Here is a 144,179-nt window from a genome sequence, read left to right on the forward strand (position 1 = left end):
CTGCAGTTAAATCTGATCAAATGTGCATTATTATTCTTTAGCTTGGGTTAAACTAATTAATTTTACTTGGCTGGAACAGCAGCTACACTAATTATGTCTCTATTTGTTTCTCTGCTTTGCCACGGGATTTACATCCCGTGGTAACTAGGATTTACACAAGCTCCAGTCTGGATCCAGAACACCTGAGAAGAGATGATGCCAACCCCTCAGTGGACCTCAGATGATGCTAACCCAGAGACAACATACAGAACTACCACATTTTGCTATAAGTTGATTGCTTAATTGCTGTTAATAGTGTTAATCGTCTGTTTGTTTACGTCTTTTATTGATTTTTCTGAACATTTCTGCTATATGCACATGAAACTGACAGTATGAACTGATAAGCTACTACTAAATATTGTAGAAACTTAATTTTCTGTAAAGTTGCTTTGTAATGATTTGCTACATTAAGGATACATACTGTATAACTACTCTAAGGAACCCTTTAGGTCATGGTTTTGTTAACATTAGATGAAATTGTTCAAAAAAGAACAGTTATATAGACAAGTTTTATATTTCAAAATCAACAAACAACAAATAAATCAAGCTGCTCTATGCACTTTAAGCAAGATTCTATTCTGTGGCATTTCCTTCCTTATAATGACCGTCGTCAAGTCAAGTCAAGTCACCTTTATTTATATAGCGCATTTTACAATGCAAATTGTGTCAAAGCATCTTTACAGTGATAACTGGTGAATGATTTTGTCCAGCTTAAGTAAATTCAGTATTGATTCGTTCGGTTGTAAAAAATCAATAATTAGTTCATTTATCTACACTCACCTAAAGGATTATTAGGAACACCTGTTCAATTTCTCATTAATGCAATTATCTAATCAACCAATCACATGGCAGTTGCTTCAATGCATTTAGGGGTGTAGTCCTGGTCAAGACAATCTCCTGAACCCCAAACTGAATGTCAGAATGGGAAAGAAAGGTGATTTAAGCAATTTTGAGCATGGCATGGTTGTTGGTGCCAGACGGGCCGGTCTGAGTATTTCACAATCTGCTCTGTTACTGGGATTTTCACGCACAACCATTTCTAGGGTTTACAAAGAATGGTGTGAAAAGGGGAAAAACATCCAGTATGCGGCAGTCCTGTGGGTGAAAATGCCTTGTTGATGCTAGAGGTCAGGGGAGAATGGGCCAACTGATTCAAGCTGATAGAAGAGCAACTTTGACTGAAATAACCACTCGTTACAAACAGAGGTATGCAGCAAAGCATTTGTGAAGCCACAACACACACAACCTTGAGGCGGATGGGCTACAACAGCAGAAGACCCCACCGGGTACCACTCATCTCCACTACAAATAGAAAAAAGAAGCTACAATTTGCACGAGCTCACCAGAATTGGACAGTGGAAAGACTGGAAAAATGTTGCCTGGTCTGATGAGTCTCGATATCTTTTGAGACATTCATACTTTTGAGTCAGAATTTGGCGTAAACAGAATGAGAACATGGATCCATCATGCCTTGTTACCACTGTGCAGGCTGGTGGTGGTGGTGTAATGGTGTGGGGGATGTTTTCTTGGCACACTTTAGGCCCCTTAGTGCCAATTGGGCATCGTTTAAATGCCACGGCCTACCTGAGCATTGTTTCTGACCATGTCCATCCCTTTATGACCATCATGTACCCATCCTCTGATGGCTACTTCCAGCAGGATAATGCACCATGTCACAAAGCTCGAATCATTTCAAATTGGTTTCTTGAACATGACAATGAGTTCACTGTACTAAAATGGCCCCCACAGTCACCAGATCTCAACCCAATAGAGCATCTTTGGGATGTGGTGTAACGGGAGCTTCGTACCCTGGATGTGCATCCCACAAATCTCCATCAACTGCAAGATGCTATCCTATCAATATGGATAGCCAACATTTCTAAAGAATGCTTTCAGCACCTTGTTGAATCAATGCCACATAGATTTAAGGCAGTTCTGAAGGCGAAAGTGTGGGTCAAACACAGTATTAGTATGGTGTCCCTAATAATCCTTTAGGTGAGTGTATACATCAGCACTGTAAAAATAAAAACAGTGATGTCATTGTCCAGCACAGTCCTGTTCGCATACAATGGTGTCAGTGCAGGCAGATAAAAACATTGTTGAATATCCAGTGAAATGCGCAATAATGCATTATAACAGCACACATCCACGTATCACAACGGATATGCTCTCTCTCTTAAATAAAACCACACTCAACTATTACTATTAATGTTACTCTGTCAGACATGCATTACTCTGTCAGACATGCAACTACTATAATTATTACTATAACTTGTTGTGATCATCTTGTCTGGACAATTGTTTTGTACACTGTACAAAATGGATTTATAAGCAGGTTAGATTTAAAGCATTAATATCAATTCAATATGTCCCCATAATTATTTATGTGGTAAAGAAAATCTGTGTAATAAGTGCACAGTGAATATACATTATCATCCCTTAAATGTCACCCTAGTCTTGTCTGAACTTGTTAGTTCATCTTTGGCTTAAAGCCACTTGCTGCGAACTTTTCTTCGTGGAAGCTTCACGTTATTATTTCCCAGATGTAGTTTCAGTATTGAGGTCAAAGTCCACTTGCCTTGCGTTTACAGATTTGAAGTGTTTGCCCCATAGCAGCGACTTTCTTCTTGCATGTTCTGCAGACAGGGTGATCATACTCTATTAAGTTTCCCTCAGGACTTTTGTAAAAGCCAAAATATGACCAAACCTCAGATTTGGTACTTTTAGACATTTCTTCTCATTCAAAAAACAACGTTGCACACTGCGTCTGTATCAGACTGATACTGGCTGGGGAGGATTTACTGCAATTTTTCAAAATCATGATAATCAAACTGTTTTAATGATAATTAAATTTTAAATGATATTACTAACCTTCAGTACATTTTACCGTGGTTTATCGTGAAACCGTAATCGTTCCATCCCTAATTGTGACGCATATGCTTTGTGGCTAGTATTTTGATGTTCAGTAGTTTGCATGATCATTTTAAAACAACAGGGAAGACTTGGCCTGTTTAAAATCTACATCATTTCCTAGTAAAATTATCACTCAATGTATTGTTGCACATATTCCATTCTACTGACTTCATCCGGTTCAACAACTTTGCCATGAGTATAGTTATTATAATAGAATTGGCTGTCTGCAGTTTTACATGTATCCCCTCCATGCCCATGGTGTTTGATTGGTAGGCAGACAGGCTCTTTAAGCCCATACATTTATACTGTGCAATATTTTTGTTTTTTAGATGACCAGGGGAACGCTGCCTGTGTAACTTCTGGTTCACCTCATCTCCTAGACTCGGTTACTCAAGGTATTATTTAAATGCGGTGCCATATCCATCACTAGGCATACTTGCTAATGTGCAGTCAACACTTACATTATGTTTGGTTAGACATACAGTGGGTACGGAAAGTATTTGATCTAATACAGCCAGGAGTCCCTTTTGGGAAAGATGAAACATGTTTTTCACACCTGGATTTGGGGATCCTCTGCCATTCCTCCTTGCAGATCCTCTCCAGTTCTGTCAGTTTGGAAGGTAAACGTTGGTGGACAGCCATTTTCAGGTCTCTCCAGAGATGCTCAATTGGGTTTAAGTCGGGGCTCTGGCTGGGCCATTCAAGAACAGTCACGGAGTTGTTGTGAAGCCACTCCTTCATTATTTTAGCTGTGTGCTTAGGGTCATTGTCTGTTGGAAGGTGAGCCTTCGGCCCAGTCTGAGGTCCTGAGCACTCTGGAGAAGGTTTTTCGTCCAGGATATCCCTGTACTTGGCCGCATTCATCTTTTCCCTCGATTGCAACCCAGTCGTCCTGTCCCTGCAGCTGAAAAACACCCCCACAGCATGATGGTGCCACTACCATGCTTCACTGTTGGGACTGTATTACGACAGGTGATGAGCAGTGCCTGGTTTTCTCCACACATACCGCTTAGAATTAAGGCCAAAAAGTTCTATCTTGGTCTCATCAGACCAGAGAATCTTATTTCTCTGTTTTTAGCAAACTCCATGTCGGCTTTCATGTGTCTTGCACTGAGGAGAGGCTTCCGTCGGGCCACTCTGCCATAAAGCCCAGACTGGTGGAGGGCTGCAGTGATGGTTTGACTTTCCACAACTTTCTCCCATCTCCCGACGGATCTCTGGAGCTCAGCCCACAGTGATCTTTGGGTTCTTCTTTAACTCTCTCACCAAGGCTCTTCTCCCCCGATAGCTCAGTTTTGGGCCGGACGGCCAGCTCTAGGAAGGGTTCTGGTCGTCCCAAACATCTTCCATTTAAGGATTATGGAGGCCACTGGGCTCTTAGGAACCTTAAGTGCAGCAGAATTTTTTTTGTAACCTTGGCCAGATCTGTGCCTTGCCACAATTCTGTCTCTGAGCTCTTCAGAGCAGTTCCTTTGACCTCATGATTCTCATTTGCCCTGACATGCACTGTGAGCTGTAAGGTCTATATAGACAGGTGTGTTGCTTTCCTAATCAAGTCCAATAAGTATAATCAAACACAGCTGGACTCAAATGAAGGTGTAGAACCATCTCAAGGAATGATCAGAAGAAAGGACAGCCCTGAGTTAAATATATGAGTGTCACAGCAAAGGGTCTGATACTTAGGACCATGTGATATTTCAATTTTTTCTTTTTTAATAAATCTGCAAAAAATGTCAACAATTCTGGTTTTTTTCTGTCAATATGGGTTGCTGTGTACGGAAAAAAAGAAAACAAATAACTTACTGATTTTAGCAAATGGCTGCAATATAACAAAGAGTGAAAATTTAAGGGTGGTCTGAATACTTTCCGTACCCACTGTATAAAGCATATAAAGAAGCTGGATGTATTTTGTTTTTAAACAATAGTGTAATGAAATGTCATGTAATTAAAACAATCAAACTTGATTTTTAGCAAATCTAAAATCAATTTATCATCACACACATTTTGTCCTACAGAGATACAAGCTGTGATGAAACATATGATTTTTTAATCTTCTAATCTTTTTTTTAATTGTTCAGGTTTCCGTGTTTCATCAAGGCGGTGTGTAAAGAGACCATGGTCTGTGGAGGAGATACAAGCTGTGATGAAACATATGAGGCCTTTTATTGAAAACGGTGTCACTGTCACCAGTGAGCAGGTCATGAGTCTGGTTTTTTTTTCTTCCGTTTTCCTCTCTCTCGCACGCTCTCACTCATTTACTTACACCACACACACACACACACACACACACACACACACCTTATTAGCTCATTATTATATTACCCTTTCTCTTTCTCTGTCCTGCTGACCTCTCTCTCTCTTCATGCACCTGTTTGTCATTGCAATCAGCGCTCGCGGCTGATTGCTTTGACACCTGGTTCTACTACTTTACCCTAAGTGTTCACCCTTTATCTGGTGTTTTGCTCTGGTGGATTCTTTGTTTGGAGAGTTGAAGGGGGGGCGGTCGGCGATCTGCTTTTTGAGTACATTCGTGCTGCGAGGCTCCACTCGTTGTTGCGTTGGGGGGCTGGGCTGGACTGGACGAGAGATGGCAGAAGGAAGTGACGGTTCAGGAAGTGAGTCAGGAGAGATGGATGTAGGTGGCGGGAGTTATGGAAATTGGAATACAGGTAGGACAAATAAGCGTAAAAAGAGCATAAAATCAGATGGGTGTGATAGTGACGGGAGAGGAAATGTAACAGAAAGGAAGAGAGAGGATTTCAACATAATAATAAACTTGCGCAAGAGGGGGCTTCATTCGGCGACTGGAATCCAATACAGCTAACTAAATCCATAAGTAAAGAAATCGGGGAGGTAAGGAGTGCTAAAATATTGCGAGATGGATCATTAATAATTATATGTAAGGATGGAGAACAACAAGGAAAAGCAATTAAAATTAACAAAATAAACGGCAAGAAAGTGCATTGTTCACTGATGAATGACAGAAAATGGGTCAGAGGAGTAATCAAAGGGATTCCGGTAAATGTAACAGCAGAGGATATTAAAGGAAATGTAACAAATGCAAAAGTGAGTGAAGCCAGACGTCTTAAAACAAACAGAAATGGGATTAGAAGTGATAGTCTTTCTGTACTAGTCACATTTGATGAGAAAAGACTCCCGGAAAAGATTCTTATTGGATATATGTGTTATGAAGTGAGGCCCTATGTTTCCCCCACCTCTTAGATGTTTTAAATGTCAGAGGTTTGGACATGTAGCATCCGTGTGCAAGGGAAAGCAAACATGTGGTAGATGTGGTGAAAATCACGAGTATGGCAAATGTGCAGATGGAACGAAGTTAAAGTGCTGTAATTGTGGAGGAGAACATAGCTCAGCTTACCGTGGTTGCGAGGTTAGTAAAAGAGCGGAAGAGGTGCAGCGAATCAAGACTACTCAGGGAATAAGCTACGCAGAGGCAGCAAGGAAGGTTTCAGGAGACGCGCAGGTGATAAGGCAAAGTGACACTAGAAATCAAGACGTAGTGAAATGTGGAGGATGTAATAGGTTGAAGGAGGAAACTCTAATTGTGAACAAGAATGATTTTGTATTCTTTATGGCAGATGTAGTCAACTGTTCAGCACAGACAAAAAGCCGGAATGAGAGGATAAAGATTATCGTCAAATCAGCTGAGAAGTACCTTGATGTGAGAGGGCTGCTCTGGGAAACAGTTAAAGATATTCTTAATGAAGATAATCAGCCATCTCAGACATGTGTTTGGATCATCCTAATGGTGTTAATTCTACTTCAGTGGAATGCAAGAAGCTTAATTTCAAATGGCCTAGAGTTTAAAAAGTATATTGATAAGTTGGAAGAGAAACCTGATGTTATTTGTATACAGGAGACATGATTAAAATCACAGTTGGATTTTAGTATAAAGGGATATATTGCTGTTAGGAGAGATAGAGAATCTGGCAGAGGGGGAGGTGTGGTGACATTCATACAAAATGGAATGAGTTATGAAGGTAATGCGTATAGCACAGAGCATGAATCAATCACAGTTAAGGTATGGACTAATAGAGGTAATATTGACATAATCAATTATTATAATCCGTGTGGGGAAATAAGTCTAGAATCACTAGAGGAGGTTTGTAGGGGTATTAGATGATAATGTGATATTGTGTGGGGATTTCAATTCACATAGTTCACTTTGGGGTAGCAGGAGGACAGATTTAAATGGTTTAGTGGTTGAGGAATTTATAGATAGTCACTGTTTGGTATGTATTAATAATGGGGAAGGAACACGATATAATAGTATGCAAAACACAGAGGCAGCACTTGATTTAACACTGGTGTCTAGTGAAATAGCAGGCTTAAGCACATGGAAGGTGATCAAATACACCACAATAGGAAGTGATCATTATCCTGTGGTAACGAAAATTGGCATGGAAGGTTATTATGAAAAGGGAAAGAAAATTCCTAGATGGAAATTGGGAGATGCTAACTGGGAAGTTTTCCAAAAGATTAGTGCTAATAGATTTTGTAAACTTAAGGAGGAGAATCAGATAGATGTACATATAATTAATAGTAAAATAGTTAAGGAGATTATTCAGTCTGTTGAGGACTACTATTCCTAAGAGTAATGGACCTAAACGGACTAAGAGTGTACCCTGGTGGAATGATAACTGTAGTAAAGCCATAAAGGCCAGGAATAAAGCATTTAGAGAGCTCAAGAAACTTCATTCTCAGGATGCATTGATCCAGTATAAAAGGGCCCAGGCATTAGTGAGGAGGACAATAAGAATACAAAAAAGAACCTTTTGGAGGAAATACTGTAACTCTATTGGAAGGGAAGTACAGCTGTCTGATGTGTGGGGCATGATTAAAAGAATGGGGGGGATTAGAAGAAATTATGAAATACCAGTGTTGGATACTGGTAACAAATTGGCGGTCAATAATTTAGAAAAGGCAGAAACTTCTTGCACAAACATTTGAAAGGGTTCATAGTTCATGTAATCTCACAGATGAGGCTAGGCAGTGTAGAGAAAGAATCATAATGGAGAATCCCAATATAACAGAGAAAAGGAGAGATGACAGGAGAGTCGTTGGATCTACCGTTTAATATGTTTGAGTTAAGAAGAGAAATATGGGTGCTCGTCAGACCACTCCAGGGGAAGATGGTGTATGCTATGGAATGCTGGGACACATGCCAGATAGTGCACTGGACAAGGTGTTGGGTTTGTTTAATAAAGTTTGGGATATTGGCCAACTTCCGTTAGATTGGAAACAAGCAATAATAGTGCCCATTCTAAAACCTGGAAAAGATCAGTCAGACCCTTCTAGTTATAGACCTATTGCATTAACGTCTCACTTATGCAAAATTATGGAAAGAATGGTCACAGATCGTTTAACGTATTATTTAGAGAGTAAAGCTCTTCTGTATCCATATCAAAGTGGGTTTCGTAGGGGTCGGAATACAATGGACTCAGTATTGTGCTTAGAATCAGACATCAGGAAAGCACAGACTAACAAAGAAATATTGATAGCTGTGTTCTTTGATGTTGAAAAAGCATATGATATGCTCTGGAAGGAAGGATTACTTATTAAGTTGAAGTCATTGGGTATTGGAGGTAGAACATATAATTGGGTTATGAACTTTTTGTTTGACAGGGAAATTCAGTAAGAGTTGGCTCAGAATACTCCAGTGTATATAAGGTGGAGAATGGCACTCCGCAAGGTAGTGTGTGTCACGGAGACGAACCCCGTGATTCCCGCTACTGGCCAGGAGAGGGCTCCATCTAAGGCATAGGGAAATCCTTGTACGCAGATGATGGGGCTCTGTGGGTAAGAGGCCGTAATGTTTTGCACGTCAGTAAGAAAATGCAAGCTGCAATAGTTGATGTGGAAAAATGGGCAAATAAATGGGGATTCAAGTTGTCTGTAGAAAAAACAAAGGTGATTTGCTTCTCAAGGAGGCATAAAGTCACACCGATTTCCATGATGTTGTATGAACAACCACTTGAGCTAGTTAAGACAGTTAGATTTCTTGGGGTTTGGTTTGATGAGAAGCTCACATGGAAAACTCATTTAGATAAAGTCAAGAACAAATGTAAAAAGGTCATAAAATATACTTCGCTGTCTGTCAGGACAAGAGTGGGGGAGCAAGTAGAGAGCCCTACAAAATATATACTGGGCATTAATGAGGTCGGTTTTTTGACTATGAATGTATAGCGTACATGTCAGCTGCAGAATCAAAACCTTAAGAAATTGGATGTAATACAAGCTCAGGCTTTGAGAATTTGTAGTGGATCTTTTAAAACTTCTCCTGTATCAGCAATGCAGGTTGAAATGGGAGAAATGCCGTTAGGAATCAGGCGAGTAAAATTATGATGGCATATTGGGTTAGTATCCAGGGGCAATGTGAGTCGCATCCTGCCCAAAAGTATTTTAAAAGATTGCTGGGAACACAATAAGACAAATTTAATAAGTTTTGGGTGGATTGGTGATGCAAAGGCAGAAGTCATAGGATTAAGACAATTAGATTACAGCTCTACAGTGATACAGTTTTCAATTCCTCCCTGGTTATTCCCAACACCATATGTAGACCTAGACATACAGCAGGAATTGAAGGATATGTCAAAGAAACTTCCTGAAAGCAGAATATAGTACAGAATTATTTTGATTTGCATTTTCGCAGATTCCATGTTTATATTCACAGATGGTTCCAAAGATCCTGATACAGGGCGTGCAGGGTGTAGCAGTTTACATCCCAGCAAGTGAGTTATATATTAAGAAAAGAATATCGGATAATGTGGCAGTATATACCACAGAATTGATTGCAATATTATTGGCTCTGCAGTGGATAGAAGAGAGGGAAACAAATAATACTGTTATTGCATCTAATAGTTTGTCTGCACTTATGAGTATTAAATCTGGCAAATCATTATACAGATCCAATATCATCAATGATATATTCCTTATGTTATACAGGATGGAGTTAAAGGGGTTATCCACATGCTTTCTTTGGGTTCCTGCTTATGTCGGTGTGGAGGGGAATGAGCAGGTGGATATGCTGGCCAAAGGATCACTCAAAAACTAAACATGTAGACTTAGAAACCCCATTAAATAAAGAAGAAATTAAGTCCATTATCAGGAAGTATGCACAGTCCGTTTGGGGCAGGGGTATTGGGATAACCGTGAAACTGGAAGGCATTTATATAATGTACAGAGACAGGTTGGTGCTGGTGAGGGATGGTGGGCTGGAAACGGAGGGAAGAAAAAGTTTAATAACTCGTCTGAGAATAGGTCATACAGGTCCCTAAAACCTTTCATTGTATAAAATAGGTAAGCACCCAACTGGGAAATGTACTTATTGTAATCAACCAGAAACAGTGGAACATGGTTCTTCTTCAGTGTAGGAAATATAATATTAATAGGGAGCACCTCTTTCAGTCACTACGGAAGGCAAATCATCATGCGGTTTCATTTGTCAGGTCTCTGTGGGGAAAACAGCAGGTCAGATATATTGTTATATAATTCAGGTTTCTTAAAGAACTGAAAGTTATTAATTAAAAGATATAATTTTCTGAGTCTAATAAGTATTATTATTTATTTATTTATTTATTTATTTTATTTACGATTGTATGTATATATTTATATATATTATGTATATATATTTTTTTTTTTTTTTTTTTTTTTTTTTTTTCTTCCCCTGCTTACATCTCTCGTTCCACACTCCAGTCCAGTTAGTGGCGGTAATGCAGAAGAAGAAGAAGAAGTGCATGTCAGAGCAAATGAGAGAAGAAGAAGAAGAAGAAGAAGAAGTGCATGTCAGAGCAAATGAGAATCATGAGAATCAAAGGAACTGCCTGAAGAGCTCAGAGACAGAAATTGTGGCAAGGCACAGATTTGGCTAAGGTTACAAAAAAAATGTTTTTTCCTGCACTAAGGTTCCTAAAAGCACAGTGGCCTCCATAATCCTTAAATGGAAGACGTTTGGGATGACCAGAACCCCTTCTAGAGCTGGCCGTACAGCCAAACTGAGCTATCGGGGGAGAAGAGCCTTGGTGAGAGGTTAAAGAAGAACCCAAAGAAACAAATCACTGTGGCTGAGCTCCAGAGATGCAGTCGGGAGATGGGTGAGAAAGTTGAAGAAGTCAACCATCACTGCAGCTCTCCACCAGTCGGGTTTTTATGGCAGAGTGGCCCGACGGAAGCCTATCCTCAGTGCAAGACACATTGAAAGCCCGCATGGAGCTTAAGATTCTCTGGTCTGATGAGACCAAGATAGAACTTTTTTGGCCTTAATTCTAAGCGGTATGTGTGGAGAAAACCAGGCACTGCTCATCACCTGTCCAATACAGTCCCAACAGTGAAGCATGGTGGTGGCAGCATCATGCTGTGGGGGTGTTTTTCAGCTGCAGGGATAGGAAGACCGGTTGCAATCGAGGGAAAGATGAATGCGGCCAAGTACAGGGATATCCTGGACGAAAACCTTCTCCAGAGTGCTCAGGACCTCAGACTGGGCCCAAAGGTTCACCTTCCAACAAGACAATGACCCTAAGCACACAGCTAAAATAACGAAGGAGTGGCTTCACAACAACTCTGTGACTGTTCTTGTGGAGAGTCCTGACTTCTTAAACCCAATTGAGCATCTCTGGAGAGACCTGAAAATGGTTGTCCACCAACCAAACGTTTACCATCCAACCTGACAGAACTGGAGAGGATCTGCAAGAAGGAATGGCAGAGGATCCCCAAATCCAGGTGTGTAAAAACTTGTTGCATCTTTCCCAAAAAGACTCATGGCTTGTATTAGATCAAAAGGGGCTTCTTTCTAATAAATACTTAGCAAAGGGTGTCTGAATACTTAGGACCATGTGATATTTCAGTTTTCATCAATCTGCAAAAATGTCATCAATTCTGTGTTTTTCTGTCAATATGGGGTGCTGTGTGTACATTAATGAGGAAAAAAAAAGCTGCAATATAACAAAGAGTGAAAAATTTAAGGGGGTCTGAATACTTTCCGTACCCACTGTAAATGAATAAACATAAATATTATCAAAAATATACTATGTGTGTGTGTCTTTTATATACAATAATAAATATACACAGTACACATACATATATTATGTAAACAAAAACTTATTTTGGATGCGACTAATCGTTTGACACTGTATATGCTGGTGATATATATATATTATCGTATATATATATATATATATATATATATATACATATACATAACAACACACACACCACACACACACACACACACACACACACACACCACACACACACACACACACACACACACACACACACACACATAAATATGAGCAATATCACAGGAGTAGCTGTGCAATATGGCCATATATCATCATATATATATCTTTTTTTTTTAATTGTGATATATAACTATATAACTCACAAGAGTTATGAAGTAATAATTTCACAAAACAAACTTACAACATTAACTTTTTAAATGAATAATATAAACATTATACACAAAATTCTGACTTCAGAATTGTGAGATATAAACTCACAGTTGTGATTTATGAAGTCTGATTCTGTGGCGGAAAAAGAGAGACCATTTTCTTACAGTTGCAAGTTTATATCTCGCAATTCTGAGAAAAAGTCAAATGACCTTTTGTTAATTCAGTGGCGAAAACGGGCTTCCATATTAAGTCTGGACGAATGAGGTCAAACATAGACTCACAGAGTGGTTGTTCCGCTGGATGACCTCCAGGAAGAGCGTCGGTCTGTCCTGCACGGTTTGGGTGAAGATCTGTAGCAGGTAACCTTTATCGTCATAGTCTACTAAGAATTTTTAACTCCTGCATTGGATAAAAGAACGAATGCATTAGAAAAAACATTCAAATGTGTGTATTTCTTGAACAGAACGGACTGTCATATTTCTTCTCTGACCTGCAGTGTTTTGAGGTCCTCCTTCACCTTGATCTTGGCCGTCTTGAGATTCTGCCGTAGGGTGTCGTAGTAATTATCGGGTGCGGACAGGAACTCCATCCCTCGAGCTCGGAGGTTCACAATCTGATTCATTAGGAAAGAGTTTGAGGTTTTGTATTTGACTTTATTGTGGTCTCATAGGAATGAATCATATTGAGAGGAGTTGTGAACCGTACAGCTTGGATGATGTTGGGGGTGTTTAGTGCGATGTGCTGCACTCCGGGTCCTCCGTTGTAGTCGATATACTCCTTTACAAACAACAAGAGGAAATTTTTGAGGTTAGATGGATGTTTATTATAGATTTCAAATGTTTTTGCCAAAGGTGAAGTGTATCGCAATTGTGGTAATTATTTTGACTCGACAAAGCCAACAGTGATCTACTATTTAAGCTGCTGCTTCTTCTGAGACTAAATTTAGTCAGTGTCTCCTCCTGGAGTTTTCAAGCTACAACCACCAAACTTGGTTCAGACCTCAAGATTGGTCTGATTTGGGTTGCTATATCTTTTCTAACTGATCGAAATTATGGTTTTCGTTAAACAGATGATCGAATCTACAAAAAGTCCCATAGACTTTCATTAAGGGGGTGTGAAAACTTTTGAACAAATATCACATATAAAGTATTTAAGCTGTTTATCACTAGCAAAGCTTAACGACTATCCTAGGACTACATGCTAAATCATGTTAGCAACATGCTAACTCATGCTAGCAATGTGCTAATCATGCTAGCAACCTAATAAATAATATAATGCTTAAATGCTTTTGTTTTAGCAATGTGTTGCAACGTTAATATCATTTTATTGACTGAGTAATATCTTCAAACTTCAGAAGTAATTTTAAACTTTCAAACAAGAATTTTTCAAGCTGTGTGTTTACAAACTTTACTCATCTATTAATTATTATGCCGCTTATCTAGTGTGGAATTAAAAAACATCATAACATTTAAAAACAACTGGTGTTGGATGTTACACTGTTTACAATGAAATTTCCCCAAAATACTTTTTTTTTCCATATTTTACCATCCAATAATGACACAGATAGGGGTTTTACAAACACATGGGTGGTCGTGAGTTGATGCAAAAGTAATAATTATTTTAATTTGAATGTAAAATTAGTCAAATTTTAATGTTGCTTGGTTTACTTCATTTACTTTACACATTATTTACACATTCATATAATTTCCAACATTTCTACAGATGGAAGTTTATAGCATTTCACCAATATTCGCCAAAATATATGAAATGTTAAAAGCTTGAGGGTTTGAACATTGGAAGTGGAGAATCTAAGACATAAATATTAGTATTATGTAGTAAAAAATAACATTTGTTTTATAATTATATAAAAAAAATGTGATGTTGTTTTATAGCTGTTTTATAGTGCAACTCTAATTTATATACTTATAATCAGGGGTATTATTAATAATTCTAAAAACTAAAAAATCGCATAAAAAAAGTTTAAATAAAACAGATGTTAACTGAAATACTGAAAAAAAGAAAATCTGCTAATTTCTACAACAAATTAAATTTTAATTTAGTTTGACTTAATGTTCTAAAAATAACTAAAACTACCTAGAATAAAAACTACGTATAATAATCTGTAAAACATTAGGGCACAATATACTGTATATTTTGAAGGATTTTTTCTGTACTTATTTTTACAGGTGTTTTACCAGAATTTTGAATTTCACACTTCATTGCACTGTGTTTTACTGAGTTACAAGAGAGATGTCAGTAAAATTAATAATGTCGTGTGTAATGAGCTGCCAGGACTTTTTCTGTTATTTTACGTATTAATTTTTTAGAAATGTTTTTTATTTGTTTGTTTTTTGAAAAATAATAAAAAATTACATAAAATATGCAAAAAGTTAATTTAAATAAAATTTAAAATAAAAATAAAAAACAAAAAAAAAAAAAATACCAAAAAAAAAATTAAAATGATAATACTGTTTATAATAATAATAATAATAATAATAATAATAATAATAAAGAAATAAATAAATAAATAAATAAATAAATTAATTAAATGACACAGATTAAATGTTAAATATATATATATAGGACTGCACAAATTGGCCCAAAAATTATATTGCAATTATTTTGTAAAATAGTGATTTAACAGCAATTTAACATTTAATGTGTGTCATTTAATTAATTAATTAAATTAAAACAATAAAAAAATACAAAAAAAATTATATATATATATATATTATATATATATATATATATATATATAACAAAAAATGTCACTGAAAAAAAAAATCAGTATTTGATGTGTTTATCTGCATGTCATTTTACCATTAAGCAAAATTAGAGAAATGTGAACATGAAAGTGTTTTTAAATTTTAGAAATATTAACTGAAAATCTCAGGGGTGAATATTTTTTACATAAGGGCTGATGGAAAAGGTTTAGGACTCACTGCCTTAAATAATTCAATAAAAAACTGAAATGTATGCAAGAAGTTATGCATCTGCTGGAGGAACCTGGATTTGTGATTTCTTCTTCCCCATGGCTGGTTCATTAATGGGCATCTTGATGGTTTCCTCATAATTGGTGACTACGATGGACCTGAGAGCGCTGTATTCGGTGTGGATCTGCTTATCATCGATGGACCAGAACCTGTGGAACATCAGACACTTCTGATACCTGCAGAAAAAGACAGATGGCGTTATTTGCCAGTGACATTTCCTCCAATTTGTCTTATTGATTTGTTTGTTGGACGTGTGACCCTCACCAGTCAGAAACTGGCACCATTGTGTCATCTGGCTGGTTTCCCACAATGTGATCGATGAAGCATAAGTGTCCCGGAGGCCTTTGAGAGACAAAGAAAACCGCCTGTGAGAAGTTTGATGCTTTTGAAAGCTGAAACATATTATTTAAGCCTAATTGCATGCATTTTTAGGTTGTGAAATGTCATAAATTAGGCAATCGTTTACATATCCGTATGTTTCTGGCCTAAGACTTTACTTGCACTTCAAATTATTTGAGTGAATATCTCAGTAAAATGACTCACAGTTTTGCTAACAGAGGGTCTCTGAACAGCGGCTCTTTGTATCCTGGCAGAAACAGACCTTTATATGGCCCCATGTACTCCACGAATGTGTGTGTCGTGTCTCCGTACTGCAAAACATTGCATCTCCAGCTCAAGTTTTTAATGCAAGTCTATGTGTGTCTGGGCAGAACTCTTGCTGACTTACCGTCTGAATTACGGCGTATTTGACCTTGCCGCCTGAATCCTGCTCGACCCACGGCTCTTTGATGATCACCGCTCCTCTCTCTTTGGCTTTCTGCGAACACAAGCTCACTTTTATTTCAAAGTCCCTTCAAGGCAAATCAGTTCACTGTGTGCAGTTATTTTCGAGGTGATGATTGTGCTCTAACTGGCTGTGAACTGAATAGAAAGCACTGTACTGCGTACTTAAAAAGTGCAATAGTATGCATTATGCAGTGATTATTTTCATCTTATTCCACTTTTTTTTAGTTTTCTTTTGCTTTGCTTTTGTTTTTTGTGATGTTCTTTTCCTGAACCATTTCAACCCTCATATTTGCTTTCTGTAATACAAAAGCAAAAGAAAAAAGTCCTGCATATTATTGAAAAAGTGTAATAATATGCATTTTGCAGGAATACATTTTTAAATGCATTATGCAGGAATATGGTGTTTTTTAGATTTTTTTTCATTCTGATAAATTTCTATGACAGTTAAACCCATTTTAACCCTCACACTATCATTAATGTAATCCAAATAAATAAATAAATAAATAAATCCTGCTGTTAACTTTGAAATATGATTAATTGTGTTTGAAATAATGCCTCCTTTTTAAAAAACAAAAGTGCCGTAATATGCATTATACAGATATTTAAAGCATGTTGCATGTGAGTTGCAGCCAGCTATCCAATTTTAAATAATTATTTAATTTTTTTATTTTTTTTTTTTTTTTTGTTGTAAAATATGTCTTACCTTTAGGTTCACGTCATATATTTTGACAGTCTGTTTAAAACTGAAGTTTTTTTTTTTTTTAAATTCAGTCAATATTCAAGTTAATTTCATCATCAGGAAGTGACATCATTTTGGAGGGAAAACAACAGTAAGTACAAGTGGATCTGATGAATTCTTTGATATTTTGTATAAATACTGCAGGAATAGTAAGAGTGATGTTGTTGTGTGTTACTGAGAACAAATGCTGGTTCTGAATTGTCAGTATGAAATTCTTGACTCATTTGATCTGATCTGACTGCTTTTACAAAATAATAATAATAATAATAATAGTGATAACTGGACATCCTCACTGAATTAATTATGCAACATTATAAACATTATTAGTGTGAATTATATAACATACTTCTGAAACCCTGTACAACATATAGTGTGCAGTATCAGTATTAAATATGATTTACCTTGATTAAAAAGTCACAGTCCTCCACTTGAAATGCCACGTCTTTCACTCCGTCTCCATGTTTCATGAGATGCTCGCCCATTTCTGTGGAGAGATGCTGGTGAGCACGTCATTGTTTCTTGATCTTTTCATGGATTTTTTTTTCTTTTCTTTTCTTTCTCTTTGAACCAGGCTCATTTTTAACCCTGAGTCATTATGTTATTCCATGCTTTTAAAATTAATTCTCAATTAAGAATTCTTATTTTCTTAATGCAAAGTATTATGTTTATTAAAGCATTAATATTATGTGGCCTGTTATTTCGTCACATGATGTTTAAGATGAATTGAAACAGTTCATACCCTCATTCCCTGGGTTCAGAGCGGACTCAAAGACGAAGATTATCTGGGAAAAGGACAGGTACATTTGACTCTGTGAGGTGCTTCTGAAATCAGTGTGCAGTTTGGATTTCAAAGCAGTTTTTTTTTTAAAGAAGTTGGTTTATTTCCATTCATTTTAGGACATGTATATTAAAGTTAATTCACACACACCTTGTCTTGTCTGATGGCGTGAGACACCACCTCTCTGCTGCCCGTCTCCAGACCTTTATACGCCAGCGGCTCGAAGCCAAACTTGTCACAGTAAAACACCGCAGCCTACGGCAATAACAACATGAACAGGTGCTTGCTGCATGTCTTAAAGTCCATTGTAAGGATAGAACAGTCAAGTATAGCTTTTATGAGGTACCGAGCATAAGAGAAAAAAACTAAAATAGCTGTTCGAACAAATGAATAAAATGCATTTGTTTGTGCTTGAAAACAACTCTGCATAAATTGTTTTTTTGAAGTTGTAATTAAAACAAATATTATTTAAAAAAAAAAAAAATGACAATAAATATATAAATAAAATAAAATAATCTGGCCAAACTATATTTTAAATTCTGAAGCTCATTAAAAATACTGAAAATATGAAATTGAAAATATATGTAGCTTCAACCTTCATTTACCAAAATGTGACATATTCAGTGTTATTTAAGAATCACCGAGAAACTGTGGTTATTGTTAATACTTTTCTACTTATATGTTAATTTTAGTTTTTTTGTCTGTAGTATATTTTTATTACAGTTTTAGTTATTTTACTACATAACTAAAGTTAAACTATATGAAAATGAGAAATGTTGTCATGGAAACTAACTATATATTATTTTTTCAGTTAACATTTATATTATTATTATTGTTTTTTTATTATTATTATTGTTTATTTATTTTTTATTTTTTTAGTTAACTATAAAAATCCTGATTTTAGGATTAGGCTTAGAAATATGCGGATGGGAAAACATATTTTTAAATACTTATAAAAATACATTTATATTTTGAAAAATATACAGAAAATGGCCAAAGTATATACTCATAGAAAATATATTTACAATTACATTTATTGAAATATATTTTAGCAAATATACTTTTTGACAATTTTTAAATATAGATTTTAAATACCTGCATGTATACTAAGCTTGTTTTACAAGGAAATACTATTTCAGTCTTTGTAATTCAAAATTTGATGTTTAATTCAGTGTTACTTGACATTTTTTGTAATTAATTGTTTCATTTATTTACAGTTAAAGTGTACATTTTTTCCACACCAATTTTTCTTCTCTAAACCTACCAAGACAGCGGTGCAAAATTATGTCATATTGGTCAACTGTGTTAATATGTAAACCTGAAGACTATCGAGATCAGATGAGATGAGCTATTGCATCACTGTTAGATTAAGATCACGTTATTGACTTCAGGATCTCTCTAATCTTCTGCTAACATTAGCATGTCAAATATATAAGCAACAATATTAGCAGCTTAAACTACTTTCATTTCAGTTCAGCCCACTTTATTACATTTAAATCATGCCACTAGTTTATATTCTGTGGCAGTATCTTATCAGAGACTCTCATTTAAACCTTCTGCATCAGAGCAGTTTTGCTTCAGTACAAAAGTATCATTTGAAAATTGAATTAAGTGCAAAATGATCTTGTTTTAATTTCAAAACTGTATATTATCATAATACAGTAATATTTTCATAACTGTTTTTTTTTTAATGCACATATTTAACTCACCTGTTTGGCATTTCCCACCCAGAATTTCACATGGTGAAAATTTATAAACTTTCCTCTCTCTGACTGCAATAAAATAAAATAAAATAAATATATATATATATAAATATAAATAAAATACATATATATATATACACACACACAATAAAAAAAAAAAAACTTTTTAAAGAAAAAAAATATTACATCACATTATAGATAATAAATATATTTAGAAATATTTAAAATAAATTTAGAAATATAATCATCTTTTTTTAATACTTAGAAATCATAAAGTCATGTTACCTTCTCTCCTTTGTCAGTGTAGGAAGTCTAAAAAAAGAACAGAGATCATAAATATGCATTAAAACATTTGTTCTTGATTAGAATAGGCTTAGAAAAACATAAAAGTCTCTTCTGAAGAATTTTGACCAGCAAATATATACAGATTGTTATTGTTACTAAAGTGCTAATATAACTGAATATAACATTTCCGCATCACAACTGCAATTGAATGAAAATACAGTTTATAGTCTCATATGGAAAAGTAATAAATAACATATATTGGCCCTATATGATATTATCATATATTTTACCTATAAGGCGATGTATAATTATATTATTTTTATATAATATTTGCACGTTCCCTGCAATGATGAAGATATAAGTATAAATGCTCAAATAATTTTTACATGTTTATCTTTTATATTTACTTTTATATTTAGAATGAATAGACATGTACGTGTATGTCCACAAATGCATTGCACATTATTGCACATACATAAACATACTGGATATATGTGTTAATATGAAACTGTACCGATTTCTAATGTATTTTTAATTCATATGACGATATATTTAATGTGTGATTGTAATGTATGTAGATATATTGTAAATGTATACACACTCACCATGTTGATGTTGTCTGTGGGTCTGATGGACAGAAGAGCTTCACACACACTCGGCCTGTTTTATGGAGCTCAGGTTAAACACACCTTCAGTCTCGTCCAGCCAAAAGAGTGTCTGCACACACATCCTCTCTCTCTCTCTCTCTCTCTCTCTCTGTCACACACACACACTCACACACACACACACACAGCAGAGCTTTCCAGAGGTGAGGGTCATCAGACGGACACATCTGGAGTGCCTAAAGAAGTGCATCATTTGATGGATTTTATCTGCTCCAGAACTAAAGTAATTCCATTCAAAGTAAACTAAAACTAATAAACGAATACATAAAAATTTATTTAAAAATATATAGGTATTTTTAAAAACATAAATATGACAAAACAAAAAAACTAACTAATTTTAAAGTGAATACAGAATTATTATTTTTTTATATATATATATTATATTAACAAAAAACTATAATAGTATATCAGTGATACTAAAATAACACTGGTTCACTTTCTCTTTACCAGTTATGTAAAAAATAATTTGGGCAAATAGGGAATCATTTTATAAAATCTGAATACATAAATCAGAATACAAAGATGTACAGATGTAAATATATAGATGTAAATTTTAATATGCAGTATAAATGCAAATTGTGAATGTATAGAAGATGTAGTTATAATATAATATAATATAATGTCGTTATAATTCTGAATATATAAATGTAAATTGGAATTAGATATAAATCTGAATATATAGATACAAAACTGAACATGTACATGTAAAATCATGAGTACAGACGTAAATCTGATAATATAGGTACAGGTTTGAATATATAGGAAAATGTGAATCGTGAATATATTTGTTTCTGGATTATTCTAATGGCATATGACACAGATATAAGCTTGGTAGTAATATACATATATACATACAGTGTACATAGAATAAATGTACTGTACATTTATTATGGGATTGTGCAGTACTTTGATTTTTACGCTAGAGGGAGTCACTATATCATTACATATTTTACCATAATGAAGATTCTAGAAACTCTTAACCAGACTGCATGTTTGTGACATCAAAATATGTTTTAAATAGTTTTTTTGTCAATGCCGTTTTAATACACAGAAGAGACTTACACTGAATCCCTCAAAACCCCATGCAAGCATGTTCCTCGAATTCTTCAGAAATGATCATCTGACTGGACAGTAATGTGAAGCAAATTAAGAAACCTGAGCTCATCTGACAGAACTGTTATCTAGAACATTGCCAAATGTTTGCTGTTTCGACAGAGCTGCAGGTGCAGTTTGCTGTATAGAAACGGTTTAAGACTGTCTGAATGGGAAGTCTCTGTTTTTGACCTTGTCTCTAAGGACACTGAAAGACTGAATTGCCTTTGTCCAAGTTCACCATCATTTCGTCATAACCACTAATGCTTGAAAAACAGGTGAGAAGCCATATAACTGATAACAAGCCCAGAGATGTTTAAGTAGCTGTGGGCGGGGCTACAGTCTGTCAATCAACAGCCATACATCCAAACTACACTCAAACTAAACTTTAAATAAAACCTGATCTAAAAGCTCAACAAAACAAAAATGCATGGGAATAAGTTGGCAAATATAAAGCAATATATTATACATTTCCATTTTTGGGGTGGGGGCGCTAGTGCTTATATTTTTCAACATACTGCAATATATGCATGGACCATCTATGATATCAACGAAGACAAAAACTGAATTACATTTTTACATAATAGCTTTATTAAACCACTCAGCTAATTAATTTCACTTTCATGAGTTAATGCTTGGGTTTACATAAATCTGAATATATAATCATAAACTTTTTTCTAAATTCATTGTTTGCATAGTTATGCATTTCATATATGAAAATATGTGTGGTGGTATATACTTAAAACGTTATATTAAAATTTTAGGGGTTTTGGACAATTTGATGTCTTGGTAAAACCATATAAATATCAAAATATTTTCCTCATAATTGTGTGTAATTTATATATTGCACATATTTCACCACTTTTATGTACAATTATATAAAAATATATAAGTAACTATATTGTCATATATTTTAAATTTAAAAAGTGGCAATTCCTTATATATCGGATTAGCAATATATTTTGTTATATATTTTGTATATTTTGCAGAAAATTATTTCTGTATGTTTTGTTATATATTCTGTATATAAATGATTTTCTGTCTCAATATTAAAACAAGAACAAACATCTATATCTAAACATCCTTAAATCAAAATACATTTACTGTACTTGAGATGCAAAGTGACTTATGAAGTTATGCTTAAAACAAGAACAAACATCTGTTAATGGGGTCAGAAAAAAAAAAAAGGAAAGAAGCAGAAGCATTTTTTTTAATGTTGTTAGCAAGTTTGTATTGTAAAATTTTAATAATTTTTCAGCAAGCAAGAATTAATATGCCATTATGCATCTCATTGAATATCTCCTGATTTAAAAAATTTTTGTATTGGAAAACCAGACAAAGGTTCTGAGTAACAGTGCAGATGAACGTGAAAAATCGTCTGAATGTAAAATATAAAGTATGTACAGATGCGGCAAGTCTCATCGGCAGGCTGAATCGGATCCCAGCTGAGCTCTACGTGCACAGAGTGTTGGCTCCTGGACGAGGCAGGTGTACCATCACTGACTGCTGAGTGCTGATGTCAGACGGTCAATCTGTGATTAAAGACGAAAGCCAGTGCAGAAATAGCCCAAGCTCTACGTGCACAGCTCGGTTAGATCAAGATACCATGAGCCGAACTTCACGTCTTAACGTTGTGTTAACGAGCCAGTAATCAATGACCTCTTGTCTTCTGATGCGTCTGCTCACTGATCAGCTGGACTTGTTTAGAGAACAGCAACCATTGCTGCGAGGACAAACTACTGTACAAGTGTAGGCCTAGCTTCATGTTTTATTATCAAAACAAAGCAAAAAGCAATTCAAATAAGCAGCATCACTGATGCAGAGCCACATGCACGTACACTGCATCTGAATTCCACTGAATTTAAATAATAAAAAAATATATTATACAAAACAAAGCAACATAATTCAAATATACAAATATGTTTTGTCGTGGCCAGCTGTGTGTTCATAATCTGCAGTCCTGTATTGCATCGTTCAACATTTCACTGGCATTCTATTCTGTATTGAAATCACTATTTCACTCTATTGCTGTGACAATGTGACATAAACCTGTTAAACCCTTGAGACCTCTTGAGCAGTCGCAGACCCTTCAGAGATGCTTCAGATCTAAACACAGAGTCTGATTAAGCATTTATGCTCTTCTGCATAAATACATATTGTCACCACTGTTTATTAGACTTGGTACTTGAGCAAAATTATATTTTGGGGTCCTTTATATACTCATGGCACTCTTTGAAATAGTGTAAGTTGTATATATGGTAATCAGTACCATGATTATGTCATATTTTGTTTTATACTTGACCTCACCTATAAAAAGATAAATGAATTTTGTTTCACATAACGCGCTCCGTCTCTTTAAAACCGTTTTAAACATTTTGTTTCACATAACGCGCGCTCCGTCTCTTTAAAACCAAGCCTCGCACGACGCGCCGTGAACCACGTGGTCCCCTAGTGCCGCGCTGTGATTTTCTATTGGCTCAAACCAGGCTCAAACCCCCCCCCCCGCTCCTCCGCAGCCTCGCTCTGATTGGTTCGCATGTGGGTGTGCTCGCGGCATTCAGGCGTCCTGTTGTTTGAGCCAGCTAACCCAACCGTGTGCTCCCCATTGGCCTGTTGGACCGGCTAAGTACGCCGGGGCACCGGCATTCCGCGCCTCGCCATTGCGGCAACTCTAGAGACACGCTCTGTTCGTGATTGGGCTGGACGCGCGATAGGTCATCGCATGTGCAATGCGGACAGTAGTGCGCTGTACTGAGTCAACCGTTCGTTGTTGTCAGATGTTGCTTGTCGCCCACCTCAAGCTGCCCCACCCACCCCACCGCGATCTTGATCAATATTGCATTATTTCTGTTTGATTTTAGCAGAGTGATTATTCTTTAATGTGTTTGCGCGTTACGTTAGGCGGAGTGTTGTATGAATCTAAAACACGACATCGATGTCAGCCCTGGTTTTTGTGTGGTTTTCTGCCGACCATGTGGTTTGTATTGGTAGTTTGTATTGACCAGCTGGGATGTTGTACAGGCTGTGAAACCCTCCACCCTGTAGCTACACACACACACCACACACACACCACACTACACACAACACACAACACAACACACAACACCAACACCACAACACACACACACCACACCACCACACAGCCGAGGTCACAGTAAGTTGATGAACTGTATGGTTCAGTTTTAAGTGGTATTTCAGTAACACCAATCACACAATGCACTCTTTTAAATGGAAGAATTCCACAGGCGGTTGTTGTTAATTAAAGTGATCTTCCGAATGTTGTCAGTGCTGTAAGCTGGGTTTAAGTTAGTTTTTGTGTTCTCAATATTCTCAACAAATCTGATATCTTGCTGGTGTTAATGTAAGATTTACATAAGATATACTTTTCTGTTACCGGTAAAGACACAAAACATATGCCACTGCAGCATAGTAAAACATATTGCGATATTCGTACAAGTTAGATATTGTATGCAATTTAATTTATCAATTAAATTATTAAATTAACTGTAAACTCTTCTCTGTCAAGGAGGTATTATTGTTATTCTTAATATTTAAAAATATTTTTATTATTATAATAATGTATCGTATCATTTATTGTTATCTGATTTTATTTAATTATTTGTATTATATATGTGATACTATTTACAAGGTCTACACCACTGACTTGGTTTGTTATCTGGTTCTATTTTAAAATCATTGTTGTAATTTAATGGAAATAAAACAGGGAAAAAGGAAAAATAAAAAAGAGAATCAAATAATGTGCTAGAAATACATTGCATGGTAAATATTGCCACTTTATAGTTTTTTCATTTTACATCAAGGATGTCTGACTTCAAGCTTTTGTTCATATCTGTAATATTAATTATTTGTGCTAGAAGGAAAAGAGTGAATCTTTGATGTTGCATTCATATATTTTTCCTAGCAGATGTCATACACTAAGTGCTTGCCGCTTGATCCTTTGGACATCTGTTAATCACAACAGTCTCAAATGTGACATTTTAAGCACCTTTTTTTTTTTGTTAAACCCTGAACAGGATTACTGCGGTAGTCTTCCATGCGTGAATGCTTTTTCAGTGTTGTAAATCCTGTGAGTTTGCTTCATTTGTGAATTGCTGGTGGATTTATTTGTTCTTCTTCAGTTACACATGAAACAGACAGTTTGTGGCCTGCAGCTAATGGAACGCAGTTTGCAAAGGCGTTTTCATATAGAATAATTGCTCCGGTTCTGTTTGATCTTAAACCGGGCGAGGTCCTCCCAGTGAGCACCAGTGATGGAATCCTGTTCAGGACCCACCGGATACCCGTTCTCATTCCTCAAGCCTGGGAAGCCCAGCCATGCGTCTCAGTGCTTTAGGTGAATATCTAATGATGGGCTCATGCTCATGTTAAGGTGTCAGACGGCTCTGTTAAATAGCCTCGAATGGGACTACTCCTGCACCGCTCTGAATCTAGGTCCCTGTGGCACGTACACAGTATGTTTAAGATTCTCGTTAAATAATAATTTGTGAATGTCAGCATGCATTATCTCCGTTAGAAAGCTTGACGGTTCTCATTATAGCTATGAGTTGCCAGAAGTTTTGAAGATGTGGTGTTTGTGGTGATAAAGTGTGTTAATAGAGCGAAAGATTCATTTAAAATGTGAATAAAGTGAGTGACCAGTCAGCTGATAAAAACATTACAATAATCCACACCGCATCAGTTAACATCTTGAGAAGCCAAACGAAACAAACCCATCAAGACATTTTTAACTTCAAACTGTTGCTTCCAGTTATTATGGTCCATAATCCATAATATCGCTTCCTCCAGTGAAGAGCTCCATCTCCTGTTGTCCTCTCACATCTAAATCCACCCATATTAACTGTTTTAGCTCGTAAGCGGTGCTTGATCTGTGCAGCTTTCTATCCTGATTCAGACCAGGATGATGGTTTCGACCCCGGAGGAAGTGTTATTAGAACTCATGGATAATGGACTCACACTCGGTTTGAAGTTAAAAACGTCTTTATGATTATTTATGACAGCAAGACAATTTTGTCTTCTCCAGATGTTAACTGATGGACTGTGAGTGGGGTGCTGTGGATATTGTGAGGCAACAAGATTTGGATGTGTTTTTATCAGCTGTTTGGAACTCTCATTCTGACGGCACCCATTCACCGCAGAGCATCCATTGCTGAGGGACACTGATGCAGGCTGCTAGCATTTCTCCAATCTGATGAAAAACCAACTCTCGGATGGCCTGAGAGAGAAATTGTCACTCTTAAGGTAAAACTATTCCTTTAAGAGCCGCGGACTTTTACTTTGTACACAAACGTGAGCACGTCTCAGATGCTCGAGTGTAGTCAGCGGGGTTTGTTTTATTGCTTTTTTATCAGATATTTTGAATACTTTAACCATCTCTGCTCCTGCACTTTGACATGTTGTGTTTGTGTATAACTACTCCTTCATATCTCGGGAATGATAAGTAGAGCGAACTAGATGATGATTGACGAACCGCTTTCAGATTTTGACTGCATATTGACTTTTGACCTGTAAGATAAGGGTTTTGCTATGTGCTAGAGCGAGATCAGATGCTTTGTTTATATACTAGATGAGCTTGTTTTGTATCTTCTGTTGAGTTTTAGGGGAACCTCGAAGCAGATTTCAGTCAGGAGAATTTAGAAGTGAACTTTTCTTTTCTTGGTAGGGAGAGCGAAGGAGATACCGATGTGACAAGCAGAGGAACTTTAATTCAATTCTTGCCTTGAAACACAAAAAACTTAAAACTTCTGTTAAAAGGGAAATTTTTAGCTATTTTAAAAAGGTTTGAAAACTAGTTTTTTATGTTTATGTGTCATACATATGGTTGGCAGTGTGTGTGTTGCTTTGGTGTTCCTGGATGGGTTTTTAAACCACCACCAAGTGATGTATTGCCGTAATTGTTCAAAAGTCTCAAACTAAGACTGCGATTATTATTTGAAGTAATTTTATTTGTCTTTTGTCTGATAAAAGAAAAAAACATGAATTTGATTTTAAAATGACAGCCAACTTTTGGATGTATTTTATGTTGGTCCTGCTGTGGTTTTTAATTCCCTCTCACCAATTAGTGCTCATAAGATCAGCACAGATGCAGTTTTTCATCTGAAGGGAAATAAATGAGCATCAGAGAATTGTCATCTATGCTAAACACAGGTCACCAAATCCAATTGTCCAGACAGACGATTTCAGTCTATTGAATTTGCTCTGTTGCTGACGAACAGTGTTTGTATCTGTGTTTTTGAGTTGAGCTTGAGCTTGATGAGTGTCTAGAGGTCAGCGAGGTCATGGACGGGTCGACCTGAGTTCGAGTTCACCGTCCCCTTCAATTTGACCTGGAAACAGATTCTAGATTGTATCTGGTGTTTCATCATGGAGGATTTTGATGTGGGTCTTGCTATGTTTGGAGCATGTCTAGAGTTCGTCCTGAACTCCACAGGCTGTTACAGTAAAAAATAAGTCACAGCAAAATCTGGCCACATCTTAGGTTTGCATTTCATATTTCTCTTACATGATATAAAGGACTTTCTGTGCATTAAAATCTAATAGCAGTCTACATTTTGGGCATTAGGGTTTTGTGGATTCATATTTTGGGATAATAAGTCACATTTCTGTCTATCAATCTATCATTTGAGTTGTTGAGTGATTTCTGAAATGCATCTAGAATAGTTCAGTGTGTGTTGTGTGAAGTCAGATAAGGACGGGCGTGTTTGGACCTGTGTGGGAAGGCGGATCTCTTCATTTACACCAAGGCTTTGCTTTCTGGAGGTGTGTGGCAACTCCTCAGGTTCAGATGCACAGTAACCAAGATAGAATCAGTTTTATAAAAACATAGTGTTCTCTGTGCTAGCAGCCTTGTTAAAGCCTGTGAAATATTGGCTCCAAATAAAGTTTTTCCAAGTGCTTTGCAGAAAACTGGTACTGGTCCCACCACGTCTGTGGAATTTTGTGGGGAATGGAAAGCTCATGGAGGCTAAACATAGAAAACACTTTTATTTTCTCTTCCTCCATCACACCTCACAGGTGAGACGCTCAGGGAAGTCCCGTTCGGTCGTAAAGCTTTTGCCTCGATGACCGCAGCATGTGTTACTGCCATAAAAGGCGTTTTATGCCATGTTTAAAGGAGGCTCGGAAACTATGGGGGAAGTTTTGTGTTGTAACATGGCTAGATAACAAGTGCAATTAAACGCTGATATAGAATATTTATGTTCATATTATCATTGATACATAAATATAAGTGGTGTGGAGGGTCTTTTAAGCTTTGTCGGCTTTCTGCCTGTAGTCTTAATGTATAAACAGACATCCTGGAAACAAATGGAAAGATTGGAAAACATGTGGTTTCTAGATTGAAATAGCAACAGTTTTTGGCTTGTAATTCAAAGAGAAAAGGACTTTTCAAAAAGAAGTATTCAATTTGTTTTTTGAATTTGAAATAATATAGAGCTTTGGTTCCCTTAAAGTGTACAATTAATAATTAATTAAATTAATACATTTGACATTTTATTTATTAGTTTTATTTAATAGGGACAAGGCAATATACCATTGCCTACAATTTCAAGCAGCCAATGCTCCACAATAAGGCTTCTAGCCAAACGGCTAATTTGCAGCCCCAGTCCCCTGGTTTAGGCTTTTTTAAACAACAACATAAAACAATAATCACACAAAAAACAAAGAAAGCAAAAGTAAATAAATAAATAAATAAATACATTTCTTAGGAAAAAGTTCAACTCTATTTTCATTTTCAGTTCAGTTGGCAGGCTGTTCCAAAGCAGTGTACCTTGAACTGAAAATATGGATTGTGCAAATTTAGTTTTTCTCTTTGGGTACGTGCAGTTCTGATTGGTTGCACCTCTTGTAGTGACCCCCCACCCCCTTACTACTCTGTTTTGATATTAATTGGCATATAATGTCTGGAGCAAGATTATTTACACATTTAAAAACCATTTTAATAAAAGACAAATTAATACAATTTTCATAACTAAGCAAACTATGTTTTTGTATAATATTACAATGATGCCATCTATTTGGTTTCTTGTCCAAAAATTTTAGTGTTTGTTTATATAGAGATCTAACAGGTTTGATAGTCAGTTGAGAAACTTGACTCCAGACAGTCACACCATAAGATAAATGCAAAAAGACCATTTTATGCATGTAATAACTTAGCTGCTTTTATAGAGATATTTCAAATGAGAATGTAAAAATAACACCTAATATATTTGATTGATATTTGAAGATCTTTTGATTGATCTTAATTCTAAATCCACTCGGCTTTTCCTTCCTTCTTATTGAAAAACACATTGAGACAGTTTTTGAACAATTCAAGGTCAAACAGTTGTTTTGCAGCCACTGTGACACACCAATCATTTAATATGTTAATATATCTGCAGCTAAGTGTGAATTCTTTGCAGATACATAAATGACTGTATCATCTGCATATAACTGAGATTTAGTTTGCTTACAGCAATTTGGTAAATCATTGACATATAAAGAAAATAACAATGGACCCAAAATTGACCCTTGAGGGAGACCCATCTCATTGTTTCGTAAATCTTGAATTATTTATTTTAACACACTGATCTCGAGATTCTAAATATGATCTAAACCAATTTATGGCCTGCTGAGAGAAGCTAAACAAATTTAATTTATGTAGGAGAATTTCATGATTCACTGTATCAAATGCCTTTTTGAGATCTAAAAACACTGCGCCTACTACACTGCCATTATCTAAAGCTCCCTTAATAAATTCTGTGAGAAAGCAATTTGCCCTTTCTGTCGAATACTTTGGCCTTAAACCAAACTATTTAGAGTGAAATAGATCATGTTTTTCTAGATATTTGATAAGTTGTTCAGCTACCAACTTTTCCAAAATTTTAGAGATTACAGGGAGTTTAATGGATCATATAGCTTACTCTGTTCATCTGGTTTCTTGAGTCAAATATAACTGGAGTGTAATTGTTATAAAAGTGTATTTTTTTCCCCAGTATACAGTAATAATAAAGTGTGTTCTCATACATTGTAAAAGAAAATGTTTGAATTTTTAAAATAAAATAATGATTATTGGAGTATATTTTACAAGAAAATGGTATTTCAGTTTTTCTATAGTATTATTGGCACAGTAATGTACAATAAAATCATAGGCACAGTCCAGTACCACACCAGATGCTTAAAAAGGTCATTTACTCATTCATTTAATTTGATTAAAAAAAAAAAAAAAAAAAAACGGGCAAAAAGATGTGTTTGTGTGTGTGTGTTATTTATATATATATATAAAATGCACATTTTTTCCCAGTTGTAATTTATTTATCATTTATTTTTTTTATCATCAATTTAAATGAATGAGTAAATGACCTTCATAAACAAATGGCTTGGACATCCGCTTGCAGTTTCTCCGGGTCATTCCAGTGCAGCGTAAAGACGCACAGCAGCAGCAGGGTCTCAGCAGGGGTCCGGAGACTCTATTGTGACTGTGAAATGTATCGCGGGTGGGGGCGTTACATGCAAACAAAACACAGCGAGCGTTTCTTTGCTTTGTGCTCTACTGATACAGATGCTCGTGAACGCACGTGCGTTAAAAGTTTGTTTAGAACCCAGAGCGATGGAAACGTGCGCGCTATGCTTCTGCTGAGACACGCAGAAGAACTGCGCGGTCACGTACAACAACGCCCCGAGGCTCCTCCCACTTCGCGCGCTCTGAGCGTGGATAGGCGTGATCGTGGCGTGAAGCGCACTGGAGTTTGTGTCCACGCACGCACACAGACGCGCTCAGGTAAGAGCTCAACTTCTTTGAGAATGAGCGTTTCATTCACTGACATGCTGTTGCGCGCGAGTGGAGCGTTGCGCTCGTTACATTTGTAGCGCTTTCGGAAGTTTAGAACGTTCAGAACTGTTACAGTGTTTCAGCGCTCAGTGTTACAGTGTGGCTTCAGACGCGAGTTAAACAGCTTCTCTGCGCTTTTTAAATAAGATGCCATAAGATGGAATGTGAGAGGTATTTCTGATGTCTTTGACGTGTCCCATGAGAGTTTGTGCTGAGTGAGTGAGTGTGTGTGTGTGTGAGAGAGAGAGTGTTTGCAGTAGTGGAACAAAATCAGGGGGTGTGTTTCAAATGCATTGTGGGTAAAAGCTGCCCTCTTGCATTCAGGTAGATCTGTCATGTTTGAAACGAGACTCTCAGAAAAGAAAAGCTGTTACTGGGACGGGGCATTTTCAAAAGGTTAGACCCTTTTGAAAAGGTACAAAGTGACATCTGTGGGATTTTTTTTGAGTGTGTATAAGAATTGTCATTTAATGGATCTCAAAGTCAACAATAAGTTTTTTTTTTTCTTGCCCAGCCATTTAGTTTTCATAATTTATTTTACTGTATGTGTACTGTACATGTATTAAGTCATTCTGCATTAAATCCACCTTATTGTATAGTTAAAGACAATTTACATATTGATAATTATGTACGTATGTGAACCTGTATGTAGTGGTGTGCATATACACATACATATTTTGCTGAAAAATATAATGGATAAAATAAAAACACATATATAAATAAAAATTTTATAATGTTTATATACATAGTGTGCATCTCTAGTAAATATGTATTTGTACATAAATATTATATAATTTTCATTTTATATATACAATTTTTATATATAGATATTTAGATATACACATACATACACATATGAACTGTGCCTTTGAATTTCTTTACAAACTTTTTTTTTGTGTACGTTTTGTTAGGAAACCCAGTCAGCGAGTGTGCGGACACATGGTTGGTGATCTGTGGGTTTCCCATGAGCTCTTGGCTCCTGTGGCGTTTTCACTTTCACTTTCCTGTAAATCAAAGCTCATCCTATTAGTCAGCTTGTAGCCGGAGATCAAGGTTGTCTCGGCGGGTGAGGAGGAACTCCATGGGTGTGTCCATGAGCTCATACAACACACAGTGCTTTACACGGGATCATTAAACTGCCTGTGTGTGTGTGTGTGTGTGTGTGTTTAGAGCGCCTGACAGTGACAGACTGCACTGATAACCTGTGCATGTTTGGATCTGTTTGCTAAACTATGTCTTAGACTCAACATTTTTCTATCAAATTTTTTAAGTGTTTGGACTCTGAGCAGGAAAAACACACATGCTGAACATTCCAGAGAAAGAGTTGAGAAAGACTTTGATCTGAGCAAAACTGAACACTAATATCACTTATTGTACAACCTTGCTGCTTGCATGAGCAATAACAGAAATAAGATACATGCACATAACACTAAAGATATGCAAAGCTAAATATTTTTTGAGGTCAACTTTTTGGCTGACTGGACTGGTCTTCAGAAAGCCCAGCATAATTTTTTTTGTGTGTTCACCAATTGGAAAGGCTTTTTGTAAAATGCATTTGTACATTCAAAAGTGGGCTATAGTTTTCAAACATGTATTTTGTCATCCTGCAGCAAAATGTGTGTGTGTGTGTGTGTGTGTGTGATTTTTTTTTTTTTTTTTTAAACTGATAAAAAAGGAGGGTAAAGACTTATATTTTTACAAAAGATTTCTATTTTTAATAGACTTCTGTTCTTTTTGACATTTAATTTGCTCCCCGTCTCACCTCACTGATGCTTATGTGTTGAATGGTTTAAGTTTAGTTGACATTGACTGATTTCTGATCTGTTTTCTTGCAGATTGTGTGTCTTGTGAGCTGTCACTAAGCTGAGAGACCCGAGAGGAGAGCTGGCGGAGCCGTAACAGAGACTAAATCAAAGCACTTCTGCTGAGAAAATGGTGAGTCTGGGGGGCGTTAGAATGTGTCACCTGCAATAACTTGCTTCTTCTTTTGATTTGGGTTAGAAATATGACATTTTAGAACTATTTTTGTGAGATTCAGGCAGCTTTTTATCATCTACTGTGTTTTGCTGACCGAGGGTCACCTGAGGATAACCCATGGTTTATATCTGGTTAGAAACATTTTGTGTGCTTTAAAGCTAATGATCCACCCTGAGTTTACGGCGTGTGTTCAGCGCTGTGGTTTCTGAACACAGCTGCTCTTTGGCTCAGTGCATGCTAAAGAAATGCCCTCTGGCTGGAAGAGCAAGCCAAGACGACATCTATCACCTTTATGAAACAATCCTTTCATTATTGGCATATCAGAGACTGATGCGTGTCTTAGATCGCATGTTGTGCTTCGTGTGTTTGTCGTGACCCCGTGTTATTAACTGCCATGATGGTTTACATTCCGCTCTCTTCCTGTTCTTCATTTTCTGCTCTCCCAGAGTGGACTTCCCCAATAAAACTACCTTGCAGGGGTGAACAGATGTTGGGAAGATCCTTGATGTTTGCATGCATGTGTTTGAAGAAAGCTCAGGGAATGCTGATGCCTCTTAAACGCTGACGGATGCATTCACTATGATAACTATCCAAAACCATAAATTAGTTTTTGTTCAAATCAAAATTAATTGTCTGACCTGTTGAGCAAAGGTTATTTGGGTTTGATAAATTGATCTAAATGTCGTTTATGATGAGAGCAAGAACAAATATGTCAGTGGGATATGAAAACTTTACTTTTGAATTACATTGTTTTTTTGTTTGTTTTTTTGAGCCCTTTGGCAGAAATTAGTTTTTGTTTTAATCATAAACTCATTTCATTTTTATCAATTTATCAGAAAGTATTGTTAACTAAATCTAAAACCATATAAAACTATATGTTATGTTAGTTATCATTATAACTAGTTGCCAAGGCACCATTTCTCATTTTTGTTTAGCTTAATTTGAAGTACTAGAATAACTAAAACTAAAGCAAATAAATACATGGTAACACTTTAGAATAGGGAACACTTATTCACTGTTAACTACGACTTTTCCGTCAATAAATTCCTAATTTGCTGCTTATTAATAATTAGTAAGGTAGTTAAGTTTAGTAGGATTAGGGATGTAGAATAAAGCATAAATATGTGCTTAATTACTACTAATAAATGGCTAATATTCTAATAATATTCATGCTAATAAGCAAATAATTAAGAGACCCTAAAATAAAGTGTTACCAAATACATTTAATAAAAACTATATAGACATAATAATGACAAAAAACACCCAAATTACTAAAACTTCAATTAATATTCATGTGAAAACCGATATTATCAAAACTTAAACACAAAATCTGTTTCAAAATATTAGCAAAAACTGTAATTGTATACATGTGATACTAAAATAGCACTGGTGCATTTATTAGTAAAAAAATTCAAAATGTCAAAACTAAATGACTAAAACTTTTAAGACTGAAGGTTGATTCATGTGATCAGAGTTATTTTATAATGTGTTTTAGAACCAGTTTTTCCAACAGTTCTGTCTTGTAGTTAGTGCATGTTTTTTGTGCTGCTGATTTGAGCATCGTTCACACTTTAGTGTGAGAGCAGCGGAGTGTGAAGCCGTGGGTTTTCCATGATGACGTGTCGCTCTGAGCAAATGAACGCGTCCCTCGACACTCATCAGACACTTAGCGCTCTCCATAAACCAAGCACAGCCTGTGCCTCGTCCTCCTCAGGACCGTTCGTAAACCTCTTTTCCTGATACAGGCTTTCTGCCCGTCCTTAAAGAGTCTTAAATTTGCTCATACGAAATCTTAAAGTAACCTTTTTTTTTTTTTTTAAGAGGTCTTGAATTTGAGGATGGAAAAATAGTCAATGTGGTACAGATTTTTGGACCAAGTTGAAAAGGCTGCAATTCAATTAAATACATGTGAGCTCTGCACGTTTCCAAGTCAAAACATGGCACTGTTGCACACTTAACAGTTTGCTATTAGTGTGTATTGTGTGATTGCTCATGATGCACCTTTGATGAATAGATGATGTTTACATTAGAGTTCAGAAGCTCTGCAGAAGCGCTGTTGTAAGTAATTGGTGTGTGATTGGATGGGAACTGGAGGCCGGTGTTCTGGTCGAGTGGACGCAGTCAATGCTTCAGTCAGTGCTTCCGTTGCAATCGCGGTTCTTATTGTGTGGCGTCTTTAATTGTCTGGAGAGCAAAGTGCTTGCGAAATGTTCCTGTGAAGATGTTGTGAATGTGATCTTTTGGGCTGTTGGTTGTATTGGTTGTTCTCTTGAGACATTTGGTAAAGCAGCTTCTGTTTTTGTTGTTGTAAGAGTGTTTCAACAGTCTCCTGATAGTTTTCTGTTGAGGAAATCGGTTGTAGAAATTGTGGTTTGCATGTTTCCATCCATATCTGAGCTGACATGTGACCCTGGACCACAAAACCAGTCATAAGGGTCAATTTCTTTTTTACATTTGAATTGTATTGTAGGTTTTAATAAATTTGCATGTGAAAATATTTCTATAGAATTTTATTTTTATTTGATTGTTTCACAGCATCTTAACTCAATTTCATTTGAATTAAGTTGATTATTAAAATTTAAATATATACATTTTAGTATTTAGTGTTTAGGATCTTCTGTTCTTTGAAATTGAAATGTATACATCATCTGAAAGATGAATAAATAAACTTTCCATTGATGTATATTGTTAATATAGGCCAATATTTGTCTGAGATAAAACTATTTGAAAATCTGGAATCTGAGGGAGTAAAAAAATCAAAATATTGAGAAAATCATCTTTAAAGTTGTTCAGATGAAGTTCTTAGCAATGCATATTACTAATCAAAAATTAAGTTTTGATATATTTACAGTAGAAAATTTACAAAAAATTTTCATGGAACATGATCTTTACTTAATATCCTAATGATTTTTGACATAAAAGAAAAATCAATAATTTTGACCCATACAATGTATTGTTGTCTATTGCTACAAATATACCCCAGAGACTTAAGACTGCTTTTGTGCTCCAGGGTCACATGTTTATTTTTAAAGTATATGTGGTGATGTCTTTTTGGCAGTTCATATATAAAAAATAAAATTTATTTTGAACAACTGAACTTACAGCAGTAATATGAATTTTGTAGAATTTTTAATTCGAAATTAATTCTATGTATTTAAAATGCATATTTGAATTATAATTCTGCATCTTTTTCCAAAGTCCTTTCAAGTTCAGTTCAGATTTGGAAAAAGCCCTTCTTCAGTGCAGTTCAGTTAATTACAGAACATTTGTTTATATCAGGTGTCTCTACATTCAGGGCAGCTGTGGCCTAATGGTTAGAGATTTGGACTTGTAACCAGAAGGTCGCAGGTTCGAGTCTCGGTGCTGGCAGGAGTTGTAGGTGGTGGGGAGTGAATGAACAGCGCTCTCTTCCACCCCCATGACTGAAGTGCCCTTGAGCAAGGCACTGAACCCCCAGTTGCTCCCCGGGCGCTGGATATATAGCTGCCCACTGCTCCGGGTGTGTGTTCACTTCTCACTGCTGTGTCTGTGCACTTGGATGGGTTAAATGCAGAGCACCAATTCCGAGTATGGGTTACCATACTTGACAAATGTCACGACTTTCACTTCACTTCACTTCTGTGTGTCTCTACATTCATTCACAGACACACACACACACACACACACACACACACACACAGAGAACAATCGACTTACACAGTCTGTTCCTGTCCGGTCATATTTCGTGCCCAGTCACTCACAGACAACAACGAGGAAAAAATTTTTTTCCCCTCCTTTTTTTTTTTTTAGTTTTGTTTTGATGTCAGGCTCTGAGCTCAGCTGTATCCACCCTCCATATAAAAACATCTACAGGTTCAGTTTCAGTCCTAAAAAATGGGCTGAGCTATTTTATTGCTCAAGGAGCTTCAGGCAAACACTTGAAGACTCAGTTACAGTGAAATCAGTCAGTTTAGATCTACATGAATTGTTTGTTAAATAGCCAACAATGAAAGTATTGCAAGAGGTATATATTTACTATTTCTTAATAAACACAATACAATTATTATATATATTTTGATTTTTTTTTTATATTTTCTATATTTGTTTACATATTCTTTATATACTGTAAATATTACATAAATTCTGTAAATTTAATATATGCAAATATAAATGTTATGTTAATGTTGTGTTTCTTTGTTTTTTTTATTGTTTGTATATAGAATAGAAATTTCTCTACATACAGTTGTTTGTTTCTCTCTTTCTGCTCACGTAGACTCATTAAGTACAGTAATGATCTGGTGCTTGTCAACTTAATTTATCATCATGTATTACCCAGTGTTGGACATGACTCACTGTTTGATGTTGTTGTATATTGATGAATGGTTATGACAGTGGTTGTTTACTGTAGACTAATGTGTCCTGACGGCTCATGCAGTTAAACAGAGTGAGTTGTTTGTGGAGGTGTTGTAGGTTTTCCTTCTTTATGGCCCTGTGTCATGCATTTGTGTGACGTGCACAGCTGGTTTCAGTGGAGCGACGTGTGTGTGTGTGTGTGTGTGTGTGTGAGTGTGAGAGACGTGAGGTGAATGTGTTGTGCTGTCTGTGGCAGGGTGTCCTCCTTTCCTAAAATAGGTGTGTTGGAGTCATAAGGCCACGTCTGCAGTGAAACACAGTCCATCAGCTCCAGCAGTGTTCTCTGTGAACGCAGCACATGTGTGAACGCACACTTCTAAAGGTGCAGCTACAATTTCCAAAAAAAAAAAAAATTTGTATGTCTTATTTATATATATATGTAAATTTAAAATGTTTAATTAATAAAAGACTGTGTACACTTTTGACACTGTATTAAAGAGGTCATGAATTGATAAATCAAAATTGCATTAATCTTTTAACATATAAGGGGTCATTTGGGGGTCATACTATAAAAAACATCCTGTAAGGTTCAGAACTCAAAACTTTCTTGTTAATCTAAAAACAGCTTATATTGAAGGCAAGCTGCTAGAATGACAGTTTTTGGAATGCGATGGTTCACAATGGTAGAAAAACAGCTATTGTGCTTTCTCCATGTGGTTGAAAGTGTGAATGTATTGTATTTGAAGACATGAAACGGGGTGAGGTGGACATGAACATGTTGTGCATGCCGGGAATGACGTCACGGTGGAGTAGAGGCACATTGTGGCACGTTCTTCACGCTCGGAGCGCTGTGGAGTCTCTCCTAGAGACGCACGGCGAGGTACAGCACGTCCTTTAGTGCAGACAGCGATGCATGCTGGGTAACTGCAGAGTGAGTGTCTCTCAGCAGGTTACAGTGGAGCCGGAGAGGGAGGGAGGAGATGCTGAAGAATGCTGTGTCACTGGAGCCGCTGCGGATCCCCTCTCTCTCTCCCTCTCGCTCTCGCTCTGTGTGTGTCAGTGTCTCTCGCCCGTCGTGACTGAAGCGCGCTGATGCACCCCCCCCCCCCCCACTGCAGCCATGCAGCATCGCAGTGTTAATGTCACAGCAAAGGAAACATTAACCTGATGAGCATGTGATTTAATATATGTATATGTATATCTAATGCATTTTTAAATTTGGTGCATTGAGAAAATAATTGAATTGAGGAAATAAGCTAATACCCATTTTTAAATAAAACGTGAATATTTAAAGAATTATATTTTTATTTAAATAACTGTAGCTCAAGGTCATGGGTTTGATTCCTGATTAAACTAAATACATTATAGTCAAAGGATAAAAGTGTCTGCCAAATGCATAAATGTAAATATAACAATCTAATAAGATAAAATATTTTGTGAGTTACATAAATTATAAAAAGTGTTCCTAAAAATGAATGCATAAATATAACTACACAACTTTATGTAGCAAATAAATAATATAAAATACATGCATTATTTGTGTGTGTATGTGTATATATTTATTAGTTATATAGTTATATAGTTTTTAAAGTTTTAGTGATTTTGTTGTTTTTTTTGTAATTTTAGTAGACCAGTTTTTTATAAATTAATTTAAATCCATTTTTATTTTTTATATATTTCTTTTTTTTATTTTATATTTATTTATTTAATATAATAAGATGTATGTTTAAATATGAGTCAATCCTATTTTAGTATCAGTAAGATACTATTCAAGTCTTTATTAATATTTTGCATCATATTTAGTTTTTATATTTTGTTTTCATTTACATTTTTATTTAAAGTTTGAGTTATTTTGTTGCTTTTTGTCCTTTTAGGCTACACAATTTATTAATTCAGTTTTATTTTTATTTAATTTAGTACATTAATGTAAGGCAAATTAAAGTGAGAAATTTTGCTATATATATATTATAGTTACCTAAAATTAAAACCCATATATATATATTATATATATATATATATTTATATTTATTTTATATATATATATATATATATATAATATTATATATATATATATATATATATATATCATATATATATATACTATATAAAACCTTAATAAAATAATTTTTATATATATTAAATATAAATATAAATATAAATAGAAATATATATATATATATCTATATCATATAATATAATATATATATATGCTCGTTCATTCATTTATTAAGGTTTTAATTTTAGGTAACTATAATAACCCTGCTCTGCACTGTGGCTCGTTCATTCATTGTTATGTGCAGCTGGGGATCCTGATGCAGTAGAAAGCCGTGTTTGTTGTCTTTATTTCCCGTTTCATTCATTTCAGAGTGATATGTGCAGCACTGGCGTCTTGCTGAGGTTGCAGGCTGGCAAGGATGAGATCTCGGTGAAGGGGTTCTTTTTGTGAACGGCAGGAATACGAGAGAGTGAGAGAGAGAGAGAGACGACCTAGAGAGAGAGCGTGCAACGTGAGGGGATGCAGTGCTGGAGGGTGGAGCTTAGCATCAGGCAATACCTCGTCTAATGCTCTCTCTGTCTCTCTCTCTCTCTCCATCACTGATCTCTGTGCGCTGACGCCGGTGAACCTGTCTGTCCTGTCCTGCTTTCTCCAGCCACTCTTGTCTTTGTTCTTGAATATTCGGAGCAACAGGAAGCGCAGGGAATTGTGCGTCGGATCGGTGGGTGTGTGTGTGTGTGAGGTGAAACACACGCTGGTCTCGGACGAGGGAAGGATGGTTTTGCCGGCTGGTTTTGTCTCCTGGGCAACCGCGCCATGAGCCGGACCAACCGCGCCTCCTGCTCAATGCTCAAAACTGCTTCGTAAGTGTGTGTGTGTGTGTGTGTGTGTGAGATAGAGAACGCTGCAGCTGTGGGTGAAGTTACTGACGGCATGTGACCGTACAGATGTGTGTATGAATTACAGAAGTGCTGTTTCTCTCTAAGAGAGAGTGAGGAGAGAGTGATGGTGTTTGTCATAAACACACAAGAATCGGCCCAGGAATATATGAGCAAACAGCAGGAGAGAAGTTCAGAAGAGTGTCAGATTGGGAATATTTTGAGGTCTTTAGGTTTTTTTTTTATTTTATAGATTGTCTCTGTTCTGATAGTTTGAAATGTTTGTATGAAGATAACAAAAAGTTGTTATTATTTAGTATTATATTGTAGTGCAATATTAATAATAATAATTTTATTATATATTATTATAATAATTTATTATTATTATTATTATTATTATTATTATTATTTAGTATAATCTAAAAAATAATAGTAAAATACGTAAACAATAAAAACAGTTTTTTTTTTAAATAATATTATATTTTAGTAGTATACTGTGCTCATTATTACTGTTATTATAGTATAATAATATTTTAGTAAATAATAGTAGTAATAATGCTTAAAAATATACGGAGAAAATATTCTATAATTGTTACAATCATTATTATTGTTACATTGTAATAATATTTAAACTAAACAAAATAAATAAAAACAACAACAATAACAATTATTAAAAATAAAACGTAATACTTATTATATAGTTTGATACAAAATAACAATAAGAATACTCAAATAGAAATAGAAAATAGAAAATAAAATGTAATGAAAATAAGTTATCAATTTGTTTATTATAATAGTATAATATTATGCTTATAATTATGATATTATTATTGATAATAGTAAAATTATTAATATTATAATAATTACTGTGCATTATATTTTACCTATTAATATGTGATAAGCATGATAAAGATGTGATGAAATGTTATAATCGTTTTATTATTTTGTTGTTATATTAGTAAAATATTATGATTAGTATAATAAGAAATAAGAAATAAATTATTATATTATTTGTATTTGTTTATTAATGATGATGATAGTGATGGGACATTGTGTTGTATTAGTTTTTGGTTTGTTTCCCGTATTTCTGTGAGGTTTACGGTGTTGTTTTCTGTGTCTCGTGTTGTTGTGATTTGGTGTTGATCTCTTTAGTAGTGGTGTAGCGTGTCGTGGGGATGTAAGGCGGATTGAGGCAGTCTCAGCTGCTCACTCAGCACTTCTGATGTTAACGAGGACTGCCTGGATGAGTGTTTGGTGTTTATAGTCAGAAGGTCTTGACGGTGACCTTGTTATTGTCTGTTTGCTCCATCAGGAATATATTTTCGTAAAGGATTGTGGGCAGTTGATGTCATGCATTAGTGTGGCACCTTTCCAGTTTATGGATAGTAGTGATCGACTGATATTGATTTTTTAAAATTTATAACCGATACAGTACCAATTATTTGCATGTTTACGTGCCTGATAACCGATATGCAGAACCGATATTAATTTGCTGTTATACTTCTGTTTTTGACACAATGATTACAACACCACTGAACTGAACAAACCATTTTATTTAGAACAATCACTTCCTCCTTGCATACAAAACAAAACAAAAAAAAAAATTAAAATATTTATTTATCAAAATCGATATCCGATTATGGTAAAATGCGTAAGTATCGGGGAAATTATCGGTTAATCGATATATCGGTCAATCTCTAATGGTTAGATTAAAAAAATAAAATCAGCCTTTTTTATGCAGGATTTCCTTAAGAGCAATTAGTTGACAAACCAATAAAAAAATATATTTTGAAAATATATAGTTTCACATGCCTCTTAGCATGAGGATGATTGTATTTCTAGGTAAGGTTTATTTATATTTGAGAGTGTTGATGAAGCGGGACGTGTCCCAAACTGTACCGGACTCTTGTTTGGCCCAAAACAATTCATTAACTGGAAAATGTAAAAATAGGCACTTCCACATGGATATTTAGTAAATAAAGAATCCTATTTGATTCTAAATTATGTTTTATAAGCTATTATAAAATATCTATAAAAATAACAAACGACTATAAAAGTAATGTGTTGGGTTTTTAATACGTGAAGCGTTTCATGTGTTGAATTTCCAGAAAAAATAACAATTGTAAAATATTGTAAATATAAAAATAGCATATCTTCAAAAATAGCATGCATGATGGATATTTAGCATTTACAATGTTTTATTTGCCCAAAAACCAGCAACAAAAACTAATAAAAAAACAAAAAACAAAAAAAAATAAATATAAAATTCATCAAATTTCCAGCAAAAATAACTTAAAAACTTGTATCTTATAGTTATAAAACAACTAAAAACAAAATAACATAACTATACATATACCATATTAGTTTGTTTTTTAGTATGTAAAGCATTTTGTCAATTTTCTAGTAATTAATATCTAAATTATTAGAAAATTATATCTTATAACCAAAATTATAATATTTAGCATTTGTTGAATTATAAAATTCTATCCTAAAATGGTTATAAAAATTGCATTAATGTAAATATAACATGCTATGAGATTTACAGTCATGTGTGATGTAAGATATTTATCATATCTGAAGCGTGTTTGTGTTTGCTCCTGCTGTGAGTGTGTGGTTCTCAGTGAGAGCAATGAAATTATCTAATTAAATAAAGAATTATCCATCCATTCGGACACGTGTTCTCAGTGTCTGATGAAGCAGTAATATGAGCTCTGTGATGTTGATGTGCGTGTTTTGATGCTGGAGCTCTGTGTGTCGTGAGCGTGTGTGAGCTCTGTGTTGCTCTCGCCGCAGCCGTGGATGAGCCGCTGTGAAGCCTGTGGCAGATGGAGAGTCGTGATGAACACACCTGCAGTCTGAAAGCGTTTCGATGTCACGCACAGGTTATCTGGATGTGAATCTCTCTCATGCATAACTCTCAACTAGAGCACAGTCATAATTAACAATGTAAACTCATAAATTGTACATATTGTTTACTGAGTTAGATTTGCATACACTTGTGTGTTTAGTGAGTTAATAAACAACAGAGACTTCTGTGGAAGTTACAGAACATTTTTTTTTAATGCAAGGTTTATAAACATTTATTTATAACATTTTTATTGATTTTTTTGGTTAGGGTTAAAGTATTAAAATAACTTAAACTAATAAAATATAATAAAAACAAAATATAAAAATGTAAAATATAATAAATGACACAGCATGCAACAAAATTACTGAAATTTAACTACAATTAAAGTGCAAACAGAAAATGTCAGATCAAATATTACTCCAAGAATATTGCTGTTTATATATACATACACATAGAAATATATATATATGTATATGTATGTATGTATATGTATATATACACACACACACACACACACACACACACACACACACCACACACACACACACACACACACACACACACACACACACACATATATATATTATGGCTGGGAAAATAAATTGATGCATCGCGAATTGAGAAATGATTTATCATCGATTCAGAGATTTTCCGAATGCGTCGCGATTCTTTCTTTAATCGATTCTGAGCTTAGTTTTGAACAGCAGATACACACACTTGAACCTAAAATAATTCATAAAATTCAAAAAGGTTGAAGCGAATTATAGAGGTGTTCACAGTGGGCTGTGTTTACATTAATCTGGCGTCATAAAAGCATTCTAAACTGAGGTGAAATTACAGACTCAGCCGAACGCACAAGTGCTCTTCAGCGCTCTTCTTCATGAGCATTTGAGTGTGCGGATAAAACTAGATTAGAGTGCCATCTGCTGTTAAATCTAAGTTCAGAATTGATTCGAGATCGGTTTAAAATCTAAGTTCGAGAAAATCTCGATGCATTTTGAAAATCTAAGAATCGATCCACAAATTGATTCTGCATCGATTTATCGTACCAGCCCTAGTATAAAAAAAAAATATATATAAAAAAATGATAAGAAAATAAGTAATAAAGTCTAAAATAATACTTAATAAAATGACACCAAGTAAAGCAATAAGGCCAAGAAAATAGTTAATGTATTCACTTTTTTCCTATGTTTAGGCAGTGTTGTTGGCACACAAAGTGGACATCAGTATAATAAAAGATGCTTTATAAGCGATTAAATAGATTTACACAGTAAACATTTATTCCAGCATGTAATATAGTTGATTAGTCTAATGCAGGCTGATTATGGATGCCTGAAGGAGTTAAACTGATGTGCTTCGATGGTTTGTGAATATATGAACATGAACTGAACTTTGTTTTATGACTACATCTATTAAAGATCTTCTATGATTCAACACGACCTTATCTTCATCATAATCCGAGATATCGTGCAGATCGTCTTTGATTTAAGATGAGCTGATCTTCATCATCATGCACGAGTGCCCCACATACGGCCGTGTTTCACGCATGTTCTCCTCAGCGCTGGGCTCTGCTGCCGCGGTTGAATCTTTTCAAAGATTCCTGCTCCTGAAATATTCAGTAGCAGCGAGGAGAGAGAGAGAGAGAGCGGCTCCCGTCCCACTGAAGCATTTGTTCTCCTCTGTGTCTGGTCTCCTCTCGAGCTGTCAGAGCATTGTTTCTCGGCTGATCTAGACGGCTGACTTACCGATGCATTAAAGTTCTTTATTTTTTATCACAGATGCTGTTTAAATGTTCATATTTCAACAACAAATTGGAGTAGAAACATAATTTTATCACAGATGTTGTTTAAATGTTCATATTTCAACAACAAATTGGAGTAGAAACATAATTATGTTATTAAAAAGTTGATATGAGGACTGCCTTATGTGCCTTTTATTTGAGTGTTGATTTATTAAATACAAATGATTAATTAATTGATTATAAAAACGAAAAAGCTTAATTTTTTGTTTTGGTGTTCAGCTCAATGAAAACTTACATTTACAGTAAAAAAAAAAAAAAAAATGCTGTAGCCATTATAAAATTAAAAAAGAAATAAATTCCCTGAAAAATGAATTAAATAAATAAATATGGGTTTTTACTCATTTTTTTTGGCCTCACTTCTTATTTTTCTTTCCTTAGTCATAATATTTTATAATAAAATTAATAATTAATATTTTTATATAGTATAAATTATGTAAAAGTGCTTAAATGAATTTTTTTTTCAGAAGTAATTGCAAAAGTATATATTTTTGTGTTTTGCAGACATCTACATTTGATAATTGCAGTCCTGTCTAGTTTAATTGCTTAACCTCAATATAAATATTGTACATTTGCACAGCTTCTCATTTATTTTTATGATTATTTTGTTGTAGCTACATTTCTTGTTGTGCTGCCTGTTACACCCATTATGGATCTTTTTGTACTTCCCATCTCATCTGAAGAAAATTAAAAAATCAAAAAAAAAAAAAAAACAATCAAATCAAATCAACACAAAAAGGCATCCACAGAATATGCTCTCCTGACCTGAGTTTGCACTGTTCAACAATCTGTTAACCCAGACAAAAAAAGAAAACTTTTCTCTCCTTTTTTGTGTATATGAATACGAGGGAAGAGTAAACCGGAGACGGAATTCCTGCGGTATCCATGGAAACGAGATGAATGCGTGTCTGGATGTGTTTTAGTCTGAATGGCTGTAATAATCTCTAATCAATCAAACTCATGCGCTTCCCGCTGGATTACAGTAGATGATGATTGTTTTAAATTAAACCAATAGCTGTCCCGTCCCAAAAGCTCTTTGAATGATTTAATTCGTGTTCCTGTCCCGTCTAGCACGAATAGAGATCGAGAGCTGGAGAGTATATAATGGGATGTGAAAGAAAATAATCAAGTGTTTTAGTATTATTTATATACTTTTGTAGTTTTCTTAATATTTTGAAATGGCTTTTATTTTTATAATTTCTCAAATTATATTTGTCATTCACACATTTTAATTTATTTAGCTTTTTTTTATTATTATTTTCATTTTATATACATTTCTAATTAGTTTTTTTATTATTAAAAAAATTTTTTAATAAACTAATAATTATTTTCATCTCACACTCACATCATTTAACTTTTTTTTGTTCTGCTTATTTGCTTTTGTATTTTATTTTCTATATATTTTTTTTTTTTATTTCAGATTCTCTTTTTATGTGCTTTTGCATTTTTATTGTTTTATATACATTGCTGATTTATTGTTTTATTTTTCATCTAACATTTAATTATTTAGGGTTTATTTAAATTACTGAAAAATATTTTTGTTGTTGTTTTACTTAAGTGCTTTTGTCATTTTTTTCTATAAAGCTTTATTTTATTTTAATTTTATTTGTGGTCATTTACTCGTGTGCTTTGGTCATTTTTATTATTCTATATATACATTAAATTATTTGTCCATTATTTCTTTCATCTAATATTTATATTATTTCAGCTTTATTTCAATGAACAAAGTATAAGTTCTAGTTATGTTTTTTTATGTATTGTTAATTTTATTTCTATTTTAATAACTTTGTATGTTTTGTCATTTCTATTGTTTTTCTTTATAGTTATTGTTTTAGGTTTCTAGTTTAGTAATTTTAGGACATAAACTGAATTGTCAAATTTGTTTCTCATGGTTTATTTAAAAACGAAGCTGTTGTGGGTGAATCTGATGCTGGCGGCGTTACTGTGGAGCGTGTTGTTAATGCATTAGCGAGTGCAGACTCAGTGCTTGGTCTTGTGTTACTCTATTTCGAGCGCATGCTGTTCTCTCACGGTGACAAACAAATGAGGTAAAGTGTGGGATAGAGGGGAGGGAATCGAGCGTGACGAGGCAAAAACCGCAGCATCCTCAATCACCGTGTTCCCAGAGACTTAAAGCCTGCGACAGAACATTTTTCATGCCGCTGTCTTGAAGTGACAAGATAATTGGTCAGAGGGTCAGCTGAAGATCCATAAAGCATCTTTTGACACGAGGACATTGTGTTTCCTGTAAACGGCTCAAAGGTGACGCCTTCCAGCAGGGATGAGCTCTGAGAGATGCTCTTCTTCAGCTTCTTTATTTGTGCCAGAAATGTACTTTATGCATGAAGGTGAACATTTCTAGCTACACAGACATGTTTATAGATTCATAAATAAAATAAGAAATAATAAAATATAAATTAAATAATCAAATAAATTCAAATATGTACAATATATGTCTTCTGGAAAGTTTTTAGCATGGTTGAATGTGTATAAAATGTACTTTGTGCATGTAGGTAAATGCTTCAAAGTCTTGATTTCACATGTTTTGCTTTTCATTACAGTATACTTCTTGATTTACCCTCATTTTTTTATTAACTGCTGTTCATATATATTAATAAATAAAATAAATTAAATTATCTGGAAATGAATAAATAAGTTTTTTAGCATGTTTTTGTGCCTTAAATGTACTTTATGACATACTTATTACATTTTTATTTTAAAATGAATTGCTAAGTTAAATGATTAAATTAATAACTTAATTACATATTAAGTACTGCTAATATATTAATAAATCAAATTAAAAATAAATCATTTAAATTCCCTGGAGAAACAAATAAGAAAATAAATTAACAATTATAGCAAATTTTTTATTATTGTTATTTTTTATCATTATTTATATACAACTACTACTACTAATTATTTTTAAGATTTTAATTATTTGAATTTTCAAAATCTAAGAGTAAGATGTTATTTTTTTATTTTTGTTTTTATTTTTATTTTAATTTCAGTTTAATTTAAGTGTATTTTATGTGTTTTTTTTTCATTTTTATTTTATTCTATTATGCCATTTTTTTTAATTCCTCTGTAGCTTTATTATTTTTATTTCAGTTTCATTTTAAGTAATTTAGTACTTAAACCTAAACTTACTTACTTTAGCTACTTGCCAAAGAAATATTTCTACTTATTAGAAAATGTTTTAAATCTAATATTTAGATATATTTTTTCCAGCTTGTTTGAATGTTTGTTTTGCGTCGTTAGAACGTTTCTAGCCTCCCTGTTTCTTCCTTTCTACTTTTGTCGTCACTTTTCGTATGTTTGGTTTCTTGCGTCTTGGCCTCGTTCCTGTTTCTATTTCTGTCCTGTAACTTGCTGAAGGAGTCATTGGTGTGTCTGCGTGCGGTTTGAAGATCTCTGTGTCACTCTGAGCTTTTTTATAGCGCGTCTGCAGCCGATCCTCGTTAGGAGAGTATATTCTCCCCTCGTTAATGTCTCCGTCTTTAACCAGCTAGAGTGCAAACGCAGCAGAAGCGATCCATCGGCTGGCTGAAAGAGCACAGATGTATGTTGAGGATAGAGAATGTGATGAATGAAAACTCAAGCCCACCAGAAAGATTGATCTTAAATCTAGCGCCCCCCTCTCTCTCTCTATACATAACAACACTATAACAAAATTAACATGTCTATACGTAATATTACGATTTCAATATTAATATTACCAATAATAACAACGACAGTTATAGTTATTAAATAATTGTTAGTTGATAAAATAACTAATAAATAATTAACAAAACAATTATTAAAGTAACTATAGATCTCATATTAATTCAACTAAATTAACATTCTGTTCAACTGTACATTGTTAGTTCATGTCAGCTCAGGTCCATTAATTTATATTAAAACATAGAATTTTGATTTTATTTAACAAATATTAATAAATGTAATTATATGCAGTAATAAATGCTTTAGCACTATATTTTTGTCAGTTTATGTTAATGTAAATAGATCCTTAAAAATGTAAAATGTTTCCAAATTTTATTGTATTTTGAATCACAGTCATAATATTTATCACAAATCACAATTAGGTTTTGTTTCCCGTAAAAAAAGATTAGTGCATGTTAGGTCTCCTTAATTCCAATTTATTCAAATTTCATTAACATGTACGCACATGTTCTTTTTGTGTGGACCTCACATTGGCTCCAGGATACAGTTGGATGTTGATGTGGTCGTCCTGAGTCCTGTATACTGTGATTGGACTCTGAAGGGCGTTTCTAAGGACTGATTGCGGCCTCGTTGCGTGGCGGTGCCGACTACAGTCCTCAGGAGTCCTCTGCTGGCTGTGCTCCATGCTTCAGGGACACGGAAACAATGGCTCTTCATTCATCTGCTTAATGCAGAAAGTGCTGGGCCATTTACATGAGCGGCTGAAGAGCGAGGAGCTTTCTTCAGCTAAATCAAGAGCTCTGTAGACAGTCGTCTCTGTTAACTGACAGAAGTTTTCCCCTCTTCTCCTCCACTCCAGTCAAATACACACTTAGCTTTGTTCCAAAAGCTAGTGCACTGTGTAGGCAGCAAGTTAAGACATCAGAAATTAGAGATTAATTATTATTATTATTATTATTATTTTTTAAAGATCCGGTACAGATATAGATTGTGTTTTTATGTGCTTGATAACGATATGCAGAATCAATATGCTGTTTATTTATTGTTTTGTTTCTTTCTCCTGTTTCTGCTGCAGTGTTTAGTATAGATTGACCGACACTGATTTTATTTTATTTTAATAATCAATACAGATTATTTGCATGTTTGTGCCTAATAACCAATATGCAGAATCAATATTTATTGCATTATTTTATTTCTATCTGGTGTTTAGTAGAGATTGACCAATATAAAAACATTTTTTAATAATCAATACAAATCATTTGCATGCTTATCTGCCCGATAACTAATATGCAGAATCAATATTTAATGATCATATTATTTCTATTTTGCTGTTTCTTCTGCTGGAGTGTTTGGGTAAGAATAACCAATATTGATTTTTTTTAAATAACTGAAATAGATTATTTGCATGTTTATGTGCCCAAAAACTGATCTGCATTACTGATATTTATTTGTTTTACATCTAGCCTATCTGCTGTTGTTGCTGGAGTGTTTAGTTTTAGAGATTGACCAATGTTGATTTTTTTTGTAACCCATACAATACATTTTAATTGCATGTTTATATGCACGATAATTAATATGCAGAACCGATATATATATATATTTTTTTTTTACGTCTGTCTGCTGTTTCTCCTGGAGTGTGTCATATAGATTAATCGATATTGAAATTTTATAACCGATACCGATTATTTGCATGTTTGTGTGGCCACCGATATTATTAACCGATATTCAGAATCAATATTTATTGTATCGTTTCATTAATGTTAACCAACAAAAGATGTTAAATGTATGCTCGTTAAGTAAACCTACTGTATCTGAAAAAATGATTTAATTTGTATATCTACCAAAAAAAATGAAAATTGTCATCATTTATTCCAGTTTTTCCAAATTCAATCCTTGATTTAAATTTCTCATAAGCTTGATTGATTTGGTCTAAAGAGAGAAGAATTAATGACTATTTTTGTTTGAAGGCTGCATCTAAAAAATAGCTACCAAAATAAATGTTGGTAACTGCAGTTTGACTAAAAGTAATGACTACTAAAAGTTGACAAAAATGCAATGACTCGGGCTCGGGCTGCTACAACCTCTCCTTTGCTAGCTGATCAGACTTGAGATTTCTCTTAAACAGCTGATCAAAGCAATTGAAAAAACCAAAGACTTTCAGCAAGGACACATTAATTGAACTTTTGACCAGTAAGACTTCTTGTGTGTTTAAGCTGTCTGTCACTAGCAAAGTGTAATGATGACTATCCTAGGACAACATGCTCAATCATGCAAGCAACATACTTTACTAACAATGCATGACTTTATTCATGTATTATGCATGGAATTTGATTTATGACGAGAGAATCAAAAGTGTCTAAACAAAACAAACAAACATATTAACATTGACAGGGTTTGAATATTAATGAAAGATAAACTAAAACCGGCAAACAATAATTCCCAGCAGTGTGTGGAAATGGTGATACATTTAAATGATTTTTTTTGAGGCTATATTAACCTCTTAAGTGCCACCGGCCCACCGGTTGGCCCGTTGGTGCACTTTTTTTTCATTGTCTTTTTTCTCTGTCGCATATCTTAGTAATACTCATAACTTACATATCATTTGAAAACGTAAAATTCATCCTGTGAAAACGATTTTGAAATCGGACATTGCGTTACCATGGAAATCGTACTTTTATATCTTAGTGGGTGGAGTTAGGTGTCATATTACAAAATGTATTATGGTCTTTTAGAATCAAAACTTTTTATAATCTTGACAAAATGCATATCGTCGGAAAGGTCTGAGTCTCAAGATTTGTTTGTGCTATAACTATCTTGTGATAGAAGTGATATTGACAGAGATAGTTAGACATTTGTGACAGAAAAATGCATTTAAAAAATTCAGTGGAGTTTGCGATGGCACCCGGTGGCTGTTTGTGGTATAACGCTCTAAATAAAATCTCTCAGGAACCTCAATTTTTTTTATATCAACTTCAAATTTGGAACATAACTTATTTAGACACAAGGCTTTCATTTTATAGCAATTTTGGATTCTAAAATATTTTGAAAAATATTTATTTTATGTAAAATAAAATAAAAATGGGACAGTGCATTTTCTTAACAGTAAATTTAAACTTCTTTAACTTTTTGATACTTTAATATTTTGAAATGATTCCACTTCTGCAATAATCTGCAGATTGTCTTCTTAAAAAAAGTCCAACCTTAGGTCTGTATTCCAAAGCGTCCATGAATTATAACAATTTAAGTTTGAATAGTGCACTTTCACATCTATATTCAAAAAAGGGTTAAACAAAATTCTTGTATTTGATGGATTTTTTATTGTTCTGCCAAGCATTTTTTTTTTCACAGTTTCAGAAAAAGTTTTATGTTGTATCTGAATAAAGCACTGCATTCGGACTAGCATACTGCATCATCAGAAATGCACATGGGCAGAAGCTTCACATAGTAAAAAAGAGCACATAAAAAGCAGGTGTCCACTATGCTACGTGCGTCTCCAGCTATCTGTGTAGACACGACGGTTCTCTAAGAGCTGAAGATATATCTTGTCCCCTCGTTCAAGAATAAGACTAACCGAGTTGGACGTAGTGTCCTCAGTGTCTTGCCCAGGAGCGTTATCTGATGCTGTGACCATGACACAGAATTACCATTTTTTTAGCAGTCTCACACCGGTTGTTTCTTTCATCAGGATTGAACACTACCCACAAAGTTGAAGAAATATCAGACTCCTTTTACTGGTGCAGTGAATACCAAACACAGTGATTCCTGTTGATAATGGTAAACGTTCTTCAAATGATGATGGTGAGACTGTTGAAGCGTTAAACTACTTTGTGCAATGGGATAATACCTGTATTAGTGTCATAAGCATTTCCAATGTTAGTAAATGCATTTTCATATGCAAGAGTGGTTGCTTCTGCATGAGGCCCAAAATATCTGGAGCCCAATGAAGATGACAATGTGGCTGAAAAAGCTACTTTTGCCCTTGCTGCAAAAAAAAAAAAGAGATGAGATGAAACGGATAAGCAAGTGAAAAGAAGAACCCTTCATGGTTCTTTTCATGCTATCAAAAAAAGAAAAACTGGTCTCTCCAGTGTGTCCAGTCAAAAAATAATAACAATAAAAATGTACAGTACCTTGATTCAGTATCATGCTTCTTAGTTCCCTGACTTCATCATTTAAAGCATTTAACCTTTCCCCCATGATACCAATCTTGTTGAGTTCTCTAAAGAGATCTAATGTCGGTGTCAATAAATCCTGTGCCAGTGTGGCCCAAACACACAGCAGTAAAACTATACTAATTTCCAGCTTCATCGTTGCTTCTCTCTGTGAGTATCAGAGATTGAGATTCTTTCCTCTAGCCTCACGTAAACCTAACAGCATTTATTTAATAGTCTAGAGAGACTTTGGACTACAAATATTTAATCTTCTCTTCCCGTAAAAAGGAGTTTTTTTTGTTTTGTTTTTTCTGTAAAATTTCTGACTGCTACTCCTCCTAGAGCAGGGATGTTTTGTATATTTTTAATCTAATAATAATAATACTACTAATAATAACAATCATAATTTTTTCAATCGCATTTTACATTTCAGAAACCAGCATTTCAGAAAAATCTAAATTTGATTTTACGTTTTCCACCAGTTTTTTTGCTTTACCAGAAATAAAATGAACAGAAATAATGTAAGCGGACTCATGGCGGTTCAGTAAATGTCAGCGGGCGTCTCGCTCTGATCTCACACGAGCATCATGACCTCTGTGTCTTCATGAGAACTAGCAGAGTCTGCTGCTATGGCAACAGGCCACACTCTGCCCCATGGAATTGTGGGAGTGAACCCATGGGAGTTCTGGCAGAGATTTCTTTATCATGCTGAAAGGGAGAATATCGGTATTATTAATACTGATAATGTTGCATTCAGTGTCATGAATATGTAATTTGTCATATATTAAGTTTTGTCTTTTATCAAGTCTTTTTTTCTCTTCTTTTCTTCAGTTTCATTAAGTTTGCATGTCTCTATTTTCTTTATAACCAACACAAGCACACATTTTGACTGAATTACTTTTAAAAAATACTAATAATGCATATCTTATTAAATATGCATAAACATACCACTGTTTTTGTGTTAATGTCAACAGTTTAGGGGTTGATCATTGTAAGGAAGACTGTTTTTTTTACAATACAAATTTGTAGTATTTAATGTTATTTTTGCTTATTATTTATTATTCAAATATTGTTTATTTCTTTCATATATTATTATTATTATATTTTTAATAATTTAATGTTTTAACTTTTTAGTGAAACATTTTAATAAAACATGCAAAGCTTTGTTCGAAGCTTGCCTTTAAATAATACTACACTTTTAAATACTCTGCACTTTAATAAATGATAAAGTTCACATGAGATTTTCAGAAAGTTATTTCATAAAGCAATATGAAACATGAGCATTATCTAGTGTTTATTAGTAAAGTATCACTTCAGGAAAATGAAGAAAGAGGCTGACCTCTGTCTTGTTCACCTGGCAAAGATGATATAAAATCATGATGCATTTAAAATATTTATCGATAGTTTGTTATTTTGTAACCTTCTGAAGCTGTAGTAGTTGTAGTTGTGTTAAATCCTGATTTCTGCTGTAGTTTGTCCTCTGAGGGTCTCGTCACTCATGTTCTTCAGTCATGTGTGTCTGACAGGTGTTGGTGTCTGTTGTCCCTTTGTTCATCTGTGACGGACACACAGTATCAGACGCCTGATGACAGGACGGTTCATTTAAAATAAATAAACACTTCATTCAGCAAGGACACATTAAATTGATCAAAAGTGACATTTATAATGTTTCGAAATATTTCTATTTCAAATAAATGCTGTTCTTTTGAACTATCAACTCCTAATCCAAAAAATAAAAATAAAAAATTTCACACAAAAAAAAAAAACAAAACAGAATTCAACATTCAACAAATATAATAAGCAAAACAAAAACATCACATTAGAATGATTTCTGAAGATCATGTGACACTGAAGACTGCAGTAATGATGCTGAAAATACAGCTTTGATCACAGGAATAAATTACATTTGAACATAGATTCACATAGAAAACAGCGGTTTTAAATTGTAATAATATTTCACTGTTTTTACTGTATTTTTGATCAAATAAATGCAGCCTTGGTGAGCAACAGAGACTGTTTTACTCTAAAGTGATTTTTATATTGTGTGTTTGGTGTCCGAGAAATCTCATAAAATGCCGTTTTTTTTTTTTTTTCTTCAGCAATTATGATGTTGCATATCGTCTTATGTCTCATGCTCCCAGACGATTTTATAACAAATCATAAATACAAAACAAAAAATATAAGGTATACCAGTGACCAGATGTTAAAAGCTTAAGAATGAGTCACTAAAATAGTGTGTGTGTGTGTGTGTGTGTGTGTGATGTTTACAGGCCTGATTGAATCTGTCCGGTCAGTCTCTCAGCTGTGTTTTATGAACATCTGGAGTGTGTGTGTGTGTGTGTGTGTGTGTGTGTGTGTGTGTGTGAGTGAGTGAGTGAGTGAGTGATGGCACATCTGGCTCATCTGCTGTTGTGTCATGCACACACACACACACACACACACTCGGAGTGTGACCGCGGGACTGTGTGTGTCAGGGTCATTTGTTCTTCGTCTCTTCTCTACTGATTGCAACTATAATTTAGCAACAAGGTACAAAACAATCAGACAGTAAAGTCTTTGAGGAATAGTGTTTAAAAAAATGTAAATAAAGTTTATTAGGGTACAGTACCATTTCAGTCTTTCTACTTAAGAATTTCACACATAATTCAATGCAACTTGCTCATTTTGGGTAAACAATCCCATTTCAGGCACAGACTTGAACTTCAGAGTAGTTTTATAACAATCATCGCTGTAGATGGATGAACTTGAGTCAAGTGTGACTGGATTAATCTTGATTATTAGTCATAAAATCGCTACATTAACATGTCAAACACTGTTAAATCAAATTCAGATAACATTAGTGTCTTCCGTGTGCTATAGTTTCACACAGTCAGAACATTGAGGTGAAATTCAGAATTTTAAATGTGAGTCAAGTTTTTGACAGTATCTGTAATTTAAAAATGTAAAATTTTAATTGGTACTTTTTTAACACAATATTCATACTTAATTTTGAATATAGACAGGACTACATGGCTGTTTAATATATTTAAAGCATGTATGACATTATTTCAGTCTTTGCATGATTGACATGTTAAATGCATTTCTGTCCAGTTCAAACTAACTTAGTAACCTTTTATGTATATGTATCCATTACTTAGTTTCAGCTGGTATTTCTGCTGCTGTTTCAACAGAGCCACCTGTTGTTATGCGCTATGACCTTTGGCCTTTTGAGCTGACCTTGAGGGTCGCTGTGGGTTTGGACACGTTTCAAAGACGTGATTGACGTATCGTGTCTGTTTTCTGAGTCTATGTCTGTGTCAGCGACATATGAGACGTGCTGGAGAAGCAGAGGTGCTAAAACTAAAACCATAAAAAAGCTTCTTGAAATAAAATATGAAAAATTAAAATTTCTCTCTTTAATTTAAAATACTAAAATATCTAAGACTAAATAAATTAAAACAAATAAGCAAATTCATTCACACTATAAAAACAAAATATAAAAAATAAATTTATAATATTTTATAAAATTTTAACAAATGAAAATAAGAAAAGTATAAAAAACAAAAGAAAAAAATAATAAAAAAATTAAATAAAAAATAAAAACAAAAATAACAATATAAAAAATATAACATTAAAAAAATTATAAAAATATATAAAATATAAAATCTTAAAATTAATTCAAAATTTTAATTGAGTAGAATGTTAAGATATAGTAAAACTGTTTATGTTTAATGTATATGAGACAGGCAATAAATGATGCATAAAAATTGTTTATTTCATTCAAAATAAAAATATTTATTTTTATTTTATTTTAACTAATAAAAATGACAAAAACATACTAAAATTTAACTAAAATTAAAGTGAAAACAAAAAATATAAAAAACAAAATAATTTAAAATATTAATTAAAAGTATAATAGTATATAAATGTATTTTAGTATATAAATACAAAATAGTATATAAATAGTATATTTTAGTATATTACTAAATATTTTTTTAGTATTTATATACTAAATCTTGATAATCTTGATGCTGCTCATGGTCACTTTTGCCTAATATCCTAAATAAATGTTCCTGGTCTTATTGTGCATTATTTGAAATTTTTCATATCCTTGTATGTAGGGCTGGGAGATTTTTTTTTTTGATTTGTTTAACATTTACATCATGTTGACAACTTCATGTGTGCTGCACTTGGAATAGAATTTTCTTTAAGAAAATGTTTCTTGAATCATGTTGTAGTTACGGTTTCAAGTTGACCATTAAAAATTGAAAATCGGTCAAACGTTCTGAAAAGAACGAGCAAAACGTTCTGAAAAGAACGAGCAAGTTTTTCACTGATGTTTCTCAATCAAACTGTGCTGAGTTCAGAGGGATGTCTTCAGATGTTCTTCACTCTGGAGTATGAAAACTCTTGTTGCATGCTGTAGAGTTTGCGTTGGAGAGCTTTCCCCGTGTGGGGCTGTCTCTTGCGTTCTCTTCCGTTGGTGTGGTTGATTTCTTCACTGGCGTCTGATGCCAGGCGAGGGTCTTTCACCTCGTCCTGTGATGTGAACGGCGGCTCAAGGTCGCTTCAGATCAATGTTCAATCCACTACGTGCCGCCTCTGAACACGTAGCCCTGCGATCAGACGTTTCTGCCGCACCGGAAACTCAGTCCTGCAGTGAAAAAGAGCTGCTTTAGTTCAAACACAGTCCAGTGTTTTATAACAACAATATAACAATTTTCTAACGAGAAGCATTTAAAAACCCACTGGCAACGAAGGAGATGCTTTAGGGCTCAACGCAGTTTTCTGCCGAAATAAAAGTGGAAATAAAAACATTAAGATTTAATATTAGTACTGTAATTATGCAAAACAAAATAAAAAAATATATATATATAATATATATATATATATATAATATTAATACTATTATATATATATATATATATATATATATTATATATATATATAAATACTTAATTTTAAATTTCAATGTTACTTCATTGTTTTTTTTTTTCAGTAGTAATTTCTTAATTGTAAAAAAAAAATAATACTAATGACAATTTTGATAATTTTATATTTTATATAATGGCCTGCAGTCATAGGCTGTTTTCTGTCAAAATAAACGCTTGATTTGAAAATAAAGACAAACATTAATGTGTAATAATAATAATATAATTTTTTTATATATAAAATAATTTTATTGTAATTCTGCAGTTATTCTGTAAAATAAAATTAGTCATTTTTAGTAATGGATTTTCCAGTATTTTTACTATAGTAATTTCATATTTGTAAATTATTTGAATAAACATTAATAATAATAACAATGAAAATATCAATAATAATAATAATAGTAATAAAATACTAATTATTATTTTATTTTACAGTATTTTATATATATATATATATATAATTTTTTGTGTGTGTGTGAAGGCCTAAAATTCAACAACTGAAACCTGGGACCCTTTTTTTTTTTTTTTGCCTTTTAAATCGATCCAGAAATTGTACTGTAAACCATCAAAACTCACAGCGGACACTGATATAGACTGTGATGTGTTCTCTGATGATGTAGTTGTCTGTTGTCTCTTGCTAATTGTTCGTTTGTCTGTCAGTCATGAGTCTCTGCGACTGATTGTAGTTTGTGACTGGAGCAGAACCGTTACGTCACTGCTGGAAATGACAGCAGATGGGAGACAGGTTTCTATCGTTCATCTGTGTGCATGAGGAAAGACACAGGCGTGTTTAAATGACATACAAATGAATAACATAATACATAACATAATGCATAAATATTGGGTCAGATAACCACGTTTAACTAGATTTAATAATTTTTAGCATTGATTGAATTGTAGATACAATTTTGGATATTTTTGGAGCTTGTTGCAGTGCATCATGCGATTGTATTTTTTATTTTTTTATTTAGGGTTTTAGCTGTGACTTCAGATTTTTCATATAAGATGGTTACTTATTTACTGTCTTTCTAAATTCAAATTTTAGAAAATTTAACAGTTAATTAACAAAAATAATTTAAAAAATAATAAAATAAAACATAATAAATATTAAAATAAATGAATATAAAATAAACAAAATAATAATACAAATTATTTGTTTCGGTTATTTTTATATTTTATTTTTATGTTTGTTTTTTTTAAGCTTTTTTAGTTGTATCTAATTTTATTACGATGTGTGATTAAAGACAATATTAAAATAATATTTAATTTTTTGGATTTTATTAATCTTGCTCTATAGAGGTTGTTTAGTCAGTGACTTATTACAGATAGTAGTGTAAATGACTCATAACCTCCCAAAATATTTTAAATTTAATAGCGGTTTCTGAATGTCAGTATAAAGGCATATTTACTCCATAAAATTCTTAAATAAACAAATTCATCATACATCACTAAAAACTAATGATTGTGATAATGTAAATAAGAAAAGCTGTAATGGTAATGCTTGTCTTTAAAAAAAAATAAGTAAACATGCTTTAGAATTCGGCCAAAGCAAATTTGTTTACAGTTGCTAAGCAACCGAACATTCCAATGACAGGCACTTTAGAATTCCGCTGACATGTGGTCAAAAATCAAAAACAAAAATATCTCTCCCACACACAGATTACAAAATGAAAAGCATTTTGTTTTCTGAGGTTGATTTGTAATGGAGTGTGTGTTTTGTGTGTGTTTTAGGGTGAGGAGGGGCCGCCCAGTCTGGAGTACATTCAGGCCCGGGACCTGTTCCCCCAGAAAGAGCTGCTCAAAGAAGACGACGCTCTGCAGGTCAGTTTCATTCCTAATGGCCATGTCGTTCTCTGTGAAGAAAGTGGGTTAACACACACACACACACACGTCTGTCCTCTGCGGTGAAATGTGCGTGCTGTACCACTGGGAGAAGAAAATCAAATGCAAGGTCTGAGGAGACAGTGGGTAACAGATGTGTAAAAAAAAAAGAAATAAATCAACAAAAACAACAAAGCAGTAAACATCCAGAGACCAGACACAGGAACACGAGCACCAGATCTTGACATTGACTCTTATTCAGTGACTTTGCACAAACCTAGATGTAGCATTAACGTTAAACGATTGAACACGACTGCAGTGTGATTTTATACAATAGTAGTTCAAAAAACATTACATTTTAGACACAATACTGACTGTTTTCGCTCAATTTCTCTGATGAAGAGTTCCAATCAAAGCCACAGCAGAACCAGCACACAGCGCTGTTTCGTTACTGAATGAATCCACACGTTTTTTGAACAGCCGTTTGAATGAATCTAAGTTTTTGAATTAAAAAAAAATACAGAATTCTCTTTCCACATCCAATAATAAATCAGCCGTTTGAACGAATCTGTTGGATGTAGGACTAAATGACTCACTCATTCAGACGGTCATATGACGCCACCTACTGGTTTGGTTTCATATTTAAACCTATCGTTGCATTTTCCCATCATTTCTTATTTGTAAAACTGAATTAATTGAAACAATGTAAGAATTTGATGTGAACGATGAAGTTAATTGCTATTTCTACCTCTTTTCTAGTCACAGAGCACTTTATTTTGAGAGTTGGTTAAGTGAGAAAACATCTTTAACTTTGTCCAGATTAGGGGGAATTTTAATGTTTAATAATTTTTTTATTATGTAAATAAGTTTTTAAATTAAAAAAGTATAGATTTTTGTTTGTATATGCAATCAACTATAGTTTTTAGAAAGAAAATCGGAATCGTCAAAAAAAAACGAAAACAAAAAAAAAGCAATTATTAAAATTATATAATATGAAATAAAAGATAATTTAAATATTTTATTATTATTTTGTTTTATTATATCATTAAAATAATTGTTTTGTATTTTTTATTTTTAGATAATTTCAATAATATAAATATTTTTTTTGTATTATTACATTATTGTTGTTTTATTATTATATTTGTGGTTTTTTTTTGTATTTGTTTTTATCTTGCTACAAAGAGGTTGCTGAAACAGAGACTTGTTACAAATATTTGTGTAAATGGCTAATAACTTCTCAAAATATGTTACAGTTTTGATTCCCCCCTTTTTAAACCAATATCTTGTGACAAACTGAAGCAGCTCCCAGATTGTCTGACACACTTTCTTTTCCTTGTTCCTGCTGGAATGAATGGATTGTGCCGTCCTGGTTAATATCCCCAGATACATAAATCATTTATGATTCACTGTATGTGCAGTATGGCAGTTACCAGCTCTTAATATCTCCCCAGTGATTTATACACGAATCACTGCTAATACATGCTTATGAATATGCAGTATCTGTATTACAGGTCATTCATTTTGCACTTTTGTGAAGATGAGTTTGTTTCTTCATGGCAGCAGATTTGGAGAAATGCAGCATTGCATCAGTGTCTCAGCAATGGATGCTCTGCAGTGAATGGGTGCCATCAGAATGAGAGTCCAAACAGCTGATAAAAACATTACAATAATCCACAAGTAATCCACAGCACCTTCAGTCCATCAGCGTTTGGACTCTCATTCTGACGGCACCCATTCACTGCAGAGCATCCATTGCTGAGACACTGATGCAATGCTACATTTCTACAAATCTGATGAAGAAACAAACTCATCTACATCTAGGATGGCCTGAGGGTGAGCACATTTTCAGCACATTTTCATTTCTGTTTGAGAGATTCCTTTGAGGTTTCATTACTTGTCCTTAATAATCATATGCATGCACTGGGATGAAAATGCAAAGATGTGCGCATAATCATTGAATGGCACCGTTTACTTTGTGTTATAACATCTTCATGCCTGTTTAGTGAACAGTGCCATGAATCTGTGCTTATAAATTATGTATATTGCATCCTTCTACTTGAGCAGATAGAGGAACAATGACATGGCTGAAAAACACAAAACCCAGTCGTCGTTACTGCAAGCATCCTCCTGCACTGGGATTTGAGTCTGATTTTTAGTCATACAGTCTTCTGTCTTTGTTTATTGTGTTTTCTGCGCTGTGGGTTTTACACATCTTTGCATGTCGCGCTCGTGCTGCGTTGAGCTCCTTGTCAGGCTCTCTCTGTGAAGTTCAGCAGTAGAAGTCGTTCTCCCAGCGCTCACCTGATCCCTTTGAAGCCTCGCTGCTTTCGTGCCACGTCGAGTATCACTTGGTTGGCATGCAGCTCCATGAAATATGGATGCGCTTTTCCATAGATGAGCATTATAGCCACAGAATGCTCCGGCACTCACACGCAACGTGCTGCACTCTATAGTGTTTTATTTCTCCCTGAAGTCTACTTATAATGTAAGTCAAGGATTCTTGTAGCAAAATATCCATAGATAAGCTTTCCGTGACCATTTTATGCAATCTCTGATTTTGCTACTGTACCTTTAAGACTTCTGTATATAAATAACCTCTGAAAGAGAAAGTTGTTTCAAAGAGCAAGTTATTAAATTTTGATGAAAGATGATGAAAAGCAATCTTTAATTTAATTTGGAATAGCATGCACGTTTTGTCTTTACTTTCATATTTGTCAGTTTTTGGCCATTTTCTCCCATCTCTGATTTTGTTACTGTACCTTTAAGACATCTGTATCTAAATTACCTCTCTTGTGATTGGCTAATCTTTGCTTACCTAATGTATTCATCGGGCCACTGAACATGTTTTGAAATGTAAATATGGGTCAGTATTAATTATACACTGTTATAGTATTTATTAGTGTTTTGACTTACCTTTCAGTTTGTTTTATTTCAGCTTTATTTCAATTAACAGAAACATTTTTAACAGTTTCAGTTTTAGTTAAAAACACTGACAATTGCCCATAAATATCTCTTAAATACGAGCTGTTCTTGTGTGTGTGAACAGCTGGTTGTAAATCTGAGTGTAATGACTCCGTCCTGCTGTAGGTTCACAGTAATTCATGAAAGATGGATGTTGTATGACTCTATATATTTTCTCCAGGCTTGTCTGACATGCAGTCACCAGCCCCCTTACTCATTAACTATTATCTCGAAACACAAAAAACAGACATAAACCTTAAACCACACATAACAATAACCTTAATAATAGTCCTGAGGGTTTGAAAGCATTAATAAGCATTATAAAGTTGCTGGATATGTAGAGAATCCCAAATCAACCATTTTGGGGTTGATTTTGGAGAGGATGTTGTCTGTGTAGGCTGTAGACTCTTGCCCAGATGTCTTTCTTCATCTTTTGCAGTCTTTGTCATGCTCTGTGTCAGTACCTGCGGTGCAGACGTGTGGAGAGACGGTAACAGTAGGAAGTTGATGAGTAAGATCTCATGTGGACGTGCTGCTTTTGGCCTCCACATTCAGACTGATTCATACAGCACTGAGAGCGAGACAGCGTCACCATCCCTAGATAGGGAGCAGTCAAAGGCAGTTGGTGCGAGCGTGAGGTGTGTGTATGGCAGTGTGTGCTCTGGCTATACAGCAGAGATAAAGTTAACATGAAATGCTGCTCACAAACCATTTTGCTTCTGTAATCTACTGTATTTTTAGTCAAATGGAATATTTAATGGGAAAATATTGAGCAGGAGATAAAGTGGGGCTGAAAAATTGAAGAGATTCATGATGACAGTCGAAAAGTTTCAGAGGAACAAGTCACTACATTTTAATAAAATTTTTTGAAAACTTTTTTATTATTATTATTTTAATTTGAACATTGTGAATTATTATTTACAAGACCAGAAACATGGTTTTGATATTATGTTGTTTTTATATTGTATGTATTTATATATTTATATTTAATTTAAAATATATTGTTTTTTAAATATTTAATATTTAATTTAATATTATTTCTTTAATGTTAACTAATCAGTATATATATATATATATTATATATATATATTATATATATATATATATATATATATATATATAAAACGCTTATTTTAGCATCGAGATACTATTAGTTTTTATTCAGCTTCTATTATGTTATTTTTATATTTTCTGTTTTAATTTTAATCAGTTAAATTTTTAGCAGTTGTTGTTTTTTTGTAATTTTTTGTCTTGTCTATATAGTTGTCATTAATTTTTATTGAGTTTTAGTTTTTGGTTTTAGTACATCAAGATAAACTAAATGAAAATAAGAAATGTTGCCTTGACAACCGGATGAAATAAAATAAGTTAATTTTTTTTTCTCCATTTAAGTGTTTAAGTACACTTATAAAAGTCCTGTTAACTTTATTTCCCTTAATGTCAGGCTGCTAAAACAAATGCATTTCAATTCCATTTGGTGACACAGAAATCACACACTCACACATTATTATGCCTTATGCAAACCTGAATGCAGCTTCAGAAGAAGCTGGAAAGGTGATCGCTCCCTTGTTTACTCTGTAGTAAGAAGGTCTTCAAGAACTGCTCCAGAGTTTGAAGAGAGCATTCGTTCTCTCGCTTTTCTGCCTGGTTTTCTGGTTCCTGTTTACAGAGAGCCAATGAGTCAGGACAACCGCACAAACCGCTGGCACAGATGGCATTATGGGTGATGCAGAGCCACAGAAGAAAACGTTTCTCATAGTTCAGACTAAAAAAAGCTGAGAAACCACATTCAAACCACTACAGGCTGAAAGGATGCAGTTATGCTGACTAAAAACAGCCCCACTGAGAAACTTAAGAAGGAAAACGCTTGCATTTTAAAGTATATTGCAATGAGAAATTTACATTTAGACACTTTTATCCAAAGCGACCTACAATAGACCTTAATAAGCAATTCTTCAGAAAGCCAGCAATATTTGAAATATGCAATGGCATCTCAACTTTAAAAGAAAAATAGAATTAGGAACCATTAGGATTAGAATTAGGAATACAATGTTAATATATTACTGTCACAATTTCTTCAAGTCAAACCAGACTTTTATTTTGACGGGTTGTCGTGAAAGTCTTTCTATCTTACTTTCAGTGTCAGTGTGTATCTGACAGTAGTTTTTCTCAAATGAAACGGTGCAAAGCTGCCGAAGTGCGTCTCAGAGCAGCTCTGGAAATGAATTTATTGCATTTATTGAGATGCAGATGCTGAAAACAATGCAAGCGTCGCATGTGCTTGAGTGTGTATCAGAAACACGCAGATTTAGACTGAGATTAATCCGTATCATCCGTATCCTACTCTCAGTCATATAAATGTGTATACGCACAGTTCAGTGGCATGTTTTTGTGTTTTCGTCTCTCCAGATCCCGTTCCCTGTCCTGCAGGGCGAGTGGGTCGAGTTCCTGGGCCGTGCGGACGATGCCATCATCGCCATCTCCAACTACAGACTTCACATCAAATTCAAAGACTCCGTCATCAATGTAAGAGCACCACCAGCACAAGAGAGTTAAAGTGCAGACTCTGCTGGACCTCCTCTAACAGTCGTCCAGATGTTGCGGTCTCCTCTCATCCCAGTGAAAGAGCAGTTCTCTGAGCACGGTTCGATTTCCCTTGACCTCACAGCTCTGGGGGGTCTGAACACAGAGTGAGCTCATGCTGGCACACAGGCCTCTTGTTCTCTTTCTTTCCACCCACAGCCTCCCTGACATCAGCACGTAAACTGCACTGGCGTCCCAGTTGTGTCTTTAGTGAAGTTGAAGTTTAGATTACTTTTAATGTGGTTCGTGCAATTTAAATGTAAAGTATATATACAGGTGCATCTCAATAAATTAGAATGTCGTGGAAAAGTTAATTTATTTCAGTAATTCAACTCAAATTGTGAAACTCGTGTATTAAATAAATTCAATGCACACAGACTGAAGTAGTTTAAGTCTTTGGTTCTTTTAATTGTGATGATTTCTCAAATTACTGAATTACTGAAAAACTTTTCCATGACATTCTAATTTATTGAGATGCACCTGTATATATACAGTACAGACCAAAAGTTTGGAAACATTACTATTTTTAATGTTTTTGAAAGAAGTCTCTTCTGCTCATCAAGCCTGCATTTATTTGATCAAAAATACAGAAAAAAACAGTAATATTGTGATATATTATTACAACTTAAAATAATAGTTTTCTATTTGCATATACTTTGAAAAATAATTTATTCCTGTGATGCAAAGCTGAATTTTCAGCATCATTACTCCAGCCTTGCACTGCAAAAGACTCTGGCATTTCCGAAGTATCAGTGGCACAGTGTCATTCTAATATTCTGATTTATTATGAGTGTTGGAAACACAGTTCTGCTGTCTAATATATTTGATGAATAAACAGGTTAAAAAGAACTGCATTTATTCAAAATAAAAAAAAAATTCTAATAATATATATTCTAATAATATATTTCTTTACTATCACTTTTTATCAATTTAACCACCATCCTTGCTGAATAAAAGTATTGATTTTATTTAAAAAAAAAAAGAAAGAAAAAATTACTGACCCCAAATTACTGACCAGTAGTTAGTATATTGTTATTACAAAATATTTATATTTTTAAAACATAGCTTATTCTTTTTTTTTTACTTACTTTTTATTCATCAAAGTATCCTAAAAAAGTATCACATGTTCTGAAAAAATATTAAGCAGCAGAACTTGTTTCCAACTTTGATAATGAATAATCATATTAGAATGATTTCTAAAGGATCATGTGATAATGATCCTAAAAATTCAGCTTTGCATCACAGAAATAAAATGATAATTTAAAGTATAATAAATTTAAAAACAATTATTTTTAAATTGTAATAATATATCACAATATTACATTTTTTTTTCTGTTATTTTTGGATCAAATAAATGCAGGCTTGATGAGCAGAAGAAACTTCTTTCAAAAAACATTAAAAATAGTAATGTTTCCAAACTTTTGGTCTGGACTGTATATATATATATATATATATATATACATCATATTTAAACATTTTAAGATATTTTAATAATTATATATACTTAAACACACACATACGTACTATAATTATTTATTTATTTATTTGAGTAACTAGCATCATGAGTGAATTGTTGATGTCCAGTGTTGAGGAAAGTTACTTTTAAAAGTGATGCGTTACAATATTGCGTAACTCCATGATGTTGAGGTACTTGGTTACTTTTTTACTAAAGTAATGCATGAAGTTCACCTGGTCTGGGATTGCTTATTTGTTTTTTAATAACAAAAGTTATATTTTGCCAGCTATAAGGGCCCTTTCACACCAAAAGTGAAATGGATAAGCCTCAGGCTGAAGGAATTCTCTGCACCGTGTCTGTGAATAAATAGGAAAACTGTGTAACTTTTGTTACTTTAAAAAAAAAAAGTGCTGCTTTACTAGTTACTGAATATAATCTGATTACATAACTCACGTTACTTGTAGTCCACAAGCCCAACACTGTTGATGTCCGTCAGCATCACACCACTTCAGTGTGCAGAGACAAGCCTCTTATCTCATACGTGTGTGTTTAAACGCCGGTGTGACGCCGTCTGCTCTCCTTCTTTATTAGCGTTCTTAAGGGGGAACTTTGGCCTGTTGTTTATTTTCGATGTTTCTTTTTTTAAATTGTCTGCTGATGGAGGCAGTCTTGACGTCACTGACTGCAGAGGAAACACAGACTTCCTGATAATTGCCTCGTCACTCCGACATCTCAACAGTGTGACATGTTTAAAGGGATGTTGCTTGTTTAACAGATATGTATTTTCATTAGTTGAAATAAAGCTGAAATGAAATGCATTAAATATAAACATTTATTTATAAAATGAAATAAACAACAGTAATGATAAAAATTTGAATCTAGTTCTAATCCAAAATTCTAATTCTAATATTGTGACTAAATAAAATATAAACATTAGATGACCGACTTAAACATCAAAAAATAATGAAAACTGAAAGTAAACTGAAATAGGTTTAAGTTATACTAAAACTGAAAACAAAGCTAACACAAATATATTAAAAATTCCAAACATAATGAGATGACTAAAAATAAAATAAAAACTGAAATTATAAAAGAATAAAAGCTAATACAAAATATTTATAAATACTATAACAATGATAACTATATTATTATTGTAAATAATAATAAAATAGCATTGATGTTCAACGCCTGTTGCTTTTACAAAATAAAAATTGAAACTGAAAACTCAAAATAAACCCCGATTTAAAATATTAATAAATACTATAGTAGTGTATAAAAAAAATGAAAAGTAACACTACTGTTCAATGCTTTGAAAAAATTAAAACAAAACTGAAAATATAAAAAAAGTCTAATTTAAAATAATAAATACTCTAATAAATTATAAATAACAAAATAACACTAATGTTCAATGCTTGTCTCTTTGACAAAATATGAAAATAAAAGCTAATTTAAAATATTCATAAATACAATAAAGCTTTATCACAAAATAACAATGATGTTCAATGCATGTCACTTTAAAAAATTAAAAAGTTAATTTAAATATTTATAAATACTATAGTAGTGTATAAATTATACTAAAATTACACTATTTTTCAATGCATGTCACTGTATGACATTATTTGTTATTTTAACATAAATGAGCTTTATTCTGACCGCACAGACCTCCATGGTTTCCTTGTTTCCTTTTTTTTTTTTACAAACTGAGGGATGAGATGAAATGATTTTCTGCTGTAATCTGCATTATGCCAACCAAACAGTTAACCCAGCTGCATTACAGCATCATGTGACCCAGAGATTTAAGGCTATTTCTTTTTAACAATCCTGGATCTTTTTGCTCAACTTCAGTGGCATTTTGACCGGAGCTTTCCGCAAGATCTCTATTTCTTTTCTAACAATCCTGGATCTTTTCTGCTATCAGCTCTCAGCAAATGATCTCTCTATCTCCTCTCCCCCCCCTCTCTCTCTCTCTCTCTCTCTCTCCGTCTCCGTCTCTCTCTCTGTCTCTCTCTCTCTCTCTCTCTCTCTCTCTCTCCGCTCTCCCTCTCTCTCTCTCTCTCTCTCTCTCTTCCTCCCTCCCTCTCTCCTCTCTTCCTTTTATTTTACTCCAGAAAAATACAGTCTCATTTTCTCTCTATCCCTTTTTCCCCGTTTATATCCTCCTCTTTGTTTGCTCGTTTTGCTGAGTCACGTTTTCATCTCCCTCTTTTTTTCCCCCCTCTCTTCCTCATCCCTGTGTCGGTGTTGTAGATGTATCCTGGTGTGGACAGTGAGATTTCTGTGAGTAATCTGCACGCTCACCTCTGACCTTTGACCTCTCACCTCTTCATTCCTCCTTTTCATGTCTGTAATTTCCCCTGTTACTGTTTGTTTTGATCTTTCTCTCTGTTTCTCACATTGATGTATTCTGGTAACATTAAGATTCAAGATATATACTATATTATACTAAACTATATTTTATATTACAGGTATTTATTGAAATATAAATATAAATATATATATATATATATATATATATTATATATATATATATATCTATATATATATATATATAATATATCTAATATTAATATTATTATATTATTAAATTATTAAGACTAACTATTGAGCATATTAATGCCTTTTTATCAGTACATGAAAAATTATATATTATATTATTAAATTACACTGTTTTATATTATGTACGATATATATATATATATAAATTAACTAATTACTAAGTATATTAATCCTTTTATGTGAGTATATAAAGTTGTTTTATTGTGTTTTGTTTTATTTTAATGACATTTTATTGTATATGTTGATATATATTTAATAATTAACAGGGCAGACGATGGTAAAATCACTTTAAACTTGACCTATTGAGCCTATTAATGCCTTTTGTGTCAGTATTTAAAAATTGTATTATTTAATTATACTATTAATATATTTTATACTATTTTATATGTAAAATATTATATTATCAACAGGACAGACCATGTTAAAATAACTAACCATTGAGAACTGATGTCAGTATATTAAAGGCATTAATATCTTGCAATAACATCATTTCAGAAGTCAGTTTGAATCAGCTTTTAATGCCTCTGTTAATGTTCTCAGTGTTACATGCTTTATCCTGCTGTTTAAAACTGTTACATTGTTGCAGGTCAGGAGTTACTCTTGTTACATTGTTGCATGTTTTTGCAGTTAGATACTGGTGATTGGTTGATACAGTCATGTGATGAGGTCTTCTGCTCTCTGATTGGCTGATTGTGTGTGTGTGTGCAGGTTCCTCTGAGGCTGATTGAGAGCGTTGAGAGCAGAGATATGTTCCAGCTACACATCATCTGCAAAGACTCCAAAGTAGTGAGGTAACACACACACACACACACAGTTCTTGACTTCCTCCTGAAATAATTGGTTCTTTTTAATCTGACCTTTTTGTTTCCCATCTCTTGTTTTATCACATCATCACCTTTGGGCCATTTAGCTGAAGATTTTCTGTTAAATCAGATTCTTTTTGGCAGACACACAAAAGACGTACTCTTTTATACACACACACACACACACACACACACACACACACACACACACACACACCTGGTCAGCGGTGTGAAGTAAGGGAATTGTAGTTATACTGAAGTATAATATTAGAGAATTTGTATTTTGAGTAACAAAAAAAAAATCCTAATATTTAATTACATTGTCACAATATCATAATAATATATGTATAATACTTTTTAATTACTTTTTTTTATTGTTGTGGTATTTTAATTATTTTTTTTTAACTTTCCCTTTAAATATAAGAAGTCCATTTTAATTAACTATTTTTACTTTTGATTTTTAATCATAATCTGAAGGATGCTGAAGTTGAGATTAACAATACCTACTTTAACATTAAAAGTTTAGTGTGTATATATTTAATGTATATTATGTTTTAATTACTTTTAGATGATAATATATTTTATGTTTTTATTGACTTTTGCATTTTTTCGCTGATTAAAACCCGTATCCTCTTAAAGTTATCGTTGTGAGTAAATTGAGATTTTTGTTTTTATTATGCCCATTTTATTAATTTTTTTTTTTTATAAGAAAATAAAATGAATGCATTTTAATTACTCAGATTTTATTTAACATTTGAGAACTCTGATATTGGGATTAATAATACCTTCTATAATTAATATAATTTTCTTAGTGTTTATAATACATATAAAAGTTTTAATTACTTTTAGGTAATATATGTTATTTTATTATTATTATTATTTTTTACTTTTGCTTTTCTATCTCAGGAACTAACAGTTTTGTTGCCTGATGTCTTTGTTTAAAAATCTACACATTGTGTTGACATATTAAGGGAAATAACATCACGTTATCATATGGGTGTCGTCTTGTTATAAAAAATAAAGATTTTTTTTTCCAAACCAAACATACCATACTCCACATCTAAAACAATATAAAACACACTGAAAAAAATGAACAATGAAAAACTTTTTTTATTAACAGTACCTAAGATGATGGCTGCTTTTCTTGCTGTTATTTGTAAGAACTTGTTGAGTAGTTAACTTCAGTTAATGCATTAACTACGAGAGCTTACTGTAAAGTATAATTGTCTTTCTCAGTTTTCAATGTGCTTCACATGTTTCTGTGGCTTTTTCTGAATCCGCTGTAATCCGTGTTGTTTTCTGACATCTGCTAAATGCCTGAATGTGAATGTTTTCTGCGTCAGGTGTCATTTCTCGACGTTCAAGCAGTGTGAGGAGTGGCTGAAGCGCTTGAACAGAGCCGTAGCGCATCCGGCCCGTCTGGAGGAGCTGTTCGCGCTGGCGTTTCACGCCTGGTGTTTAGGAGGAAACACAGACGATGAAGACCAGCACCTGCACCTCTGCAGACCAGGTGCACACACGAGCAACAGGCCTTTTAATGGCTCATATAGTCTGATAAAATGAGAATATGAAGGGGAAACAGCTCATTTTAATTTAGAGACTAAAACTGAGCAAAACATATGCAATTGGGTGCAGATGCTGATATTTATATAGATGACAAGTGATAATTCTGACGCCTGTAATGTAAATAAATGAGATCTTTATAACAGTACAGCAGCTACTGACATCAAATGATCTAAATATCAGTGATCGCTCTATATCTCCATTAATATGTCTTAGTAAGATGAGATTGAAATGATCCAAACATAAATAAAGCTTCTGGAAACAAACGCTCCCCAAAAGATCCTGATGATCAGATTTGAGACTCTAAAACATGATTGATGGAGAATCAAGTAAAGCTGAGCTGCTTCAGTCCAGTAAGAGTTCATCTGGAGATATTACTGCAGTTATTCTGACCTTTACTTGATCAAAATCAGTCTAGATTTGACAGCAAGAAGACGTGAAGCACGAGCTGAAGCTGGACGTTTGTACAATTACATTAAAAGAGCTTTGACTGGATTAAAAAAAAAAAACTCTAAAGTATCAATAGCTATGTTTCCATCCAAAGATTCATTCAAATTAAACTTATGTGCAAAACTGGAATATTGCATAAAACATTTGTGTATAAATCACCGTTTCCATCCAACGAGTCAAAGAGAACAAAATCATTACTTCCTGATAAACTGGCGCTAAATATCTCTAAGAAAACTAGGAGAAGTCACTGAATATAATCATTTTCATATATGATAAATGACTTGCGTCTCAGAGCGAGCAGACGAAACACGATAAACGCTTTCAGTGCTGTCGGAGGCGGATGCTGCTGTTTGTGAATGCAGTCGACAATTATATAGAAATACTTTGACGACAAACTTTGCTCAAGCATTTCAGAACGACCATAACAACATATAGATGCTGTGATCGAGATCATCCGCTGCTAGTCAAGTTATCCCGTCTCGTAGCGCAAAGTCACATGACTTTTTCAATGTGCATGGAGGAATTTATTCATATTATATCGTAGTTTATGCTCCCTTTTTGTTATCAGATAAAAAGTTTATCCTACTCATGTTTTTAATGCGCATTTTTAGAATCTTGGTGTTTCCATCCAGTGTTTTTTTTAATGCGATGTTCCAAAATGTGCATAATAATAGGTGGATGGAAACATAGCTAATCAGACGACAGAATGGAGTAGATTGTTTGCAACAGGTTTAACAGCAGAGTTTTGATTATACTGAGAATTTGGAGCTTATCAACTGTGTGTTTGTGTCTCTCAGGTGATCACGTGCGGCACAGGATGGAGGTGGAGGTGAAGCGGATGGGATTCGACATGCAGAACGCCTGGAGAGTGTCTGATATCAACAACAACTACAAGTAAGATTACAGTGTGATGATAGACGGACGGAAACGGGCTTGAATTGATTTCACTAATATACTGAAACCTCATGAGCCAGGACTCATTGTTTCTTTTGCTACAGTATTTTACTCCCTGTTGAAGAACATTGATTCTGTAGTTGTGGTAAATTGAATTAACATTGAACTGAATTGAGCTGAATAATGGCAGTGTTGTCTAGGGCGCTCGATTATGACGATAAATTGTTTTTAGAACAATTTAATTGTTTATTTCATTTATAACAACAACAATAAAAAATAATAGTAACAAAAATACAACTTAAATTCTCAGTTTCTCTGGTTTTCTGCTTTATAGTTGTGTGTCTGAGTAAAATGTCATTTTAGCTCCTGATGGCATTTATTCCAAACACAAAACAAAAACGACAATATCTTTATATTAAATTTTTACAAAAACAAAAAAAATATTAATAAACAAATAAAAAAAATACCAAGTGGTCTCTTAATTTTTAAATAAATATTAACATTTTACTCAAACACATACCTATTAAAACAAAAAAAACACAGAAAATAAGGTTGTATATAAATGTATAAATACACTATTATATAAACATTTTTTTGAAATATATATATATTACTGAAAATAAGGTTTTAGATAACAGTGAAATTTCACTATTATTGAAACATTTTTTTGAAACTAATACTAGGTTAACTAATTAAGTAAAAAAAAGCCCTCAAACAATTATTGAAGACTAGTAAACAGAAAGCAATGCAATAAAATCAAAGAACAAAATTACAAACAAGAGGACAAATAAAACACACAAAAGGACAGAAATGAAATAATGCATTAACACGACACATCACGTCACTTTTAAATGTTTTTCATGTAAGTTTAATCTAACGGTATAATGTTCAACCAATAGCCTACTATAGAAACTGAAAAAAGTAATCAAGGAACGGGATGTGGCACAATAATCGGTTTATTATCATGTTTTCCGAATCGTTGAATGCTAAAAATTCAAATCAGATCCTGAATTCGATTACTGGCGCTTATGCAGAGCTGCTTTCGGGCTGAATAATTGTTCTTATTTATTGCTGTGAAGCTGCTTTGAGTGCTAAATATATAAATTTGACTTAACTTTGCTGTAGGTATAAGGTCATGGTATAGCAAAAATCCATTAAATATGAGTTTGTAACACTCATACAGCAGTGTGTCGTGTTGTGAGACGTGCTGTAGAGACGGATAATTAAAGCGAGCCAGAACCTGCTGCGCCACATGAGTCACATCAGACAGACTCGAGAGTGTGTGTGTGTGTGTGTGTGTCAGATCGGTCATCGAGGCTCACGGAGAATGGTCAGCATATAATTGGACTGAGGTTGTCATTTGAGAGTGAGACGGACGCAGCGGGCGTGAGACAGAGCTGTGATTGATCTGAACATCAGAACGAGACGAGAGCGAGATAACGACTCCTTGTTCTCTTTGACGTTCAGATACTTTCCTGTATGCAAGTTGAATGATTTTGCTGTAAATATGGTGTTCAATATATAAATATATATTAATATTTAATTTATTTATTGAGTATAAAGGCATTTTAGCTTGTGTAATTGCTGTATTTCATAATATATTTGCTGTAAGAATATTATTAATTTGCTGCATATAATTCATTTATTGGGGTTTGTTGGTATTTTGATAAATGTAAGGTTTATTGGTATTATGACATGTTATTATATTGTTGTATATTAATTCCTAGTATGTTTCATCATGAAAAAAGCCTTTGCCGCTGATATGGTTTGTCTGTGAGTTTTAGCGTCTGACTCTTGTGCCGCATTGTAGGTTGTGTTCGAGTTACCCACAGAAACTGCTGGTGCCCGTCTGGATCACAGACAAGGAGCTGGAGAGCGTGGCCTCCTTCAGGTCCTGGAAGAGGATTCCTGTGGTGGTGTACAGGTGAGAGAAGCAGCCCGTCTGGCTCCTGGCCTCCTGCAGTCCTGACAGTGACTGATGATCTCTGCTGTGTGTCCCGTCAGGCACCAGCGTAACGGGGCGGTCATCGCCCGCTGCAGTCAGCCGGAGATCAGCTGGTGGGGCTGGAGGAACACTGAGGACGAGTATCTGGTGACGTCTATAGCGAAGGCCAGTCAGCTGGACGCCGGGCCGAGGGCCTGCAGGACCAGAGGAGACGGACCAGACTCGTACGACAGTGACTTCGGTAACGATTTTTTCCCCCAATACTATTTAATTCATGAAACTTTCACAATAAGAGGGCCCTATGAAATGTGTTAACCTTTTATCTATTTATTAATTTTTTTTTAATTCGAATTTATTATCTAAAATGATGCAATTTAATTAATCTTTTAAAATGCAATCAAATGAATGATACAATTCTTTTTATTTTTTGGTAATCAAAACACCAGAGGTTTACTGTTAAAATTAAAACATGGTAGAAAGAGTAATGTTTCTTAAAATATATTATATAATATTATATTAGATTTAGGGCTGTCAAATGATTAATCACGATTAATCACATCCAAAATAAAAGTTTTGTTTACATAATATATGTGTGTATACTGTGTATATTTATTATGTATATATAAATACACACACATGCATGTATACATTTTAAGAAGAATATGTTATGTTTATATATTAAATATATTTATATATAATATAAAATATTAGAATATAAATATATAAATGTATATACATGTAAATATTTTTTAAATATATAAATTTATGTGTGTGTATTTATATATACATAATAAATATACCCTGTACACATACATATATTATGTAAACAAAACTTTTATTTTGGATGTAAATAACCGTCACAAATCATTCAACATACCTAATTATATTATAATATTATGATGTGCATTCTGCTGTACTACAGTCATATATTTCTGTCACAATTTCTTCAAGTTAAACTAAACTTTTATTTTGAGTTTTTATGTATTGTTTTGTTCTCATTTTATTTTATTGTTTTATATTTTATTTTAGTGCTTCATTGTCATAAGGCTAAATTTCTCGAAATTGAGATTTATGCATCATCTGGAAGCTGAATAAATAATCTCTCCATTGATGTATGGTTTGTTAGGAGGACAATATTTGGTTGAGATACAACTATTTGAAAATCTGGAATCTGAGGGAGCAAAAAAATCTAAATATTGAGAAAATCATCTTTAAAGTTGTTCAAATCAAGTTCTTAGCAATGCATATTACTAATCAAAAATTAAGTTTTGATATATTTACGATAGGAAATGTACAAAATATCTTCATGGAACATGATCTTTACTTAATATCCTAATGATTTTTGGCATAAAAGAAAAATTGATCATTTTTTTTGCTCCAGGGTCACATATGGGTCTGTTTTTCAAATGAATATATATATATTTTTAAATGCATAAAAGGCATTAAAAGCTGTAAGTACAAACATGAATCTGTAAATGTTTCAGCCAAGCATCTCTCTTTATCCTGGCGTTTCTAGTCCCAGTTTTAGACCTTTGAATCCTTTGAAAGTGTTTTCTCTGTCAGATAATTACTGCATACATGTTGGGCGGAAATGCCATTTGTAATTAGTTTCTGTCTTAAAATTCATTCTCACCCTCGTTCTTTCCCACAAAGGCAGAGCTTAAACCCGTATAGACACAATTATGCTGCTGGACGGCAGATAAGTCATTTGCGCCGACCTGATTGCTAAGAATCATGGGGTATGCCATGGGAAAACTCTCTGCATCACACCCTCATTCCTCTCGGCTCGACTGCAGACTGACCTCCACAAACGCCTGCAAATGAGTTCGGAGGCTGTTGTCTGAGAGGGAATTTGGCAGGAGTTTCTTTGCGCAGTTGAAGAGTTAATGCGCTCTAATTACAGTCATGACCGCGCCGTCTAATGAGTCGAGGGCCGATGCCAACATCCCCCAATCAGACGCTTCTCTAACGGATCAAACTGTGATGGTTTGCAGAAATGCCTTAATGCATTAGTTCACACAAAAATGAAAATGTGCTGTTAATCCACCAACCCAAACAACAAACAAGATACATTTTACTTCATACTTCAAACTCGAACCGTGATCCTTGGTCAATGCCAACCGTGATCCTTGGTCAATGCCTACCGTCTCTTTAAGAGTCAAAAAAAGCATATACAGGCAAGACTAAATGAATCCCCGTGCCTCCTGATGATGCATCGAGGTCTTATGAAGCAAAATGTTTGGTCTGTGCAAGAAACTACATTGTTTACAACATTACCTGTAATCCAGAGCCTTAGGATGGCTCGGATGGCCTGAGCTTGAGCACATTAACAGCATGTGTTCATTTTTGGGTGAACTATCCCTTTAAAGACCGTCAGGTTGGTTATAATGCGGATGATGTTTTCTCACCGCAGCCAAACCAGAGATTCTTGTTAAACAATTTCCCAAACTGCAGCAATATAATTCAAGTGTCATGTGATGAATCACATATATTGAACGTTTCTAAAAGGCTTTACTTGCTGTAAATGACCTTAAATCTGGGAAATTTACTCTTCAGCTTCCTGTTTTGATTTATTTGTCACCACAGCCCTTTCAGAAAGAGACATATTTAGTGGATTTTTAATTTTAAGTTGTTCTTTTTTATCTTTTTTATCTTTTTTATATTTTTTTTGTTGTTGTTTTTTTATTAATTTTTAAAAAAAAATTTGTAGTTTGTATGTTTTTTACTGGAAGTAGTGGTGAGCAATATGACCAAAATTATTTAATGGTGTGAGAAATTTTAGTTCACAATGATATATATCGTTATTTTTGTTTGTTTACGTATTTATTTATTTACTTATTTTTCATTAGGATTTTTTTATTATTATTATTTTCTTAAGGAACTAATTTACTGTATATAATACTTGTAGTTTTTTTTTTTTATAAATAAAAACTAATTAACTAACTGAAAAATGCATTGCATTCACTATACGAAAAATATATTTTTACTTAATAAATTAAGAAAATGAACGAAAAACGCAGTTTCGGTTCATTTTTGTGCTGCGCGAAAGGAAACCAGACGGCAGAAAGCGGCATCCTATTTTTCTTTAGGCTTATTTTACGCACAAAGATTTGTTTTTATTGTGAATGTACACACATAAAGGCAAACCGTTTACAATTCCGATTATCTTTATGATTAAAAGGAGTAGTTGCTTTCACTGTTAGAAGGAAAAAATGCGCACACACAGTTTAGCTTTGCTACCTTGACCATGCAGTTCATTATCATAATATAATACAGACAGTCAAACATATGGGGAAAAAAACTCACTGCTCAGTTAAAATTTGTAGTACCTTCGTAATGTTATGCAAAACATTTTGTATTACTTGGATATTAGAACGCGAGTGAAGTACATAATAAATAATAATTTGGCATTCCAATACATCACAAATACAGAAACCTTTGATTTCGAGTCGAATGAGAGACCCAACGTTGGTTTCAGTTTTGTTTTAGCCTAAATGAATTTGTTTTGGCTTGTTGTTTATACGTTGCTATAACTTTTTAAAGACCTATTTTTAATTCTTGTTCTTTTCTAAATACTGTTAATTGAATGGATTTGTTGTGGATTGAGGTGGAACTAGAATAGCCTAGCTATGTTTACAGTTTATTATAATGTTTGCAAACACTTCGCGTTGGCATTAGGCCTATTTCTTAATGAAATAATAAAATGCGACTTATTATACGTGAGGTGTTTTTTTTTTCCCTCTCTCTCTAAAAAACACAATTTTTTTATACGTGGAGCATATTTTAACCATGCAGCAAACCTTTTTAAATACTTTGATAAATTACTGAAAATAAATAAATAAAGGACTTTTTAAACCGTTTAACTGATTGTATTAATCGGTCAAAATCGTTTAACGGTTAACCGGTTAAAATGAACATCCCTAATTGGAACCATTTCACACACAATTTAATTATTAAAAATTAAATTATTTATATTTACCTTCCAGAGTAACCTTCCATTTATTGCATATAATCTTTGTATTTTGTCTTGGGCCGCAGCCACTCACAGTAAAGAGCTCTAAATGAATAAACCTCACTAGTCTTCTACATAAAATGCAGTTAATTAAATTATTCAAGGCATGATGGTTCTGTTCAGTTCCAGTAATCATTTATCCTGCGTTTCATTACTTAATGCAATCACTCTTATTAATTAAAAGTGTTCCACTGAATGCAGGCGTGTCTGTTTTTGCTGAGTCGAGACTCATCTTGAACTCTTCTGCTCAGTTTTGGCTGGCCTCTGTAAAGTCTTAATGTCCGTAAGTGAATTGGCTGTCATGGTCGTGATGGCAGAAGTTCCTCCGCATGCGGCCCTCGTTGATTTTCCAGCGGGACAGACTGAAGAATTATAACTGCACTTGCGTTGCATTAAAGCGAGTCTGACTCTGTTGTGTCGCTCATCTCGTCTCATCCTCCTCCTCTTCTCTGGCACACTGATAGTGATTTCTGCAGTATGCAGTAGGGCTGGTATTGTGAAGATGTCACGATTCAAGACACTGCGGAGAATCCTAATATCATAATTGGATCACGATTGAAGCCGCTCCAAACCAGCAATTCACTATTTTGTCTATTTAGACAACCTGTGTATATGGTGTAGTGACTGATTTGCTTTGAAACATTTGTTGCGTACTATTTTTGAAAGTATGCAGCAGGGACAGAAATGAGCTTTTGCATTAAGGCGCAATATGTGCATTTTTCTTTTTACCTTTCTGAGAGCAATTTTTTTTTATATATATATATATAATTACATTATTAAATGTATCCGTGTTGTCTTTGATGTCAAATTCTTCTCTCAGGCCGTCCGAGTTGTAGATGAGTCAGATGGAGAAATGTAGCATTGCATCAGTGTCTCAGCAAAGGATGCTCTGTAGTGAATGGGTGCCGTCAGAATGAGAGTCCAAACAGCTGTTAAAAACATCACAGTAATCTACACCACTCCAGTCCATCAGTTAATGTCTTGTGAAGTGAAAAGCTGCGTATTTATCAGAAACAAATCCAGCAAGATGTTTTTTACTTCAAACGGTCCATAATCCATAATTACGCTTCTTCCGGTAAAAAAAAAAAAAGAAAGTGGTCTGGTCGGAATCAGGAGAGAAATCTGCACAGATCAAGCACTGTTTCCCAGCCAAACGTTTGATGTGAGAGAACAACAGGAGATGGACTTTTTCACTGGAGGAAGTGTTATTATGGATTATGGGCTCATATTTTGGCGAGAAGCATCAGTTTTGAAGTTAAAAACATCTTAATGCTGGATTTGTTGCTGCTTTTGTCTTCTCCAGATGTTAACTGATGGACTGGAGTGCTGTGGATTATTGTGATGTTTTTATCAGCTGTTTGGACTCTCATTCTGACGGCACCCATTCACTGCAGAGCATCCGTTGATGATGACACCAAGCCCCCTTAAATTTCCAGCCCTGCAGTAAATGCAGTGTAGTGTGCAGTATGTCAGAATTCTGTTCTAATCGCACCCGCTCCCTGTTCTCCTCAGACTCGTCTCTGACAGGTTGTCCCGCTCCTGATGCCAGCAGTGCAGCACAGAAGTTACTGATTCTGGATGCGCGTTCTTACACCGCCGCCGTGGCCAATCGTGCCAAAGGAGGAGGCTGCGAGTGTGAAGGTGAGCGCCGCTGAACTCCTGCACTCAAGCTCTGGATGCCGGAGGACATTACTGTTTGTTTGTTTGTTTGTTTGTTGGCTAAAGGCAGGTTTCTCTCTGCTTTATTTGTGTTTGTAGAGTACTATCCCAACTGTGAGGTGATGTTTATGGGCATGGCCAATATCCACTCCATCAGAAACAGCTTTCAGTCACTCAGAGCCGTTTGCAGTCAGATCCCGGATCCCGGCAAGTAAATCAAAATCAATTCACACTCACTACTTAAAAAAAAAACAAAACAAAAAAATAACACATACGCATATATATATATATATATACATATATACAGTACAGGTCAAAAGTTTGGAAACATTACTATTTTTAATGTTTTTGAAAGAAGTTTCTTCTGCTCATCAAGCCTACATTTATTTGATCAAAAATACAGAAAAAACAGTAATATTGTGAAATATTATTACAACTTAAAATAATAGTTTTCTATTTGAATATACTTTAAAAATATTTATTCCTGTGATGCAAAGCTGAATTTTCAGCATCATTACTCCAGCCTTCAGTGTCACATGTAACATCCAGTCTATCACATGATCATTTAGAAATCATTCTAATATTCTGATTTATTATGAGTGTTGGAAACAGTTCTGCTGTCTAATATATTTGATGAATAAAAGGTTAAAAAGAACTGCATTTATTCAAAATAAAAAAAATATTTTCTAATAATATAAATCTTCTTTACTATCACTTTTTATCAATTTAACACATCCTTGCTGAATGAAAGTATTGATTTTATTTAAAAAAAAAAAAAAACAAAAAAAAATTACTGACCCCAAATTACTGACCAGTAGTGTATATTGTTATTACAAAATATTTATATTTTAAAAACATAGCTGGCTTTTTTTTTTTTACTTTTTTTTTTTTTATTCATCAAAGTATCCTAAAAAAGCATCACATTTTCTGAAAAAAATATTAAGCAGCAGAACTGTTTCCAACTTTGATAATGAATCATCATATTAGAATGATTTCTAAAGGATCATGTGATAATGATCCTAAAAATTCAGCTTTGCATCACAGAAACAAATAAATGATAATTTAAAGAATAATAAATTTAAAAACAATTATTTTAAGTTGTAATAATATTTCACAATATTACATTTTTTTTCTGTATTTTTGATCAAATAAATGCAGGCTTGATGAGCAGAAGAAACTTCTTTCAAAAAGCATTAAAAATAGTAATGTTTCCAAGCTTTTGACCTGTACTAACTATATATATATCATTATATATAGATTATATATATATATATATATATATATCAATATTATTTATGTAATATAATATAATAATAATAATTTAATATTATTAATATTAAAAATGAAACAAAGAATAATTTATGTAATATATTTATTAGAAACTAAAATAAAAAAAACATCAATAAATCTCAATCAATTTTTATAAGGATAAAAAATGAGACATTATTTCCAGTGGACTCTTTATCTAATAAAATCCAATTTTGCTGCTTTATCTGAAGCACATCTAGCTGATTTTTTTGCACAATTAATCTCATATCAAAATTAGCTGAGAAAAGCCTTTGTAGATAATTTAAAGATATTACAAATACAATGAGTGAATCATTGAGTAGACAACGACTTCAGAAGTCAAATGTATTTTTTATTTTTAACGCGTTACTTGAGCCTTTATGTATAAAATGTATTTATGTATAAAACGTTATTCATGATGCACACTGCAATGCATTGTATATATTTTCATAAATAAGTGTAACCAAGGTGAAAATGCATTATAATTTCAGATTCCTTGTTACGTCTGAAATCGGTTGGTTGTCATGTGTTTCAATGCATTGTCCTTTCTAAAGGTGTAACGATGAAAAGACGATTATTAATGTGATCACACAGATCATTAAAATAATCAAACAAATCAATACAAAAATCAATACAATGCATTAAAAAAAATTCATAATGCAAAATATACAACTCTTCAATCCAAATCAACAGCTGGGTGATCCAGATCAACATCTTCAGTTGTTTTCAGCTCTCCCTCCTCATGCAGTGTCTCTGTCGTGTTGCGTTCAGACGTTTGTAACCCGAATCGTGCGTCTGCTCTCTCCAGCTGGCTCTCGGCTCTGGAAAGCACCCGTTGGCTGCAGCACCTGTCCGTTATGCTGAAGGCCGCGTCTCTGGTGTGCTCCGCGGTGGAGCGTGAAGGAAGGCCGGTGCTGGTGCACTGCTCAGACGGCTGGGACCGGACGCCGCAGATCGTGGCCCTCGCAAAGATCCTTCTGGACCCCTTCTACAGGACCATAGAGGTAAACATGACCACACACGGGTCCGTGGGAATTAGTTTGCTCATGGGTTTGATTCACAGGGAATGCAGGAACTTAAACGTGCACCTTGAATGCAAAGATAAAAGCATCTGCCAAATGCAGCAGAGAGACTAATATTAAATGCATAATTAATTTAAGTCAAGTCACAGTTATTTATACAGCACTTTACTCAATTGAATGAATGATTCAGTGAGAAAATCAATGACTTGCCGCCACCTGCTGGTGGATTTAGTTTCATTTTTAGCATGTCATTTCAGTTATTTAAATCATTTAATATTTCTTTAATAAGAACAAACCAGTTTACCCACATATAAAATTCGTAATTAATAATTTAATTTGTACTACAGATGGTGGCACAGAAGAACACAAAAGTGGCTTGTGGCTATATTGCAGAGGTTTATTGAGGATCAGAGGTGGCAGAAGTGCACAGTTAAAATAGACACATTCATTATCATAAAAAAAATTTTAAATATAACATTTTGAATACAGAAATATTAAATGATTTAAATAACTGAAATTATATTAAAAATAGTCAGGGTCATTATTGTTAATGAAAACTAAAACCAAAAAAACACATTTCGGTTACTTGAAATGAAATAAACGTTAACTAAAATAAAATATTATATCTTTAATATATATTTATATATTATGTGTTTGAATAGTATATGTATTTCATAATATAATTATTTTATTATTTATATTTAAGTATCTATTAAAATTATTTAAAAATAATAAATATAAAAGATTTTAAATATCTACTTGTCAGGGCAACATTTTTCATTTTCATTTAGTTTTAGTCGAAATACTGAAATAGAAAGTTAAATAAACTAAAATTAGTAGTAATATATGAAATCAAATATATATATATATTACATAACATAAGAAAAAAAATACATAACATATTTAAATAAAAAAACAAAAAAAAAAATAATAAAAATTAAAATATTTAGATGTAATTTGTTGGCAGGGCAACACTTAAAAGTACTGACATAAATTAAATAAATACTAAAACTAATAAGTAAAAATTTGTAAATACTACATGTGACCCTGGAGCACAAGGGTATATTTGTAGCAATAGCCAACAATACATTGTATGGGTCAAAATTATAGATTTTTCTCTTATACCAAAAATCATTAGGATATTAAGTAAAGATCATGTTCCCGGAAGATATTTTTGTAAAATTTCCTTCTGTAAATATATTCAAAAATTCATTTTTTCCCTCAAATATGCATTGCTAATAACTTTAACAAAACAAAATAAAATATTATCAACTCAAAAATTATATTTCTCCCCCACATCACAGATTTTCAAATAGTTGTATCTCTGACAAATATTGTCCTCCTAACAAACCATACATCAATGGAGAGAAAGATTATTTTATGGTGCAGACTTTCAGATAATGTATAAAATCTCAATTTCGGGGGGGGGGAAAAAAATTGACCATTAAGAAATGTCTTTTGTGTTCTAGGGTCACATAGAGACATAAGAAATGTCTAAAACTTTAACACATTACAGTGAAAACAGAAAAAAAAAAATCTAATTCAAAATAACAAGAAAAGCTACAGTAGTGTATCAGTGATACTGAAGCAACACTCTTCCTTGTATCAAAGGCAGTTAATTTATGCAGGTGTAACTGTGTCTTTAGAAAGATTAAATGAATCTCAGAGCGCTGGTTAACCGTGTCTCTGACCGTCTGTGGGTCTGGGCAGGGTTTTCAGGTGCTGGTGGAGACCGAGTGGCTGGATTACTGGTCATAATTTGCGGACCGCTGCGGTCAGCAGGAGAGCGGTGAGGATGTGAGTGAACAGTGTCCCGTGTTCCTGCAGTGGCTGGACTGTGTTCATCAGCTCCTCAAGCAGTTCCCCTGCCTCTTCGAGTTCAACGAGGCCTTTCTGGTGCGAAGCCTTTGCTTTCATTTATATGTGTAATGCATACCATTAGGTTTAAAAAGTAAACACATACTTTTTTATAATAGCTTGTTTATTATTATGATTTTATTTTTTATTTTTTATATATATATATATATATATATATATATATAAAATTTTGCCTTGTTTAAAATGTCGGAGCAAAAAAGTAATTTAAATTCTCTTTTTGTACTAAATAATGACTGTCTTTCTTTTTTATAAATGTATTTCAGTGTATTTAGTGAATGAAAAATCTGACATGCTGATTGGATAATTACTTTTTTCAAAAAACTATTTAAAAAAAAAAAATAATAATAATAATTAGATATACACTTATATATAATAAAAGTTTAAAAAATAAAAAAGAAAAAGCTTTTTTTTAGCAAAATACTTTCAGGTGTCAGTATTTTTATTAAACAAAAAAAACAAAATAGTATTTTTATAAAACATGAAATATGTTGTTTTTATAAACTAAGTTTGCTTTACTTGCCCTGAAGACATTTTCAAATTTTATTTTTAGCAAAATATTTTAGGTGTTAGTATTTATATTAAACAAAAAGCAAAATGTTTTTATAAAGCATCAAAAGTTTTTTTTTTTTTTTTTTTTTTTTTTTTTATAAAATATTAAATAATGCTCTTTTTTTTTTTTAAAAAAAAAATATTTTTGTGTCTATTTTTAACAAAAAATGTAGTTTACAAAAAGTTTTTCTATAAAGCATTAATTTTTATAATACATGAAATACATTTTTATAATACTAAGTTTGCTTTACTTGCCCTGAAGACATTTTAAAATTTAATGCATTAGTAAAAAAGATTTTTTATATAGCATTGAATGTTTTTTTAATCAAATATTAAATAATGCTCTTTTTTTTTTTTTTTGCAAAAATATTTTTGTGTCTGGTGTCGTTTTTTTTATTTACAAAAAGTAGTTTGACAAAAGTTTTTCTAAAGTGGGAATTTTTATAAAACAGAAATAATAGTTTTTTTATAATACTAATTGCTTTACTTGCCCGGAAGACATTTTCAAATGTGATTTTTTTAGCAAATAAGATATTAAGTAATTGCAAAAATATTTTTTTGAAAAATTTTGTTGTGTCCTGTATTGTTAAGTAAACAGAAAACAAAGTATTTTTATAAAGCATTAAATACTTTTTAAAAAACATTAGGTTTGCTTTACTTGAATAATGTCAGTACTTTTTCACATTTTTTTAAATGTATTTTAATGGTTTTAAAAAAACTGATTTACTGATAAAATGTTTATTGCCTAATTTATTTTGTTGTTGACCTTTTATATATGCGTTTTCCATTGTGATGAAGAAAGCCTAATGGCCGAAACATTGGTTTATGAACAAAGAAGCCTAAGAAATTGAGCAACTAATTCCTTCCATAATTTAAATTCACCAAAAATTTAATCAAAAATACTAATTAACAATAAAACTCATTAAGGATAAACCCTCATTTTCTGTGACCTGTAGCTCTTGTTGTTCAGTTTTCCACTGTTTAATATGTCCCACTGTTTAAATCTGTTGTATCTTCTGCCAGGTGAGAATGTGGTCCCAGAACACGTACTCCTGTCTGTACGGTACTGTTTCCTGTGCCAATAACTGCGAAAGATGCGCTGTGATGGTCCCGTAAATCGCAGATAGAGCTACTCCACGCACCTGCTCCGTCTGACGTCTCCTCCTCGCTCACCTGGTCAACAAGAACTTTCCAGAACTTTCCTCTACACATCCCCCTGCCAGCGATATTGGTCGCACACCTCCAAACACAAACCACACAACACACTATAAAACACACCCTATGGATTGGCTCAGAGAGGATTATGCTGCATAATAATTGTGCTTCCAACTGCAGGACTCTAAAAAAGGTTTTAGCCAATTAGGTGTTTAGAGCTGAACAACAATGACATTTATATTTACTAAAGAAATTTTGTATATCTTTTTAAAGATTTAGTTTATATTGCCGGTCGCTTTTTCCTGATTGTGGAAATTGCTATTTTTAAATCCACCAGATGTTTAAAGGTTTTTCTTCTGTGACTGTTTAAAAGACACATTAACTTTCTCATTTGTTGTGCTTTATTCATGTATGCCCAGTAAATGCAGTGTTTTTTTTTGTTTTTTTTTTATGTGTCTATATAGTTTTTAATTTTTTATTTAAATTTTCCAGTACATAAAGTTAAACTAAGCAAAAAACTATAAATCTTGCCTTGGCAACTTAAATAAAATTTTATATTTTTATGTCAAATAATGGGAATGTTTTTTAATAGTTTTAATTAACTATATGATGCATATGCTTCATTTACATTAAAACACAAAAAACCAATAAACAATTAACAAATTATAAACAATAAACAAAAAAAAAAAACAATATTTAAAAATAAAATACAGCGAACTTTTCCATAACTTTTAAGATTTTTTCATTTCTGTGCCTTTTACAGATTGGAAATCACTGTTTTAATAATCACAGATATCTGAAGGTTTTTAAAGAGTGTGAGAAGCCTGTTTAAAAGAAACTCTCAGTTTTTGTGTATTGTTTATGTCGATATCTCTGGTGTAGTGCGGATTTGAGTTGTTGCCGTGGTGATGTCCGCAGTTCTGCAGCCGGTCTGTCACACGCGAGCTCTGCAGCTGTGGACGCCGTGTATCTGCCGACTCCTCGGCCGGCACCGCGGGCTGAAGATGCCATGGCAGATCTACCTGAGCCCTTCGGCCGGAGGAGAGGAGTTCAGCTCTCGCTCCCCCCCCTCGACAGGTGACCGTTCATTTCATTACAAGTGCTGAAAATGCTGCACAATTACATTTGCTCACATAAATCTTTATTTGGCCAATTCCAATACTTTCCCTGAAAGTAATATCCTGATGTATTTCCTTCTCTACAATCAGATTCCAGCACACTTGCTGCCAGTAAATTACAGATTGCAGACTTTTTTCCTACTGATCTAATTATATATATATATATGTGTGTGTGTGTGTGTGAATATATATATATGGGTGAGTGTGTGTGTGTAGATAGATAGATGGATGGATGGATGGATAGATATGTATTTTTTAGATTTTTAGAAAACAAAAACAATAAATGCTTTATTGGCCTGGTGACGGTTTCATTTTTTTTTTTTTAACATAAAAATAGATTGATTTATTTATTTTTATTCAACAAAAATTATTTTATGAAGCATTAAATAATTTCTATAAACCAATAGATTGATTTATTTCTATAAAACATTAAGTTTGCATTTCTTATTTTAAGCAAAATATAAAGTGTTATTAAGCGTAAAAAAAATATTTTTATAAACCATCAAATAATTTCTATAAAACATTAATTCGTATTGTTTTTATGAAACATTAAATTTGCTTTACTTGCCCTGGCAAACATTTTAAGTTGTGAGTATTTTTTATTAAACAAAAAGCAAAGTAGTTTTTATAAAGCATTTAATAATATATATAAAACATTAAATAATATTTTTATAATTAATATTTTGCCTTTCTTGTCCTAGTGATATTTTCAATGTTTTTTTTTTAGCAAAATATTCTATATTCTTAAGTGTCAGCATTTTTATTAAACAGTTACCATTATTTTTTTTTATTGAACATTACATTTGCTTAACTTGCATTTTTTGTAAAATATTTCCAAAATATATATTTTTTTTATATAAATGTCAGTATGTATGCTTTACAAGACAGAACAAGTAAGGGATGATCAGCGGTTTGCCGTACATTAAAGGATTTTAAATGCACGACGTGGAGGTAAAGAACCACCTGACGCAAAGTGAATTTATTTGAATGAATTATCGATCAATCAAGAGAGCATACCTGCCAGCCAATCAGAATCCAGTATTCAGACAGACCATGGAATAATAAAATGTATTTAAATTACTTAAATAAAAAAATTATAAACAGTTGTATACTTGCATGAATTTAATGAGGATGATGAGGTGCTGTACTGAGATGTTTTGTGTTCCGCTCCTGCCCTCTTGTGGTGAACTGAAGCACACTGTAAACACAGTTTTCCAATTCCCTCAGGCTCCCCAAAACACGCTCGATGGACAACTTGGTGTCTGCTTGTGAGAACGGCGTGGCGCTCACCCGCACCTCGAGTGACCCCAACCTGAACAAGCACTGCCAGGAGGGCCGTCCGGCGCTGGAGTCCAACCAACCCACGGCCATCCAGAGCGCGTGTGAGGAAACCAGCTCTTCAGTATCTCGTGAGGACGATTTAAGGGTGGAGCCTTGTTTGACAACCCAACCCCTTCCATCTCTGCCCCACCCCTTAGCGATAGACCAAGCCACGCCCCTTCCAGTCACAAACCAAGCTCCGCCTCAAATCCCAATTAGCTCACCACAGGAAATCAGGACTGCAGAAAACACAAATCCACCTCCTCTTTGTAACGGAGACGTAGAAAACGCTAGCGGATCTGTGAACTCTGAAGCCATTGTGCCAATGGAGGCCTCAGTGGAGACGCTAACGGAGCAAAGCGCTATCCCTCCTTCTAGGAAAGCCATTGATGTGGCGTTCGAAATGCCGATACAAAACGGCGAACTGGTTCCCGCTAGAGAACGACCGCCACCTGCCGACTACGCCAAAGCAGCGCGGCGTTTGATTTCCCAAAGCCAGCTGACGGAGCTATCGCTGCTCGGTTCCCAATGGGACAGCGTCCAAGGCCTGGTGCAGTCGGCCTGCGGCGGCGCCATCCAACACGGCAGCTATCACAGCCGCCGCCTGGCGAACAAGCTCCTCCGCGCCCACACCGGAAGCGCTAACGGCGGGCCGTGTTGTCGTCGAGACCCTCTGCGCGCTCCTGGGAGCCCCATCCAGTCCGGCTGGTTCTCTGCGGTGAAGAACTCCAGCTACGCCGCGATTTGTTCCTCGGCGGCGTCATCGCTAGCAATGGGGCCTTCCTTCCGGCAGCTGCTCCCGTCCCATTCCTCGCCGTCCTCCAGCGGCTCTCCGGTGTACCTGGACGACGACGGCCTGCCGGTGGCGGTGGACGCGGTGCAGCAGCGGCTGCGGCAGATCGAGGCCAGTTACAAACAGGAAGTGGAGGTGCTGAGGCGGCAGGTTCGACAGCTGCAGCTCAAACTGGAGAGCAAGCAGTTCTGCACACCGCCCTCCGAACCCGACGTCGACTACGAGGACGATATCGTGAGTATAATCTATCATGCTCACTGTGAGTCCATCACAAATCCAGCGTTCAGTTTTATAGAATTCATGGACTTACAGCCTTAAGTATCTGAAAATAGGTGTAACAAGGCTTAATAATTTAAGATTTTTAATGTTTAGCCAATCTTTTTTAATTTTTGCTGTATATAAACATTTGTATTAGTTAATATTAGACAATGTTTAATGTTTGTCAATAATTTTTTAATTTTTGCTGTATATAAACATTTGTTTTTGAAAAGTAAAATGTGTATATATATATATATATATATATTATATATATTATATATATATATATATATATATAATATATATATATATATATATATATATATATATATATTTAGTGCTGTCAAAACGATTAATCGCGATTAATCGCATCCAAAATACGTTTTTTTTTTATTTAGTATATGTATGTATACTGTGTATATTTATTATATATATATATATATATATATATATATAAATACACACACATACAGTACATATTTTGAAAATATTTACATGAATATACGTTTATATATTTATAGTATTATATTTTGTATAAATTAAATAAAAATATAAACATTATTTAATATAAACATACACATGTATGTCTTTATATATACTGTAGATAATAAATATACACTGTTTATGATATGTATATTATATATATAAATATAATCTAAAAATAAGAATATTTATTTATTATTCATTAATTTAATTTAGTTATTTATTTGGAATAATAGTATTTTTTTTTTAAAGTCTCTTCTGGTCACAGAGGCTGCATTTATTTAAAAAAATAAAATACACTGTATACAGTAAAAACATACATATTGTTAAGTATTTGTATCATTTATTTCTACTTAAATATATTTTAAAATGCAATTAATAGCTTTGCCATCACAGGCATAAATTACATTATTCAAATAGAAAACAGTTCTTTTAAATTGCAATAAGATTAACAATATGAATGTCTATACAGTATTTTTGATAGTACATCATAAATGCATCGTTTGAAAGTGAGTAATTATTGAAAGCGAGTAAAACATAATTATTCCAAACTTTTTAACTAAAACACTTTATTTTTTTAAGTGAAAGATACAGATTTTGAGATGATATTGTGCGTTTTATTCATGCAGGTCTTAAAACGTCTTAATCATTGACTCTTGCATATAAAATCACCGGTCTCCTGTGATGCTTGAGATTTTATTACAGGTAGAATCTGTGCTTTCGTGACTAGATAAATCATTAATTTTCTGAACTGCAACACAGGAGTGTTGTTTTGGCCAGAATGTGCATTATTTAGGCAAGTTTAAAACAAAGCCACAGTTTAAACCCTTGTTTCAGTGCAGTGTTTGCGTCGTTGAGATGCATTTGTGTTTCCATTCCACTGACGTCCCTCTCGTTCCTCCAGACGTGTCTGCGCGAGTCGGACGGCAGTGACGAGGAAGACTCTCTGTCCAGTCAACAACGACAACTGCTACAGCGAGGACAGCAAGGAAACATATGTAAATCAAGTACACATAATTCAGCATCTCTCTCTGACGCTGCGCAGTACAGCTGAAGATGCTTAGAGAGTTTAACCAGCTTGTTTGTGGACGCACAGGTCACCAGATGGGTGCCGGATCACATGGCCTCTCACTGCTTCAACTGCGACTGTGAGTTCTGGATCGCCAAGAGACGCCATCACTGCAGGTGCGGCCCAACACCAGCAGAGCAGTTAAATATCACTTCATTTCCAGACGTTTCCATGACTCTCTCCCTCTCAGATTTTAAATAGCGTTAAATGTTAGTTTAGTAAATAAACAGAATTCACATCAGTTGGTTTATTACAGATAATTAAAATATTGAATTGTTTTTAAGATCAAAGTGTTCAGTTATTGATGGTTGTATATTGGATTTTTGTCAGTGGCAATTCAGACATGATTTCAACAAACAAAAAAATTAATTCTGTGATTTAATTTAAATTTTATTTATAAAATATTTGATTGAATTAGTACCGTTTGTTTTGTTTGTGATTGGCTTTATAGATTAATATGTGATTGATTGGCTGATTTCTAGAATATTTGTGTTAATTTAGTGTTATTTATACACTATTATAGTATTTTAGTTTAGGTAGTAGTCATTTTTAAAATTGTTGTAATTTTAACAGTTTTTAAATGTTTCTATTTTGCTTTTTTTTTAGTTTAGTTTCAGCTGTTTGTCAGAACAACATTTCTACAGGTTTATTGTTTTGGCTTTATTTCAATAACTGAAAATGATTTGAGTTTTTTTTGTTAAAAATAATAATAATATTTGCAGTGCACGTCACGGATTACTTTGTTAGTTTATTAATTGAATATTGGATTTATAGACTTGTGTGTGATTGGTTTGTTGATTTACTAATGTGCCATTACAGCATTATCAATATTTAAAATTAGCCTTTATATTTATATTTTCAGTTTTAATTTTAGTTTAAATTTGAGTAATTTTGTGTTTTTAAAAATATTTCTTTTAAGCTTTAGTTATTTTTTTATTTCAGTTTTAGGCAGTTTTACTTGGTGTAGTTTTTTCAGTAGTCCTATTGCTTTTTAATATTCAGTTTTATTTCAGTCGAAATGATTTGTGAGATCAGCAGTAACGCTGTTTATGGTGCTGATAGTGATGGATTAGTTTGTTGGTGAATTGTATTCAGATATTGGATGGGTAGTGTATGTTTGACTGAATGCTTCATTTATACAACACCCGAAATTCTCGTAGGAACTGTGGGAACGTGTTTTGTAAGGACTGCTGTCACCTGAAGCTGCCGATCCCTGACCAGCAGCTGTACGACCCGGTTCTGGTGTGCAACACCTGCCACGACCTGCTGCTGGAGTCCCGCACGCGAGAGCTGCGCTCGCAACAGCTGGAGAAAGCCATCGCCACCGCCTCCAGCTGAGACGGCCGATCACAGCGCGCCACACACGCCGGCGTCCAATCAGACGGCTGTCTTTTAGAGCAAGAGCCGCTCTCTCCTCTGGAGTCCGGATCGGTTCTGAGACTGACCCACACGAGGAACGCGACGGGGTCAACTCCAAAACACGAGTGCGGTTTGCGACGGAGGGGCGATTTTATCACTGCAAGTGAACTCCAAGCTTCTCTGGATGAGGACAGAAACCGGACCCAAAGGAAGCCCGAAGAGAGGCGTTTCTTCACCACACGGCCCGTATGCATCACACACAAAACCCAGAGGCCCTCTATTTAAAACCAACCAAGCTGCTACAGTATTTAAAAATGAGAAATTCTACTTTTGTATCCTTGTTACTTTGTGCACTACGGAGGGGGTTTGAGACCAAAACGGAGAGATCTGCAGCTGTTCATCTGCTGATATATGAAGCATGAATGTACGGCTGTTTGGTTTGTTTTGGTTTTTCAGAAGCTGGAGGGATTGCCGCGTGCAGTCGCTGAGTTTAAGCTGCCAGTTTGCATTGATTTGACGTTAGTTTTGTGCAGTTTTTGTTTTTCAGCCGCTCCCGTCAAAACTGCGCTTTCGGCTGAACTCTGACATGGTTTCACTGTCGACTTTAAACGCCAAACACAAATTCCAGCGTATCAGAAATATATAAACAGAATCACTCCTGAATTAATGCTTCATCTGGCTGGGTGTGTGTTTTGTAGCAGGAAAAGCAAGAAAAAACCGAGCAAGCTGAACATTTATGCTGTATGTTGTTGTGTGTGTTACGGTAAAACTATAGTCATGTTGCACTGCTCCGTCTACTTTAGCCAGAATACTAGTGTGCTAGTTTCTTTTCTATGACTTCATCTGAACAAACCAACGGTGATAATTAAAATGTCAAGCTGAAACGGGTGAATCGGTGGAAACTGGTGGCGATTTGAAGGACTTTTATATTGGAGCACCGTTTCGCTAATGTCCATCACATGTTCAAAACAAGTGCTAAGATTTCTTTTTCACGTCGTCTGCGTCTTCAGGCCCTTCGTTGATTGTGTGTTGTAGTGTTGGTGAACCTCTCTCTCAACAGTGCCATGTGTTTGATTTATTTTTTTAACATGTTGGATGGTACACTACTTAGAGGCTTAACAATCAGAGGATGATTAGTTGAGAATCGATGAGGTTAAAAACACTGAGAACCGGTTTGATTTTGTCTGATGGTTTCATTTTTCTTCTCTGTGGTGTTGATGAAGGACACATTTTGAGTTAAATGCATTGAAAAGGAACCCAGAAATGTGATGTATAGTTATTTGGTCTGTAATAGTGGCTAAAATGTGTCACTTAGTGAATAATTGTTGTAAAGAAATGCACTGTACAAGTTCAATCCCATGGGTTAAATAAAAAGATACGTCTTTATCAACCATCTGCGTCCTGTGTGGAGGTTATTCATCTTTGCTTTATCATTTCAGTCAAAATCATACCAAGCATGGAGCTTGAACGCTAAAATTATTTTAAAAACGATTTTAAATTGATGTTTATATACATTAATAATTAAAGACTTCTATCATGATAACCGAGGTGAACATGGTTATTATAGTTAACTAAAATAACTCTTTTATATTAATTAAAATGTTAACTGAAATAAAATATACAGTATAAAAGAAAGCTAGTTGCTAAGGAAACTATTCTCATTTTTATTTAGCATAACTTGATGTACTAAAACTAAGACATAAATAGCTGTGTAAAAAAAAAAAACAAATTCAAATAAATTCAAATTTAAAAATAATTTTAAATACTGAAATATCTTTAGTGTAAGATGATGCACCAAAATAAACACAACTGAAATGAAAATTGAAACCTAATAGACATTTACTAAAAAATAAAAATAACAGAAATAATAGTGTAGTGAATAGTGAAACCCAAAATAAAAAAATCACTCGTAATACTTAATTTTTAACAATGTATTAAAATAACTACAACTGAAAAATCTAAAACTTATTTAAAAAAAAAAAATGCTAAAAACTAAAAATAACAAATTCAAAAGAAAATGCTAAATAAATATATATATAATATATAATATATATATATATATATATATAGATATATATATATATATAGATATATATATATAAAACAATTCTGAATATTAATAGAAACTGTAATAGTGTCTCAAATGTTATAAAATAAACCTTTATGGTTTACTTATTATGTAAGTCTTTGAGGCAAGCATTAAATGAAACTTTATTTTGAAAATACAGCAAAGGAATCAAATATATTTAAAGTGGTAGAACTGCTTTTATGTGTAGAAAGTGACATGAGAGGCAACATACATGAAGTAAACTTCACTATAAAATAAGAGAAGTTAATTTACAGATCAGACAAATATACAGAGACAGAATATTTTCATATTTACAGAATATTCATATTTGAAGCAAGCCGTTTTGGTGAATGCTCCTTTAAATGCTAATCCTTCAAAAACAAAAGTATGCTTCTGTGTCTTCAGCGGCTCAGATGTCAGAAATAAATGACGACTGATGTATATTCATTATTACATCCGACAACAAAACACCTTGATCACTTAGGATCCATTCTTTTCTACATCTCAGGGCGGCGCTAAGGTAAGATGCTAGTGTCAATCAGCAATCGTGGGCGGGGCTTGGGTCACACTGACAGGCATCTGAGAATGGCTTGATATGAGAAAAGGGAAATGATTTAAGGAGATTAAAGATTTTTTATCATTATATGGTGTTTGTGTACACACACTGCCAACACATCTATATTCAAACAACATGTACAAGTGCATGTCGCATCCAGTGAGTTTTCAGAAAGTCAACATTTAATATCTTTAATACTGCAGTTATATGCTATAATAAAAACATCATACAGAAGCCAGTTTTAAAACAAAACAAAAAAGTCAGCCTGATCTTTAGCAGTTTTATTTATAGAGCACCTTCCCCACACTTTACATAAAGAACATAACACATACAACGCAAAAATATACATTCACAAATAAATAAATAATAAATCTCTTTACCTGTGAAGTTAAAGGAATATAAGTTCTAATGACAACGTTAATTACCACTGATGTTTTTTTTTTTTATATATATATATTTCTCCATCTATAAAAAGGAAAAACAGCGTCAGGTCTGTTACAATGAATCAAAAGAATAATCACAACTGTGCAGCATTGCACAAATGAACTTGAGACTAGTGAGAGTGAAACTTGCAGCCCTGACTGTGTAGTTCAGTTTCTCCATCCACAGGCTGTGCAAGGTTCAGCGTGCTGCAGGCAGAAAAGAGAAGAAGCCAACAGACAATGCCAGTAAAAAAAAGACACAGAAAATGAAATCACTGATGATAAGAGCTTTGACTCGTTTTAAACCGACCATTAGATGTCACCAAACTCACATTAACGATCTGCTCAGTCTTCATAACTGCATATATCTGTTGTGGATAAAGCAGGTGTTTTCAACTTCAATCTCCCTTATGCACACTATAAAGTATATGAGTAACAGAAATATGTTTACCACTTAGAGCACAGTAAGATTACGGAATATTACATCTGCGTTAAGATGGGAATCAATAAAATTAAAACAATAACAACAGCCTAATTCAACACTTCCTACTTCCTGACAGAATTCTCCTCATTAAGTTTCCCTGAAACAGCCCTACATGCAAGAACACAAAAACTGAAGGGATCATTATTAAGATTTCACCTGAATAATCCAATCACGCTTCGCTTCGTGGAATTAGCTACAACTTGGAAAAATGATCAATAATAAAAATACAAAGTTTGAATAAGATGACCTGTGATTGGGCACGACTGATGCAGGTCATATGCTGCCATGTACAGTTGGACTGTCTACAAATGTAGCCTAGGTTTAATAATAGTAACTTATAATAGTATGTATTATCGTTAGATAGACAGACAGACAGACCGACAGACAGATAGACAGATAGACAGATAGATAGATAGATAGATAGATAGATAGATAAAGAATAATGAGCATATTTGTGTGATGTGATGCTGTCGTTATTGAGGAATGTGATGGGAGGGGCCAGCAGACTCCATCCTGTCCATTGATAGATATATTCCTATATAAGAGACGATCACAGTCTGAAAGGGTCACATTTGGTCGAGTGTCCCTGGACTTTGACGATGCGGTGTGTGCTCTCAGCTGTTCTTCTGCCTCTGATTCTGCGTGCATGCACCGGTGCAGGTGAGTCCAGCACAGCCCTCTCTCTCAGTGATGCTGCTTCAAATTCAGCTTCATTCACTAACTCTACAACTCTACAAGTTTTCAGTGCTTTGCAGGTAACATATATCAATAAGGACATTTCGCACTGATCAGATTAAATTTATTGAATGACCTCAGATCTAGCCTATATGAAATGTATTAATATTCATTAATAGCTAATATGCATCATTTGAAGGTGAACAGACCGACTCTTCTTAGTAGAAATGTACATATATTCTCAAACAGTTAGCTTATATTTACAAACTTTTCTACACCTTTAAAAAGCTGCTGAGTTTTTTTTTTTTATGCACTACAATATTTTAACGTTTTAGTCAGTTTTAAGCTTTTCAAAAGCACACAATGGAAACACGCATGATGTTTTTTTTAAACCTCTCTATTACAGTTTTGACTGATGACCGATTAACAATTTTATTCAAAACACACAATAAAGATGATCAATTCTTTTAACTCAGAACACGTTTGTTGTAGGCTTTGTAACTCTCAGAAATAATGTACGCTTACCTAGGCAGACTTTGTCATTTGACACACGGACCTCAAACCCCCTAAAAAAAGTCCGTCAGGGGAAAAAATCACTAAATCTTGCGCGCTGCCTCGTTGTCTGGAGGAAGGAGGACGCAGCATCTTTCTTTCTGCTCAAGGACACTCGGTCCGGTCCCGTGGCTTGTACAGGACGAGCTCCTAAAATGCAGTGTCTGTGAGTGTAATGCGGTCGATGAGGCTCTGACTAGAGCTGCACCTGTACTCAGCTGCACTGGATACAGAAATGTTCCCTGCGCGATCTGCCCTTTGTACCGACGAAACATGCTCCCTATCAGATTGTGCTACCACAAATATATTTGTAAGTTTAGGGTAGGGGTATGGGCATTTAAAAAAGACTCAAACCACATGAACAAGATGCTGGTAGCACAATCTGATAGGTTGCATTTATTTATTTATGCTATCGATTTGTGCTTTAATAGGAGGATGCACAATCTGAGAGATAGCACGTAATCGTCAGAACACTGTAAAGCAAACTTCATAAGTCTTAAAGACCCTTCAAAACGCTAAGTTTTTGTGATATGTAGAACATTTAAGTGATACATAATTATTTGGTTTTTCAGAAGCAATAAAGTTCTCGAGCAGCCTCTGTTGCTTACCTCCAAAAAAAGAGGAAGGTTATTTATTTCTGTTTGTAATTTTCCATTTATTCCACCTATATATAAAAATAAAAAACAACAATTTCACAAATAATTACATTATTTGACTAATTATAAAAAACAACAATTGCTACTTTAATTACAGTAGCCTATGCTTCTTTTTTTTTGACGCGAAGTGGTCGGACTGTTACTATGGCAACCGCGACAGAAGGCGAATTAATTATTTTTTTTGGTTATTGAAACACAAAACAAACCTATACACAAAAAAAACAATCATGCATTTTGATGATTGACAGATTAATTCCAGCGGTGCCAAAACATATTTAGACAGTTAAGTCACACTTAAAAACGTCTCAGTTGTAGATCACGAAATATCAAAGCAAGTGTCAGTTATTGTAAATAAGCGATATTAATGATTCTAGCTTAAAGACATTAAAACACAATCTCCTGCTTTGATGTTAGATTTCCTGTTCTCTAGGATATAAAGATATTTAAACATTGACACATTTTTTTGTATCTGCTTTAAATGACGTGTATTGTAGAAAAGCGCTGTATAAATATATAAACTCGACAAAAGGAAGTTTGTTCACTTCGAAATGCTAAAACAATAGATGGAGTGTTTAAAATGAGGACAGTCGGTATTCAATGACTTTGTTTGCACATTTAGTTATTGTGATTAAAACTTTGAAAAGGACGACGTTAGCGAATGCATTTGATGGACATCATTTCTAATGCAATGACATCATTTTTAAGTCTGACTTAAGCATCCAAATATACTTTCTAGTTTAACTGTATGTCAACAAAATGTCTACAAAAGGCTGTATGTCTCCATTTAAGAGCCACTTAACACTGTGTTCGAGTGCTTCTGTATAGAACAAACAAACAATGACAGTAATCTTCATATCAGCATTCATATTCATATTATCCTTCATTTATTAGTCAAGCAGTCAAGAGGTTAAAAAATAAGCTCTTGATTCATTGTGCTCTTGATCAACACACTTATACTGTATATCACGTCTTCAGTCTCTCTGGAGTAACCTGAGGTGAAGTCAACTGTAAATGACTTTTAATTAAAGCATCTGCTAAATGGCAGCCTTCAGAATGAAAGGTTGATGAATGGTTTATGAATCGCTCCTTAAATGGTAGTAATGAAGCCAGTGGGAATATTTACATGCAGAAGAACTGCATAGCGACATGCTGAAACATTAGCTCAACCTAATAAAGAAAGAAAGAAAGTGTACAGAATGCAACACTGCAGATCTCAGCGACTACATAGGCAGCTTCCTTCTTAGTGCAGCTTCTTAACCAGAATGAAAAGTGACTAATTTGAAACTGTCTTCAAATAATAATGTGTGAAAAGCAATAAATATGAGGTAAACTTTAGCAAACGTGTTAAACCACAGCCTTTGTATGGTACACACAGTGATGGATTTGTTTTGGTTTGCATGCATGAGCCCGTATTTTCTTTGCTTTGTCTTTTGTGTCGTTGTTCATCTGCAGGGTTTTGTCACCGTCTTTGGCTCTTTGAGATATTACTGTGACCCACTGTGACACGCACTTAGTTTCTCGCGCAGCTCTAAAGATCAAAGGCTGTTTGTGAAATCATATCAGCGAACAGGCAGGTACTGTTCTCCGCTGACGTGTGCTCCGGACTCAATGATAGCGAGGCCAATATACAGTATACCTTCATAACACCTGCTCATTAATGCAAAACTAATTCTTACTGATGAGGAGACACAATCTCTCATCCACATTCACAGTATGCATTGAGAAATGTGTTTATTATAATTAAGCATGAATGTTTGCACTAGTGCCACTCACTTTTTCAGCAACATTACTGCTGGAAGTATTTTTACCATTCATTTATCCCATAGGGATTTTCAACAAGTCATATTTAAAAATAAGGTGAAATAATGCAGGCTCACAGCTTCAACAACAACAAAAAATAAATAAAAATCATGGCATAATTTATTAGTATTATTATAGAAATCCGACTACTTTTATTTATGCATGAAAAAATGAAAATGTGCATCACATTAAGTTTATTAGTTTATTTTAAAACCAATGCAAATGCATGGAATTCTATGTGTGTTAATGCATTAATCTTAATATTTCAGTTATTATTATTATTACTTTTTTTTTTAATAAATTATATTTATTCTATATGGATGTGAACATGCAAATTGGCTGATATTCTGAGAAAAAATGCACATTTAAAAATGAAATGTTTTTACTGCTCACTTAACAGTCAGATCTATTAAATGTGATCATTATCTAGTTTATTACATCAGTAATAAGTCAATGAAACACACAAAAGACACAGAAGGAAGTTACTATCTTACTGTCATTCTTTCCTTTAATAAATATTTTGTCATCAGTGTCGATACAAGATCACGTGAGCTCAATGAAAGGTCATCAAATCAATTTATGAATGAATAACTTCTTGCAGAAGAAAAATATCTCTTGCATTAGTTAATAAATGACCTTCCTCAACTGTGTGATGTGTATTTTAACCTCACTTTCTCTTTAAAGAGGTCTGACCAACTTCATATACTTGACAATATACAAATCATTTGTGTCTCAAATGTGCAATTAAAAGTCAAAGATCTCAATATGAACTCTCATAAAATGATCTAAGCTGCTCCGTGCACGTTAATTTTACAGCTCTATACTCTTACTTGACAATATACAAATCATTTGTGACTTTTTATTTCTCCTATGTAATTTTAGGACAACCAACTAAGACTCAAAAGCAAAACAAACGAGAACTGAGTGCAGTTTCCAAGCAATAACATTTGGCTCATCAGTGACATTTCTCTTTAATTCCTAAAATAACAGGATCTGAAAAGGAGACCCGGGGTCATGAAATCCAGTCATGATGTCTGAGTGACTTCTTGAGAAGTTGCTTGAGACACTTCAAACATCCCGTTAGAAAATACTTTATACAACATAAAAATACATTATACACCATACTCATTGTAGCGGCAGGGAGAGGTTTTCCTGTCGGACGAGTCAATGGAATGAAGTCATTACAATTACAATAATAACTTGTTTAACACACTAGCGCTCAAAAGTTTGGAATGATTACAATTTTTTATGTTTTTGGAAGAAGCCTCTTCTGCGCACCAAGGGTGAATTTATTTGATCAAAAATACAGTAAAATTGTGAAATATTATTGCAATAAAAAAACTGCTTTCTATGTGAATATCTGTTAAAATGTCATTTATTCTTGTGATGCAAAGCTGAATTTTCAGCATCAGTCTTCAGTGTCACATGATCCTTCAGAAATCATTCTAATATGCTGATTTGCTGTTTAATAACTATCATTTATTATTGGTGTTTAATTACTGATAATGAAAGGAAACACATATTCAGTGTTGAAGATATAAATATTTTCTATGTTTCTTAAATGTTTTTAGATGTAATAACTGCCGCTTTTAAACAATTTAATGTGTTTGTTTTTCTGAATAAACTTATTAATTTATTTGTATTATTCTTACTCCAAACTTGTGGTAGTCTATCACAGTTTCTATTAAAATATGAAGCAGAACAATTGTTTTCAACATCGATAATAATCAGAAATGTTTCTTGAGCAGCAAATCTGCATATTAGAATGATTTCTGAAGATCACTGAAGACTGGAATAATGATGCTGAAAATACAGTTTTGATCACAAAAAATAAATTAAATTTTAATAGATATTGACATAGAAAACAGTCATTTTAAATTTTAATAATATTTCTCAATTTGACTGTTTTTACTGTATTTTTATATCAAATAACTCCAGCCTCGGTGAGCAAAAGAGACCCAATTTTGACTGGTAGTGTATTATCCCCAAAAAAAGCCTAAAGGATCTAGTGTGACTATTGATTAACAAAAGCATAACATTTCTGAAAATCAAGCTTTAATGCAAATATATCTAAATAAAGTATTTCAGTTAACTAACTCGTCTTTTATACTCACACAGACTGGTGCTACCAGACACAAGTGAGCTGTGAATCTCACTGTAAAGGTAAGTTGAGCATCTCTATGCATTTTCTGTTTCATCACATCACTCAACTATATCTAAGATGTATATAAACTAAATCTAACATTGCTTCTCTCCATGTTGCTCTAGGACCAGACCGATGGAGTGAAGTCAATGCAGAGTGTGGGAAGAGCAGACAGTCACCAATCAACATAGTGACGAAGAAAACAAAGCTGGACGAGCGGCTGACGCCTTTCAAATTCACCGGCTACCAGACCGTATTCGAGAGCACCATGAAGAACAACGGCCACTCGGGTAAGACTAATCTAGTCTGATGAAGAGCATGCAGCTTAAAAAATGAAAATGCTTTGGTGAGCTCATTAAATGGTTTTGACTGAGCAGTTTCTATGATCTCTATTTTGGTTGTGCAAATATAGTTTGTTTCTTCATCAGATTTGGAGAAATGTAGCATTTCATCACTTGCTGCAGTGAATGGGTGCCGTCAGAATGAGAGTCCAAACAGCTGATAATCCATAATAACGCTGCACACAGCACTCCAGTCCATCAGTTCACATCTGGAGAAGACAAAAGATGAAACAAATCCAGCATTAAGACATTTCTAACTTCATCCTGTTGCCTGTGGTTAAAATACAAGTCCATAATCCATAATAACGCTGCATTATTTTAAGGACTTGTATTTTAGCTGGAAACAACTATTTAAAGTTAAAAACACCTTAATGCTGGATTTGTTTCAGCTTTTGTCTTCTCCAGATGTGAACTGATGGACTGGAGTGCTGTGCATTATTGTGATGTTTTTATCAGCTGTTTGGACTCTCATTCTGACGGCACCCATTCACTGCAGAGCATCCATTGCTGAGACACTGATGCAATGCTACATTTCTCCAAATCTGATGAAGAGACAAACTACTCTGTGTGACGCTGGACTTTAATGTTGTGTTTTCCACATCAGTTAAGGTCAGTATACCCATCCCAGCCACAGTGTCTGGAGGAAACCTGGGAGAAACGTACAAAGCCGTGCAGTTTCACCTCCACTGGGGCACCAGCGGAGGTCCTGGATCTGAACACACCATCGATGGAGAGCAGTATCCAATGGAGGTGCGACCATCACCATATCAGTTAACAACCACCAGCCTGCATCAGCTTCATTGAATTAAATACAGTACTCATTTATTACTATTTTTGTGCTGCTGACTCCAAGAATACTGTTTTCCTCGAGTTTTTAAATTGTATTATTACATATAAAAATCCGTATTATTATGTGTATTACTCTCTCACCAGCTGCATATTGTGCACATGAAACAAAGATACAACAGACTTGAAGACGCACTCAGAGATCCTTCAGGAATCGCGGTGCTGGGATTCTTCTACGAGGTTTGAAATGCATGTGCTTTAAAATCAAGAAATATGAGTATGCTCAGAGACGATTTTGAAAAATCCACATTGCTTCAAACTTTCAGGAGTCGAGCAGCTCTAACAGAAAGTACGATCACTTCACACACGGCCTGCGCAGCATCCAGAATACAAGTAAGAAAACAACCTCAATCTGAACAAACGCTTCTGCAATATTACAGGAATATTCCATATGCAACATGCTCTCGATCAACACAGACATTCATTTTGATTTGGTTTGAATATGTGCATTTCTGATACCTTTATATTTTAAACATCTATTGATGGTGCTCTGATTCTTTTACTTGTGAATGCATTGTGTGCATTAATCAAAAGCATGCTGATCAAGATGAATATATGCTGGAATATTATTTTAAGAGTGAAGTGTGTCATTTATTCAGTGTTCAACTAGTTTGTGCTGTTTCAGTTTAATGTTCAGTGTGTCTTTCAGTCACTGGTCATAGTTTGACTTCCTGAAGAGAAACACTAAAACTTTTCATAACATTAATCTGTTTGTTTGAGCGACACGATATGCCAGATTATGACTCAACCAGTGACGTGAGCTTGAGGGACAATAGGACTATTTATTCTTATCTCTATTTGTCATTATTACATTATAGTGCTGTTTTTAAGCAAAGAATTTTCACACTTTTAATTATAATTTTTTTTGTAAATAATTTAATTAAAAAACATATATATTATTGTCTTCCCTAAAAAAACAAAACAAAGTAAAATGAATTTTAATTGAAAATAAAACCTGAAAGCTACACGAAAAATGTAATTTTATGTTAATATTCTGGATGTTTTCAAATAAAGCTAATGATAACTCTGAAAGGAAACATGAAAAGGAAACTTTATGCATTTCTAGAAATATTCTAAACATTTCTGGAGATAATTTAATGCATTTGTAGGAAATTTTTAGATATTTTTTAATGTTTTTGAAAGAAAGACACAAATGCATTTATTGAGCAAGGATTGTCAGCCTGTAATGTGTTTAATTTGACAGATTCTGGCCAAATGTGATATTCCAATTTTGCACATAAGTTTCATTCGTAACTTTGGATGGAAACATAGCTACTTACTGACAGCCTCGTGCACGGATAATAATTTCTGTTGTCAGATGTTTTGTTCGTGAATTTTGAAGTATATATATATATATATATATATATATATATATATATATATATAATATATATATATATATATATATATATATATATATATATATATATATATCTATATTATATATATAAAGCTTAAATTTATCTATTCATTTTTAGTATGGAAGCTTGTTTCCACTATGGAATAAAAAATCTAATAAAATAGAATATATATATATGTTCTTTTGAAAAATAAATTACATGACAGTTTCCACAAAAATATTGTGCACAACTGTTTTCAACATTGATAATAATCAGAAATGTCTCTTGAGCAGCAAATCATCATATTAGAATGATTTCTGAAGATCATGTGACACTGAAGACTGGAGTAATGATGCTGAAAATACAGCTGCACATCACAGAAATAAATTACACTTTACAATATAGTCACATAAAAAAACAGCTATTTTAAATTATAATAATATTTAACAATTCTTACTGTATTTTTAATCAAGTTAATGCAGCCTTGTTAATCAGAAGAGACATTGTTCAACAAAACTGTCTGAATGACTCTTTTTGTTTGCGCAGATGGAAACACGACGCTCCGTAAGATCTCTCTGAATCAGCTCATTCTGCCTGAAGCCAACATGACGAACTATTACCGGTATGACGGCTCTCTGACCACACCGGGCTGCACGGAGGCTGTGGTGTGGACGGTGTTTGAAAACCCCATTCCCCTCGACGGAGAACAGGTACGACTGAAGCTGGCTTCAAGCCATTATCCTCCGAATACCAAAAACTGGACATGAACTCATATTTAAACTCATTTACTTTGCTATCTCTTGCCATTATAGTCAGCTATATTTAAATAACCATTTTATGCACATCGCATGTATTTTAGCATTTATTTGAATGAAACTTCAGAATCTAGACAGTGCAGTGAATAATACAATAGTGCAGGTGACATATAAGAATCACAACAAACTTTGATTTGAAGCAAAACCATATTTGAAAATCGTACAAAAAGAGATCAAAAAGATAAAAGACTGTGAACTTAATATCTTTAATGGAAGAAAGAATTACAAACCCATGAATCATTGTGAATAATAAAAATATTAACTTAAAGTTGTTGATATACATCATTTTTAATATGAATGTTTCAAATTAGTTTTATTTTTTAGTTGGTTTTTTTTTTTTTTTTTTTTTTTTTTTTTTTATAATGTCAGATCTTTTCTGTTTTCATGTTTTAGTCATTTTCTTGTGTGTTTTTGTCATTTTTATTAGTCTATATATGTTTTATTCATTTTTATTTTCAGTTTGAGTTATTTGTGTGAGTTTTGTTTGTGGTGGTATTTTTAGAACATCAAAACTAAACTAAATAAAAAATGAGAAAAGCTCTTTGACACTTTTCCGAAATAAAATTTTTATGGTTTAGTTTTAGTTTATATTATGTTTTTTATTCGATATCAGTGCATGTTTATTTTATTTGTAGAAACAATTTTTATGGTTTTATGGTTTTTATGGTTTTAAACAATTTTTATGGTTTTAGTTTTAGTTTATAATAACTCGGATATATAATATATATATAATATATATATATATATATTGATATAGGTTTGACTCGCTTGTGCTTATGTTATTTTACTATATATATATATGACACAATTAGCTTGTTTCGATTTGTATTATTTTGCAGAATTATGGGTAATGTAGTTTTTCACCAGAAACTCAGCTTTTAAACAATTCTTTAAAAGATAAGTTGAAATAATGCGAACTGATGGCTTCAACAAAAGCATTTACCATCAAATAACATCCTTGTACTGTAGCTCACAGTAGATTTTTTAGTTTTAAAAGCTCAGAAAATCAGTTCATTTATGGAGAAAATGAAAGGGATTTTAACTTTCTATTAAAGGGCCAGCTCACCCCAAAAAATCAACTACCTGTCATCATTTTGAACCAGTTTGATAAAGCTCTGATCATTATGTGTCTTCAAACAGCTCCGGGCTTTTTCCACCCTGAAGTTCAACGATGGAAACCCGATGGTGGGAACGTTCAGACCCGTTCAGCCGCGTAACGGACGAGTGGTTTACCGGTCCAGCGGAGCAGCGGTCGCCGCCAGCGCCGTCCTGATTCTGGCCTCCATCAGCGCAGCGTTAGGCCTGTCCTGTCCGAACTAGAGCGAGACCGACCCGCTACCGGCACACAATCAACACAATGAGTTCTCAGCCAACCAACAGACCAACAGAAGAAAACCACAAACAAGCTGTTTCTACAGGACACTAGAGTAGTGTAGAATCTGACCAGTAGACGTGTGCTCATAGCTATCAATAAGAGCTGGACTAAAGCCGCCCGGACTTTCTGTGAAGGTCTGACGGGGAATAAATGCATGACCTTTATCTGTTATAGACATCTGCCAAACACACACACACACACACACAGGCTATATTTACAAAGGCTTTGATGTGCCGGAGATGTGCATTACTAACACACACACAAGCGATGACCAGCACTCTACTGGTGAAAGGTCACAGAGGTCAAGGGTGAAAGGTCACAGAGCCGTGAGAATAGATCGGAGAAATACCCAGATATAGCAAACACACAAATAAATCTACATTAATTCTGTTGACAGTTTCATAGGGCGTTTCACACTTGAGTTAAATTCGCTTTAATTGAATCAAGTCAATTGATCGAGAACTGAGAATTTAAATTTATACGTGTGTATATGTATATATATGCATATGTATATGTACATATGCATAAATATAAATTATTTCATATATATATATATATATATATATATATATATATATATATATATATATATATAGTCCTGTCCAGTTTTGCAAACTGCTTTCAGACCCCTAAAAAATGCCAAGTGTGGAAATAAAGGGAACCAAGTACTTAGCATTTCTAAGTTTAACCCAGACATGCATTGCTTCATACAGACACATCAATCCCTTTGCTAGTCAATAGAGATGGTCAAAGTGAAAGTGGTGTGTTCTCTGTGACAAGATTTTGTTTAAAATTAACTAGAATTTCACAACACTTACAGTCTGTGGCATGATATTTACACACATCTGGACTTGCTGTAGACGTCTTGAAGTCATGCATCTTGCGCACAAACTTACACTGTATATCCAAAAGATTCTGTTCGAGTCTGTTGTGAGGACACATGATTTGTGTTCTATAAACTTTGAGGGTCTCAGACGCACTAAACGTGATGCATTGATGCTCTTTCTGGAGAAAATGAATATGATGATTAGTATTTGCTGTAAAGGCCGTGCAGACTCTACAAATAGGGAAACGTGCAACGTCTGTACTCATAACACACATTAACATTATCTATATGTATGTTTTTCTGCACATTTATGTATGTATGTATGTATGTTGATGTAAGCGCTGCTGTTTGTTATGTGTATTATTGCTGAAAGCATTCATGAATTTGACCTCTGGACACTCAAATCAACAGCAAAGCATCACTGAATTGCGATCTCCTGCCTGTGCATATTGATATTTAAACTTCATTTGCGTTGAAAATGTCAGTTTTGTCAACCTGTCAGAATGCACTGATGATATTATGATGATGTAAATGCTAATGATGTGGTGAATGCATTCCAGTATAATAATAAATGGCTGTGTTTCATTTTTTAAATCACATGCATTCTGTCATTCTTCAGTATTTCAGACAAAGGTAAAGTCTGTTATTTCTGCACCAGTGAAATTGCTTTTAGTAATTAAAATAAAGATAAAATAAATAAACAAAATTAAATTAAAATTCAGATTAAATAATTGAAAACCAAATGTTGAAGCACTAAAATATGTAAGCTAAAAACATTTTAAAAAGATCAGAGAAAAATGTCAGCATTTTGAGATTTAAAAAAAAAATCGCAATTACCAATTTTATTTATTCTATGTATTTTTTCTATTTTAAAATATTATATTTTATTAGATTTTTTTTTCCCATGGTGGAAACAAGCTTCCATACTAAAATAAATAAATAAATGTAAGCTTTTATATATATATATATATATATATATATATATATATATATATAGATATATAAGAAATGACATATGCACATAAAAATTACTAAAACTCAAACTAAAAGTACTACGTAACTGAAGTAAAACTGAAAATATAAAACTAAAAGCTACTTTAAAATATGAATAAATACTATAATAATATAAAACTAATAATAAAAACACGGTTCTGTAGCACTTTCCAAATTTAATTGCAAAAATAATTATTTTTAATTTATCAAAACATTTTTTTAAAAAAAGAACATATTACACCTGGAACATTCTTAGATAGCAATAGCAATGATCTCTTTAGCCCCTTTGATAAAGCAGTGTAATGGCATTATAACCCAGTCATAAACTAGTATGATACTAAGCAGTCAGACAGCTATGGAGTATAAATATATGCATTCTATTAATGTAAAGTATTTGCACATGAGATCACCACACAAAACTCCTCATCCATGAATGGCTGCATACAGTGAGCTAATATTTTCATAAGGCAGAGTTCGGTGATCTCCGTCTGTCTGTCTGTAATCAGTGTCTCTGAGGTGAGATTTAATTGCTCAGGTCTCACATTCCCACATAAACGAGCTTCACTCCTTCAGTCTGTGACACGTATCAACATCTAATCCGATTCTAATTGACTCACACTGAACGCTGCAGTCTGAACCTGACAGTTCACTGCTTCTCCAAGGACTCAGAGAAAAACACAGAAACAGCTTTTTTCCTACCACAAAGTGCAATAGAGATTAAGAAACTGATAAATTACTTATACACTTCTCTAAAATTCTTATTTCTTATTTTCTAAGAGTGTTTTTACATTGTGGACACTAAATAATATTTTTTTTTCAAAAATCTCTCTCTCTCTCTCTCTCTCTCTCTCTCTCTCTCTATAGTATAAATAATATTTATTTGAATAAATTGTATTCCTGGAAAAACTATATATATTTTCTAGAAATATTTTTAATCTCAATAAATATATATTTCTATACATACAAACATACTTTACACACAATCTTCTTAAATATAATTCTATATATTTTATTGAATTTTTAAAAACAGCGTAACTAGAAAGATACTTAAAAAAAATCTAAAATTAGCATTTTTATAAGCCTCCTATGTTTAGGTTCAGTAAATGTATCCTAATGGCAATGTATAGGTCCTTTTCTATGCAATTAAAGTGAAATAACTAAAAATAAATATAGCAACCTGATAAAAATGCTCATTTTAGAAGAAAATTTCAGATGGCACTTAGAGGCTTTTGCATCTGAACTCTTCATATATATATATATATATATTTAAATATATAATAACTATATATATATATAAATATATATATATATAAAAAAAAAAATATATATTTGTATTATTTGTACACACACACACACACACACACACACACACACACACACACACATACATACATACATATATATGTACAGCAGTAACACTGTTGGTGGTCTTTTTGTCACTGTTAGGTTGTGAATTTGTCTTTTTACCACAGATTTACTATTTACATTAAGGAATCATCTGTGTTCAAAGTAAGTGCAGCTCCAGAAGCTTTCACAGCATAATGTCTATAACCACTGACAATATTATAAATGCAATAAATGTCAGAATATACAGTTTGTAAAGTACAGCTGCAAGATTTAAACCTTACACACATTAACATGGGACTAGTCATAAAACATCTTCCCAATATTGCATCTGCAAAGTCTGTTGGCAAAGTTGTAATCCGATATTTGACTTATATTGGCATGATGATGTAAATCTGCTAAACCAGTGAGTTCATCCTGAGAGACTGATCTGTTCACATTCCCATCCAGCTCAGTGCTTACAGCTCTTCTGACTCATTCAGCCATGAATATATACAGTATACAAGACCTGCACATCTTAACTCGGTAAAACTATTCTCTTCCACCTGACTGTAAATGTCATGGGAATATTTATCATATGTTATAAGGGGCCAATGTTTGGCTGGTTTGGCCACTATACAGTATCTGCATAATTTCAGGGGGCAAAAAGCATCTTTCTACATTGAAGGCTATTCAAAAATCTAGACATTCATGCAAAATTGGCATGCATTCATTTTTATGCATGAAATCATAAATTCATTATATTAGAAGTTTGACCAATGCACATTTCTATACTTAAGAATGTCACATTAAATTCAGTGCTACTTTGTTACAATGTTTCTTTGTTATTCAATTCAGTGTTATGTTTCTTTGTAATAATTTGTGAAATGTACAATCAATTTCATGAGTGAAAATTGTTTCAGTAAATCCTATATTATTTTTTTCAGACTTGTTACTTGCCATTTCTAAGTAACTGACATCATTTCACAAATAATTACAAAGAAATGGCAAAAAACATTCAATTCTATGAAATTTTTAAAGATGAAACACTAAAATATAAAGTATTTATTGTAAAACAAAATATTTACATCTTTATTTACAACATCACAGAAATCGAGTGAAATTTACAAATGTCTTTCTTACGGTTTTCTGCATGTAAAGCTAAAATGTGAGATTATTTTAATGCAAGAAAATCTACTCATTTTAAATATAAGACTCAACTAAAAATGAAAGAGTTTTGCAAAATCAAACCACCTTCCAATTTCATTTTTCACTGGTTTCAGTGTTCACCTCTCATGGGCTCTTTCTGAACCTGAAGAGTGCTTCTTTTCACATTACTGCACAACACAAACAGAAGACTCCAGCCTTTAAGGAGCCCTATCACATTAGAGGTCTGACGTATTTTGGATCTTCCTGGGGTCTGGAAGTCTCCTTTGAAAGCATCCATCTCTCCTGGGATCTTCTTTCTTTCTCTTTTCTCAATCAAAGGCCTTTTTGTCATGGATAGGACAGAAAGACAGGAAGAACTTTAGTGCACAAAGGCTTGTGGTGAAACAGAGATGGCCTTTTCCATGCTCTCGGGCCCCCTGTGGTCTCAGTGGAGCAGATGAAGCATACCTGATGGACGACTAATACATGTAAAGGTGCCTTTCTTTGACCTTTGACACGCTCACATGATCAAACAAAATTCCAGGTTCTTATAAGTAACATAATGACCAGCCCCCTCAAACAAAGATGTCCATATTCTCCCAGATACGATAATCAAAATAACCAACAAATCTTCCCATCAGATAATAGTGAAACACACCGACTAAAACCAGGAGGAATTCACAGAACAGATCCAATCTGCTGGACTGATGTGGGAGAAACTCATTTTATAATGCCCTGAATTTGGAAATGTGGCATGCAAAGTGCATTTTGCAACAATTTTTTTGGCTTCTTAATGAGTTTGTAATTAGACGTTTTGGGCTTGAAATAAGATAAATGTACCTAAACAATGCTGCAAATGATATTAAGACTTTCATATTTTGAATATAAGTGCATTTTGACATTACAAGTGCAGATTTTTTTCACTTGTTTATACTTAAAGGAACAGTCACCCAAAATGTACTCATGCTTAGGCCACCCAAGATGTAGATGAGCTTGTTTCTTCATCAAATTTGTAGAAATGTAGCACTGCATCAGTGTCTCAGCAATGGATGCTCTGCAGTGAATGGGTGCCGTCAGAATGAGAGTCCAAACAGCTGATAAAAACATCACAATAATCCACAAGTAATCCACAGCACTCCAGTCCAGCAGTTAACATCTTAAAAAATGCATGTTTGTAAGAAACAAATCTAGCATCAAGACGTTTTTAAACTTTATACCATTGCTTCCTGCTAAAATATGAGTCCATAATCCATAATAAAGCCTCCTTCAATGACAAAAGTGGTCTGGTCTGAATCAGGAGAGAAATCTGCACAGATCAAACACTGTTTACAAGCCAAAACAGCTCTAAACAAATATGTGGCTGGATTTTGATGTGAGAGACAACAGGAGATTTCACTTTTTCACTGAAGGAAGCGTTATTATGGATTAAGGACTCATATTTTAGCTGGAAGCGACCATTTAAAGTTAAAAACACCTTAATGGTGGATTTGTGGATTTGTGGATTTGTGATGTTTATATCAGCTGTTTGGACTCTCATTCTGATGGCACCCATTCACTACAGAGCATCCGTTGCTGAGACACTGATGCAATGCTACATTTCTACAAATCTGATGAAGAAGCAAACTCATCTACTGATGGTCTGATGGTGAGGACACTTTCAGCAAATTTTAATTTTTGTGTGAACAATTCTTTTAAAACTAGCCAAAAAAAACCAACATATTCTATGAAAACAAAACAGACAATGCATGCAAAACTTTCTAAGAGGGAGCAGTTTATTTTTGTGGATTCCTCCTTCAGTGTTTGGCAGGTGAATAACCTAAATATCGGGCAAACATTGCAGGTCACTTGTGATCGAGCTGCCAAAAGAAAACAAAATTAGTATCATGCCGTGAGCAAACCTGACAGAGATGAGCGACTGATTCAGTGTAAGTGTGATGTCAGTGTTGAACAAAGGCAGAGAGAACTAACCCAAATAATGCTGGCGTGATCATCCTGTGACCTGCAGACATGATCACAGCGTGCTCATCAGTTTGGACTTTGATACTGTGTTTCCATTTTAAGACAATAATATTTACTTTTATGGTGATAAAGAACTATTTCAGCACATCATCATTTGAATCTGTTTTGTGCCAAATTATAAAGGAACTGAAATCAAAAGTTCAAGTTAATAATCAGTTAGCAAATAAGGTCATCACTTCACTTTCGATGCAAAAATAGCTGTTAGAAAATGAGAACTAAAAATAACTTGAGTGAGGTTTATGCTTGAAACAAGTGAATACATTAAATTAAAAAGTCACAATTTTAAGATAAAAACAGACATTTATGTCAAGGGCAGGTGGTTTGTGGTGTTTAGAGAAGCTGTTTGTAAACACTAGTATTTCTGCTCTTTCATCTAGTTCAGATCAGGATGAGCGCGGGACGGCTGTCTGGGATCAATGCATGTGTGAAACATTTCACCCAGAGAAGATCTGGGACGGACTGTGAAGGAAAGCTGATAAAGTGCAGAACAGGCGGCATTCCTGATGACGCTGCGCTAGCAGGAGCAGATTTCCTATCACCTCTGCTCCATATCGCTGAAATTTAATCAAGCTGTTACCACAATGCAAGGTGAGATGCAGGGGGACACGAGAGAGAGAGAGAGAGAGAGAGAGAGAGAGAGGGTGTGTGTGTGTGTGTGTGTGTGTGTGTGTCAGAGCTCCTGAGGAGAGATAAGGATATTGAGGCAGAAATAAAAAATGGGACACAACTTTAAAGTCTGTACAAAAATAAATAACTGAAACAGAGACAGCAGAACTTTATATTCCCTGGAGAAAACCTGGCAGGGTGTTGCTATGCGATTGCTTAAGTGTTCTGCGAGGTTGGGTCTCTAGCAAACAGGATGCAGAATTCATCTTTGGGATAAACTATCAAGATGATGGATGGATGGACAAATGGATGGATGATGGATGGATAAACAGATGAATGAACAGAAAGATGGACTAATGGATGGATGATGGATGGATGGACAGATGGATGAATAGACGGATGGATGGATGGATGGATGGATGGACAGATGGATGAATAGACGGATGGATGGATGGATGGATGGATGGATGGATGGATGAACAGGCAGATGGACAAATGGATGGACAGATGGATGAATAGACGGATGGATGGATGGATGGATGGATGGATGGATGGATGAACAGACAGATGGACAAATGGATGGATGATGGATGAATGGACAGATGGATGAATAGACGGATGGATGGATGGATGGATGGATGGATGGATGGATGAACAGAAAAATGGATGGATGGACAAATAGACGAATGGATGGATGTATGGATGGATGTATGGATGGATGTAAACAGACAGATGGATAAATGGATGGATGATGGATGAATGGACAGATGGATGGAATAGACGGAAATGGATGGATGGATGGATGGACAAACAGACATAACAAACAGATGGACAAATGGATGGACAGATGGATGAATAGATGGATAAATGGATGGATGATGGATGAATGGACAGATGGATGAATAGACGGATGGATGGATGGATTGATGGATGGATTGATGGATGGATGGATGGATGGATGGATGGATTTATTAATGAATGGTTGAATGATGGATGGGTGGATGAACAGAGAGATGAACAAATAGATGGATGGACAGATAGATGGGTGGATGGATGGATGGATGGATTAATAGATGAATGGTTGAATGATGGATGGATGGATGAACAGACAGATGGACAAATGGATGGACAAATGGATGAATGATGGATGAATAGATGAATGGATGTATGGATGGATTAATGGATGAATGGTTGAATGATGGATGAATGGATGGATAGACGGATGGATGGATGAATAGATAGATAGATGGATGGATGGATGGATGATGGTTGGATGGAGTAATAGATGAATGGTTGAATGATCGATGGATGAACAGACAGATGGACTAATGGATGGATGATGGATGGATGAACGGATTAATAGATGAATAGATTAATAAATGGATGGATGGATGGATGGATGGATGGATAGATGGATGAATGGATGAATGGATTAATAGATGGATTGTTGAATGATGGATGCTTGAAATGTCATCTATGGGTCTGTATTTAGTTTTTGTATTTCATCTTATTTAATAAATTAACGTTTGTGGATCAGGGTAGAAGAACACATTTCCCAGAATGCACTGTCTGTGTTGAATTGCTTTGAACACTTCAGTAAATTCCTATCCCTGTCATAAATTCCACTTCAATTTCCTGAAAGTTTGTGGCCAGAGTGTAATACTGAAGTTTAAAGCTTCTTGTTAGTGATTTGATCCAGACAGAAGTAAAAGTACTAGTAAAGAATGCCTCAGCAAACACACAAATAAAAACAGTGTGAGAGGAGAGAAGAGGCCAGCTGCCCACAGACTGACTCCACAATAATTCACACTCATTTACACACACTTCACACCACGCGTGTCAGCAACAGAAGCACATTAATGCTCACACACACACACACACACACACACACAGCGAAGGTGACCGGACACAAATGCCGTTCTGATCTTAGCAACCGAACACAGCTACAGTGCCAAGACTTAGAAATAACAACATCAACAGGAAGCTACTTTGCCTGCGGTACGGCCCACTCTGTCCAAAATAAAACTTATATAAAGCTGCACAAAAGAGCGGCTGAAAGTAGGACAGTCAAAACTCAGACTCATGTACCGTCTCAGTCTGGACTCACTGTTAGTTGTTTTCAAGGTGCATCATCATTCACAGTCTTTCTCTGGCCACAAATATCGATGATCTTCTTCAAAGGGGTGTATACAAATGTTTGTCCAATGAAACACTCTATAATAAGAACGTCTTTTCCACTTATACCAGCTGACACTGACTAGTATTGGATAGTAAATCACAGTTCATAGCTGGGATGGACTGTAAACTAAAGGCTTCTGGCTATTTAAAAACAAGACAAGCTCTTCATTACGTATCATCATTACTGAGCAGAAAACCTGCACTTATCAAGGACACTTTCATGTGTTTAAAGAATGTACAAGTGTGACTGATATTTCAACTTATGGTTATGATTAGGGTAACCTGAAGATAAAACATCAAACAATAGATAGGTAGATGGATGGATGAATGGATGGATGAATAAAAAATAACACAAAAATTCACTATGGATTGATGGATAGAAACTATAGAATGACAGAAAGAAAGAAGGATAAATGGATATATGGATGGATGGATGGAATAATAGATAGAAAAAATAGAAGGAACAATGGATAGACAGATGAAGGGGTGGATGGATGGATGGATGGATGGATGGATAATAAGAATAATGGATCTTTGGATGATAGAATGTAAAAAGAACAATAGAAAGATGATGGATTGATGGATAGAAGGATTGATAGAACAATCAAAAGAACCATGGATGGATGGATGGAATAAATCCACTGCGCGTCGGGTGGTTCTTCGCCTCCACTTTATGCATTCAAATCATTTAATGCACAGCTAGCCATTGATTATCCCGCTTATGCCATGGTCATTTGCCAGCATTCACATATTAAAGATGTTAATAATATTTGCGCTGCAATATTTGACCGGAAGATACAAATGACGGATATTTTCATCAGTTACAACTTGTTAGATGTTACTATGGTTACCAATGTTTATAGGAAGCGCATTAATATAGAATGTGATTAAACTGACCTGGAACTACATGTGCAGTAAAACGAATTTAATCAACACCTGCCAGCCAATCAGAATCGAGTATTCAGACAGACCATGGCATAATACAAAAATTATGGATGGATGAAAACTATAGAATGAGAGAATGACAGAAATAAAGATGGATAGATTGATGGATGTATGGATGAATAATAGAAAAAACAGAAAGAAAAATGGATGGACGGATGAATGGATGGATGGATGGTTGGATAGAATGATAGAAAGAACAAGGGATGGATGGATGGATGTATAGACTGAATGACAGAAAGAAGAATGGATGGATGAATGATAGAAAAAACAGTTCCAGAATCAGATTTTTTTCAAGTGTAGTTACTATATGAAGGTGAACAAATATTATATGAAGATAAATAAGTGATAAATGGAGGTTAAAATGAAATGGGGGACCTATTCTGGTTTGGTGGATAATAATTATGATATTTTTGAAGGGATTATATCCGTTATCATATAATATCATAAAATAGGCTATATAACTGTATATTAAGTTCAATTCATAAAACCTAATATGTTTCTACTGTATTTTTATGGTAAAGTTCTATCATTTTATCATACGTTTCCTTTTAACAGCATAGTTACTACATGAAGGTGAATAAAGAATGACAGAATTTTCTAAAAATGAGTAGAACATACTGTCCTCTTCTCAGGATGTGACGTGACCTCACGTGACCCTGCCTTTAACTACAGGCTCCAGTCAAACTTCCTGTTCCACAAGAGCGTCTGGCAGCCAATCAAAACTTCAGCATGCAGGTTTGGCTGCTGATGTTAATTTCACGCCGGTTCTTTTGTCTAATGCACCTGCCTCTTGACATTCCCAGACCAAAAGCTCTGCTTCCACGAGCAGCAGCCGGAGTATGTTTTCTGAACAGGACAAAAGCCGGAGGAAGACGCGAGAGACGCCACCGTGACAATAAACTCAATGACACCAATCCATCATAAAGAGCAGAATCTAGAATCCAGAGCGGCCCTTCACAAACCACACAAAACCTCCCTCGGGAGAGCGTTCCATCACGGCTTGGTACACAGATGAATGGGTGGTGGGAAAGTAAACACATCGGGAGTGTTTCGGTTGAAGTGCCAGAGAGATTTTCATAACGACGGAGCGTAATAATGAGCGTGTCTTCCTTTTTAGCAGAAATATTTACATCTCAAAAGGAAGAGTCTGCTGTCAACTTCCCAACAGGCTCTTGAGAAGATGAACCGTGAGACAATTCTTTTCAGAGGCGCACAGACAAGTGGCAAAGAAACTGGAAAAGATTGGCTGGAGTTCTCATTCGCTTAAATATTCATACTAAAACTAGAATGATTTCTAAAGGATCATGTGACACTGAAGAATGATGAAAATTCAGTGTTGATCTCAGGAATAAATTACATTTTACAGTATATTCACATATATTCACAATACACACAGAAAGCAGTTATTTTCAATTGTAATAATATGTGTCCCTGGAGCACAAAAGCAGTCTTAAGTCTCGGGGGTTTATTTGTAGCAATAGCCAAAAAAACATTGTATGGGTCAAAATTATTGATTTTTCTTTTATGCCAAAAATCATTAGGATATTAAGTAAAGATCATGTTCCATGAAGATATTTTGTAAATTTCCTACTGTAAAATATATCAAAACTTAATTTTGATTAGTAATATGCATTGCTAAGAACTTCATTTGAACAACTTTAAAGATGATTTTCTCAATATTTAGATTCTAGAGTTGTATCTCGGACAAATATTGTCATCCTAACAAACCACACATCAATGGAGAGATTATTTATTCAGCTTTCAGATGATGTATACATCTCAATTTCGAAAAATTGGCCATTATGACTGGTTTTGTGCTCCAGGGTCACATATTTCACTACTTTTACTGTATTTATATTTAAATAAATGAAGCCTTGTAGAGCAGAAGGGACTTCTTTTAAATATATTAAATTTTTTGATTATTCCAAACTTTTGACTGGTAGTGTACTTTTGGGATGAAACACATTTTAAGCTGATCTAATAGACTCATAATCATTATCATTATTGTAAATGAAAATGATTAATCATAATCAAAAAAACACACGAACTCATCAACCATTCAATCAAAAAATGAAAAAGCACCTGCATCGTTTTACTCTTTTCCCTGCAGGACGTCGCGCTCGATACCTCGCAGATGGCAGAGCCGACACACGCTGAGACATTGACCACACCTCTCAGACACACAGCAGCGTGCCCTTCATGGAAGACAGGAAGTGAAGCAGGAGTGGGCAGGAGGAAATATGAAAGTGTTTCCCTTTATTCTGGGGGCTGAAATGAGCCTTTGTGCTCAAAACCAGCTTGCTTTCTTCATCTGACCGAAAAATACAAAAGTTCAAAGACCTTTTCATGTACGTCATGCCAAAATGTTCAGTTTGGGGTCACTATGAAGAAACTGATACTTTTATTCATCAAGGATGCATTAAATTGATCAGAAGTGTCAGTAAATACATTTACAATGTTACAAAAGAATTTGTTCAAAGCTCTCTCTCTATACATAAAAGAAAATGTATCATGATTTCCACAAAAATATTGTGCAGCACAACTGTTTTCAACATTGATAATAATCAGAAATGTTTCTTGAGCAGCAAATCAGCATATTAGAATGATTTCTGAAAATCATGTGACACTGAAGACTGGAGTAATGATGCTGAAAATTCAGAAATAAATTACATTTTAACAGATATGCAGATAAAAATGAATTATTTTAAATTATAATTATTTTTCAGAATATTGATGTTTTTACTGCATGTTTATTCAAATAAATGCAGCCTTGGTGGGTCTTTTAAAAGATTTTCCTTAAAAATCTTGAAATTATAATATAGGCAATTACATGATTCATGTCATTTATAACTGCATGTGACAAGAAAAAATCATTAATAAAGCTGTTTTCACATATTAGGCATGCAATTAAGAGTGAATGTTAATATTTAATAATAATAAAAAAAATACTTATGAAGTCTGTAAATGGATAAATCCTGATTCTTATGGTTTCTCTTTTTTTTTACTTTAATCCCTGAAATCATCCACCTAAAAATGAATATTCACTCAACTTTATTTAATTCTGTGAGACATAAAAGAAAACATTTTGAAGAATGCTAGTAGTAGCTGAACAGATTCGGTTCCTGCTGACTTTCATTATGTGGACAAATAAAAAGGAAACTACGTTTTCATAGTTCCTATAACTATTGGCAGAAGTGCCTGCTATCTGACGTGTTTGCACCGCAGGAACTGGGATTGATTTTAGTCACAGGAACGCCTTTTGGGGGAACCACATTAGCTAAATTAGTAGGGTCTGACTTAGGACAATAGGAACTACCAGTGATGTAAGTGTATGTTTATTGGCCAGACGCATGCTATACGAAACACCGTCACCCACCATTTTTTCCCTTTGATGCACAAGCTATGAAAACTAGGACTCATCAGAAAAGTCATCAAATGAGATCTTCGTCATCATGCAGTATCTCTACAAACATTTCAGACGGTAATCTAGAATGTCTGGGATCAGTCATACTGACACTAGATAAAGAGTGCACAACAAGCAGTTGATCAGTCAGACAGAAACCTTGTTTGTCCAAAACCGTTACTTTACAGGAACACTGACACACAGACATTGGGTGACCAATAGCACTGATAAATGACAAAAAATTAAAATGATAAAATGTGAAGATACGGGGTTTCCGCCTGACAGCAATGATATATACTTGTATATAATAACATACTATTTTGACTTTTATTTTGTTGACCTAACTAACATTAGTTAGCCAGAATAGAATATGTCAGCAACAAGCTATAGTTAATAGTATTGGACATGTTTCTCTGTCTCACTAGTAATAGATTTTAAAGTCAAAGTAACCTTAGCCTAACATTCAAATTTTATATTCAGTTATCTTTCACAATATATCAAATATTTAATATCTATAAAATAAGATTAAATGCATCAGTTTGACAAAAGCAACCATGTTGACGTGTGAAATATAGAGCAGGTGAATAGTTTTCTGCAGTAAATATGTTCCTACTTGCAAAACAATTAGCAAATATCAAATTTATAAATAAAATAAATAACAAACCAACATAATTAAAAATTGAAAAAAAAAAAAAAAGACTTTGTTTTTTATAATGTAAATAAAGAACAAATTAACATAATGATTTGTGGAAATCAAAAACAAGATATTTAATGAATACGTGGAATAATAAATTATAAAATGCATTTCTTTCAAAGGTTCAGCAAAGGATCACTCAGCCATGAATGAAATAACATCAGAAATGAATGCGGGTCATTTTAGACCCATGTTGTGCATTAGAGGGGTCTAGAGACAAAAAGTAAGAAATAAAAAAAAGGATTTGTGATTATCAAAAACAAGTTAATTGAGGAATTGCTGGGATTCTGAATGATGAAATTAATTTCTTGCAAAGATATAGAAAAAAATAACTAACTCGGGTTACTTTAGACCCATGTTGTGCATCAAAGGGTTGAAAAGCTCTACTCTATGAACATGGAAAACAGCAATAGATGGACCAACAGTCAAGTCCAGACACTTCGACAGCCAGCTTCCTACTGATGGTGAACTGTAGGTGAACTGTGAATGAAACCAGTGACAAGGTTTTTGGAAAACAATGACAGCTAGTTTCTATAACTGTTGTGTAAGCCCCTAAATACGAAGGAAGCCGATGGGAACCGAAACTGTTTGGTTACCAGCATTCTTGCAATTATCTTTTTAATTTTCCACAGAATACAAGGGTGCGTAAGAATTTTTATTTTTGGGAGAACTGTCCCTTTAAATCAGTGTGAAGCATGAAGGGGGAAGATGGACAGAAGATCTGGGTCTGTCATTCTCACACATTTCGGTTAGACTGGACCGATAGACTCGACAGAGTGTGTGTGTATCAATGCTGATTTAGACCAGAGCTCCGGTTTCAAGCCAGCGTTTCCACACAGCACAATTATGAAACACAAAAACACAACCTAAACAAGCACACACACACACGCACACACACACACACACACACACGCACACGCACACACACACATAAACACGCACACACACACACAAACACACACACACACACACACTCACACACACACACACACACACACACACACACACACACACACACACACACACACACACACACACACACACACAAACTCACACACGGACACACACGCACACACACACACACACACACAAACACGAAAACACACACAACAAACAAAGACACGCACACACACACAAACACACACACACACACACTCACGCACACAAAACTCACCCACACACACACACACACACACACACACACACACACACACACACACACACACACACACACACAAACTCACACACGGACACGCACGCGCACACACACTCACACGCACATGCACACACACACTCACACGCACGCACATGCACACACACACACACACACACACACACACACACACACACACACACACAAACTAACACACGGACACACACACACACAAACTCACACACGGACACACACACACACACAAACAAACACACACACACACACCCACACACACCCCACACACACACACACACACACACACACAAAACAAACAAACAAACACACACACACACACACAACACACACACACACACATAAACTCACACATGGACACACACACACACACACACACACACACACACACACACACACACACAGAATACACACACACACACACACACCACACACACACACACACACACACACATACTCCTTTAGTGACGTACTTAAAGGTAAAAATGATACACAAGTAAGACAAATAATGTACAGTATCAATGAAGTTTTCTTTTAGGGGTCTACAAGAAATCTTGTCTTTTCTTTCTTTCTTTCTTTCTTTCTTTCTTTCTTTCTTTCTTTCTTTCTTTCTTTCTTTCTTTCTTTCTTTCTTTCTTTCTTTCTTTCAGATCAGATCTCTGTGTAGAGCACTGGCTGTTGTCAGACAAAAATCTCACTGGATTATTACAATTAATGACAAAATGAATGTTTGGGATATAAAAATGATATTTCATACTGACACACTGCAGAAAAAGATAGAAATAACTTACCTAAAACCATTTTTAGCCACTGAAAATACTAGTGTTCTAATAATTTTGACCACCAAATTCACAATATCTGGGGGAAAAAAGTCTGAATTGTGAGAAATAAAGTTAGAATTGGAAATTCATCACAATTACAATTAAAAAGTCACAATGCCTCTTTCTATTTTTTATTCAGTGGTGAAAACAAAAAAAAACAATTAAAATATGCAAAACCATCATTTTTACAAAAAAAACCTGTACTTTATTTAATTAATAAATTCAGTAAATTCACTTGCATTAATACAGTATTATTATTTAATTAATAAATTCAGTAAATTCACTTGCATTAATACAGTATTATTAATTTAAAAAAAAATCTATAATCATGGTTCATCTGATATTATTAAATTAATACTGTCATAATTTCACACTGAAGTCAGAATTGCAAAATGTAAACAAAATATAAACACAAACTTTAGAATACATAAACCTTTTAAAATTTGCTAAACTTACATTTTAACTCCATATAAACCAATATAAATAAATAAATAAAATCAACTAACATTACAATAATAATAAAAATAATTTCTTTCAGCTGGCTTCTCAAACTGTCAAAACTGTTGTGGTAGCAGCTGTTTTTTCTTTTTTTCATGCAATGTAATGTGTTTAAATGAACGACACTTTCAGGTCCAGAGTTAATCATAAACTTACATCAAACCCTGAATTGACAGAAAACAAAAGGAGTGTTGTGAACTCACAAAACTGGGTTGAACTTGTTTATTTTTGGAAAATCCAATCCCATTTACAATTCAACTTGCATAACACGGATCGTAACAAAGCCATGAAAAGTGAATCAGCCCATTGTCTCCACAGTTTCAAGAGACTGTTTCCTGCTTTGCTTCTGGATAATTTTAATTTCAAAGTACAGTCCCGACCCCGGGCTCCCTGTGAAGGGCCTTCACCTCTGTTTCTTCATGTTTTCTGGTGTGTTGACAGCTGCGTCTGTCCCCATGACGTCCTGAGAGAAGAAAAATAAAAATGATCTTTTTTCTCCCCCCCCTGGGTCTCTTAAAGAAAAAAAAAAATCCAACTTTTAAAGGAGCAGTTCTCTCGAAATTTATCCTGTTCAAAAGTTCACACCCTCTGGCTCTTAATGCATCAGTAAATGTTTCCGATTTTGTAATAGCTGTGTATGAGTCCCTCAGTTGCCCTCAGTATGAAAAGATGGATCTCAAAATCATACATTCACTGTTGACAAGGGTTCAAATTTGCAGAAGATGCTGGAAAACCAAAGAATTAGTGGGAGCTGGAGGCAGTTGAACTGCTCAGGACCAACAAGGGACTCATGAACAATTATGATCCAGGAAACAACACAGATTATTAAGATTTTGGGATTGTAAACTTTTGAATGGGGTCCTTTTTTATGAATTGAGTTATTATTTTGTCTTGTGGAGAATATATAAACATCTGTTATGTGAAATAGCTTATTCAAGAGAATACTGAATAAAAATAACATGCATTATTCATGATCGCTCTTATTTAGTTAAAATTATTAAAATATATTTACATATAGGGGTATGTAAACTTATAAGCACTACTGTATGTGGCTGGATTTTGATGTGAGAGGCAATAGGAGATGGGCTTTTTCACAGCGTGTTTATGGATTTTGAAACTAACAATGTCTTTATGGATTTGTTTCTTACAAACACACAGTTTTGTATCAAGACATTAACTGATGGACTGGAGTGCTGTGGATTACTTGTGGATTATTGTGATGTTTTTATCAGCTGTTTGGACTCTAATTCTGACGGCACCCATTCACTGCAGAGCATCCATTGATGAGACACTGATGCAATGCTGTATTTCTCCAAATCTGATGAAGAAACAAACTCATCCACATCTTGGGTGGCCTGATGTTTAATAAACAATCATAGAATTTAAAACATCTACACAAATCATAGTTTAACGTCACTAAGAAGAAAAGAGGAGAAAGGAGAAAGAGAGGAGATGTTTGAGAAACGGGTCTTAGAGTTGAAAACAGCTCCACAGTTTCAGGAACTATTTCTGACATTTGAATATTTCATGACAGGCTAAAAATCTCCCCCATACAGAAAGATTGAATGCAGCAGCACAAAATGTTCACACACACATGCACAAATCTGAAAAGTTGAAAGTTTAGACAGGCACTTCGAATAACAGACTTGCACTCACAGCAAACTGAGTCAAAGTGAAGAAAGTCTCCCAAACTACACTAGATGTGCAGACACAAACACTAGCTGCACACTTAAAAATGTCCTCTAGATAACTTTTAGCATCACTTTTTAGTGAACGTAAAAACACATCTCCCCGACAAAACAGCAAAAAATAACAACATCAACAACAAAAAACAAAAAACAAACACTTTTTTACATTTTTAGCAAGTGTGATTATGCTATCTAACATTTTGTTGTGGAATGTAGGGCCCTGTGAAATCCATTTTATTACTTTGTCCCTAAAATTCAGTTTTGTTTTGTTTTTTTCAACAACAACAAAAAAAATTCTGTTTCATTTATTTTATTATATCATAAAAAAGCATGTCTAATAAATTCAAAAAAAAATAAAAATTAGTTTTATAACATCAAAAACAATCCGTTTAACTAATCAAAAAAAAAAATCATAAAACGTATACAATTTAACAATTTATTAATAGTTAAAAAAAAATAGGACCAATGAAATTAATTGTAATTTTTTCCCAAATTTCGTTAAATTTTTCTTATTTTTTTTCTCTAGATTCTAAAATTTTTCTAGATTCCATTTTAATGGTTGAATTAAGTTTTTGAAATCAAAAAGCACCTATGATTAACTGAAATCATGGAACACAATTTAACAACAATTTATTAAACGTTTAATAAAAATGTCATTGTAGAGACATTTTTTCCCCCAAATACAGTTTTATATTTTTCTTCTGTTCCATTTTTTATATATATTTCATTTTAATGGATAACTTCTAGACAAATGTCTAATTAGTTAAAATCATGAAACTCAACAATTTATTAAAAGTTAAACAAAAATCACAGTTTTAGAGCCCTATGAAATTAGTTTTATTTTTTCCCAAATTCTGTTTTTTTCATTAATTAACTGTGGTATTAATTTAAAAAAAAAGCAGTTCTCTCAATTCTTTACATCTTCTTCCTTTACATTTTATTTATATATTTTATCACAAATTCTTCAAGTTAAACCAAACTTTCTTTTTTTTTTTTTGATAAGTTGTAGTGAAGAAATTTGAGTTTCTGTGTGTATTTCTTCACCAAAACTAGTTAATGTTGCAGTTTGATTAAGTGTACAGCCCTTTAAATTTATTCATCCAAAATTTATATTATACAGTTAATTCCCATTTTATGACTGGAATCCGTGATTCTGTCTGAGTTTTCTGCATTGTGGAAAACACAAGGACCTACAAATGCAATGCCATTCACTTCAAAACTTCAAACCGTTTTGAGGCCGCAGTAAACAAACGATTCAGTAAAGTGTAAAACACATCGCCCGTCTCGCGGCTCGCTGTACTTTTCAGAGAGCGTTTCAATCTACATCCAGCAGATTTAGGCACCCGTGTGACCTTCAGAAGGGAACGTGGCTTATTTCTGTTTTTCACAGCATGTTTTATTTAGGATATGGAACTTTTAAAGGGAGGCACTCTAAGCGTCCAGCTGCACGAATCAGGCCAACAAAGCACTTTGTCACAATGATATACAAATATAAATACATATATATAAAAACACATCATATAAAAATAAATAAGGGATCCAAAAGAACTACAAAATTTATTTTATGTACATTTATTTTATGTATTTGGCGGATGCAAATTACATTTCATTCAGGCTGCACTTCATGCATTTATATTGTAAAATAATAATTTAAAAAATAAAAAAACTAAATAAAATAATACAAAAAAAAAAAACAACACAAAATTATTATAATAAAAAACAAAAATTAAAAAAACAATAATTAAATTCTAAAATTAAATAATTAATAATTAAATAAATAAAATTGAAAATTAAAGTTTCAGACAATATTATTAGGACTGTAAATTTATTTAATGCACTGTTATTACTGTTTAAACTATTGTTGCTGCTACATTTAAAATAATACATATTATTTGATGATAAAATGTGACTGTAAGTTACTAATTAGTGATATATATATCACAATGGAAAATGAACAGGCTGCCACGAATGACTGAAGATAGCTCATACAGGTCCTTCTCAAAAAATTAGCATATTGTGAAAAAGTTCATTATGATAGCTCATACAGGTCCTTCTCAAAAAATTAGCATATTGTGAAAAAGTTCATTATTTTCCATAATGTAAATGATAAAATTAAACTTTCATATATTTTAGATTCATTGCACACCAACTGAAATATTTCAGGTCTTTTATTGTTTTTAATACTGATGATTTTGGCATACAGCTCATGAAAACCCAAAATTCCTATCTCAAAAAATTAGCATATTTCATCCGACCAATAAAAGAAAAGTGTTTTTAATACAAAAAAAGTCAACCTTCACATAATTATGTTCAGTTATGCACTCAATACTTGGTCGGGAAATCCTTTTGCAGAAATGACTGCTTCAATGCGGCGTGGCATGGAGGCAATCAGCCTGTGGCACTGCTGAGGTGTTATGGAGGCCCAGGATGCTTTGATAGCGGCCTTAAGCTCATCCAGAGTGTTGGGTCTTGCGTCTCTCAACTTTCTCTTCACAATATCCCACAGATTCTCTATGGGGTTCAGGTCAGGAGAGTTGGCAGGCCAATTGAGCACAGTAATACCATGGTCAGTAAACCATTTACCACTTGGTTTTGGCACTGTGAGCAGGTGCCAGGTCGTGCTGAAAAAACTAAATCTTCATCTCCATAAAGCTTTTCAGCAGATGGAAGCATGAAGTGCTCCAAAATCTCTGATAGCTAGCTGCATTGACCCTGCCCTTGATAAAACCACAGTGGGGACAACACCAGCAGCTGACATGGCACCCCAGACCATCACTGACTGTGGGTACTGACACTGGACTTCAGGCATTTTGGCATTTCCTTCTCCCCAGTCTTCCTCCAGACCTTGATTTCCGAATGACATGCAAAATTTGCTTTCCATCCGAAAAAAGTACTTTGGACCACTGAGCAACAGTCCAGTGCTGCTTCTCTGTAGTCCAGGTCAGGCGCTTCTGCCGCTGTTTCTGGTTCAAAAGCACACGCCTGTGTGCACGGTGGCTCTGGATGTTTCTACTCCGACTCAGTCCACTGCTTCCGCAGGTCCCCCAAGGTCTGGAAAATCGGTCCTTCTCCACAATCTTCCTCAGGGTCCGGTCACCTCTTCTCGTTGTGCAGCGTTTTTTGCCACACTTTTTCCTTCCCAGACTTCCCACTGAGGTGCCTTGATACAGCACTCTGGGAACAGCCTATTCGTTCAGAAATTTCTTTCTGTGTCTTACCCTCTCGCTTGAGGGTGTCAATGATGGCCTTCTGGACAGCAGTCAGGTCGGCAGTCTTACCCATGATTGCGGTTTTTGAGTAATGAACCAGGCTGGGAGTTTTTAAAAAGCCGTCAGGAATCTTTTGCAGGTGTTTAGAGTTAATTAGTTGATTCAGATGATTAGGTTAATAGCTCGTTTAGAGAACCTTTTCATGATATGCTAATTTTTTGAGATAGGAATTTTGGGTTTTCATGAGCTGTATGCCAAAATCATCAGTATTAAAACAATAAAAGACCTGAAATATTTCAGTTGGTGTGCAATGAATCTAAAATATATGAAAGTTTAATTTTTATCATTACATTATGGAAAATAATGAACTTTTTCACAATATGCTAATTTTTTGAGAAGGACCTGTATATAAAATAATCTAAAATGATTAAAATAATAAATAATAAAATGTATCTAAATCAACATACATAATACAGTATATATATATATATATATATATAGATATATATACATACATATATATATATATATATATATATATATATATATATATACTATGTGTAGTATGTAGATCTGTGTCATTTTACTTTAAGTGCAATTGTCATAAATATTTCTGTATTTATATCAGGAATTGTAACTGAATTAAACATGGAATTAAATCATATAGCGTTTGAATTGTTATATAAATCACATCATCCTTCACATGTCGACCACGTCAAAAGGGAAAACTGTAGAATCAGTATCAAAAGTTCACAACATCCACAAGCAGCTCTTTTCTATGGTCAAGAAGCAGAAGTGCTTGATAAGCAAACAGACCTGACACACCGTGCTGACGCAAACACAACCTGAAGACAGTCACAGAACTGCAAGATCAGACCGTCTTCACATCATCTCCGTCATCTGCTCAAACTTTAAGTAGATACAGACATTTAAACATGAAGACAGACAGACAGAAGAAACACAACAAACACACACACACACACACACACACACACAAACGCTGTGACACACAGCTACAAACATCCTGCCAGCCCCAGGGGAGGAGAGGAGACGCCTGGTCCCACCAATAACAATAGACAACGTCCTCAGGAACGCTGCGTCATACGAGACAGAGAGACAGAGACAGAGAGAGACTGAAACAGAGAGAGAGAGAGACATAGAGAGAGAGAGACATAGAGAGACAGACTTTTAGTTTTTCTTTATTTTAACAATTATAACATTACCAATAAAACAGTATTTACAAAATACATAAATTTACATCAATATACAAAAAATCTCATACATTCATGTGTAAATTTCCATCTTCTAAATCACATAAAACCGCATTCACAGCCAGCAGTATGTTTAAAAACATCAAGATCTCCAACCATTTTATAGTATGTAAACTCAACAGTAAGCCGGGCAGATAAAAGGTCCTTTTAAAGTCATGTTAACATCAGTAGAAACACCCCCATTCATCCTTTCTTTCCTTGTTAGCCATATAGCTAACTTTGCTTGACCATATAAAAAATTAAGACATCAGTTTTTCTATTTTGATATTTATACTTCGGGCCATAAATAAACCCGTTTAAAGTAAATTCAAAATTCAAATTTTTACTCCAATCTTCCAACAATAAAAACATTGGCTTCAATCTTTCACACTGCAAAAAATAAATGATACATATCTTCATGTTCAAAACAAAAAGGACATTCATCCCTTACAGTTGGATCAATATGTGCCCTGTGTCTATTAGTAGCTATTATTCCGTGTATTATACGCCACTGGAGATCACCGGTTCTCTTATCAATAGGACGTTTATATAGAGTCCTCCAACTACCTTTAGGTGATCCATCTAAACCCATCTATCCCTTTGCCATTTAGAGTCCAAAACATCTTTTAAAGACTCATAATGCATTACTTTTACACAAGTATAATACAACGCTCTCTTTCCTATATCAGCAAACAAACTAAGCTCTGGAGTTTTAAAACTCAACAGCTTTCCTTCATCTCCTGCCCTTGTCTCCACAGCTGCACTTACCCCTAAATTTGGAAATTCAACCATCTCATTAATATATTGTGGTTTTGTTTCCTCGTCTTTCAATAACTCTGTAAATGTTGATGGTATTACAGATAAGAATTCAGTCCTTAATCTTTCAGCAAAATGAAGTGATTTAATGCCAAGCTTTCCTGCCATATCCTTTGAAGACATCCATTCACTCTTAGTCCAAAGATGAGAAACTTTTATAAACTGGGCCTTCACCATAGCAGCTTGCATTGAATGAGAGTTCAAGATGTTTATAGGTAAAGCAGGATTATAAAGAAGAGGTTCTTCTTTAATCCATGATCCTCTTACCAATTCCTTCTCTCGTACAACTTTCAAAGCATTCCATGATTTTAGAACGGACTTATAAAAAGGAGTTATTTCAACTAATACAGTATCATTTAAATTTATTAAAAACAATTGTCGGTCTAAACCCAGTTGTCCTCCTCTCCTCAAAAGACCACAAGCCACATGAGCCCAGCTAACGTCTTTCCCATACAGAAGTCTCTGGGCAGCTTGTAGTCTAAAAGCAGCAATCCTACAGCCAATATCAATTAATCCTTGCCCCCCTTCATTCAGAGGTAGGTAGAGTACAGCAGGTCTCAGCCAGTGCTGACCGGTCCAAAAAAAGTCAACAAGACATTTCTGAATGTCCTTTATGACAGCAGCAGGGGGGTCCAATACAGCCATTTTATGCCACAATGTTGAAGCAACAAGATTATTGACTATCAGGACCCTACCCCTGTAGGAGAGCTGAGGAATTACCATTTCCAATTGGATAACCGGAGACGCACTTTTTCCAGTAATCCTTCCCAGTTCTTTTCCTTATAAACCTTAGAACCTAAAAACACTCCTAAAAACTTAAAACCATCTTTTCTCCAAGTGACATTATTTGGCAGCTGTGGGACATTAGATCTTTCTGAACCACACCATAAGGCTTCACTTTTTGTCCAATTTATTTTTGCTGATGATGCTCTTCCATAACATTTAAGATTTCTATAAAACTATTTTAATATCTTCACTGTTTCTAATTATTACAGTTATGTCATCAGCATAAGCGGATAATTTCACATTATTTAAAATATTTGACCCCTCAATGTGTAAACCTGTCAACTGTTCTCTCAATTTACACAATAGTGGTTCAATTACAAGGCTATAGAGTTGCCCCCAGGTGAAAGAGGGCACCCTTGCCTTATTCCTCTTTTTACTTTAATAGGAACACTTAATCCACCATCAATTTTGACCATACATTCAGCTTCATTATACAATAAATTAACCCAGAGATAAAACCATTTCCAAAACCATAAGCCTTAAGTAAATCAAACAAATAAGCATGTTCAACTCTGTCGAACGCCTTCTCTTGATCAAGAGATATTAAACCCAAATCATAATCCTTGTACATTGCATAATCTATTACATCTCTCATTAAAAAAAGGTTATCTTTCTAATACATCGCCCCTTACACAATATGATTGTTCTTTCATGATTAATACACTCATATAATTATTTAATCTATTGGCAATACATTTCGAAAAGATTTTATAATCTATACACATTAATGCAACAGGTCTCCAATTATTCAAACAATACAAATTCACCTTTCTTCGGTAACAAAGACAACACCTGCCCTGTTACAACTCTTAGGTAAAGACCCAGTCTGTATTGAACTTAAAAGCATTTCAAAATAATCTTTTCCAATCACATTCCAGAAATGTTTATAAAATTCAGATGGAAACCCATCAAGACCTGGAGCTTTCTCAGATGATAAATCATGTACAGCTTTTGACACTTCTTGAAAAGTAACTGGTAAATCAATAACCTCCTGTTGTTCAGGCGTCAACTTTTTAAGGCATGAAAATAATTCAGCTCTACAATTAGAATCTGTGACATTATCGGCATATAAATCAGAGTAGAAATCAACAGCAATTCTTCTCATTTCCTAAAGAATCATAAGTAACAACACCATCATCTTTTTTTAAACCAACCATCAATTTTCCTTGATTATTCTTTCGTTCTAAATTGAAGAAGTATTTTGTAGGTCCATCAATGTCCCTCTTTTGGATAAAACGTGCCCTAACAAGGGCAGCTTTCACTTTATCATACAATAAATTATTCAACTGAAGCTTTTTCTCAGAAAGGGCAGTTTCCAATTGAAGTCCATTCCTCGCCATCATTTTTTCTTCTATGTCAGAAATCTCATTCTCCAAGTCTTGTATTCTGATCTTTAATGTCCTTTTTGAATAAGATGAATATTGCTGACAGAAAACTCTAATTTGCACTTTTCCAATGTCCCACCATTGTTTAATATCACCATAATTTCCTTTTTGCTTTCGCCATATTTCCCAAAACAATTTAAAATTCTCACAAAAAAACATTATCTTGTAAAAAGCTTATTATTAAAAATACCAATACAAACTCCTTTTACTTTCTTTCAACATGACAAAGTCCATTGTTATCATTTTGTGATCTGAAATTATATTTGGAATAATATTAACATTACCCACTCGGTTTCTTGAATCGCGAGAAATATAAAAAAACAACGATCCAATCTAGCAGCATGAACTCTACCATCTGTGACTTTTACCCAAGTGTATTGTTTAAGCAATGGGTTTTTTATTCTCCAAATATCTTCAAGATTTAAAATTTTTACCATATTAGATAATACACAGGCTGATTTCTGGTGAGGTTCTTCAGCATTCCTATCTATATTAAAATTCAAGGTGCAGTTCCAGTCTCCTGCCATTATAATTATATCTCCTAAACTAAGAGTTTTTAAACCACGACCTAATTTCTCGAATAAAAGAACCCTTTTCTGTTCCCCCCATTAGGAGCATATATATTAACAAAAAGAAAAAGAAAATTTTGTATTTCAACTCTTACTAAAAGTAGTCTTCCAGGTTCTATATCATATGTAGATACAATTTTTTATTTTTAAACTTGGATTAAAAAGAATCGCAACTCCTGCACTAACATTAGAGCCGTGACTTAAAACATATTCTCCCTTCCACCACAAAACCCCATTCAGACCTCGTTACTCGCATTACTATGGGTTTCTTGAAGAAAACCTACTGCAATATTCTTAATATTAAAGTATTCTGAAACTAAAGCCTGCTTTTTCCTATCCCTCAACCATTCACATTAAGAGAACCTATTTTAGATACTCCATGAAAAAGAAAGAATAGGGCTTGGGCGCCGCGTTGCATTCTGGGATGTGGCGGCCATGTTGATGGCTTCGTGAATGTAAACATACAGCAAGTCGAACGAGAAGAAACAGAGTTGGGAGAAAGAAAAAATGTTAAAAAATCGCGAAAAGGTTGTGGGATTTACAGGGATACGCTAAGTAGGGATGCCAGGGATCGGTATGTGGACAAAATCGGCACTATTAACGGTTTGGATCAATATGAAAATCCCAACAAAGAGTGGAGCACCGACGACGAGTTGCTGCCGCACTTTCGCATTACAGATATCTTCAGCCACCTTGTTTGTTTTGTGAGCGCCTACACTTCAGAACAGTTCCGAGGCTACAAGTCATTGGAGTCTCATGTGCAGTTCACAAATGGATGGGTTAAGGAACTGCAGATCATAAAGCCGGCAAACAGTATACAGTAATCCAGACAAAGGTAAACTGCACTCCGCCTAGTTGCTAGTTTAGTTACCGTTAGTGATAACAACCATTCACATGTACTTTTAACTAACTTATGTGTTTCAAAAGTTTAGTTAGTAGCTGTCAACCCTCCCGTTTTTTTTCCGGGGTTCTCATGTATTTGAGCTCTTTTCCCGCTGTCTTCCCGTTGTAGTATTTTCCTGTAAAATATCCCGTTAGCCCTTCCATCGGACCTGTCAGTCTCTGTGCTGTTGTCCTGTTGCTACATAGTTGCCCTTCCAGCAAAAACAGATATTTTCAAACCATCGTTTTGCTTAACGTTACTTGAAAGCACCTTAGCGTGATATTGGCCTTTTTAAGATAACAGCGTGGTTGTTGTGAGAGCACGATTTCACACCAATGTAAGCAAAGTCACGTTAGACATAGCTTCACAATCTCGCTTAGTTAATGCAGCAGTTTTGTAGTACGAATTTTTGCTGTCAGCAGAGGGACAGCAACAGAAAGATGAATGTAGAAATTTTCCCGTATTTTGGATGAGTAACCAAGGAAATTTCCCTTATTTTCAGTGTTTACTTAAGCTATATAAATTAATATTCAGATATTATACCTCACTTGGTCTCCGTGGTCGCGCCTCCAAGCAGGAAAGCAGTGGCAAGTTAATCCATTTTTTTTCAAAGGGCGATTATGTGTTGCGCTATTACACCCCACAATACAGCAACGGTTTACCATGGTTGAAATAGATTTTTAATTAATCAAATTAAGACACACGGCTGAGAGGGAGTATGTCTAAACACTGCGCAGTAGTCCGAGTAGCAGTAAAGGAGGCCATCAGCATGGCGGCCACGCCAAGTAATGACGTCACGACGCCCAAGCCCTATAGAAAGAAAAGCAGGAAAGAAGAAAAAACACACACAAAAGCATGTATAAAGCCATACTGGTCTATTTAGCTTTACCTCGAAACTCTTCTTTCATTCACATCTTTCTATCCTGTCTAATCGTCGTTATGTACTTCTTAAGCCTATAGCGTTTCTGTTGGGATAACACAGTATGATTGTACGTTTTACGTGCCCACACTACAGAAGCAACAAACTTTTCCTTATCAGGGAAGAAATCTTATATCTCTTACCCTTTTACCTTTAGTCTAATCCTTATCAGGGAGAAATCTCCTATCAAGATCCAAGCAGCATTTATCTGTTCCACAGAGTACAAATCATCATCAGCTTTATAGAGATCTAACAAATCTGACAAGCTCTCATCATCCTTCATATCATCCTGACTCTGCATCATGACTTCAACATCCTCCTCCTCCTCTATAGTCGCGGACAGCTGCCCACTGACGTGTAAGCCTACATCACTATCTACGAACTTCTCTTTTACATGTGCAGTACCATTTACACCGCTACAACTTGGCTTTTCATTGTCAACGTACTTTAGGTTACTCACAACGCTCTCACTCACCTCCAATCCATTGTCTTTATTCGTCTCAGCCACAGCCACAGGACCCTCTTCCGAGCCTGATGTTTCCTCTCCTGTCTTCTGATTCACCTCCACATCTTTACACACCAATGTTTCTTCCGTCTCACTTATCCTAGCTTGGTCCAAAATTTTCTTTTGAGGGCACGAGTCTCTTTTGTGGCCGTATTCCCCGGCACTCAAAACAGCGTAAAAACTCTCCGTACTTGCAAAAATCATGTACGAGCTATCACCATCTTTCACCTAAACGATACATCCAATAATTTATCCGGAGAATTCAGAAACATGAACACGTGTCTCCTAAAAGATATTACATGTTTGAGCGCAAGATTTTTACATCCTAAAGAAAAACCGCTTTGACCTCACTTACAACTTTTCCGAATCTCACAAGTTCTCTCACTATGACTTCGTTTTCAATGAACGGAGGGACGTTTGATATAATCACTTTTGTTGCTGGTGCAAACAGCGGAGTGACGGTAATAAAAATTTCTTTCACCCACAGACCATTTTCAATTACCTTATTAACCAACGATTCCGTTTTAAGAAACACAACTACGGCTTTATTCATTCTCGAAGCCGAAACTATATTTTCAGTCATAGCCTATCTGCTCACCGACCGCCAACAGTACATCCTCAACTGTAGCGTTAGACTCTGGCACACACCTGAAAACCATGACGCAGAGATAATGGCGTTCTTCCACCTGTGGACGCCATTCCTAGGCGGACCGTGCAAAAGCACGGCACGCTACTAAATTTAACCCAATATTAAATTTTACACACAGCAAACTGTACAAAGCAAAAAGAAAAAAGAAAAAAGAAAAAACAAACATACAGAAAAAAAAGATAGAAAACACGCACGACAGCAAACCGCTCTCAAAAACACAAACCCTTCCCAACATCCACTCCAACAGGGGGAGAGAGAGAGAGAGAGAGAGAGAGAGAGAGAGAGAGATGGCACTACACAGTGCTTTCTGTACTACAGTGGGAGGATCCGGTAAACAAACTTGACGCGTGTATACGGGTCTGTGTGAATGAGAGGTCAGAGGTCATTCTGTCACTCAGTGTACTTCATGACGATCTGATCGCTCTCGGAGGAGTTACAAACAAATCTCCTGTTTTCTGTGTGGTGCGCTGTGACCCCCGATCGGTCAGCAGGCGTGTGCCCTTTGTTCACCTGATTAACATCGAGCCCACCGAACCAATCTGTACTCCTGATGGCCTTGATAATCAGCCACAGGCACAATCGCTGTTCTTCGCAGTGAACTCCAGAGCGGAAATTAGTCTGGAAAAGTTGACTGCGATAGGATGTGATAGTAAACAATGCATTCTTGAGTCATTCTCCTGCAAGTGCATGAAAGTAAAAAAAAAAAAAAAAATTTCCACCAGGTACTAATTTCCGAAGAAAATATTTGTGGATGGTTGCTAGATAGTTGCTAGGGTATTCTGTGTGGTTGGTTGTATTATATTCATTATAAAACTGAAATAAGCAAATTAAGGATAAACAAATATTAAAAAAAATTAAATTACAGTTTTTCTCAGTCGCTTTGGTATATTTCTCAAATCATCCTTGACATTTGCAAAACAGTATGTGCATTTCTCAAAACAACTCATACAAATAACAAAACAAAAGCCAGTCTCTTGCTCAAAATCCTTAGTTCATCTCTCAAAAATAAATATCTGTGTCAATGAACATGTCAGTGCCATCAGAATGACAAGTCCTTGTGTCACTGTGTACGGATAAAACAGTCAGATTACTTGGTCATGTTGTCAATATAATAGTGTACTCTGGAGGGATGTTCTGATGTACAGTATTTCTCAGTCGCTTTGCTGCATTTCTCAAATCAGAAATGAAATTCTCAAAACTACTTGTACAACCTCCACATCATCTAGTCATTTATACACATCATGAAACCAGTTCCTCATTCTTTTGAATAAGTTGCGATTGCTTTTGTACATTCATGCAATTGATTATGCACATTTATCTGCAGTTTCCTACATTATCAGTTGCTAATGTCATGTTGCTCAAAATGTATTATATAGTTTTCTGTGCAATAGTCTTACCCCTCAAACCATCTAGTCTTTAGGTCATCGAATATGTCACTGAATGCAAAATGGTTCATCTAGTTGTCGTAAACTGGCAAGCACATTTTTTTTTTTTTTTTTATACACATCATTATTAGACTTTTTGTAAATTTGGCATGAATTGTGCAAGTGAATCTTGACTAATAAAGAGAATGTAGATAAACCAATGATAAACCATTTCTCTGAAATAGCTCAAAGGTTCATCTCATGAATCTTCAGTTGGAAAGCATATACTGTATAGACAGAGCACAACACAAGAGTTACACATTCTGAAAGTGGACTTATCTTTTTATTTTCATCTTTGTGCCCATATTTCTTTTTCCTTCTATATATCACAATGACATTGTAAAGTTTTTTTTTTTTTTTACAGTTTTCACTCAGAAAGTACTAGTAAATTTCATTAAAAATGACAGAAACAGCAAGTAACACATCGAATGAAACATTTATTATTATTTCTTTTTGTTGTTGTTGTTTTAAATAAAAACATTTTTACTGTGCAGTGAATAATTTAACTTCTTTAGTTTGCGTAGCTGAATTTTTATGACAAAATTACTAAATGATTTCATGTTCCAAAATAAAAAATATTCCTAAAACGTAATAATAATAATAATAATAATAATGTAATATTCTGAACAATTCTTTTTTACTTCTTAGTTTATATTTCTAAACTAAACATGTTGTCCTTTTAGTCTTCTGTAAAACAATTAACCAAAGCCAATAGCCTTTATTTAGTTCTTAGGTAAATAATACGTAAATATTATCAATGGAATTACACAAATCAGTTAATACAGTTTTTCTCAATTGCTTAAACACATTTGCCCACTCTGACATCACATTTTCAAAACCGTTACAGTTTTTCTCATTTGCTAAGACACACTAAATGAAACTGGGATCCGCTTGATCTTCATCATCACATTATTAGCACAGCAGAAGTCTTCTCTTGCAAATGTTTTAACACTTTTTCATTTGTTTCACACATTTTTCACACCCTTTTTCAAAACAGTTACCACAGATCTCATTGAAAGGCCCCAAACTCTATTGGATTCACTGTGTTGAAACAAAAAGAAAAAAATCTATTCACAGCTGATAGAAACTACTTGCATAATTATAAATCTCTATGCACCTGTGTGAAACTCATTTGCACAACTCTTCAATCAGCAATCAGTCCTCATCCATCTATAAAAGATGCCACCTCTGTGTTGCTATTTGCAAGCATGGATCAAAGAGGCCATAGGCACGGAAGGAGAGTAAGAGGCCATGGCAGAGGGGCCCGAGGAAGAAGAGTTTGTATGCGTGGTGGAGGTGCTGCAGCAGCAAGAGGACAAAATCGAGCTCAAGTTTCAAATGAAATTCGGGACAACAATTATTGACCATGTCATCAATCATGGCTTGTCCTTTAGAAAGGCTGGACAAAGGGTCCAGCCCATTCTGAGTCGGAGCACTGTGGCATCTATTGTCAGGCTTTTTTGGGAATGAGAACAGGTATAATTTACAGTGTTACTGTAATGTATACCACTGTGTATTTCAGCTTTACTGTATTGCCCTGTTAGCAGAACAAACTGTGTCTACAGTAATGCAGATGTTTTATCAATCCCATTTATGTGACTGTCATACAGTAATGTCAATTTTGACACGCTTTTACTTTATAGAATCCACACATTGCCACACACTGGTGGCAGAGGAAAGATATTTAGTATTGAACAGGAGTCTGCCATTGTAGATATGGTAGTGGCAAACAATGCAATCAGACTGCGTGAAATCCAGGCAGCAGTAATTGCAGATCAGGGAGCATTTAGAAATATAAACAGTGTGAGTTTGGCAACTATAGATCGAGTCCTTAAACAAAACCAATGTCAGAATGAAGCAGCTGTACAGAGTTCCACTTCAAAGAAACTCTGACATCGTAAAGGAGGCACGATTCCAGTATGTGCAGGTACAGATATTTTTTGTAATACCTTGTTTACCATAGTTACATGCGACTGGAATAATTTGCTTTATGAATTTGCTCTTTCTCTTAGAGAATAATGGAGCTTGAAGCTGAAGGGGCACATCACAAATTCATTTTTGTGGATGAAGCCGGCTTCAACCTCTGTAAAGTGAGGCGACGCGGGAGGAACATCATTGGGCAGAGGGCCACTGTCACAGTGACAGGTCAGAGGGTAGCCAATATCACCATGTGTGCTGCCATCTCCAATGATGGAGTCCTTTGCCACATACCAACTATTGGCCCATACAATACAGAACGCCTCATCACATTTCTTGATGCAGTGAAAGAATTACTGATTCCACCCGAAGAGAGAGAGGGCTGTTGAGGCCTGGCATGACTCTGTATGTCATAATTTGGGACAATGTGGGCTTTCCACCACTCTCGCCTTGTGAATGAATGGTTTGCAGCACAGCCTCGTATTATGATACAATTCCTCCCTGCATACTCGCATTTTCTGAACCCAATCGAGGAGTTCTTCTCTGCTTGGAGGTGGAAGGTGTATGATCACCGGCCATATGAGCAGATGCCCCTCCTGGAGGCAATGAATGCTGGTTGCCTGGCAATAGGTGCAGAGGACTGCCAGGGATGGATATGCCATGCAAGGAGGCATTTCCCTCGGTGCATTGCAAGGGAAAACATTCAATGCGATGTTGATGAGAACCTGTGGCATAATCGTCAAGAACGAATGGACTAAATGTGAAAGATAAAATGTATATATCTTTCTTTTTTTTCTTTTTTTTTAAAAAGGTATTTCCACCCATAAGTTTCCTTTTGGTAGCTTTTTTTTTTTTCCAGTATCCATTTGAGTTTGTAAAGTATCATATTTCATATTGATGGCTGCATTTTGTATTTTGTTGTCCATTGTGTAATGATTGATTGAAAGAATAAATTAATTTGACCACAAGTTGTGGTGTTTGATGGAAATATTTGGTTATGTTGCATGTTTTTAATGTTTTGTGAGTGTTAGAGCATTTTGCTAACAAAATGAGTCATTTTGGCCATTGAGCTTCAGTTTTATCCTGTGTGTTAACGGTTTTGAAAATGTGATGTCAGAGTGGGCAAATGTGTTTAAGCAATCGAGAAAAACTGTAACATACAGGATAAAACTGAAGCTCAATGGCCAAAATGACTCATTTTGTTAGCAAAATGCTCTAACACTCACAAAAACTTTAAAAACATGCAACATAAGCAAATATTTCCATCAAACACCACAACTTGTGGTCAAATTAATTTTATTCTTTCAATCAATCATTACACAATGGACAACAAAATACAAAATGCAGCCATCAATATGAAATATGATACTTTACAAACTCAAATGGATACTGGAAAAAAAAAAAGCTACCAAAGGAAACTTATGGGTGGAAATACCTTTAAAAAAAAAAAAAAAAAAAAAAAAAAAAAAAAGATATATACATTTTATCTTTCACATTTAGTCCATTCGTTCTTGACGATTATGCCACAGGTTCTCATCAACGTCGCATTGAATGTTTTCCCTTGCAATGCACCCGAGGGAAAATACCTCCTTGCATGGCATACCCATCCCTGGCAGTCCTCTGCACCTATTGCCAGGCAACCAGCATTCATTGCCTCCAGGAGGGGCATCTGCTCATATGGCCGGTGATCATACACCTTCCACCTCCAAGCAGAGAAGAAACTCCTCGATTGGGTTCAGAAAATGCGAGTATGCAGGGAGGAATTGTATCATAATACGAGGCTGTGCTGCAAACCATTCATTCACAAGGCGAGAGTGGTGGAAAGCCACATTGTCCCAAATTATGACATACAGAGTCATGCCAGGCCTCAACAGCCCTCTCTCTTCGGGTGGAATCAGTAATTCTTTCAATGCATCAAGAAAAGTGATGAGGCGTTCTGTATTGTATGGGCCAATAGTTGGTATGTGGCAAAGGACTCCATCACTGGAGATGGCAGCACACATGGTGATATTGGCACCCCTCTGACCTGGCACTGTGACAGTGGCCCTCTGCCCAATGATGTTCCTCCCGCGTCGCCTCACTTTACAGAGGTTGAAGCCGGCTTCATCCACAAAAATGAATTTGTGATGTGCCCCTTCAGCTTCAAGCTCCATTATTCTCTAAGAAAAAGAGCAAATTCATAAAGCAAATTATTCCAGTCGCATGTAACTATGGTAAAACAAGATATTACAAAAAAAAATCTGTACCTGCACATACTGGAATCGTGCCTCCTTTACGATGTCAGAGTTTCTTTGAAATGGAACTCTGTACAGCTGCTTCATTCTGACATGGTTTCATTTAAGGACTCGATCTATAGTTGCCAAACTCACACTGTTTATATTTCTAAAATGCTCCCTGATCTGCAGTTACTGCTGCCTGGATTTCATGCAGTCTGATTGCATTGTTTGCCACTACCATATCTACAATGGCAGACTCCTGTTCAATACCAAATATCTTTGCTCTGCCACCAGTGTGTGGCAATGTGTGGATTCTATTAAAAGTAAAAGCAAAAAGCATGTCAAAATTGACATTACTGTATGACAGTCACATAAATGGGATTGATAAAAACATCTGCATTACTGTAGACACAGTTTGTTCTGCTAACAGGGCAATACAGTAAAAGCTGAAATACACAGTGGTATACATTACAGTAACACTGTGAATTACCTGTTCTCATTCCGAAAAAGCCTGACAATAGATGCCACAGTGCTCCGACTCAGAATGGGCTGGACCCTTTGTCCAGCATTTCTAAAGGACAAGCCATGATTGATGACATGGTCAATAATTGTTGCCCGAATTTCATTTGAAACTTGAGCTCGATTTTGTCCTCTTGCTGCTGCAGCTCCTCCACAACGCATACAAACTCCTCTTCCTCGGGCCCCTCTGCCATGGCCTCTTACTCTCCTTCCGTGCCTATGGCCTCTTTGATCCATGCTTGCAAATAGCAACACAGAGGTGGCATCTTTTGTAGATGGATGAGGACTGATTGCTGATTGAAGAGTTGTGCAAATGAGTTTCACACAGGTGCATAGAGATTTATAATTATGCAAGTAGTTTCTATCAGCTGTGAATAGATTTTTTTCTTTTGTTCAACACAGTGAATCCAATAGAGTTTGGGGGCCTTTCAATGAGATTCTGTGGTAACTGTTTTGAAAAAGGGTGTGAAAAATGTGTGAAACAAATGAAAAAAAGTGTTAAAACATTTGCAAGAGAAGACTTCTGCTGTGCTAATAATGTGATGATGAAGATCAAGCGGATCCCAGCTTCATTTAGTGTGTCTTAGCAAATGAGAAAAACTGTAATATCAACATTATAAAAGATTTTAAAAATATGAAAATGAACATAATGTTGACAAGTTCAAGCTCATGTCTCATTTCCTCATTCAGTGACGTCAGCCCTTTTATTAACAATCAAGTTCTAAAAATAAAAACTGAATGATTTGATCTGTACCATAAAGTCCTTTTATAGAAACAGTCCCAATGTTTCTGAGAACAGACTGGTTCAGTGTACATTATTTTAACAACACCATCAATTCAATTCACCACAGTAAATATACAGTATACAGCAATCTATTGTTCTGTGACTATTGTTCTGAGAGCATCGAGGTGAAATATCCTGTAAATGTACATTATTTACATTCCTCACCGTGTGTTCTTTGTATGTGACGTTCCATACCATCCTTGCTAAAGGTCAGAGGTCAATCTGCAAACTATAGCGCCTCATCACAACATCTCTGGAGTGAATGCAGTGTTTGGTCTGCTCTGAATGTTGGGTCTCTGCACTCTTGTCATAACATACATGTGTCCAAACACACAGACTGATGTATATACAGTATCCGCTGCTCCTGTGATTTGTGTGATGTGAAAAAAACACGGCTCTTAATGCATTGTGCTTCCTTCTGGAGCATCAGAGAGCATTTGGACCTTCTGTAATAGTTGCATATGAGTCCCTCAGTTGTCCTCAGTGTAAAAAGATGGATCTCAAAATCATACAGTCATTATTGGAAAGGGTTTAAATACATAACATTGCTGAAAAACCACAGAAATTAGTGGGAGCTGAAGATTAGCAAACAATTCAGGACAGACAAAGGACTCATAAATAACTATCACTAAACACAAAACACAGCTGTGGCTCATTCAGCTAACAACACAGTATTAAGAATCAAGAGGATGTGAACTTTTGAACGGGGTCATTTTTATAAATTCAACTTATTTTCTCTTGTGGACTATATGTAAATGTCTTTTATGGGAAATATCTTATCCAGGTACGTACTTAATAAACAGGGACATGCATTGTGTGTGATCTCTCTTATTTTGGTAAAATAACTAACATTTTGCAGATTCTGCAAGGTCAAGGTGTATGTAAACTTCTGACCTCAACTTTAATTATAAATTGAGAAAAAAAAAGAAATAACAGAATTTCTGACAACTAAAAATTACAAAAAAAAAAAAAAAAAACTAAAAAAAAAAAAAAAATTAAAACAGAAAATATTAAAAACCTACTTCAAACTATTAATTAAAAACTATAATAGTACTTTTTGACACTAAAATAACATATTTTTTATTAATAATTTTTAATATTTATTTTTTTAATTAAGAATATTTTTTTTAAAAATGTAATGACTAATTAAATTGTTAAGGTTTTATTAATTATACA

General features: G+C 34.5%; 3 protein-coding genes across 3 annotated transcripts; 2 read left to right on the plus strand and 1 right to left on the minus strand.

The window, feature by feature from the left end:
* Positions 1 to 12,589: 12,589 nt before the first annotated feature.
* Positions 12,590 to 20,370, minus strand: hpda (4-hydroxyphenylpyruvate dioxygenase a). Its single transcript, XM_042723347.1, is given in 14 exon segments — positions 12,590 to 12,745; positions 12,747 to 12,758; positions 12,850 to 12,972; positions 13,065 to 13,136; positions 15,366 to 15,528; positions 15,617 to 15,694; positions 15,896 to 16,002; positions 16,080 to 16,169; positions 17,279 to 17,361; positions 17,617 to 17,659; positions 17,806 to 17,910; positions 19,365 to 19,427; positions 19,644 to 19,670; positions 20,249 to 20,370. Coding segments are annotated over 14 exon segments (1,110 nt in total). The 5' UTR covers positions 20,252 to 20,370; the 3' UTR covers positions 12,590 to 12,604.
* Positions 20,371 to 30,903: 10,533 nt separating this feature from the next.
* LOC109067900 (myotubularin-related protein 4-like) lies at positions 30,904 to 94,161 on the plus strand. Its single transcript, XM_042723478.1, is given in 19 exon segments — positions 30,904 to 31,175; positions 33,062 to 33,161; positions 59,508 to 59,597; positions 64,968 to 65,084; positions 68,845 to 68,874; positions 69,862 to 69,944; positions 71,300 to 71,466; positions 72,767 to 72,863; positions 74,674 to 74,787; positions 74,868 to 75,049; positions 80,333 to 80,461; positions 80,579 to 80,690; positions 82,575 to 82,770; positions 84,499 to 84,713; positions 87,253 to 87,418; positions 88,699 to 89,835; positions 91,247 to 91,355; positions 91,437 to 91,527; positions 92,572 to 94,161. Coding segments are annotated over 18 exon segments (3,216 nt in total). The 5' UTR covers positions 30,904 to 31,175; positions 33,062 to 33,158; the 3' UTR covers positions 92,750 to 94,161.
* A 2,644-nt stretch (positions 94,162 to 96,805) lies between these two features.
* LOC109067899 (carbonic anhydrase 4-like) lies at positions 96,806 to 108,263 on the plus strand. The gene is made up of 8 exons (XM_042723348.1): positions 96,806 to 96,960; positions 102,102 to 102,146; positions 102,252 to 102,416; positions 103,072 to 103,217; positions 103,401 to 103,493; positions 103,580 to 103,646; positions 105,200 to 105,363; positions 106,609 to 108,263. Exons 1-8 carry the CDS (start codon positions 96,900 to 96,902, stop codon positions 106,786 to 106,788), a joined length of 921 nt encoding a protein of 306 aa, XP_042579282.1. The 5' UTR covers positions 96,806 to 96,899; the 3' UTR covers positions 106,789 to 108,263.
* Positions 108,264 to 144,179: the final 35,916 nt, after the last annotated feature.

This window comes from Cyprinus carpio, chromosome B5 (genome assembly GCF_018340385.1).
Source record: "Cyprinus carpio isolate SPL01 chromosome B5, ASM1834038v1, whole genome shotgun sequence".
NCBI lineage: Eukaryota > Metazoa > Chordata > Actinopteri > Cypriniformes > Cyprinidae > Cyprinus > Cyprinus carpio.

Bases quoted from the DNA above. Each gene is read 5' to 3' on its own strand.
- LOC109067899 (XM_042723348.1), top strand. From the start codon at position 96,900: ATGCGGTGTGTGCTCTCAGCTGTTCTTCTGCCTCTGATTCTGCGTGCA. The intron at 96,961-102,101 runs GTGAGTCCAGCA...ATACTCACACAG, and splicing joins GCGTGCATGCACCGGTGCAG to ACTGGTGCTACCAGACACAA. The intron at 105,364-106,608 runs GTACGACTGAAG...GTCTTCAAACAG, and splicing joins TTCCCCTCGACGGAGAACAG to CTCCGGGCTTTTTCCACCCT.